The 113,318-nt window shown below is 40.9% G+C and overlaps 6 protein-coding genes across 6 annotated transcripts; 5 read left to right on the top strand and 1 right to left on the bottom strand.

The window, feature by feature from the left end:
* Positions 1-44,186: 44,186 nt before the first annotated feature.
* On the top strand, positions 44,187-50,390 carry chrnb4 (cholinergic receptor, nicotinic, beta 4 (neuronal); the record flags this gene model as incomplete). The annotated part of the gene is made up of 5 exons (XM_084063378.1): positions 44,187-44,333; positions 45,516-45,560; positions 46,000-46,109; positions 46,766-47,822; positions 50,226-50,390. Exons 1-5 carry the CDS (start codon positions 44,220-44,222, stop codon positions 50,388-50,390), a joined length of 1,491 nt encoding a protein of 496 aa, XP_083919504.1. The 5' UTR covers positions 44,187-44,219.
* Positions 50,391-55,881: 5,491 nt separating this feature from the next.
* Positions 55,882-67,603, top strand: chrna3 (cholinergic receptor, nicotinic, alpha 3; the record flags this gene model as incomplete). The annotated part of the gene is made up of 6 exons (XM_084054216.1): positions 55,882-55,945; positions 57,578-57,717; positions 62,860-62,904; positions 64,481-64,590; positions 64,963-66,178; positions 67,475-67,603. The coding sequence occupies 6 exons, from the start codon at positions 55,882-55,884 to the stop codon at positions 67,601-67,603; spliced, it is 1,704 nt and encodes a 567-aa protein (XP_083910342.1).
* A 9,389-nt stretch (positions 67,604-76,992) lies between these two features.
* LOC311042985 (uncharacterized protein) lies at positions 76,993-82,365 on the top strand (the record flags this gene model as incomplete). The annotated part of the gene is made up of 6 exons (XM_084054095.1): positions 76,993-77,003; positions 80,358-80,428; positions 80,793-80,823; positions 81,275-81,321; positions 81,410-81,535; positions 82,301-82,365. The coding sequence occupies 6 exons, from the start codon at positions 76,993-76,995 to the stop codon at positions 82,363-82,365; spliced, it is 351 nt and encodes a 116-aa protein (XP_083910221.1).
* Positions 82,366-85,814: 3,449 nt separating this feature from the next.
* chrna5 (cholinergic receptor, nicotinic, alpha 5) lies at positions 85,815-96,358 on the top strand (the record flags this gene model as incomplete). Its single annotated transcript, XM_084063979.1, has 7 exons — positions 85,815-85,902; positions 89,960-90,111; positions 90,662-90,706; positions 92,305-92,414; positions 93,453-93,630; positions 94,236-94,952; positions 96,203-96,358. The coding sequence occupies 7 exons, from the start codon at positions 85,815-85,817 to the stop codon at positions 96,356-96,358; spliced, it is 1,446 nt and encodes a 481-aa protein (XP_083920105.1).
* A 1,543-nt stretch (positions 96,359-97,901) lies between these two features.
* LOC311042898 (dolichyl-diphosphooligosaccharide--protein glycosyltransferase subunit 2-like) lies at positions 97,902-99,782 on the bottom strand (the record flags this gene model as incomplete). The annotated part of the gene is made up of 1 exon (XM_084053986.1): positions 97,902-99,782. One exon carries the CDS (start codon positions 99,780-99,782, stop codon positions 97,902-97,904), a length of 1,881 nt encoding a protein of 626 aa, XP_083910112.1.
* Positions 99,783-106,311: 6,529 nt separating this feature from the next.
* On the top strand, positions 106,312-110,726 carry LOC311050971 (UDP-glucuronosyltransferase 2A3-like). The gene is given in 4 exon segments (XM_084065264.1): positions 106,312-106,402; positions 107,782-108,018; positions 109,167-109,458; positions 109,461-110,726. Coding segments are annotated over 3 exon segments (1,635 nt in total). The 5' UTR covers positions 106,312-106,402; positions 107,782-107,811; the 3' UTR covers positions 110,597-110,726.
* Positions 110,727-113,318: the final 2,592 nt, after the last annotated feature.

Below are 113,318 nucleotides of genomic sequence, written 5' to 3'. Positions count from 1 at the left end.
TATGATGCGATAAGTAGCTACTGTATGCGATAAGTAGCCCTGTGAACAGTATGTACGTAGTACACTACTGTATGCGATAAGTAGCTACTGTATGCGATAAGTAGCTCTGTGAACAGTATGTACGTAGTACACTACTGTATGTGATAAGTAGCTCTGTGAACAGTATGTACGTAGTACACTACTGTATGCGATAAGTAGAACTGTATGAACAGTACTGTATGTACATAGTACACTACTTACTGTATGTGATAAGTAGCTCTATGAACTGTAATGGAGCAAGGGGAAACTATTTATACCAGAGTTAAATACATGAATAAATACATGAAAACCACATTTCAATAAATTAATGTATTTAGTTGTATTTATTTGTTTTTTTTATTTATGGCCCAAATACTCTTCAACATCTTCACATTAAAGGGGCTACACCATGAATTTCATTTTTTTTTAGGTTTTTAGTATTTTTTGGGCTCCCCAGTGTCTCTTGTACCCAAAAAAATATTTTTTTTAACATTCAGTCATTCATGCTCATTTCATGGATTTCCTGAATGGGCGTGTCTGAACAGGCCATTTCAGAATGGCTGTGCAAGTGATGTCACTTGCACGGATTTTGCATTGACGACGGCCAGACAGAACTGCTCAGTAGCTCCCCCCTGCCCAATAGGACGTTTTGGTATTGCAGCTGAAAAAGCTTGGAATGACAGACAGTCAGATTGTGAGAAAAAATATCTGGATGTTTTTTAGGCTTACAACCTGTTTAAAACGTATTAGGGGGCAATATTTATATATAATATATTTTTTTTTAATTCATGGTGTAGCCCCTTTAAGTCAGGGGTCTTCAACAGGGGTCCTCAGAGCTACTACAGGGGGTCTGCCAAATCTTTGTGTGATATGATTTCTTTTTTTTTACATTAACCACTTGAATCCTAGCATCCCTATTCTGAGGAGAACTTTAGCCAAAAATAGCAGATCTACAAGCTCGCAACAAGGTATTGTAGATATTTTCGACATAAAGGTATAGGTGTAGAGGGAAAAAAGGGCAGACCAAGTAAAAAACAAAAAGTTTAATCCGAAACCCAATTTTATACAATATAGAGGGGGTCTCTGCTTCATCTCTCTCTCCTTGGCCTGAAAAACATGACACCTGCAAAAGTAACAAACTTAGATTATAGTCACCATGAATATGTTAGATATCAGAGACTCGTTTAGCATAATCGATCTCCCTATTGCCTACATTCATACCCTAAAATAATAAGAGTTGATCTCGCTCTTACTGGATATCTGGGGTCCTTGAGGTGGTTCCAGCCAGGGGGTCCATAGTAAACTAGAAAAGGTGCTCCTCGGAGCACAGGTCTCCGCCAGGTCAGGTACGTTATTCTGGCCTCCTGGTGGCGCTATAATAGGCCAATGTGAAAAGGGTGCCAACCATGCCATTTATTCTTGCATTGACACTGCATTCATGATTTGAGGCATTTTGTTCCATAAATGTGTTTTGCTAAATTAGACCAGCTGGTGGCACTATAACAGGCCAATGTGAGAAGGGTGGCATTCCTTCCTCGGCCTAGTGGGAATATGCGTGTGAAATTTCACGGAAATCGCAAGCTGTGTGTATACTTTGAGGCTTTTTGTTCAAAATGGACCAATCCTGCAAACTTTGGAAGCCAACCTTAGGCAATGAGGATGGAATATGGGAAATTGGACAGATCCGTGTTGATCACATGACTATAGTGATACTGTGTACTGATTTGCATGACGTTTGGATAAAGCATAAAGTTTGTAGGAGTAATATAAAAAAATGGGTTTTGCACAAATCGGCCTCCTGGTGGCGCTATAACAGGCCCATGTGAAAGATTTGGGGCAGAAGTTCTGAATTGGCATCCAGGGAGTGTGTGTGCACAGTTTCGGAGTGACCGGGCCAACGGTGCCGGAGATTATCTGGTGACAGACGGACACACACACACACACACACACACACACACACACACACGGACGGACGGACGGACAGGGGGTAAAACATACTCTCTCGCCATGCCTTCGGCCTGGCGGAGACAATTATTGATATTTTGGATGGAACCCAATGGACCCTCTGTAACTCTGAGAGTGTACAAATGACCATTAGGCCTTCACCTTCATGGCGGTCCGTGGCCTAATAATAGGGGCCTAATGTATACCAAACTGGGGGTCTTTGAAAATGTTATGTTTGAACCACTGTTTTAGAGTTTTGATTGATTGAATACTTTATGCAGAAGTTTGCAGAGAAAAAGCACATGGAAGTGTTTACAATACAAGGTCAACTCAAATGGATAGCCCAGGAAAGCCGCAACAATGGCTTGTTTCAAATGGGATCCTCATGGAGTAATTCATAGAGTAGACAACAATATTGTGTACACGGCACACAGACATCACATCATCATAGGACACAGGCTTTCTGATTTCTAGCCATGAAATAAGTGATCATTAATTTGCCATCAATATATGTATTCAATGGTCTTAATCCATTGGAATAGCTGTCATGTTTTGTAGAAAACATTATTTTAGCCTACTTCTAAATTAGTTATGTGAGATCTCATCTGAGAAATAGAATGTATTGCTTATTGAATGAATATGGTGAATATGTGTAAAGAAGTTAGGCTGTTATTGTTCTTGCTCATGGGAGACCAACAAAATAAAGCAAGCATAACACATTGAGATTCTCTTTGACTATCCAAAGCACTGCTGTAGTAGCACCCTGGTTTCCAGTAGGGGGCAATGTTACGTTGGTATTAAGGGAAACGGCAACTAGGCCTATTACAAAACATATGAGTCCATGGGTCAGACCAGCTGTTTTGATTGATTGATTGAATACTTTATTAGACAGAAATGCAAACAGTACGGTACAGTCATACACTTGGGCTAAAAGGATAACACCATTGCGGTCCTATGTATTCAATTCATAGTGAAAGTTGGTAAGGTGGCAAAGGTTGTAGGCCTACTTAGGCCTATAATTTTTTAGAAGATCTATGTCTGTAGATAATATTTTGGTATGATAACTCTTCCCGAGTCACAGCTAAATTAATGTTATCAGCTGCTAAAGTTACCCTCCCCCATTGAAAAATTGCATTTTATAGACAAAGGTGCATCTTGGTATTGGCTCATGTTCAGGACATATTGCAATGTTTCATATTAAAGTGTTTGGTATATTCTTTAAGGAGACACTTTGAGCTTTCATTCAAGCCCTTTAGTGAATAACCCATATATTTTATTTTAGTCCTGTTGCATCAAGAAACATCAGAGACACAAACACAAAAACTGGAATACTGACACGACCCTAAGGATTCAGGAAATGGATAATTAACCCATATTATTATTATTCAGCCTTATATTAAACAAACAGGTCAAAGGCCTATATGAAAATATATCACTTAACCTCCCAAAACATTGATACAAAGGGTTTTTCAATTGATTCTGGTACCTCTATGCATACTTGATAACAAAAAATCCTGGAAAATATATGTTCCAGAAGGGAGACATTTCCTATTATTCAACCTAGAAAGGTGGTTTTGGTATCTAACCCCAGGTTTTAGGGCTTAATGAATGTGACTGAATCTGTGAGATTAATGTCAGTATATTTTTTATTGTCAAATCCAAGATCGCGTCCCTCTAAAGGTGATGTCCCATATGTATAAACAACAAATGGACACTGTCCCATTTAATGTGAAAAATGATTAACAGTTTTGGAAGCATGCATCTATTACTTATACAATTCCTTAAATAACACAAAGTAGTCAAGTTATCCAGTAAGCCAGGTTTACCAGCCCAATAGGCACTTGTTGTCTTATATAGTCAATGTTCATTGCCATCTTCTGGAAGAAATGTTATGGATTGTCAGTTTCACATTCCTTAAGTTGACACGGTCCACAGACAGTAGTAGCCTACATGGTAGTCATAGGTGCCGATCCTGTGGGGGCCTCAGGGCAAAAGCCTGTGAGAAATGACGAGCCCCCACCACAATCTTAGATCTGGGGGCCCCGATTTACAGTACCATTACAGTAGCTCGCCCATAGGCTTGGACAACCTGTCCACACATTGGTGGGGTGCGCTCCCGTAGGTCAATGTATCATACATTGGCTGCCCCACTCGCACCTTTTACCAAGCTTCAATAGCTGCAGACTCGTGCAATGGTCCATGTGTGACCTGTTAGCTCTGTTGGAGGCATAGGCTAAGGCTACTGTCAGATGTCCTGAAGAAGTCCAAAAGAGAATGGATAATGTTCGGATTCATTAATTAAAATACAGAGGTGATGTGACTTGCGACTAGCTGTTGAGTGTGTGTGTGTGTGTGTGTGTGTGTGTGTGTGTGTGTGTGTGTGTGTGTGTGTGTGTGTGTGTGTGTGTGTGTGTGTGTGTGTGTGTGTGTGTGTGTGTGTGTGCGTGCGCGCGCGCACACTTGCTACAAGTGAAGTCACAAGTGGACACGGAACCAGTAGATTATTGACACAGTATTATGGTGCTAGTAAAGGCTGGGAGAGTGTGTCGTTACTGTTGTTTTATGGTTGTTTAATTAACTAATTAATTAATTAAAACAATTAGCATTATCGCATGAAAAAGGCTATTTGAACTGAAGTTTACATTCTTGCAGGCCCCAGCCCCTCCTCCTGCGTATCAGATACGCTTCCTTCGACGGTTTCTGGATGGCTACGCTTGGCTATGAAAATGTTCTGCAGGTCAAGTATATAGCTAACACGGTAGAACACACGACTGGTTCAAATAGCCCTTTTCATGTGATAATGTGGCGTCTGAGGTGAAGGCTTATGTGTGACTAGGGTTAGGGTTAGGGTTAGGGTTACAACTACAAGCAGTGTTGGTGTGATATGTTTCACAAGACTGCACTAACAATACCAATACAACACAACATACACAAGATAATAGAGATGATACTAGATTGTAAGGAAAAAATAAAAGTAGTAGCACCTATTTTACTTCAGTCAAGGAGGCCTTTTGAAATGCTATTTTTATTTATTGTACACAATACAAATTTAATTATGTGTCCACCAGATGGTAGCAGATTCTAAAGTTTTTAGAAGGCAAAATCCAAGGAACTATCCATCCCCTGTCCAGGTTTAGACTAACCTGACTACGCCAGATGGGGGCGGTATTGTGTAAACAGGTTCCCCAAAACAGCAGCATTCACGGAATCAAAATGGGATCATAATCTGTGACAAATGCAGAATTAGATGTTGGAACAAGCACATAATCTGTGATAAACTGCAACCAGCTTTCAGTTTAGAGGACATACAGACTGACTGACCTATAGCGTGGCACAAGCTGCATAGTTGCAGTTGCATACTTGAACCCCAGTGTGCCTATTCAGGGGGGCACATTCGCCAAAAATAGCAGATCTACAAGCTCACTGTGAGCTTGCTGATTGGTAAGAGATCTGGTGTAACTCAGGTCTGCTTAAGAATAGTGGGTTTACGTGCTTAAAACTCCTTGGGACAACATCTCTCTGAAGAAGAGCAGCTTGTTCAGCTGATTGAACTGAGGAGTGCAAATGTGCAAACTAAGGTGTTCATTAAAACAGGCGTGTTGAATATTTTAGCTAATGCCTTGAGCTAGAGCTCTTTGGCCAGAATGCTACCTGAGCCATCAAAGGCTGTCAGTATGGGTCAGTAGTATGCATCCATGAAACTGTCTTTTTTATCTTCTTTTCTTGTTCTCTTTTCTTTTTTTGTGAGAGAGGATGTGATCTGGACAATTACTGTAGTCATTTGGCATGAGGTGAAAACTCTGTGCTTGTCCTTCTCATACAGAGAAGGACAGGAACGTTGATGTTCTTCCTCTGATAGCATAGTATTCACGTATGTCTCATACGCAGATTGCAGGAAGCATATTTTGGAAATGACCTGTTTCCTAAATAATACATGAATGGGTGTATCTGGTATTCAAAGAAATATTGCTCTGAATGTACACCAGCTTTGTAAAACAGCTTCAGGGTTGTGAGTGACTCCTATCTTCTCAAGTGTTGAAATTACTGTACCCAAGTCACTTAAAACTTAGGCATTTAGCAGACATACACTTATCTAGAGCGACTTAAGTGCAATATCTTATCAAATGAAATGGCATGAACCTCAGTCAACTAGGCAGCACTGGCTCAGGAAGGCGTGTGGCTTGGAATCGAAAGGTTTCCGGTTTGATCTTATTTGTCAAAGTGTCCTTGAGCAAGACACTTAACCCCTTAGTGCTTTCAATGAACAGGTTGGTACCTTGCCTCTGCCATCGCTGTGTGAATGTAATGCACATGTAAAGTTCTTTGGATAAAGGTGCTATATAAATGCACCATTTACCATTTATTCAAATGCATAATTTCAACCAACAATAGAGTGAGTGTTCAGGTAGAAGCCAACAGTACAACAAAGTAACTAGGATAAAGGTAAACAAAAAAGCATCTGTTTACCTAAATAACATACTTTAGTTGCTGGTGTTTTAAATTGTGTGATTTGTCCCCTCTTTTCATATAAAACATTTTAATATATAAAAAGTTCCCTTTTTCACCCGATTCCTGAATAACAGCTCATTTATTTAGACCCACGCAGTCATCGTTCATACCCTTCGCTGTCCTTCTACTATGAAACAATCAGTTGCATCCAATCAGTTCCTCAATCACAGGACAGAGTGAATTAGACTTGAGTGTATTGACGAGGGGCCGAGGGAATGTTACCGGAATTGACATTTGTGGTAGAACATGAATTATGCACATACCAGTTGGCAAACTTTGAGCCCATTCTGACAGCTCATTACTTACCGGTCCCCTTGGTGCAGTGCCATTGATTGGAACAGCAATTTTCAAAATGATCATCAGACTTTTGTAATTAACACCGCTGTTAGCCTTTCAACTGGACACCTGGCATACACATAGCTTCAGTAACAGTAACAGGCTTGGTCTCCTGAAGAGTCATATCCTAAAAATAATTTGGGTGGGTGTTAAACACAGTAAAATCCTCAGTGTTCATTTATCCATTTGTAACTCAGAGTGTAAACATGTAACCAAATGGACCTGTACACTTTTATCCAAAGTGACTTACAAAGTATATCAGTAAAACTAGAAATACTGAATTGTGATTGTAGTCCTCAGTGTTCATTTAACACTGTGAGTGTACAAAAGAATGAATTAACACTGAGGATTTGACTGTGTATGGCATTATGAAATACCTGGACTTGTGTGTAACATGGGGAGAGTGTGCTCTAAATCAGTTTTAAAGTACGGTTTTGGACCCCCAGTGGTACCACTTGCCAGCTCACAACACGGCACTACGCATTGCGAACTTGTAGTTATTTTCAAAAACATCTTGGAGAACAAAAAGGGAAACATTCTGAATCTTTCTTTAACATTTTAATAACATAAATCTTTATGGGGGTTCCTGCTTCCTGGCACAAAATATTTTGGCCAAACACACATTATGTTTGAGAACCACGGCTCTAAATGCTCTACAATTCCACCTGAACGGACTGACCTCACCGCCAGGTCACTGTCTTGGTTAATGTATTGGTTCCTCTGGAAAGGCCAAGGTTCCCCTCCAATGCACATTGTAATTAATTATTTGTGGCTGCTGACAGCTTGGGTTGCAGTGGGGTGGGTTCTTTCTTGATTATAGAAATGTACTGGAAAGTGAAGTGGCTACGACAGGCTCTGTTTTAGTTCCTGTGTGTGTGCGTGTGTGTGTGTGTGCGTGTGTGTGTGTGTGTGTGTGTGTGTGTGTGTGTGTGTGTGTGTGTGTGTGTGTGTGTGTGTGTGTGTGTGTGTGTGTGTGTGTGCGTGTGCGTGTGCGTGCGTCTGTCTGTCTTGAGTGTAAAACTCTGTGTCCACACAAGCCAGTTCTGTGTAAGTGTACTCATGTTTGTGTACGTGCGTGCGTGCGTGCGTGCGTGCGTGCGTGCGTGCGTGCGATGATTAATGAAGTGAACAGGTCAGCGTGTTGGTCAGACTTATCATAACAGGATCATAATAATTCATTCTGAGCATGCAGGTCACAGAAGGTCACAAGAGTTCAAAGGGTCACTGAAGGAAAAATAACACATTTTCTTCCACACAAATGGTAATCTCAGGGCATGTCTCCTCGCTGAAGAGGGATGTGGAATCAAGGCATCATGGCTCATTCTAGGGTTGCAAGTTAATCGATTATATACTTAGCGATGATTCTATTCAATACTTTGATGATTTATCGAATGATAATTTGATTTGATAATTTGTCTTATCTTTGATATATCAACGAATCGAAGGGAAAATTCTAGGATGATTACCCACTTGAGCCCTATTTCATACTTGATCGTAACAGTTTCACAGAAAAAAATAAACAAAATAGCTGATCTACAAGCTCTGATGCATTGTGAGCTTTTTTCAATTTTCTAAGGTAATTTTCTGGAAAAAGCTACACTTATACCCCTCCACCAAGAAACGATTATTCTTTAATAAAAATCCATAACATTGTTTTGTAACAGATTAAATCGATTCATTTATTTTCTTGTAGATCTGCTATTTTGACTATTTTTGAAACTTTTTCAAATCTTGACAATCTGAAAACTATTTCTGACTATTTCTGAAAATATAATGGCAAAAGTTATGATTTTGTGCAACATGTATAACATTTTGGACTGCATCCAAAGAGACAACTCTCCCCCCACCTTTGATCTTTGGCACCCCCCAACACTGGTTTGTATTTGTCCTGGATGGAGGGAAGCTTGCATCCACTGATGTGCACACTGCACAGTCCACAATCAGCTCTTTGGTCTTGTGGAGGTTGAGGGCCAAGTTCATTTATTTCCTCAGCTTGCACACTTACTCAACCACTCACTAAGCTGATGACCAGCTCATTTATTTTCATTGGCCTAGATAGCTCAGTTAATCATGTTCTTATTTACTTTAATTGTCAGTTTTACCTTGCCCACATCTCCTTCCCAAGTCAAATTCTGAGCTACTTAGCCTGACTGGCCTATGGTTATCCCACTGACTCTTTGCTTGTAGGTTAAATCAATACATCCAGTTGTTGCTGTGTAATTACTCCTCATCGAACAGAGATTAAAAGGGGACATGCGTTTTAAGATATTTAGGAAGGCACAGTCTTCCTGCTTGAAACAATTAACCACACATGCATGTTCATTTTGCTGCATCTTTACACAATGGTCTTAATAATAACATTATGACATTACAGTAAATGTATATTATGGTGCTCTCAAAGACTTCAGTTCAGCCCTATGTACTCATGTGACCATTGGCACTGGAGAAAATATCAGATCTACAAGCTCACAATGTGCTGTGTTGCAACGCTATATTAGCTATTTTAGATTTTTTTGAAAACGTTTGAAAGTCTTTGAATGCATTTACAATTTGTTGTCACTTTTTTGTTACCTTTTCATAAAAAAACATTATATTTCCTTTTTTTGTTTTTTAAGAATTTTATCTCACGATTTTGTAACCCTATTTTTTCTCCCAGTGCTAATGAAGCTTGTAATCCTGGGCGCTACTCTCCCTCTGCCAGCCTGAGAAGATCCCCGAACTGAGCTCATGCTTCCTTCAACACATCAGGAGTGAGCAGGCCGCTTCTTATCACCTGACGGGGGAGTTTCCCAGGCAGGACGTATAGCGCGTGGAAGGAACACGTTATTCGAACCAGTTCCTTTCCCCTCCATCAGGTGCTCCGGCTGACCAGGGGGAGACAGTATAGAGACCAGGATTACTGTATGTTTTTTGTGAGGGTACCTACCCTAGGGGACACGGGATATTTCCTTTTCATTCCTTTTCCATGTTCAAACATAATTTCCGTGAAATTTTGCACCTACATTCCCACTAGGCCGAGGAAGAAATACCACTTGAACATTTTCAAATCAGCCTCATGATGGCGCTATAACAGGCCGATTCGTGTTTTTACCTATAACTGCACCGATCTGCTTGAAGCTTTGCACACACACTCCCTAGAGGCCAAGGAAAAACCTTTGCCCTGCATTTTTCACATTTGCCTTATAGAGCGACACTAGGAGGCTGACTTATGTAAAACACATTTTTGGATATTACTCCTTCAGATTCTGTCCAAAGATCACGCACATTGGTACACAGTATCTCTATAGTCATGTGATCAAGGCGGATGTGTCCGATATTTCATATTCCATCCCAATAGACCCCTTAACAGACGATGTCACACTGATAAGAACCAGTATGCGCGCAATGAAACCCATTCTGTCAGGTCTCGCTAGGACGCGCCTCACTAACCAACACACAAGAGGGGGTTGGGGTGTGCTGAAACCAGCGCACCCCGAAACAACAGGTTTGGAATTGATTGCGTGAAACAATCACCTGTGCGTCCAGTCTCAACGTTAGTAAACAAATAATTGGTCTATTGGCTAACTTTGGCTTCCAAAGTTTGCAGGATAGGTCAAAATGCCTCAAATCATGAACGCAGCGTACGATTTCCGTGAAATTTTGCACGCACATTCCCACATTGGCCTGTTATAGCGCCACCAGGAGGCCACAATAACCTACCTGACCTCGCGGAGACCTGTGCACTTTTTCTAGTTGTACTTCTCCCCATGATATCATGTTCATAAAGCATAACCATCACCACCTGGAATATTGTCTCGACCCCTTCGTGCCTCATCAATTGTTGATTGATCCAGAATTCCACAACAGTATTCTTTTCAGCCATGTTTTCTTATGACAGAATAGGTGACGTGTTGTCACAGCATGCATGTGTTCCAACGCTAATAAAGAGCCAGACTGCTGTTGTCTTTGATGATTTATTCCATATCCTCTCTCCTCCATCTGGAATAGAGAAGTGAATTAAAATCTAGTCTCTTCATTCCAACCCAGACGGGGTGAGCAAATCATTCCCTGGCATTTACAACCGTTATGATTTCTTTATGACAAAGATCTGAGCTAGTCTTGAAAAAAGACATTTCGAAGGCCCTCAGTCTTGTCTGCAGCTTCAACTTGGCCTTTCTGTGCTCTCCTCGAATGCCTCGGCACGCGACACCATTGTACAATGAAGTATAAATCAGGCGTAACAGGTAAATACACAACTGCTGACTTATGTTATGGTTGCACTTACTCCTTATAGATTAATCAAATTGTTGTTTGTAACTAAACCCAAGCACTTTCCTTGATAAAGGGCCCGACTAATGCAAGAAGGTACAATTAATAATATGAACCTCTCAGGACTAGCCAAAATCCTCTTTTTCAAAAGAAATAGTTGGGACAAGTGTTCCAACTTCATCATTGTTTACAATGAAAAGTGCTTGATCTCGGTGTAGGAAAGTGTTGTAAACCATCGTGCTGTAAAGATTTCTTACCAGCCCACTCTGAGTTTGTAGGAGTGAAGAGGTCTGGCTTTGGAAAGCTAAAGCCATTCCTCAGTGCTCGTCCTCATTTCTACGGCCTCCAATGCTGACTCACCACATACAGTGGGGCAGTTTGTCACAGGAGACAGCGCCATTCCCCCCAACAAGGAGGAGCAATATCCAATTTTCAGTTTGGGGATATATATACACTATACGGGCGGAGATGAAAAGCATGAGTGCTTGTATCCATAAGCCCACATGGCATTGTACAAATGCTGCTGAGCTGAGGGCCATCACTGCATCTTCTCTGCAACAACCAAGTGACAGAAATGGCACTTCTTTTACTGAGAATATTTATCTCTTTCAGTGTTTATTTTTGCTTCTTTTCTTCTCAGCTGTCATTGGAATATTCATAAGTGGAAGCCTAGATTCATGTAAGTTGATTTTGAAAGACCTGAGTGCCTACTCTAAAAAGAGTAATGACACATGCCCCAAAAACATTAACGTGCTGTGCTTTGAAAATGGGAAATCAAACATTGGGTCCATTATCCATTAGTCTGTGGAAGGACCAAAACACATTTGGGTCGCAATTCCTGTCAAACATGACCCAGACCTGTCAAGGCTGCAGACATATATAGCTTCACCTTGAATGTCTTTCACTTTCCTGTGACAAAGGAAAGAGACAGCAATACCAAAGCGCATTTCTACATGTCATCATATTTTCATTTATGTATGCTTTGGTCTATGTCGTTATGCACTGTGCAATTTGTTGATCGTTTGAATATTTTAGTGTGAACATGTAGTTCTCACGGCATGACAGAGGGATGAGCAGAATGCCTGAACATTTATAAAGAACCGGGTGGGGGGCGGGGGGTGGGGGGGTGCCCATAAGTCTGACGTCCCATTACTCCAACTACATGGATTCCGTGTGTGGTTAGAGTTAGGGTTAGGGTTAGGGATAGGGTTAGTAATAGGGCAAGTCGGACCAACTTCTCGCCATTAGCAGAGATTTCCCCTGTCTTCAACACTTGATGTGTACATAAGTTATTCAGTGTATACTTAAGTTACTTAGTTAAACTAAAGTTTAGTAGATTCAGTCTGCATTTTTACAGCATCGCTCTTTAGGAGATGAGCCATCTGAGAGAGTCTCTGTCTGTGAGACTGGTCCGGTACTTTAGTACCCGGACCGGGACTGTCTAGGGGGCTAATCTCCCAAACTGCTGGACAGATCAGCAAAAAGTGGAAAAGACACTATGATACTTAAAAGTTGGTAAATCACCATTTTGAAAATCACTGGGGCGTTTATTTTACTTTAATTCAGCCGTTGAGCTGAATTTTTAAATTCCTTGAAAAAGGTGTTGTTTGTATAACTTGAATTTTAGCTTGAAGATGGCTTTTAATGATACAGTGAGGTACGGCTAACATTGACAAACATTTTCAGGTACATTTTGAAATGTTAATTGAATGGACAAAATGGAAACAAACAGGATATCTAAAAAATAAAGCGATGGACAAATGGTTGGACAAAATGGTTAAGGTTTATGTAAACTATGTGGAGGATGTTGACACATGACAAAGACAACGTGTATGGTCCTTTAATAAGCTTTCTCAGTCAGTGTAAGTTATGACCGCTTAATGGCTAACATGAAATATGTAAAATGATCAGACCTGCAGGCAGGTACAGAGGACGAAAAGACAGGGTGGCTGCAAAGTTCAAACTGGCTGCCATTCAGAATTTCCAAAATGAATCTATAATTGCTCTATATGAAAATATAAAATGAAACATTGACATAAACCTATCACATAACTCAACATAATAGGGGACATGGAGCTGAGCCCAAGCATCTCAACTGTATCTCCTGCAGTCTTTACAGCAGGAGATGTAAGGGCAAAAGAGTTAACATTTTGGGGAACTGCCCTCCTGAGGGCTACAAAAGATTTTATCCAAGGTTTTGTTGAAGAACCTGGCACAGCACCCAGAAAACTTGTAAAAGACACTGAAACCACTTGAAACAGATAAGGCCAAAGTCTCTGGGAGACTTTCAATAAAAGTTAGAAATAAGCTTCTGCTTTTTAGGAGGCAGTGGCTCAGGAGCTTCAGTGGTCATTTGGGAATCGCAAGGTACATGGTTCGATCCCCATTAATAATGGGTAAATACAGAGGATGAATACCAGGTCCGGTATGTGCTTGGCAAATACCACAACAATAAAAGTGTTCACAATTATTTATTTATTTATTATTATTATTATTGTTGTTATTATCATTATTATTATTATTGCAGTTGTTGACAAGCTTTGTGTCAGCTTCATACCACCCAGCCGCTCAGAGGACCGCAGTTACTTTACTTTGGGAAGTGGATGGGTAGCAGAGCACTACTGAAAATAATAATTCACTGTACTGTATACCTCTGCAGACGTTCCCAGGATTTATAAAGGTAAAAATAAACAAAACAAAAAGGTGTGAATAATGTTATGATATCGTTTATGTATAACCATTTATATGATTACAATAGAGAGCTTCTGTGGGGGTCAAACCAGGGAACATATCATCAGGACTATTAGTATGCTATAGGAAAGCACCCATGGGTACCACTTTGACAAGAATGACAGAAAGGAAAATGATAGTGGGCTGAAATTTAATTACGACAGCATCCCTGTGACACTTTCTGAACTCAATCAATTGAGACGGCAAATGGCAGACAATGACAAGAGACAAACAGTAGACGAAGTAGGGCTTGCATTACAACTAAGAGAGCTACTGTAATGTGTCCTGGCTAATGGGGTTTTTCACCTGTTATCATGTAGGTCCAGAGGGCACCATCGCCTCCTGCCTTTATGTTTATTCCACCCTGGCACAACAGACCCCAGTTCAGGGCAGTTGCTGCTTTATGATGTAATAACGATGTGAATTTATCTTTTCCACTGTGACACTGCAAGAGATCCAAATGGGAGCTTCTGCTGACTCCTTCTGTTTCATCTGGCTAACCTCAAGTATTAAGGTGGATTTGATGCCTGCAAAAATGTTACAATGTTAAAAGGAAGAATCGAAGAAAGATTTACATTGAGGCAAGCAAAACCAGTCAAATAATAGAATCCTATTTTTTGTTCTGACTGGCAAGAAGAGCAACGTGTTATAAATATATGATGAATAATATCAAAAGTTATATTATTGAATAAATGTATTGATTAATGCTGGTTACATAAGATAAGCGCTTTATTATCACAGATACAGGATATCATTTCATACAATTACGTGTTTGTATCTCTTTATCATTAACATTTATATGTAACTTTCCTCTTGAATCTTGACCATCAGGTCAAAATTCTTGTCCGATCCTGTGTCTAGTGAGACATGACCTTTGACACAATCTAAATGTCTCAATAGAAGAGCAGGGACACAACATTGTATAAGTTATATTGTATAAACATACTCTATGTTATTACAGATTGGACAAAATGTATTAATTAAAAAAAGTGACATAGTGAGGCTTTAAATTCAAAATAATATACTGTATACTAAACGTTACTGTACTGTAGTTACACCTTTTATACACACATCTTCCAAAGTGAGATTAAAAATACACTTGTCATTCCTGTTCAAGCGCCTCCCCAAACGGCCCCACTGAGACCCATCACTCTCCAAAAGTACTGAGCAAAGAACAAATGTCACCTTGAAAAGCAATGATATCACCACCAGTGTCCAGACAGACATTTAGCAGAAATTACAACATTAAACACTTTTAAACTATTCCGAAAATAGCAAAAATATCGAATCTACAAGGTCAGAATATGTACTGTTTCTGAAATGAAAAGACAACACATGGGATGTAAAAGGATTTTTAGGCCTTGAGCTAACCAACACACATACAGTACATACCTAAACTGTTCTATATTACTGTAATATATTATATTCTGCACAAATTATTATCTTTTTTTTTTTTCATAAAGCTTTAGGTGTAATTGATAAATGTATTGAATTAGCCTGCTAGTCTAATTCAATAAAGGCTATCTGTTGATCATCATTGTTCGCTGGGATCTGCAGCTCCTCATGTGGCCTTAACCAAGTAAACTGCTGCCTAATCACATTCGAGCCCAAGTCCATTTTCTCTCCAGGGCTAGTGCTGCTCTGGCAAGCTCTCTGGGCTGGTAGAAGGGTCTCGTAAATGAGCGCACCAATGCCAATCTATCAGTCGTAATGCAAATACAGTTTACAGGGCCAGAGAGGGGGGCCCTGACAGGCTGACAATGGGGAAAGTCGGCCCAACCTAAATCAATTAGCTAAGAGGACAAATATCACCTAAATCATATGCCAGCGGCCCCAAGGGCAGGGGGCCTGGAAATGGGAAGGTACAAGCAGCGAGCAACGCTTACTCAGGCCTGGGCCACAGAGTTATGAACCGAGGTGCTGACATTTAAACACTCACTTGCGCTGGAGCAGAGGAAACACAGCAAAGAGCAAGGCACAAGGCCAAATCAGAGATCAAACTTCACATAAATCCCTCATTCCATCAATCAGCCCGCTGTTAATGTGTGCTATGTTACAGCTAAATAGATCAGGAATAGTTAAAGTGGAGAGAAAAGTGAAGAGAATAATAAACCTAATAATAAACTTTATTCAGGCTGTAGAGCACTTATCAAAACAAAGTTACATTATGCTTAACATAAAACTGAAGAAATAATATGTCACAACCCGGCCCGTGGGGACATGACAAATTGAGGAGGGCACAGTGGTAGTGCAAAAAGTAACAATAATTTATTAACAAACTAGAAAAAGTGCTCTTCGGAGCACAAGTCTCCGCCAGGTCAGGTACGTTATTACCTCCTGGTGGCGCTATAATAGGCTAATGTCAAAACAGTTCCAGCAGAGAGCTCCAGACTTTCCTCTCCTGAGCAACATTAGCCACTTCCTCCTGGGGGATCCCGAGGCGTTCCCAGGCCAGTGTGGAGATGTAAACCCCCTACCTGGTCCTTGGTCTGCCCCGGGGTCTCCTCCATGGGACGTGCAGCGAGGACCTCCCTAGGGAGACGCTCAGGAGGCATCCGTACTAGATGTCCAAACCACCTAAGCTGGCTCCTTTCCAAGCGAAGGAGCAGTGGCTCTACTCCGAGTCTCTCTCGGGTGACTGAACTTCTAACCCTATCTCTAAGGGAGATACCCGCGACCTTATTCTTTCGGTCATGACCCACACTTCATGACCATAGGTGAGAGTAGGAGCGAAGATTGCTCGGCACTCTGCAGCGTGCAGTAATTCCACACATGCGCAGTTTGATCATCCCATAGCTTGCGGGGCTGTAACCATGGCGACGGTAGATCCCCTAGCCCAAACTCCGAATCTCCGGTATTTATATAAAAACGCAAAATAAACAGCTTACAAGTAAAATATTTATAAAAGTATTACAAATAAATAAATAAAAAGATCACGTGGATGCTACTTCCTTGGCCTACTGGCAGTGTGCACACCTTTGGCGCTGATCTGTGTTACCGTTTGCGAGATTAGCTCTGGGCAGACAGACAGACAGACAGACAGACAGACTGACTGACGCATGCATGCATGCATGCATGCGCACACATTGTAAGACAGATGCTCTTCTATGGCTTGGCCCCTACAGTGCCACGCTGTAAAATAAAAAATTACAATGAGAATCAAACCATTTTAAAATTATGGAAAGGCCTTTCGATAAATGCTAAATGGCGCAGTTATATCGGGCCTTTATCCAAAGCGCTACGCATTCACACACACACCGTCGGCGGAGGAAACCATGGGATCTACCGACCTGCGCCTCAGGAACAGTTAGGGGTTAAGTGTCATGCTCAAAGACACTTCAACACTATCGCAGGGGGATCGAACCGGGAACCTTGCAATTCCCAAGTGGCATCTGTACCTCCTGGCGGCACGGCAGATATAAGTATGTTTTAATAAAAGATTAACTAAGGAAACAAACGACACCCCCTGTCCTTACAAAAGAAAAAAGAAGTCTCTATCCCACATACACACGCACGCACACACACACGCAGACACGCACGCATGCTGACTCATGGCACATCTGTGAGGAGTATCAACTGAGATAAACCTTGACGGAAGTTCAAAACTTTATCTCTTACCAAGTTGCCTTAAAAGACAGGTCAAGTCTGTGTGTGTAAATGTGTGAGGAAGGTGTGGACACAGGGGACAAGATGTCACAGTGAGGAGGGGCCCTATACGGCACCTGTGCTCAGACACTCTACTGTATGTGGCAGACAGCTTTTCCCACCTACGATTCCATTTATTTTGAAAACTTTTGGAAGAGAGGGTCCCAGAAGGGAGTAGCTCACCATCTGGAACCCTGAAAACTTTAGACATATCCAATTTACCTCTACCAGGGGTGACCTAACTCTTCTCATCAGGTCAAGGGCTGGGGAAGAAGTGAAGCCCTTTAAAGTGTAATTCAGACCACTGTGACTTTTCTCTGCAAAGGTCCAATGCTTACATTTATGCTCCATAGAATGACGTTGTCACGCGTCGAAAGTAGCAGATCTACAAGCTCACTACGTGCATCATGAGTGCAGGCTTGGGAACTGGAAGGTCTCCAAGATCCCAGAATTAAGTTTAATCTGATTGTGAATCTTTAATTGGTCTGAACTAGGCTTTAGACTTGATAAGACATGGCTCGTCAGATAGGTCAGAATATCTTCAACAGTAGATTAGGGTAGATGAAAGAAGCAGCCCATTTTCAAAGAAACACCATGTTGCACGCCCCTTACAGGTAACATTTTGTCAAGATATACATACTCACTGTACTGTGAAAGCTACTGCTGTTGCTGACTTGCTGGTATTGTTGATTTTATGTTACTGCATTAAGAAAACTATAGATTAAGTTAGCCGTGTTTTCATCCCAACAACGCAAGTGGTGTGAGATATTACTTTCCTTGGCCAAAAGTCTACAAGGATCTCATTAGTATTAGTCCACCACCAACTCTTTGGATGTCCTCCAGTTCAGTCGCTATGCTGTAGATTTACAGGGAGATAATTCACCCCATAAGATTGGCAGGCCAGAATAGGTTATGTGATATTAGGGCTCTGATCCAGCCAAGGACATTTCCCTAAACTGGCCCACTGGTTGAATGCCAACAGATGGCTGTTTTACGGCATCACCCAGCCTGACATTCAAGCACAACAATGAAATATTATCACATGCATTTATAGCTGACAGCAGCTCTACAGTCTAATAAATCAATTAGTCTTCTTCAAACCTGTCTTTAATATATTGGACCAAAAATGGAAACCGCATGGCAATAATGTCAGGTTAGACAAACAAATGAGTCGTTAATTGCATTAGACATCAAGGGCATATGAAACAATTAAGGTATCAAATTCCATATGGACCTTGGACTACTTACCAACCTCAGCATAAAATTTCAATCTCCGGTTATGTCCTCTGTATGCTAATACACGCGCGCTCACGCACATGCATGCATGCACGCGCACACACACACACACACACACACACACTCTATATTACAGTTAATGACAAACATAGGTATTACATTAGTGTATACCTGTTTGAAATTCCCAAAAGAAATATCACCACTAGCCCAAAATAAATTGTGTGCATACAATTGCGAGGTTATTTACATTCATATTAAAAAAATAAATAAAAATTGGTTGGACTTAACGCGTGGAAGGAACATGTCATTTCAACCAGTTCCTTTCCCCTCCATCAGGCGCCCTGGCTGACCAGGGTGAGGCAGTATAGAGACCAGGATTACTGCATGTTTTTTGTGAGGGTACCTACCCTAGGAGACACGGGGAAAACATGCAAACTCCACACAGAAAGGCCCTTTCGCCAAACCCACCTAGGGTATGGGCACTGATGACGCGGAGGAGAGGACACGCCCCCAGCGCCCACAGCGTCCCCGGCGGGAATTGAACCCAGGACCTTCTAGCTGCTGTGAGGCGACAGCGCCACCGACTGCGCCACTGTGCCCCTGCAGATATTGAAATATTATGTATATAAATCAAATTCACACCCCTAGACAACAAAATCTGTCCACTTAAATAGAGCCACACATAATAATATTTGGTGCACAATCTACATATAATTCATATTTGAACAAAATTAGTATAGAATGAATAAGTACAGTATAGGTCAGAGAGGCTTATTGTCAGTATCGGCTGAGAAAAAGGTTGTCTATCTATACCATTTTCAATACCGTACCGCACCTCTCCACTGCTTGGTGTTAGTTCAGTAGCTCTGACTTAGATCATGAGCAGCCTGTCCAGACAGACACACAACATAATGTCAACAACAATCTGTCACTCCTCTCTTCCCAAACCCCCAGTCTGGTGAGATTCCTCTGATTTGATGACTGCTTCTGTGGTCTCCTGGTTAGTGCAGCAGACAGGGGGTCTCATCATCTCCATGCTCAGTCCCTGGGGAGATGGTTAAATTGGTAAGGCATGCCAGTAAATTGAATCATAGAGACATACTGTAATCCTGGGCGGATGTATGATGCCATTAGGCTATACTAAACAGGGAGTATATTAGGTTGCATCATGTTGGCTCTAGTACAATACAGGTCAGTCATGAATCACATGAAAAACATATTTCATGAAGAGAGTTGACAAACAATGCATAGTAGCCATGCATATGCAAATACCATTTAACCACTTACTGTAAGCCCCCAGCATCCTTATTCTTATAGGTGAACATTCATCAAAAATAGCAGATCTACAAGCTTACAACCCGTGTTGCAACGCATAGTGAGATTGTAGCTCATCTTTTTTTTATCAAAGAGATTTGGTGTAGAAGGGGGAAAAGAGCGGACCAAGTACAGAGCCGACCCTGGTCAAGTGTACTAAGTATAGAGGGTTTATTAAGATAGGTGCTGGTCCGCAGCACTGCACTGTAGCTTCCTTAAAGGGGGATGAACCCCTAGGCTGATTTTGTCGTTTGTTTTTCAGTTCAGGTTTAAAACTACAGCAGGGTAATAACTTGGCAGGCTGCATAAGACTGAACCTACTGTATAGTACTGTGATGTAACAACACAGCAGCTAATCAAATTAATAAAGGATGTGATTTTTGGATTCAGATTCAGTTTTATTTGTCACTTACTGCAGATGTTCCGGTACATCCATGTGAACATCTTAAGCTGAGAAGCTCCACCACAATGAAAACATGAATAACAATAGTGTAAAAAGGACAACCTAAAGTTAAAGCACACCTACAACCAAAAAGCACACAATAAAAAACAGGACAATAATCACTAAACAAAGTGCATGTGTGAACTTGAGTAATTGCACAGTCACTCTTTCTTTTTGTTCCTCAGCCTGCTTAAGGGATCTTAGTACTCCTTCAGTCTCTGGGACTGCAGAGAGGAGAACAGGCTTTGAGGCAGCGCTACTGGTGAAGACGTCCTCCAGACTATGTTGGCAGCTGTCACCCAGTGACAGTGGTGTAAAGTAACTAACTACATTTACTCAAGTACTGTACTTAAGTAAAATATTGAATTATTTTCTTTACTTTACTTGAGTATTAGTACTTTTGCGCCACTATAATTATTTTAACACTTTAGTTACTCCGCAGATATTAATTATAAGACATACTTTAACCACTTCAGGCCTATTTTATACCTAGGCTATTTGAAAATTGCCGATCTACAAGCTGTAGATCTGCTATTTTCAGACATTTTAGTACTTTTGGTACTTTTGTATATTTTGATGCCAATACTTTTGTACTTTTACTCAAGTAACATTTTGAACACAGGCCTTTCACTTGTAACAGAGTATTTTTATATTGTGGTATTGCTACTTTTACCTAAGTAAAATATCTGAGTACTTTTTCCACCACTGCCCAGTGATGTTTTTGGCAGTACGTACCACCACCGTCCTCAGCACGTTGCAGTCTCTGTCAGTGCAGCTGCCTTACCAGGATGTGAAGCTGCTGGTCAGAAGGCTCTGTATTGTGCCTCTGTAGAAGTCCCTGATGGTTTGGGGACTCAGGCCAAATTTCTTCATGCGCCTGAGGCATAGTCGCTGTTGGGCCTTTTTGGAGACTACAGTCAGGGACATGGCAGTCCCAAGTCACCACCTGGGGACAGTCCACCAGGAAGTCCAGGATCCTCTCCCTCAAGGATGTATTCAGGCCCAGGTCCTGAAGCTTGCTGACGAGCCTGGAGAGAACTATGCTGTTGAAAGCAGAGCTGTAGTCCACAAACAATATCCTCACATTGGTGCTCTTATACCCTCAGGGTGGAGACTGTGGTGTGGAGGACGGCTTACTGGATCCATTTCCTAAATACAGAGTTCCCAAAGGGATTGAATTAAGAGCTGTTATTGAATTGTTTTCTGTAAATCGAATTATGTGGTTGTGGTGCTTGTGGAAACTGTAAAAAACTGTAAAATACTAGTACTATTTACAGTATAAGATAGTTATACCAAAAAATAGTTGCCCCACCTGTCACTCACTTTCAGGACCCTCCCATGCAACAGCTACAACCAGTTGCTCTATCGCAAGCACCATGTCGCTTCCTGAGTATTGGGACGGTCCGCCTTTGACCCGCCTTTGACCCAATTGGACAGAGGGGGAAAAGCAGCATAGAGCGCATAAACACAAGGTGTGTGCGACAAGCGGAAAGATACGCAAGACCATGAATCCACGCATTCTCATTGAAAAAGCATTGGCAGATTCCGCCCCATAGGTAAAACAAAATTGCGGTGGGATTTCTTTTTGCATTTTAATGTAAACATTTACAGTATTATGAATTATGAGTGAATTGTATTCACTAATGAGACACAGCTGTACACTATCGCATAGCTTTATATGTCACTTCCTTTTGATGTATTCTAGTTTGAAACACTGAGGAAGGCCGATGTGCTGAAACGTGTCCGTTTCTCTAAATAGACTGCTGCTGCTGTGAACCTAATAAAAAAGAAGATAAGAAATAACTGAAGAGAGTGCGGAAAATCCTTTCATTGCTTACTTGCTAAACTTGCCATGTTTTTTATCTGCTGCACTTTTGAACCTGAACTGGAAAACAAACTACAAAATCAGCCTAGGGTTTCATGCCCTGTTAAGTGCAATTTATTGGCACATCCACAGGTGATGTTTTGAGCTAATGCTCTTCTCCATGAAGAGAGCTGCCAACTGCTACATCACTTTAGGCCACTTTAGTGTCCCAGAAGTCTTAGTGAATTGTATTGTTGTTTATAAATCTGAAAGCACCGTTCATCTAACAAGATTGATGGAACACAATTTTTTCACAGTCACATTGCTTCACATTCTTCCAATGACACACACCGGTGCCAGGGAACAGTCCAGAACAACCACACTCATCCATTGTGAGCCACTGAGCGGCGTATTGGACCAACTGGGGGGTACAAAGCAATGGTGGAAGAAGTAATCAGATGTTTTTTACTTAAGCAAAAGTAGCAATACCACAATGTAGAGTGTAAAAGTCCTGTATAATCCCCCCTCAAGGACATCTGGGGGTTCCCGGGCCCCACCTTGAGAACCACTGAATTAGGCGATCTTGCAGAACTTCATAAAAAGCCAATTTTCTCTCACTCTGGTGCCAGACAAGCTTTGATTTTAGGCAAAGCTCAGAGTGCATGTGATACAAATACAAACTGCAGACCAATTAGGCTAATGACTCCAGTCCTGCCTGCCTTATTTTAATATCTGGAAATCTATAGCTTAATGGGCAGAGAATGGCACAACGATTGCCACAGTTTATGCTTCTATTTGCACGAGGGCCTCACTAAGAATTACAGTTACTTTACACAGTACAATTTCAAAACACAGACAAACGCATCCACAAATGCTGTCATGTTGTGATTCTAAAACATGAACAAAAAAAGGCAGAAACCAAGGCACTCAACCAGCAGTTGAGTGCCATACTGTTAAAATGCCTGGCAAAATAGAGAAGTTCCATTTTGAACATGCAATTCAATTCAAGGCACTTTAGCTGTATACTGGTTGAGTGCCTTGGTTTCTGCTTTTCTTGATATATTCTCCTGTACCAAAGAGCACCTCCAAGCCATTTGCACCAAAGGTTTTTTACTCTGTCTGTATCAAGGCAGTGGCAGTGGTCCTCTCTCCACTTTTGTATGCCATGTTATATTTTCTAAATGCCAGCATTGCTGGAGCAGTATTTGTCCCCTTCCTGCAGTGCTGATCCATTGAGGGATGGGAGTTTGCACCGAGTGGGACACATAGGAAGTGTACTTCAATCATGTGGTCCTCCAGATATATCTTCCCACTGGGAGCCTCCTAGCCATGGATACCTCTCTGCACACTCCTGTCCAGGCTAAGGCGAGTCATTTCCATGTCCTGCATTTATATGCATTGATCCAATCTGGCCAGGTCTCCATTTTGACCCTGTGTATGAGCCCCAGGAGAGGTGTTAGCTTCCAGAGTTCAATAAAAAGCAGGGTTCACACTTTCGCCCACTACTCCATCACCAGTATGTCTGAAGCTTTCCGTATACTCCTATTTATCTCAAACGAGTCCTGAGTGCCTGATTATATGAAAGCTTCAAAGGTGCCTGTGGGCATTTCAACCACCAGCGATAAACGGGATGTTGTGAGAGGAACATCCCAAAATGAAGTATTCAAAGATTTGACACACACACACACACACACACACGCACACGCACACGCACAGCACACACAAAATGACTGCTTGCATGAAAATAACATACTAGAGAATGTGTATAAATATTGAGTAGGTAACAGAGTTGTGCTTTAGTGAGCTACTTATTTGAACTCAACTCAATAACTGCAACGTGTCTTTGGTGCTAACATCTAACAACACATGTAAATAGCTTGTGGTAGAAAGAAAACCTTCTTCATAAAATTAGGTTATTTTGTGAAATATGAAAAAACACTAACAATATCACTTTATAATTGTATATGTCTTTCTGAATCGTTGCATACAAAACTCTGAGACAATCTTTCCTGGTAGGCCTACACCAGAAGTCAATTCATGGAGAAGTTCAGTGGTTTGAGTGCATATTAGCTGTAGTTTACAACCCTAAACTACAGCTAAGTGCATATACTGTATGTAGCTGAGGACTAGCTCTGGTCCATAGCGTTAGAAGGCGTTCTCCTGATGAACGCTATGGTACTATCGATTCTTTCCCCTCGCACCGCGGTTGCGCAGCCTCTAGTCTGCAGTAAAAATAGAAAATACACTTTTGCTACTCACCAAAACAAAGACGGTTTTATGGAGTTGAAAGCCTACTCTACTCAAGTGGGAACACTCTGAGCCCCCACCTCACTGTTAAAATACACTTTTTGACCAGAAAAGACAACATTTCACCGGAAGGAAGAAAAGATTTTGGTTACTCCACAGTGCCCTCTACAGACCAGATTCTTCCTTCCGGTGAAATATTTTCTTTTCTGGCCAAAAAGTGTATTTTAGACGTAAGGTGGTGGGAGTGTTGCCCAAAATTGCTATTCTGCCCACACACCTTTGGTAAAGCGGGTGTTTTTTTTTCTAATACCACCCGCAAGAGCGCACAGGCTGCAATGGATTCGTGGAGACAGCCAGGCACGCACCTCTCTATTATTGTCAACAAATCTCTGTGATTCTAATTTTCCTATAATCAGCAGAAGGAAGGGTGTCAATTCCTTGTGTCAATTGTGTTTATATAAGATGATAGTCTATTTAAAGAAGACAATCTGTGCGTCGCCCAATGCAATGCTCTCCATATTACACACGTCAGTTTTATTTATCGATTACGCAGGAAATAACTGATTACAAAAATATAAAATGCTCTCTAATCATGTGGGTGATACGTATGTCTATCAAATGTGGTTTTATTGAAAGGCAAATCCTTTTTATATTCCTAGTAGACAAGATTGGTATGTACAACTGTGACTTTGAGTGTTTTGCTTAACTCTGATTTAACACACTACTTTCTTCTGTCTTTTCAGCCTGTCTCTATGTAACCATTGAGGTGTAAGAATTGAGATCTCTTGGCTTACAGAGTCACTTGTCACTTCTCTTTAAATCAAAATGTGCTGTTCATGCAGCTGAGGATGACACTCTGTAAACTTCAGCGAACTCATTCTCCTTCCAAACACTTGCTCTGTGTGCACATACTGAAGTGAGAGAATGGGTTATACATGTTGTACATAGACAGGCAATCCTCAGAAGTCTCTTACATAGTTGTCTCTGTCTGCCTGCCTGCCTGCCTGCCTATACCTACCTACCTACCTACCTACCAAACATCTATCTATGATCTCTTTCTTTCATCTTGAGTAGTTTTGTGTTCGTTTTGTTACCTGTCTTTTCCCTTGGACCAAAAAAGCACAAGAGATTTACAGATAGACATAATTTGTCCTTGCATCAATCGACCCCATAGTCTAGAGGCTTTAGACACACCTTTCCAAGCACATTAAGATCTCATCTGGGGCAGAAAGAATTGATTCCAGTCAGCCGTGATTGTGGGGATGCATGTCAGTAAATAGTGCCTATGTAAAAAAAAGAAAACCTGAGCAGTGACAAATGGGATCAATTTCACAGCTGTGTTAACGCGGAGGATCGTTCTGTTTTTCAAATTACACTCATATACATACAGAATTGCACACAACACATGTATACAGTACATGTGCACACGCAGACAGGTGCAACAATATGCAAACACACACACACACACACACACACACACACACACACACACACACACACACACACACACACACACACACACACACGATTCACTTTCCTAGAACATTATTTTAAAACCTTCACTGATCCAGAGAACTTGTAAAATTAAATTTTTTATACCCAGTGAAATATAATTCAAATCTTATCTACATTTGAATTCCCCATTGCAAATATCTTGGCAAAAACAAGCCCAATGTTGATTGATTACTTTCTGTAAACTACTTTCCAAGGTCGGGAGTATCTATAAAAGATGTCTGTGGTGGGCAATATTAATTTACACTGAGACATTTATGATGAGGCTCTGTCAAACAGAATAATCAATATTTTCTTATTCAATGCTAGAATGTAGAGTGCCGGAATCTACAGTATGTAAGCCACTGGAACACTTTCCTTGACGGACTGTTTTTCCATGTTGGATTACCTTCCTTTGTGTGGATTTGTGTGGGGACTATACTTTCCTATGTGGATTATCTACACAGTATATGGATTTCACTGTACTGTGATTTTACCTTATATGCAGACTACCTTCCTAATGTGGACCTACCGATGTCTAGCCTCATGTAATTTACCTACCTGCCACTTTTTATGTATACATAGAGGGAGTGCAAGGAGAAAACATAACCAAAGATATTATCTTTGGTTATGTTTTCTCCTTGCACTTCCTCTCTCTACCACACCCCTTTTCCCTGAAAATGATGAATGATAGAGCTTGCCTATATAAGAATTTCACCCACTTCTTTACACCTGTAAACCTGTGATGTGACAACAAACGTTCTGACTTTACATTCCTTTCTCTTCAGAGTACACTAGCAACATACAGAAGATACGCTGCACCATCATGCGAAAGGGGCATACCCTCTGCAGCAGTTTTGAACGGGAAACAGAAATTACTTTATGTAGATTTCTCGTTCAAATCTGCTGCCGAGCCCTTCAAATGAAGCTATGGGAACGGCATACCACCTTCTGGGAACCCATGACTACAGTTTTGCACGGTGCCTATTAGCACTGCTTGCCGTCTCTTAGTTTTTGATGGTTGAGACAACCACGCTCTTTAACTATCTCAGGGCCCACTCCAGACCAATGGATTTCCTCAGGAATTGTGAGGCAGTGCTTCACAATAGTCTCTCCCTGGGCTGCGGTGTAAAGTAACTAAGTACAGTTACTCAAGTACTGTACATAAAATTTTGAGGTATTTTAATGCTACTTTACTGGAGAATTTCCAATTTTCAGTACTTTTACTGCTACTCCACTACATATCAGAGGCAAATGTCTTACTTTTTCTACACTACAATTATTTGAAAACTTTACTTACGTTACTAGAGTAGTTACTTTGTAGATTTAGATTATTATTACAAAACATACATTAACCACTTCGGCCCTATATACATTTTGGCCATTTGAAAATAGCCGATCTACAAGCTCACAATGCGTCGCGATGCACTGCTGGGCTGTGAAGAATGGCACAGCGTAGCACAGTCAGGGGGTTACATAAAGGTCTGGCCTGTCTGCAGGTGTCCCCCATGCAGGGTTATTCTGACCATTCATCATTTACACTCCCTCAGCATGAAGTATTGCAGATTGTGTCTCTTCCCCATGCACATTCAACAGCTTTTTATTGTAATTCCATTGTCTACCAGTTTGGGGTTGGGGCTGTGTGGTGAGCAATGGAGCATTAGCATATATAGGTTAATGATACATTCACTGGTTTGATGCTATAAGTTTATTACAAGGTTCAGGCACTGAGGCTGGGGCAGATCTCAAAACACACACACACACACACACACACACACACACACACACACACACACACACACACAGGCACTCATGCAAGTATGTATCCATAGATTATGGCAGCACACTGAAACATTACATGTGGAGCAATGAGACTGTCGCCCTCCTGCAACCAGTGGATGGTAGGAAATCGATATCTTCACATGAGGTTTGAGACTGTCTGCTATGGGAGCCAAGCACTCCAGGTAATGAACTGCCTACTTGATATATGCCCCTCACAGGGCAGGACTGCAGCGGTGCAACATGGTACTGCAGCAGCAGCAATTCTTTGATTAGCCATCTTTCTTCTATCAGGCATCCCTGGCATTCAGAAAAATCACCTGTCCTGTGCCTTCCCCGCACACACTCTTTCTCATCACTGTCAGCGCATCCCACCTTCAGTCTGTCATACATGGCCCCTGTGTGACACTTACCCATAAACTCTGTCTTTCATAATGCGGAGACTGGGCCGTTTGTCAAGAGGCTGTGCCAGAGTGCCACCTGGCTGATTGGCCGTGACAGGGTACAGGATTATCTCCCTTTTCCCTTTGATTTTGTTTCCCGTAAAATGTTATGGTAATTTATTTTCATTTCCCTGTTTTTTATTTATTTTAGTTTTTTTTTCTATTTGATTATTTTCCCTCAAGCTCTATAATTTGTACTCACTGTGCTTTACAAATCATATGTGCAAACAAATGCTAAACTAAGTGAACTACTCCAAATACACGATAACAATAACACCAGTCATGCTGTTGAGCTGACTGATTGTCTCTAAGCAATGGTTCTGGGGTCCAGGAATCCCCAGGGGTCCTTGAAGGGTTTCCAAGGGGTCCCCACTCCCCAGCAACATTTGCTAATAGCGTCACTTCAGTTTAACCACTTTAACCCTATTTGATACTTTGGTTATTCAAAAACGATCAGCTATTTTTGAAAGATTTGGAAATATATATATATATATATATATATATATATATATATATATATATATATATATATATATATATATATATATATATATATATATATATATATATATATTACATTTTTTGTTTTACACAAATCTTCTCTTCTGGGGGTCCTGTCACAAAATCTTTTCAGATGAGGGTCTGCAGCTAAATACATATCCACTTGCTCCTTGACATGAAATGTTTTTGAGAACCACTGGTTTACATCCTCCCCTCTAGGAAGAATGAAAGAGCAGCTGCATATAGGTCCAATGCAAAATGATAAAGCTTATGAAGAAGAATATTTCAACAGCATTGCCTTAATCAAGTAAAGAAATAATGGACAGATGACCATCACATGGAGGTTGCCAACAATTTTGTGTGTAGTGTAGTGTAGTGTAGTGTGCACGTTTTTTGACTTTGTCAAATTCACAATGTGTGATAAAGCTGCTATGATCTACCTAAATATAAAGTATAACTGTCTATAAGCTCTGCTCCCCATCTGTTTTCTGAGCTATTTTCCGTTTTTATGGTGTGCACTGTGCAGTGAAAGTTCAGGCTAGCTGGCTCCCCTCCAGAATGTACTTGATTAAAATGGTGTACGAATGTGAGCCAAGGAAGTGAGGGCTGTTAACTCACTGATAACCTAAGAGTGCATCCAAGTCAGACCACAGCATCACTGCACACATCTTATCAGTCCGGTCAGGACATACAGTATAGAAATCTGCCTTTTAACTGACATGGGGCAATATTCTACAGTATGAAATTATTGTTGTTACTCTTTTACAATTTAAAATGTTGCCATTTTGCAACAAACAACAAGATGGTCGTGTACAAATGAATTAATGACGTGCTACGAAGTAACTAGGATACCAGGTAAACATCAGAGCTCTTGTATTGTATGTATTTCACCAATTGACTGTACAGCACAGAGAATGACATTAAAAACCACAGGTAGTTTTGAGGACACTTGAGACACTACATTGCTTACCCATTGTTGTTTGCCAGATGTTAATTTGAGCATATTCAACTGTTTTGCTTATTGTTACTTTGAATAACTGTATCATCTCATGTAAAGCATCGTAATTTGGTCAAATGCGGTGATTCTCAACCTTTTTTAATTTCACGGACCCCAGGTTTGATATGAATTATAGGCCACAGACCCCTCTGGGATCCCAATCTATACAGTAAAATCCTCAGTGTTAAAGGGATATTTCACTTTCAAACATGTTTGGGGTCATTGTAACGTCTACTCAGGCTTTTGTGAGCACCCAGGACAGTTTTTAAGTTGCTTGATTCAGTATTTAGATATATTATCCCTTTAATTTAATCTAAGTGCAAACTTAATGAAAAAAAAGAAGAAAAGAAAATTAACAACATCTAGCCATAAAGATTCATTGTAAAATTAAAACCATACAGGATTTATATCACTTCATTAGAATGAGAAAGAACAACAGCATAGTCCAAGCATACTGCACAGACTGAGGCATTAGTTTATTGCCGGTAGTCCACATGAAGTGCATAAAAGCTGTCAAATGGTACTAAAAGATATATGGAACCAATTGGTGTTCTTCGGTTCTTGTATTGACACCATTTAGCTCTACTTAACCCTTGCAGTGAAATATGTACACAGCGTTTGCCCCGCCTTTTCTCTGTTCAAACTGAGTTTTATGACTAGATGCATCTCACTGATTAGGCCTACCGCAAATAGCAGTGACATCAAACAAGGCTGATACATTTATAAAGCTATACGTGATACTTCCCAAGGTCTTTGAAAAAGATTCTCTTCTCATAGTTTGTCAATAAATGATGTAACTCCAAAGGTGGACAAGAAATAATTTCTCCATTGATAAGAAATTGATAATTCAAAATATGCTCCTCATTGACTTACATTGTACTGTAAAACAGCTCTCAAAGTCACTCTTTTAGGACATAAACAAACGCAAACAAAGTTGATTCAGACAATATAGCACATCAAAAAACCCAGTACTGTTTTTTTTTTTAATACAAATGTGATTGATTTAGCTATTTTTATTAAGAAGAAAACCCGGACTGGACCACGGATCTGGATCTTCAAATAGTAAAATCAGCAGGAAGTTGACATTTTTATTAAAACAGCAAACAGTACTGGGTTTGGTGATGTTCTATATTGTCTGAATCAGCTTCGTTTGTGTTAGTTTACGTGCTAATAGAGTGACTTTGAGAGCTGTTTTACCGTACAATGTAAGTCAATGAGGAGCATCTTTTGAATTATCAATTTCTAATCAATGGAGCAATTATTTTTTATTTCTTGTCCACCTTTGGAGTTACATCATGGCAAGGTAACCACACAACCCAAACCTCTACCTCTAACCTCTTGCCCTTTAAGCATGTAATATGTAATAAATGAATGTCATAAGAGTACATAGCCGCAGGAACTAGGGGTGCTGAGGGTGCGGCCCCCACCCCTATACCGCACCCCCTCACGTCCTCACCTAGGACAATAAATGAATATTGATGCAAAAGGAATCTGACACGTTATTCTTATAAATAATGAGGTGACTGAGGTAGGGTAATAAAAGAAAATAGGCCTATTTTTCTTGCGCTCCTCAACCCACACCCCCCGGTCAAAACAAATTCCCGCGGCTATGTATGAGTAAGCTATGTGTGTGTATCACATTTGGGAATCTAGAATTTCAATGTCTGCTGTATAATGCTACTACCGGCTTTATTTTATGTGTATGTGACTCTAACACCCTTGAATGTAAAAATAACACTCCATTCAGAGAGGACAGAGAGACTTTCAGTCTGGGCTTTGTCTTTGAGGACCATATAAAGCGTAATAAACATCTTAATTCACCTTGATAGTTTTGTGTCTCGAGTCCCTGAAAGTGGTGTGATCATTATGAAAGAACACTGCCAGGCAAATGGCTCTTCCTGTGAAAGACACATTAAAAATGTTTTATCAGGTAGAGCCTCTCTGTCACAATGGCTATTGGCTACACAGAAATGTCAGTGTGACTGACAGGTACCTGACAGGTATAAAATGATTTGTCATCTATAATGCATACAGAAAGCTTTTAGACCCTTTCAGGTCACTATGTAACTTTCTTTTTATGTATAAAATTTAATTTTGTCCAATCTGTATGGTAGAGTATGTTATACAATATAACTTATACAATTGGGGTGGTCGCATTCTGCTCTTCTATTGAGACATTTAGATCCTGTGTCTAGGTGAGACATGACCTTTCTTTGACATACAGTACAATTCTGTTTCTGGTTTGAAACAAGAATTCTGACCTGGTGGTCAAGATTCAATTTATCCCCTGAGCAAGCAGCCAGGCTATTAGCTCAATGGTAAAAATGTCAGCACTTGTGCAGGAGACCCGGGTCCGGGGTAGAAGAGGAATGTTACATACGTAGTGCAGCTTTAAAATTGATTTTCTTTTCTCTCAACACTACACACAATATTCCACAATACTTTTAAATGTATTAAAAATGGAAACACAACAAAGATTTATAAAAAAATAAAAAAAAGACTGAAATATCCCATTTAAATAAGTATTCAGACCCTTCACTTAGTACTTGATTAAACCACATCCGGCAGAAATGACAGCCCCGCATCTTCTTGGGGAATGATCATAAAAGCTTGGCACACCTTTCTTTTGGACGTTTCTCCTGTTCATCTTGGCAGAATCATTCAAGCGCAGCCAGGTTGGACAGGGAGCGTTGGTACACAAAAGAGATAGTGCATGCACATCCAATCTTTAGTCCAGGTGCTGGACAAATGACAAATCAACATAACAAAATAATGGTATTTTTTTATAATTATTTTTTACTATTGAGCGTTGGTACACAGCCATTATTTTCAGCTCTCTCCACAGTTCCCTACTTTTACAGAGTTTTCCCACTATGGTCTTCTTGGCGGTATGCTTTGGGCCATTGGTCTTCTTCAAATGTAAACCTTCAACCCAGCCTGCATGTTTTTTCAGAATTAGAATTGATTGATTGATTGATTGAATACTTTATTAGACAGAAATGTCAACAGCACATGGTACAGTCAGACATTTGAGCTAAAAGGATAAACACAAAAAAGTTCTGGGGACTTGTTTCTATTGTGGTCCTATACTAGAATCAGCAGCAGGTGTGTTCTTAAGGTGCAGTTCACTAGACCAGTTCCTGCATACATCTTTCCCTTTATCATGTCTAGTATTCCAATCCCTGTCACAGAAAAAAACATGTCCACAGCATGATGCTGTTGGGATGGTATAACTAGGCGATGCCCAGTGTCTGGTTTCCTCCATACACACCATTGGGAATTGTGGGCAAATAGAAGTAGTTCAGTCTTTGTTTCATCAGACCAGAGGATTTTGCTTCTCATTGTCTGAGGGTCATTCAGGTGCCTTTTGGCAAACTCCCAGCAGGCCTGTCATGTACCTTTTCAGTGAGGAATGGCCTCCGTCTGGCCACTCTACCATAAGGGCCTGATTAGTAATGGTTGTCCTTCTGTAAGGTTATCTCCAAAAAGGTACTCTGGATCTCATTCAAGTGAACACTGGGTTCTTGGTTATCTTTGTCCCCGATTATTGTGTGGCTGGGCGGCCAGGTTGTGGTTCCAAACTTCTTTCATTTGAGAATGATGGAAACTACTGTTCTTGGGCACTTTTAATGCTGCATAAATGTTCTTACATCCTTCCCCAGATGGCGCTTGGGTGGCGCAGTGGTAAAGTGTCTACCCACCACTGCGGAAGTTGTGGGTTCAAGTCCACCGTGGTGCATCCGGCCTACCGGGACTACCCACAAGACATCATGGGAAACTGAGGGGTCTAACGCCTCGGCTTGCGTTTCAGATGCGTCTTGTGCAAATGTGTGACCTGGGTTTTAGGCATAGGTGGACTGAGGGCTGAGTGATATGACTTCAAATCATTATCAAGATTATTTCAAACTTTTGCCTCAACGACTATTTAAAAAAATACTGAATTTTCTATTTTTACTTTTTTTGGTATGCTACTATTGTACAACGAATGTATATAAATATACCTGCTTCTCAATTATTTGAGTTGGTTTTGGTTCTGTATTTTTGGTTATAACAGTTTTTGCCATCCATCCATCCATCCATCCATCCATCCATCCATCCATCCATCCAATAAACACAAATTTACTGAATACCTAAACCAGCTGGAAAGACACAAAATAAAGTGGAAGTGATGCTGTAGTTCAGACATGTGACAATAACTTGGACTGACAGCTATATGATTAGGGATGGGATCGTTGGCTCTAAACCAAACCCCAAACGAACCCCCTTGCTCTGCAGTAAGAAATGATATTGCTGAGATAGAATATTTCACCAATTGCACTTCGTAATATAACGAAGAAGGGAGCCATTTGCGGAATTAACTGGCTCATGACTCATTTTTTAGACTGCTTCACAACTCATGATTGTAAAAGTTTTATTGCAGCAGATGTGTGATCAGACAAATATAGACTTTTTTTTTACATTGTTGTACTGTAAGAATCAAAGTACTCCTGGGGGAGCATCGTTGTGCCGTCTCCAGTGGCAGAGGTAGTCACAGAGCCGAATTAACATCTGTGTAAAAGGCACAGCACGCAGGTAACTCGGGTGGTGCAGTGGATAAGTCCCTGCTCACCATCACGGAGGCTGTGGGTTCGAATCCACTATGGTGCATCCGGCTTTGTCGAGCGTCTACACAATTGGCCTGTGTACGGGGGAGTGTTGAGCGGGAGGAGTGAGACGAAGGCACTACGTCCTCCTAGTGGGGGGTTTTCACTGGCAGGTGAGTCAGTAGGATATGACAGCAGTGCCGACACAGAAATGTTTGTGTGGAGGAATCAATTGGCATAATGACTACATTGGGGAGAAAAAGGGGTAAAAAATAATTGGCTACTCCAATGAAAAAAATAAGGCACAGAAGGCAGGACAGTGATTGTACTTTTGAATACCTAAGTATTTCTAAAAGCCTGTCCTTTTGAATATTTGAGTATTTTTTAAAGCAAGTGCTCCAGTACTTTAACTTAAGTACAGATTTGACAGTGCAACTTTTAGTTGTGGTTGAGCAACATTTGACCATGAGTATCTATACTCTAGTATGGTGTTGAGTACTTTCTTCACCACTGGTTCTGTGTAAAAAAGCAAAGCTGGCAGTAATGACGGCTCTTTGTTGTGGGATCTTTGTATAAAAGTGGCTAATGAGTACACAGATACAGAGTCTGTATCTCTCTCAAGGACACTTCCATAGGAAATGTGTCAGTGCTGCCAGTGAGGGATTGAAAAGGGGCCCATTCAGTCACGGCACAGTGACTCTAATCACCAGAACCTCCTGACTCTTACTGATAGAGTGAAGACTTGTGGAAAAAACGGAGGCTGATGAGGTTAAAGCTGCAATCCGGAACTTTTGTAATGAATAAAACATATTGCTAACTTACTGCTTGTCATTAAAAACTATTTGGAGATGCATGCCCCTTCGGTTATGCAACACCAGTTGTCCCCGTTGTCAGATTCCTGTTGCAGTAGCCATTATCATAGTACTTGGAGGCCAGTCTATGACATCAGTTTTATGACGTCATATTGATTACATCAGGGATCTCCATATATGGGCATAAAAGGGACACAGACAGACGGACACACAGACAGACATAGGTATAGGGATTTGCACATTTATAGACACAAGTATTGCGACCAGGTCGTCTGGTATGGTGAGTGACTTCCCTCTCACTCTGGTGCCTTGCTGCCTCCGTTACACCAGCTATGCTGCTCCTGCCCCCCTCTTCATCATTTGCCTGGAGATTCTGGGGACTGTGGTTTGTGTCCTGATCCGGCCTCTCCTCCATCAGGTTGCCATGTGCATTGCATATTACTTTAAGGTTGCAAGCATTCCCCATGGTGAATCTTCAGACCCTTCTCATTTTTGCATATCTTCCCTGTGATGGCCACACCAGCTGACACACAAAGTTGGTAAAACATGGTGGACACTTGTATTTTTTGTTTTATTAATTTAGTTTATATTTATTTTCAGCAAACTACATACTACATGCATAAAGGACTACACACAACCGGTTAAAGGACATACTGTTTATTGCAAGTTTGATGATAAAGTTACTGACTGGAGGGTACATCCATTAAGTTCTTTTGTTTGGGTCAAGTTGTTTTATCAGGAGTAATTTAATTGGTATTTAAGTTTATTTTGTTTTGTTGAGTTATCAGTTCTGAGGAGTGTTGAAGTTTAGATTGCTGGCCATGCAAAGGCCTAGCTGCTTCACAGGTGCTTATAAGGAGCTGATTAGTAATTGGACTGCACCATGTCCCCTGTGCATAAGGGGAGGGGCAGGGATTTATTATAAGTTTGAATGTATTACTACACGTATGAAAATGTATTGGCATTTCAGTTGTATGTAATTTCTTTATTTAATATGAGTTAGTGCTGTAGTGGATTATGTTGTAGATATTTGTAGTCTGTTTAAATGTTATTCTTTGTCTTCCCCTTTGTGTCAAGAGTGGTCTGATCACCCACTACCCTCATGTCTCATTTGGTTAGTTCAGTCTTGATGTCAAGTTCAGTCCTGTGTATTGTTTTCATTTGTTTTGGGCCAGAATGAATGTCTTATATTTATTGGAAAAAGAAAAGATAAAAAAAGTCATTTTAAAGAAACTACACACTTGTCCTGGTGTCTCTCTTGCCGACCAACTCTGGTCCCTTACATTCCCACATCTGCAGACCTGGGTTGAATCGCTTAGCTGTTCTGTAGTCGATTGTCCGTCATGGGTGGTCATAACATTGGTCTGTCCTGTTCGATCATCCTCCCCCACTCTCGCCCAAACCCGGGGGTATCTTGTAATGTACCTTTCCCTAGCGAGTAATGGTGGATTCCTCCTCACGGAGGATGCGCTTTGGCCTGCCAAGACTCCACACCCTGCCTCTGGTCTTTCTTAAATTTCAGCAGTCTTTACTTGCTGTCAACGTTCTTCCTTGATCACCAACTTGTCTTTCCAAGTGGTCACTGGATCTACCAGAAAAGATATGAAAAATACGATAAGGGTATCACAACTGGCCCACATTTACAGGTACTCGCCCCAATATTGTTTAAAATATAAAACCCAAGAATGAAACCAAGCCATTCTGATGCAGAAAATACCTTCCAGTGACCAGGTAGGAGCTGCAATCACTTTCTGGCAGGAGGAAAGCTGCTTTTTATGTCATATACAGTATGGCCTTTTACAGGTATAATATTGGTCTGATTGGGCTATACTGTTTGAAATATAACCCCCAAGAATGAAACCAAATCATTCTGATGCAGATACAAATACCTTCCAGTGACCAGGTAGGAGCTGCAATGACTTTCTGGCAGGAGGAGGAGGATTATCTTCCTGATAATAAAAAAGCCTACTTCAGGTAACAGTGTGAACGTGTCCATTGAGTGTGTTCATACAGGTCATACATTGGGCATAATAATGAGGGTGTAAGCAGTGTGGTGACTGTAAATCTACTGTGCTGAGATTGCACTCCCATGAGATGGACTAGTCTTCACCCCACTAAATTCACTGCTGTCTGCATCTGCACAATAATTTACCAACACACCCTTCAGCATCCCCAACAACGTTACCAGGTAATCACAAGTCTCAGTGATCTATTATGTGTTGGAGCAGTGGTTCTCAACCTGTGGGTCGGGATCCCCAGGGGGGTCCCCACATGATTTTGGGGGCGTCCCCAGATGACATTTAAGTGTCATAAATTTAAGGACTTTTAAGACCTTTTTAATACCTAAAAAAAAGGAAGAAAGAAAAGAAAAATACCATTAGCCTATACTGCATCAAAAGTAATCATCAAACTACTGGTCAAACATTGGCTAAATTGTCAAATAATATAAGGAAGAGGTAAAAATGGAAATAGCAGATCTACAAGCTCACAACGCCTCGCAACGCAATTACTATACATTTGCATATATGGTGATCAAATATTTATCTGTGGAACCGAGTCAAACAAAATGTAATGCCTCAACTCGACTAGAAAATGCAGTTAGGCACAGATGTGTTTATCTGTGCCTACATAATAATGTCCAAACTAATTTAACAAAAGAGTCCAAGGATTTTCAGGAATTGTCAATAAATTAAAAATAAATTCATAATAGTGAAAATAGATCAGTCTATAGACACAGGCTATTTTCTCTATTCATCATAGACTATACAGTAAATAGGTTGGAGGCTCCATTCAGGTACCTTTTTCACACCTTTCAGTGAAAACAAAAATGGATTGACTGTCCATTTACATTACTGTGTGTCAGAGCTGTGAGCTGTCCATGGTGCTGAAAGCTTTCATTTTGGCCTCTTTTACTTTACCAATACTATCACCCAAGTGACTGACTTGACTGTATAAATCACACACCCACACGCACGCACGCACGCACGCACGCACGCACGCAGGCAGACAGACACAGACAGACAGGCACGCACGCACGCACGCACACACACACGCGCACGCGCACACGCACACGCACACACACACACACACACACACACACACACACACACACACACACACACACACATGCTGTATACCTACCGTACGCATAGCCTATATTCTCAACCCCAACTATTCTCCCTGCTACACAGACATTCCAGAGGTCGATGTATTTGCTGTGAAAATATGGTAGTGATTATAGGTCATTATGTTCAACTTCTGATGTCACTTTGTGGGAGGAAATGGAGACGACAGCTAGAGTCTAGAGTAGAAGTAGACTAAGACGTAAGACCCATTGTCAAGTTGTAAAACTTTTATTCGGCAATTCATCCCACCGTTGAGAGAGGAAACAAACAGCGTCCTCTGGAGTCACCGTATGCGATAGGTCACCAATTGCATTGCAACAATGTATAATGTTCATTGAATCGGGAGAGACGCTCTTCAGTAGAATGTGTTTCAGAGTCTCTCAGCCCGGGTAAACTGCGCGCTTATGTGGATCACAGCCGGACCCGATGGTCTCCTCCTCTGCTCCAGAAGAGCACTCATTTCTATTCTCCTGAGTGTTTTATACCAGTGAAAAAACTCATTTGGACCAAATGATGCCGAAAAAATGCGTCGGAGTCTTCCCATCCTCGCTTACTTTATCACTTTCATGCATTGTAAGTATATTAATAATAATATTTCTGAATGTTTTAGAGCTTGTAATAAAGCATCTTTTTAAATGTTTTGCAAGATCACATGTTATTTCGATGCATCTTGTGTTGACTGATAATTTAAAGTCACACTTTGTTTTTTAATCTTTCAAGGCAGTCTAATGTTTGTCGGTGGATGTGCTGTAAACTTAATTTAAAATTCTTATATAATATATATAATTAATGTAATATATTTTTTATATTTATGATTTATCATGTATGTATAATTGTAAAGTTAATATAGCCTATACATGTGTTAGGGTTCAAAGAGGCTTTGTAAGGTAATTACTGCTGTTTTAGATAGCATCAGGCTTTGTTTAAGTCAGTGAAACTATAGTAGCTGCAGTTAGATTCACATCATGGTTAAAGTTCAAATGAGGTAATCTGATTACTCAGATGATCTCCTCTACTGAGGAAATGTGTCAAGTCTTGTCATAACAAACATGGCTTTTATTGTACCCAAAGTAAATTAGAATAACCCCAGGGAATGATTCTAACTATATACTGCATGAGCAAGAGTTGGATATGTTACCCACCATATCGGGTATCATGAACAGTTCCATCTACACTGAGTCTGCAAAAACGATAGGAATACCAGTGGTGGAAAAAGTACTCACATTTCTTACTTAAGTAAAAGTATCAATACTGCAATGTAAAAAATACTCTGTTACAAGTGAAACTCCGGAATTAAAAATGTACTTAAAATTAAAGAAAAGTACAAAAGTATTAGCATCAAAATGTACTTGAAGTACCAAAAGTAGAAAGTACTCATTATGCAGAATGTCCCATTTCACAAGTTTTCAAATGTATACAAATCTTTTGAAAATAGCTAATGCGAGGCATTGTGAACTTGTAGATCAGCTATTTAAAAATGGCCAAGGTATATCTTATAGGTCTGAAGTGGTTTTGTAATAATAATCAAAATCTACAAATTAACTGGTAACTAAAATTGTCAAATAATTGTAGTGGAGGAAAAGTACAATATTTGCCTCTGAGATGTAGTGGAGTAGAAGTAAAATTATTGAAAATTGGAAGTAGGCCTACTCAAGTAAAGTAAAAATACGCCAACATTTTACTTAAGTACAGTACTTGACTAAATGTACTTTCCCCCACTGAGGAATACCCACCTTCTACAAGTCACACCCCATTTTGAACAATGAATGCAGAAAAATACTCATTACCCCACATTTTTATTTTTACATCAAGCTGCACTTCCCCTTCATGACAAAAGTTTTCCAAGGGAAATCACATCATCAGTGAGGAATCAAACATTGTACCTGCTTTATGTGGATATGAATGTCACCTAATATTTTGCAAACACATATTTTATAAGCACTATTAAAAAGTATAAATCAAAGTAAGTATTGCATTAAAATACACTATTCAAAGCTAGACATGGTACTTTTTGTGACCCGGGATCCAGCTAAAGTGCAGTATGTCTGTCACAAACACTTAGATGACTGCTAGAAAATGAAAAGAGGAATAAAAATAAGCTCTGTCTTCACACTAACATCATTTGGGTTTCCTGTAAGGGTCCATGCATGCCATTTGGACACGCACGCACGCAGGCACACACGCAAGCAGGCAGACAGGCAGGCACGCACACACTCCTTCCCTCCTTGGTAGTCCATCGTAGTCGAAGATGACGTAGCTTCCTTGTGATGTGATGGGTTTGTCAGTGGTTATCTTTGCTGGCAGAGATGCCACTGTAGATAACTATGAGGCCTGATTCTGGAACCACATATCCTGCCACAGTTAGGACATGCGAGGCCTGGATCAGGAGGCTGAGATGGTACTGGATCAGCATGCTGGATGCGTTTCTCCTCAAGGTGTGTGACCCCTTCGTGGCATAAAGAACGCCAGTGTGGCCGATTAGCTGCAGCTGACTCCAGGTCGTTGGGCTTGATGTTGCATCTCTTTAGAGTCTGTTTCAGCTGGTCTTTATACCGTAGCTTTGGACCACCGGGCTTCCTGCTGGCTGACAATATCTGTCCATAAAGCACCTGACGGGGGAAACGGCAGCCAGGCATCCAGATGCCATGGCCAACCCACCTGAGTTGCCTCTTTGCTAAGGTTGCCTCAGTGAGTCAAGGATGTGTTGGAGGCTTCTGATGGTAAATGCATCAAGGCGTCTGATGTGACGCCGATAGACAGTCCAGGCTTCTGACCCATATAGCAGTGTAGACACGTTGGTGTTCTTAGGTGGTTGTTTTCACACGGGAGTGCAGTCTGCCAAAGGCATAGAGACTTGGTTGATACGGGCCTAGATGTCATCATCAATTTGGCAGGAGGGTGTCAGTATGCTGCCGAGATAGCTGAACTGAGGATTCTTGAGGATCTCAGCTTGAAGTCCATCAGGGCCAGGGCTTTTGTTATTTTTAAGACTGCTGACTGCGGAGAGGACCTTAGACACGCACGCACGCACGCACGCACGCACGCACGCACGCACGCACGCACGCACGCACGCACGCACGCACGCACGCACGCACGCACGCACGCACACACGCACACACACGCACGCACACACACACACACACACACACACACACACACACACACACACACACACAGAAAGACTTACAAATGCATAGGCCTACATACAGCGAAACAGAATAAACTTTATTGTAACATCACAGGTTTACAGGTGTAAAGAAGGGCACATCCCTGGTTACATGTAGTACATGTTTGCATGTGTGTGTGCACAAAAGTAAACAGACTCAGTAAAATTCTAGACACGCATGCGCAGACATAGCAGTGGACTGTCAGTCATCAAACAGACAGTGGTTTGGGGGTAGGGCTGAGTGATATGACTTCAAATCAATATCACGATTATTTGAAACTTTTGCCTCGTTCACGATTAATGAACGATAAAAAAAGTGAATCCCGGCGCATTTTGAGCTTGTGGATCAGCCATTTCCGCTATTTTTCCATGACACCATTGTACAACAAAGTATAATACAGGGCTTAAGTGGTTACACTTAAGCCCTGTACTATAAACTAATTGAGTTTAAAAAAATCTATTAGCATTTTTTATATAAGCAATACATAAAATAGAACCCCCGGTTATTAGTTGTCGGTTTCAATCTATTTTCGGTTAATTGCCCAGCTCTAGTTTGGGGTCAGGCAAAGCATGTTGGACAGCGGTCTCCCAGGGCTTTGACAACATGCCATCTGTTGAAGACAGCCCTGGAGGTCCCATTGCGTCACATGGAGCATCAGCCAAATGACTGATGATGAGGCCAGGGCCGTGGAAGCATGCTATGACCAATGGAGGGAGAGATCTGTCATGCACCTTGTATCCCACAACCCCCACAGCAGTGGTTATCAAAGTGGGGTCCAGGGGTCTTTCCTTGAAGGGGTTCCAGGTGTTCCCCGGCAACATTTGTTTAACCACTTTAACCCTATATACATCAGCTATTTCAAAATACAGATCTACTATTTTCAAAACATCTTGAAAAAAAAACATCTTGTCCCTGGCACAAAACATTTTCAGATGTGGGTCCGTGGCCAAATGATATAAATTTGGGGGCCCTTGACATGAAAAGGTTTGATAACTATTGCCCTACAAGAGCCAGCAACCTAATCATGATCCACAGTTTGAGTTTGATACTGGGCCAGAGAGTGGTTTGTGGAGATTGGCAGGTCATACAGTAGGTTAAATGAGGCGAGTGTGACGAATAGCTCAGGTTTTGTAACCATCCACATATTAAGTGAACGTTGAGCTCAATAGTGATCTCTCTTGTATTCTCCCGTCAATAAGTGTCCCACCGCTTTTTAGACTGATTTTCTCGACTAGAGCGAGGTGACTGTGATACTGTGACAGTCTTGCGGTGTCAGGGCATTAGTTATTCCCCATGGGAAGAAAGTGGAGAAGGAAAGAGGTAGTGCAACCTCCATCCATCCTGCTTTGAATGGGAAGTGTTCGCCATCGCTTTTAATCAGGCTTCTCTTCACTTTGGCCGCGGGCGCCATTTATCAACAAGGGGCGTAGGCGGACTTCATGTGCTGGGACTCATGGCCTGTTTTCATCTTAGAGAAACAACTGGTAATGTGGCTGCAGCAGGCAGCGGTGGCAACAGCAGATTCATTAACATGCTGTGGAATTATTACCCTCAACCCCATCTGAAGTTAATTATTCATTGAAATGTAGCTCAGAGGTCCTCGTAACATTTGCGCCTACCTCAACGCAGCAGCCCGGGCCCCTGGTGGTTCCTTGGAGGACTGGGTACTAGATGATGCTGATTGTATGTGAGACCTAAAGGTGCTGCAGAGAGAGGACTCGGAGGTGTTTTTTTTTTGCTCAGCTCATATGCTACGGTGTTTGTTGACACACTAGCAAGCACATAGGGCCAGATGGAGGTTTACTGCATCAACAACAGGTCCCTGTGCAGGGCCATAAAACATGCTCCATGAAACAACATCAAAATAGACGAGGGGGAAATCGCAGGAGCACAGGAAATGAAAACAAGTGGCATAAGCTACAAATCCTGTTTTATCACTTTGATGCAAATCGCTTAATCGGACGTTGCCATCTGTTTCATGTATCTTGTCCATAGATACTGTACATGGTTAATCCCCTGACCAAATATGTCTGACCTCACAGGGTTAACATGATAGGTCACATTGCTTGCCTATCATTATCCTCTACATAAAAATAAAAATAACTTAAAATAGAAAAAACAACTGACAAGCAATGGTTTGACCTCCTAAGTGTTGAACTCAAAATGTTTATACAACCACACATGATTATCATGTGTGTATGTGTGTATGTGTATAATAATAATAATGAAGTATTCCTTTAATGGTTTATTTGATATTATATGATTATATTGACCTACATGCAGCCTCGAGGGAAATTTGGTTTCAGCTCAACCCAGCTGACACAGAGTTAGTTAGAGCTTAGGTGTCTTGCTCAAGGACACTTCGACCAGTCATATTTGACACATTGCTGGCCAGGCCTGGAATCGAACCTGGGACAACATCAATTACTGGCCCTGTGATGGCTTGAATACATGGAGGGAAGGTAGCATTAATAAAATTGTGTGTGAAGATAGTGTGTGTGTGGCTACTCTATTTTAAACAGTAACTGTACCTCTCCTACGCATTTGTCCAGATAAAGTAGCTATGCAAAATTATCTACATTCACAACCTTTTTTTTTACAACCATTAATAGCTAAGCACTATTTTATACTACGAAAACAGATGATCTACAACCTCACAACGCGTTGCTGTGCGACACATCATGAGCTTGTAGATCGTTTATTGCTATTTTCATCAAGTTTGAAAGTTTATTTTTTTATTTTCAACCAAAATTACATGCCTAAAATAGGGAGTCGGGACACCAGGTTATAATCCTTCCAAAATTGCCTTTCACCAGGTGCCAGCTGTGCTGATTCGGAGGAACGTCTCATGAACTGGCTGCTGGGAAAGGATCGCTACAACAAGCTGATTCGCCCAGCCATCAACAGGACAGAGAGGGTCACCGTCAAACTCCAAGTATCTCTGGCACAGCTCATTAGTGTGGTGAGCTACCCAATGCCCTAATACTAAGCCAGACATGATACTGGAGTGAGTGAGTGAGTGAGTGAGTGAGTGAGTGAGTGAGTGAGTGAGTGAGTGAGTGAGTGAGCGAGTGTGCGTGCGTGCGTGCGTGCGTGCGTGCGTGTGTGTCCTCCCAAAGAGCACACACAGACCCACGATAAGAGAGAGAGACAAAAATTGTTCAAAGAGGAGAAAGATAGAGAAAGAGACAAAAAGAGAAAGAGAGAGGATTCCCTCTGAGATTTGAGAAACCAGTTAATTACTTCAGCTTCTGCTGCTATGTCAGGGCCCTGGATGGATGGGTAGAGTAAAGGACAGGTCTGTCCGGCTGTGATCTCTGTCTCTGATTGAAACTTCAGCACATTGGATTAAAAGGGGCCGTAAACCTGCTGTTGCCGCCAGGGCCGACTGTGCATTGGGAGGCAGTCTTTAGATTTACTGTTGGGAGTCATCCCCAGCTGCAGTACAATCCAACTAGGCGCATTCACAACCTCAGTTTATGAGCTATACTGTCTTCCTCGCGGTAATTGGCATTTGGTATCATTTTATTGAACCTCTGTGTCATGTAGCCGTATAATGAGAACGCCATCAACTATTGTTTCTTTAAATGCAATTATTTTGTTTAATTTATGAGCTGGACGCATTCAGAGAAAGAAAAGTGAGGCGTTTAAATGAATTAAAAACTGTCAAGACTAGACTCAAAAACAATATCACAATGTCACAATGAATACTGTATTCTGTAATTAATGTTTTTCTTTCTAGCAATTGCAGAATGAGCAATTAAAAAAAAAATCATGTCAGAACAAAGTTGTCCTTGATGTTGAGGTTTGGCTTGTTTTCCATACTTCCTTCTCAAACTATAACAATCTTCAAAACCCTAGCAAATCTAAATGAGAAATTGCAGACTTGTGTGATGTCTGCAAACAATCTACAATCACTGGAACGAGCTGACAGGAATACATGATCAGCACAGGGCTTTTGATGCCAAAATTATAGACTCCACCTTCTCCCTTTTAAAAAAAATGATCAGTCATAATCAGTGGTGGACAGTAACGTACATTCATTTGAATTCTGTTCTCAAGTATCTGTACTTTTCTTGAGTACACAAATGGAGATTGCGACATGTGAATTCCATGTCAATTTATTGCTGTTTTCTGTTCCCAGAATGAAAGGGAGCAGATTATGACCACCAATGTCTGGCTCACTCAGGTAAGAAAGACTAGATAAATCTCAAGGTCCGTCAAGATTAATCACCAATTACATTTCCCACACCTTCCCCATCAACCCCGTTAAATGTCCCCCTGAACTTGAATTACACCATGTCCATGCTTTCTCTCTCTCTGGAACAAACCACTTCCATAATTGTGCGCTGAACATCCTTCATTGGAGTGAAGCAAATGTGATCATGAAGCATGTAATTGTTAGTGAGCTGGTCCTGGGTGAGACCGCTCAGGGAAACGCTATACTTTGTCGTACAACAGTTTCGCTTGCCAAAAATAGCCGATCTACAAGCTCACAACGAGTCGCAATGCGACTCGTTGTGAGCTTGAAGATCTGCTATTTTTGGCAAGCGACACTGTTGTACGGCGGAGTATAAATTATGCATGATGGTCATAAGTGAGAACTCAGACAATCTCTGTCTCTATAGCATTGGGTGGATTACAGACTTTCATGGGACCCATCAAAATATGAAGGCATCGACAAACTACGGATTCCTTCCAGACATATCTGGCTGCCTGATATTGTTCTGTACAACAAGTAAGGAAGCATACTACTAACTATCGCTCTCCCCGTTTCATGTTTAAATAGTTTTAGTCAATGTTAACTTTAACTGCCAGAGTATATCCAATAATATACTCACCCACTGCCAGAGATTTTGGTGTTTTATAACCTTTTCAACCGATCACAGAAATGTTATATCCATTATAATCCATGGTCGGATCGTGTGTGTAAACAAACACGATCCATGCACCAACCCCCAGAGGGTTAAGTTTTCAGAGGCGAGCTGTCGTGAGGTGATGCACGTACATGCAGATTTTCTGCAGCATGTTTAAAATGTTGGACTACTTCCAAACAGACAAGGCCCCCCAACCCGTGATATTTGGCGCCCAAGGGGGGCCCGGACCCCAGGTTGGGAAACACTGCTCTAGGCAACTTCTCCAGACCATTGTCCTTGATGACATCATGTTGTGTCTTAGTTGTGATGTTTTAGTGCTTTGTTAGAGCATTGTTCATCTTAACAACTATCGATTGGACAGCTCAAATGATGCAAATAACCTATGGGAGTCCATAAATTCAGGGCTCTTTCCATTTTAAGTGTGACTGTGATGTCAGCTTCTTGACTTTGGTACATGTAGGTTTTGTTTGTGAGCGAATTCAGGACCTCCTTTCCCCACTTGTCCCTCTGCCCACAGTGCTGACGGCACCTATGAGGTCACAGTCTTCACCAACGCCATTGTTCAGTTCAACGGCAGCGTCTTCTGGCTCCCACCGGCCATCTACAAAAGCGCGTGTAAGATTGAAGTCAAACACTTCCCCTTTGACCAGCAGAACTGCACCCTCAAGTTCCGCTCGTGGACCTACGACCACACGGAGATCGACCTGGTGCTCAAGTCCGAGGTGGCCAGCATGGACGACTTCACGCCCAGCGGAGAGTGGGACATTTTGGCCCTGCCAGGCAGGCGGACGGTCAGCCCCCTGGACCCCACGTACGTGGACCTCACCTACGACTTCATCATCAAGAGGAAGCCCTTGTTCTACACCATTAACCTCATCATCCCCTGCGTGCTGATCACCTCCCTGGCCATCCTGGTCTTCTACCTTCCCTCCGACTGCGGAGAGAAGATGACCCTGTGCATCTCCGTGCTCCTGGCCCTCACCGTGTTCCTGCTCCTGATCTCAAAGATCGTTCCTCCCACTTCTCTCGACGTGCCGCTGATCGGCAAATACCTGATGTTCACCATGGTGCTGGTGACCTTTTCCATCATCACGAGTGTGTGCGTGCTCAACGTGCACCACCGCTCCCCAAGCACACACACCATGCCCGCCTGGGTGAAGCTGGTGTTCCTGGTCAAAATGCCCGCCTTGCTCTTCATGCGGCGCCCTCAGAACAGCTCCGCCCGCCAGAGGCTGCGTCGGCAGCGGTGCCTGCGCGCCAGGAGGGCCATCCTGGGTCTGGGCTACCCGGGCCCCATGAAATCGTCTTCCTCCTCCTCCGCCCTCCTCTTTTCGGACTCATCATTCTCCACCCAGGGACACTTTTACAACAAGAGCGCCACACCTCCTCCGTGTTATGGCTACGGGAGCAGGAAGGGGGACGTGCGCTCCACAGAGTACCTACCCAATGGCTTTCCTTCTAGCCAGGACCTGCGGCAGAGAAGCAACTCGGACTGGCCTCCTGATGTCCTGGAGGCGGTGGATGGAGTGCGATATGTGGCAGATCACATGATGGGAGACGATGACGATCAGAGTGTATGTATATTATGTCTACTAGAAATCTGTCTACAGCAGCGATGCTGTAGACAACCTGAAATGATGTGTTGAAAAGCATTTTATTATGATACACTTTTGCACACCTACTTTAATGGACAGGTGCGTCGGAGCAGGCAGTCAACATGAGAAGGTCAAAAAAGGAATCCTGCACGTCTTCACTTAATTAAATAATTATGATATGATTTTATACACTTAAAACACTGTTTGTATGACAGCACAGATAGGGCTAGGTCTCAGTTTTATCGAAAGATTGACGATCACTCTATAGCAATTCCTCGTCTTAATGACTGTTGTGGCTCACATTCATATGGTAATTAAACATGAAAGAAGATCCACACACTGTAGCTCCATTAAAGGACCCCCTTCACCCATCTTCAACCTATCATCATATAATTGGTCCTCACTAAAGGCGGTATTTTCTGTTTAGCTTGAAATCCCCATCGATGTTGTCATTGGTAGGCTCTGAACTCTCCGTAGCCCACCAATGAGACGCAGAGTGAGTAGACGGAGATTGTGCCATCTTATAATGAGCATTAGTGAGGACCAATTATACAGTATGAAGATACGGTTGAAATTGGGTGAAGTGTTCCTTTAAGTGCAATTTATTGGCACATCCACAAGTGATGCTTATTTTCAGACTTCAAGTCTGCACTCAATTGCACTTAATCACTTCATAACTATCTTATGTTGGTCCAGTATTTGCTTTAATCACGTAATCCCTATATACAGTACTTCGTTATAACCCTGGGTGTCCCCCAGGGGTCTATACTTGGGCCCCTACTTTTTTCCCCTCTACACCAGATCTCTTTGCCGATAACAGCAGATCTACAAGCTCACGGCGGGTCGCGTTGCAACACACTGTGAGCTTGTACATTGTTTTGCTGAGTGTCCACCTATTACTGTATGTCAATGCCCAGAATAGGGTTTGAGTAGTCAAACAGTATTTGGATGTGCGTGACGTTTATGCAGTGTCTCCCATTTATACGGTTACAGCCATTCACACATGGCAGCTGACACAGGGTTAATCTCCTTGCTGAAGAGTGGAGGTTGTTGAACTCACTCACCTTACATGACCATTTTATTTACAGGGATTACATTTCACACCAGTGTCATTCCAGTCTACACATCTACGTGTTTGTCCTTTAGGCTATCACCCCTAACACTGTAGCTGCAGCCACAGTGAATTTATGTGTACCTGAAGTCAGTTGATGTAGGGCCATGCTGACTTGCTTCTGATTGCTAAACAGGAGCAGGGAGTGTTAGTGTTGGGGTGGACTAACACTCAACGCAGGCCTTGACCCCTCTGAAGCAGGACGGAAAACACTTAACCTGCTAGATAGTGGTTGTGACCCAGCAAATTAACGCAAGGATTTTGGTAATCAATCACCTTCTTGGCCAGATCAATACAATTTGGACGTGACCAGGCTTGAGAAATTACCCCTCCTTTAAAAACTGCCAAGGACAGCAATGGAGGAGGATGTGAAAGGGTCAATAGCGTTTTCGGTGAGGGTTTGAGTAATGCGTAGTCTGGTCCTCCCTGGAATTTAACTTATTTAACTGTGCAACCAGTTTTCCAGTTACCATATTCTGTTGCAGCCCAAGAATTAACTTACAGAGAATGTAGTCCCTACTGCTTGAGCAATTTTGTTTTAATGCAATAACGGGCAGGATATGAAGAATGTATGAGTTGTAAACCAATGCAGACAAAAGTCAATTGTATTGCCAGCACAGCACTGCATGGGGCGTAAATATAGATGGGGCAGGCAGTCCGGGTGCCCTTGGGTGAGGGCCCATGGGAGGTCCAAAATCTGTCAAGATTGACAAGCTGAGCACATCTGCAAGCCAAGCAAGCAGTTATCATGCCTTTCAGACATAAAAGCGGCAGTAAAGACGAGATAGAAAAGAACAAGAGGATAAGGTAGCAAAGCTCTCCTAAATTAAATTACTTTTGTTTTAAACGGTCACCTAGCAGCAATGCAGCAGTAGGGCTGGCATCAGCATCTCTGCCCCAGTCGTAGCCAATCAGGATAGAATATGAAAAATCGGACAGATCCGTCTTGATCACATGACTATACAGTAATGTGTACAGATTTGCGTGATGTTTGGTCAAAATCTGTAGGAGAAATATGAAAATAAAACAATTAGCAAAGTTCTGCCTCCTAGTGGCACTCTGGTTAACCACATAAGACCTATTTCATCTTTGTCATGCAAGGGTGTTGTGCAAAAATAGTGACATTAGGTAATCCATAACCTCATCTATTTTCGCTATTTGGTTAAATCTAATATTTTATTAAAATGTATAGTGTTTCATATGTGATTAAATCAAATAGTTTGAGTAACTGTTGCACCCTTAAACCTGAGTGTATATGTGTGCATTTGCAGGTGATTGAGGACTGGAAGTACGTGGCCATGGTGGTGGACAGGATGTTCCTGTGGATCTTTGTGATAGTGTGTGTGACGGGGACACTGGGCCTCTTCCTGCAGCCGCTGTTCCAGAGTCACATTATCCCCATCCAACAGCCCAGCTCAGAAACACCTCGTATCTGATCTGTTTCACAGTCACATTATCCCCATCCAACACCTCGTATCTGATCTGTTCCACCTTCACATTATCCCCATCCAACACCTCGTATCTGATCTGTTTCACAGTCACATTATCCCCATCCAACACCTCGTATCTGATCTGTTCCACCTTCACATTATCCCCATCCAACACCTCGTATCTGATCTGTTCAACATTCACATTATCCCCATCCAACACCTTGTATCTGATCTGTTCCACCTTCACATTATCCCCATCCAACACCTTGTATCTGATCTGTTCCACCTTCACATTATCCCCATCCAACACCTTGTATCTGATCTGTTTCACAGTCACATTATCCCCATCCAACAGCCCAGCTCAGAAACACCTCGTATCTGATCTGTTCAACATTCACATTATCCCCATCCAACACCTTGTATCTGATATGTTTCACAGTCACATTATCCCCATCCAACACCTTGTATCTGATCTGTTCAACATTCACATTATCCCCATCCAGCACCTTGTATCTGATCTGTTCAACATTCACATTATTCCCATCCAACAGCGCAGCTCAGAAATCTACAACCAGCCGGACTGGACAGGTCTAGTTCTCCCAAAAGCAGATTAGAAATTCTAATTTTTGGTAGCATTTGTCATACTGAAAGCGGACCTGCATAAAACATTAGCTGTAGATATATTATAGGATTTTATTACCATGGTTGGAGTGGATTATCATAACGGGGCATTATAGATGGTGCCAGGTAAATGGACTGCATTTATTAAAAGTCTTTACAATGTGCGTTACATTCACCCATTCACATAACAACGGCAGAAGAAACCATGCAAGGCACCACCCTGCTTGTTGGGGGCATAAAAATAGCAGATCTACAAGCTCACGAGGCATCGCAACACAATGCATTGTGAGCTTGCAGATCAGCAATATTTGGCAAGAGAGATTTGAAAGGGCAAAATGCAGCAGACTAGACCCCTGGGGGACACCGGTCAACGAAGTATATAGGGTTTAAGTGGTTAAGTAGTTTGAAAGAAACAGAGAAAGGATTTACATCTGTTTGGCTGTTCAGGTCTACTATCTAGATGTGGCAAAAAAATAAAAATAAACAATGTAACTAAAAATATCCCAGTGATTAGGTGCTTTTGGAAAACTGAGCACAAATTCTTGGAACCCAGTGACCAATCCTGTGCAATATAGCCATATTAGCCTACATGCCTCCAGTGTTGATTTTGTCGACTAAAACTGTGATGAAAAAATATTCGGCGACTACCTTTTTTCACTGACGAAAACTAAATAAAAACTAAGTTATGATGACTAAAACTAAGACTAAATATATTGCCAATTTCGTCAACAAATAAACTAGACTAAAATGTCACTGAGATCCAGTAAAACTAAAAGACAAGTAATTTTATGCTTGGTTGCGCTCGGGTATTGCGCTTTGAAAATAGTAGATCTACAAGCTCACAAGCTTGTAGATCGGCTATTTTCAGCGTGCAACCAAGTGTAAAATCAGCCATTACGACGCCATCAAGGCCTGCCGAATTATATTTTAGTCGACTAAATCAACTGTAGATTTAGTTGACTATAATCTTATGATATTTAGCCGACTAAAACTAGACTAACAGTAAAACATTTCAGGTGACTAAAATATGACTACAACTAAAATTTAATTTGATTCAAAAGACTATTACTAAAATTGAATCAAGATTTGCTGTCAAAATCAACACTTATACAGTATGCCTCTCCACCTGATGATGTGAGGAAGTGAAAGTGTAATATCTGCATGGGACCTCATTTGGCATCAGTGTGCTGAATACATTTCCTTCCACTGAGTTGAAGAGAGGCATAGATCTGGACCTCATCTGTCTGTCTCTAAACTAAGGTCCTGTAGCCATTTACAGTAACGTGAAGCCCTATTATACTCCGTCATATGAGAAAGTATGAATCACCTATAACACAGCAAGTTAACATTGCACCGCTGTGAAGGTCATTTGTATGTTGATAATTGTCACTGTCGGGCGGAAACCTTGTACTGTATGTCCAAAACCATTACTTTTCAGGAAATGGAAAAAAGAGTCTGTGTTCCAGTGGATCCAATGTAATTATTATTTTAGTCACAAGCTCTTGTTAATACTTTTCATTGGTTCAATGTTTATAAAAACCCACACACACATTTTCAAAAAATGCTTTTGTGTGCCACTGTAGCATGACGAAGTAGGGCATTAGTTCACGAAAAGAACACAAGTTGAAATAATGGAGATACAAGGTTTCTGCCCGACAGTAACGTGATGTTATGACTCCGCCTTTGTAGTCCCAGGCAGTAGTATCACCATGTGGTTGAAATGTGATGTGGTATTATTACCAAATGTGTAGATGTATGAAATGGCCAATCTGTGTCATCTTCTGCTTGAGTAAAATGTATTAACGCTCCAATAAAGTCTTAAAAGCTGTGGGGACTTGCCAAAAGTACTTTGTAAATCTATAATGTTCACGTTGATAATAATGTGTCTCCAAAGTCAATACATTTGTTGAGGATGTGCTAATTAGAATGTTTAATCATGTAGCTAGGACAGCTATTCAGCTGAAAGTGTGATTGAGTGACCAAGCAGAAAATATCGTGTGAATTTTACAGGGCAAGCAGTAAACTGATCCTACTTGAAAAGATTGCTTTGCATATTATTAGTTATACAGTAAATGTTTAGTGTTATAGCCAACCACAAAATAGCCCCCACTGCAAAAATATCCACTCCTCAAATTACATTGAGGTTTAAATATTTAAAAACAACATGCCAGTATGGTGATACTGTACTGTAGACTGTGGTGGTCTAATCTTTGAATGTCAAGGACCCCAAATTAATATGTATTTGGCTACGGACCCCCATTGAAAATATTTTGTGCCAGGGACACCAAAGCTCACAACACGTTGCGATGTGGTGTGTTGTGAGCTTGGAGATCTGCTGTTTTCAAAGCCGATGTAGGGTTAAAGTGATTTAACTGATTCTGATGCTACATACATTAACTCATTTTGCAAGGGACCGCCCGGAACACCCTCAAGGATGCCTGGGGATCCCCGGACCCCACGTTGAGAACCACTGCTTATAGGCTACAGCTGGAGCAGTTGTGGTTCATTGTCTTTGTTCAGTACCTCTTCTAAGAGTTCTCTTCAAATGAGTGACAATATTCTGAGGGTGAAAAAAGGAACTTGATTCAAGAGCAATTTCTGGTAAATGTATTTGCACTGAAAACAACTGTAGGCTGTATTTTAAAGACACTCCAATACAGTTAGGTTAAATGACTTGTTAGGATGTTTCTTGTTGCTCTGCTATAGCTGAACTTGTGAAGAATCTATACACGTATTCCCTTCCTGGGGCACTATACAATATTACAGTGGTGGAAAGTAAGTAGCCTACATTTACTTTAGTACTGTACTTAAGTATAGATTTGAGGTACGTTTACTTTACTGGAGTATATTCAATTTTTCATACTTTTATTTTTACTCCTACATCTCAGAGTCAAATATTGTACTTTTTACTCCACTATAATTATTTGAAAACGTTAGTGACTAGTTTCTTTGTAGATTTGGATTACTATTACAAAACATTACCCACTTCAGCCCTATATACATTTTGGCCATTTGAAAATAGCCAAAATATCTACAAGGTCACAATGCTTTGCATCGCGACGCATTGTGAGCTTGTAGATCTGCAATTTTGAAAAGATCTTAATACATTTTATTATTTTGAAAACTTATGAAACTTGACATTCTGCATAATGAGTCATTTCTACTTGTGGTAGCCTACTTGAAGTACATTTTGATACCATTTCTTTTGTACTTTTACTCAAGTACATTTTTAATTCCGGACTTAACAGAGTATTTCTACATTGCAGAATTGATACTTTTACTTAAGTAAAAATGTGAGTAGCCTACTTTTTCCACCATTGCAATAGTAATGCTCAAGAACGATAATATTTGGCTATGATAGTTTCATATATAGTGCCATCTACTGGCGAAACATGTATCTGTACATGCACGTATTGTTCATAGGCGAATGGACCCTTCAGTCAATTCAGGCAGTTGGAGGCACACACAATGTGCACGCACACACACAGAGACTGGACCTTTACTGCTCAATAAACAGTGCTGAGTGGGCTCGTTACACATTCTGCAGACTGTTGGTTATTTTGTGAGAGCTTGATTTAAATCAAGAGATAGCCTATTATCAGCATCCATAGCAATGCCAGGATGTGTTTTATCTTATAGTCTCCAGACGTACAAGAGCTCTATAATGGTTTAAACATCGATTTCTCAGCCAATGTGTCTTGCAGCCTTATAGTTGAGAAAGTTACCCCCCACACCCATAAGCCAATGTTATAGCAATTCAGCAAAGCTCTATAGGGGTATTAACCTCCAGACCTAGGACTGTGTTTTAGGCAGTAGAAATAGATGAGAGGTGAACATGACCCCTGCCCTTTCAAGCATATTGACAAAAAACATAAATCAAATTTAAGAAATCGATTGAACTTGAGTGTTTTTTTTTCATTCCCCCACAATCTGAGTAGGCAAAAAAACATAAATGCAAATCTATTCTTCAGATGTATGAACGGATACATAAAGGAAAGCACACAATAGGATGTTCAGCTGAATAGAATTGTGTTGCATTAAGTAATTAAGTTAGCAATCAAGCAAATGTATCAAAGACAATTGGGCTGGAGCTGTCCTGGTGCTGACTTTGAAACATGTGGTGGTATCTCTGCTTTCCCAGTGTTTCTTCTATCTTCTTTCTTAGATTTCTGCAGTGTAGCCTCGAACCTCTGTCAATTATCCACACTGTATTACTATTTGCAAGGTTCAAACACTGTCCCACACACAGTGTAAAGTACATTTACTCAAGTACTGTACTTAAGTAATTTTTTAAGGCATTTTTACTTTACTGGAGTATTTCCAGTTTTCAGTACTTTTACTTCTACTCCACTACATCTCATGGCAAATATTGTACTTTTACTCCGCTACAATGATTTGAAAACTTGTGGAATGGGACATTCTGCATAATGAGTAGCCTACTTTCTACTTTTGGTACTTTAAGTAGCCTACATTTTGAAACCGACACATTTGTAGCCTACTTTTACTCAAGTCAATTTTGAATTCCGGTCTTTTACTTTATATCAGTACAGATTTACTTACAAAAAACATCTGAGTACTTTTTCCACCACTGACAGAACCCTCCCTCTCCCTCTCCCTCCCTCCCTCTCTCCCTCTCCCTCCCTCCCTCTCTCCCTCTCTCTCTCCCTCTCTCTCTCTCTCTCTCTCTCTCTCTCTCTCTCTCTCTCTCTCTCTCTCTCTCTCTCTCCTCCCCCGCACACAATAATGTGCGTCTCTCTCCCCCAGCAGATGTGAACAACTGTCCCCATCACTTTCTCCTCGTCTGTTTGTGCTGTAACTGTAACTGCAGCCCAGCGGATTCATTTTGAATTTGTCATTTGGATTTTTTTTAGCCATGATGAAAGATCCATTTGTCTTCGTTATCCCCACCTGTTCCTTCCTTCTCTTATTTCTTCTGTCGGGTGAGTAACAGCCATTTATCGGGAGATCATTGATACTTGTTGCGTGTCTGCTGCTATCGCTGCCCATGGTATCCCAGTGAGCCATAGACGTCTGGTTTACCTAAATTATTCCAGAAACATGAATTAAAAAAACAACTGCAAGATGCACAACTGAACTCCAAATGTTGGACTAAATACATTTCAATTGCCATTGATGAATACAGTGTAGTTGATATTTAGCCCAGATCTGAACGTCTTTTCGATGGCTAAATGTGTACCCGTTTTAAACCATTCAATTAGTTTTTAGTCATGTTTGAAAACATTTAATTTAGGGGATACTAACAGTATGTTTAGAAATTATTTAGATCTCACTAGCGAAATAATGCAGTTTGCATTAATGGTGATATGCAAATATGAATTTACTAAAAACATATCTATAATTCTAACAGCTGAGGAGGATATCAATAGTTTAAAGAAGCGGTAGAATTTGTTTTATTATCATTTAAGACAGCCTTGTTGCATTATGATGACAATCAGAAAAAACAGCCAATATTTCCCTTGTTATATGAGACAGTTGACTATTAAAATGAGTATGTTTCCATTGTATCGCATCTTGTCACGGTTTTTAAATGATGACATTTAGCAGGCAGCTGTCTTCGTATGTGTGTGCGTTAAGATGAAAGCCCTGCACGTCACTGTGTGGCCTCTGATTTAAAGCAATTCATTTCCCCTTTACATCTTCTGTTCATGCAATATGCTTCTTTGATTGCTTCCTTAGTCATGAGTGAATCTGACCTTCTGAAGGAAATTCAAACCATATAACCATATGCCATGTGGTTCTCAACCTGTGGTCTGGGGACCACCAGTGGTCCTTGAGGGGGTTCCAGGTGGTCCCCAGCTAAATGATGGAGAGTTGGTAACCAAATGGACCCTTATAGATCTTTAACTCTTGAGAATGTAAAATGAAACCAAATGGACCCTTATAGATCTTTAACTCTTGAGAATGTAAAATGAAACCAAATGGACCCTTATAGATCCTTAACTCTTGAGAGTGTAAAATGATTTACACTGTCCCTCATTATATGCTCTCAAGAGTTAAATTATTGTTAATTATTGTTGAATTAAATTACTTAATTAAAGAATTGTTATTTTGATCAAAGTTTTCCTGTTATCTCTCCTATGGTACCAACATCAATACAACATGGAATTGTGGACAAAACCTCATCCAACGACAACAAAATATTCGAAGCCTTGGGTCTGAGAGGCTATATTTAATCAAATGGTGGTTCCGCGGCTCAAATGACGAATACATAATGGGCCTTGATATGAAAAGGGTTGAAAACCACTGCATTATACCATAACCAACTTGTGGAAAAAACTGTCATGTTAAAAAACGAGTGAATTGAAACGTTGAGTTATTGAAATAGAAAGGGACATCTACTTAATGCATTACAGTCTCTGCCTGACAAAAGAGTAGAAATGAGTCATTGTGAGTCATTGTATCACTGTTTCTGCTGAAACATCTATCTATCTATATATCTATCTGTCTGTCTGTCTGTCTGTCTATCTGTCTGTCTATTGTCTGTCTATTGGTTGCAAACATTGCAGCGGTGTACACAGTATTTCATAATCTGACCCTGTGCTCTGATCCAGGTGCTACCTGCTCGGAGGCAGAACACAAGCTGTTCTCTGTGATATTCTCCAGGTACAACCAGTACATACGGCCTGTGGAGAACGTGTCAGATCCGGTGGTTGTACAGTTTGAGGTGTCCATGTCACAACTGGTGAAAGTGGTAAGTAGTAGTGAGTGCCCGTATTTCCCCTCCCTCTCTCTCTCTCTCTCTCTCTCTCTCTCTCTCTCTCTCTCTTTCTCTCTCTCTCCTCTCTCTCTCTCTCTCTCTCTCTCTCTCTCTCTCTCTCTCTCTCTCTCTTTCTCTCTCTCTCTCTCTCTCTCTCTCTCTCTTTCTCTCTCTCTCCGCTACGATTGGTGTCTTCTGTGACGTGCAGCACTTCCACTGTTCCACTGTGGTGGAGTTAAACTGTATAGCACGTCATGTCGTTGATGTCGGGTGGAAACCTCACTATGTCCAAAACTGTTACATTTCAGGATTCAGATAAAAACATTGCAGAATATACAACGCAACATGTTTTGAGCTTGTAGATCTGCTATTTTTGCTACTTTTGTGTGACATTGCATTCATTTCAAGAAAGAACATACAAAGCTAAAGTATGGAGATAAGAGGCTTCTGGCCGACAGCAACAATGTCCTATACAGTTCAACTCCACCACAGTGGAACATTATTTCACCAAGCTCAATGAGTTTCCATGTCCTCGGCTGGTAAGACAAGGCATTGCATGAATAAAGCATTGAATGGGGAGGCCCTATGCATTGCTGCATGTGAACATGCCATTGATTCATTGTGATTAATGTCCACAAGGAATACACATGGATGTACAGTACAGTATATGAAGCACAAAAAACACCAAACTAACACAGTTGGTTTTGGAGATTTCCCCCACTTTTCATAAGGCTTAACAATGGGGATCTTGATAAAGAGACAGGCTGTTGGCATAATATACTTTTATAATCATCAATCAGACAAAAGAGTGAAAAGAAAACACTGCTCATCTGAAAGTGGACTTGGGTGAGGTGCTGGAGCAAAAAATGAAACCAAAATGAACAATAAAGGCAGCCTCTGCACATTCAAAACGGTGCAAAATCTGATTATTTTATTGCAAGGTTTCGGACATTGACCTTCTTCAGGCATCCTTGCCTGAAGCTTGTAGATTTGTTATCTTCGAATAGCAGTAACAAATCTATATATCTATGTAGGAATTAAATGTTTAAACTGTTCCTCGTTTTCCCGGGGACCCCCTGGAATCCCCCCCAAGGACCCCTAGGGGTTAACGAACCCCACTTTGAGAACCAGCGGTGTGTTAATTCTCAAGCCTAAAATGAAGTAAGGAGATGGATGAGTGGTTGTCAGGGCCAATTGAGATGCCTTCGATTCTCCCTGCCCCTGAAACACAGGCCCGCATCTACAATGTCAGCCACAGGGAAACTGATGAGTGATGGCCTGTCACTGTGTGTTTTTTTGAGGAATTGTTGGCTCTATAAGCTTGAGATCCTATAAGCGTGTCTCCCTGCCAATGCAGAGTGGCCCCAGTTTTCTAAACCTGAGCCGCAATTTAAGGAAACACGAGGACATAAAGGGCAGCGTGACATGCAATTGGTCATAAAAACAGATGGGAAATGTCAGCTCCGTACTCAGTACTCTTCCGTACTACTATTCCGTACTGTTGCTCACCTGTTTGGAAACACATGTTGTTTTATAGCAGCGGTGCCCAATCTTTTTCAGTCTGAGATCCAAAATAGAAAACTTGTACGCCCTATTTCAAAAATAGTGACCGGATCTTGTTTATTGCAGATTTATACATCGTAGATCTGCTATTCGCACTATGTCCAGGCAGAGAAGAGGATCATACCAATATCTGAAAACGTAAAAAAAAAACATCTTTACACTTTCCAAGTTAAATTAACAATCTGGATGTTACTGTTACAACGGCTTTATTCAGAAGAGCTGGGCAGGTATCCAGGATGTGGCAGGATCTGAAGATGACACATACTGTAGATGTACTATAGCAAGCGCCAAAATGCTACTATAGTGTTGATGGATGGCCATTATTTCCTCCCTACGTGTAACACTTCAAACCCAGCCTCTGTCGGTAGGGACTGGCCGACGTAGATTACTCCAGCGATACATGAGCTAATTTAAAACATCAATAGCTCATTGGCTGTGTTGGCTCCGCCATCATCTTCCAATAAGGGATATTGCAGTGTGCTGCTGGCTCCTCAACGTGTTTGTAAGTGGCCATAGAGTCCCAGGTGTTTAGACAGACCATCCCTTAAACACATGTTCAATGCAGCAGCAGTCAATATGTTCATGCTTTTCCAAAGCCCCTGCCTGTTCAAGCGCCACCATTCCTAGCTGCCCCCTGAATTCTGACCCTTTTGGTAAAACGTGTACATGAATGTTTCCCAGAGCTGCAGTGTGTACAATGGCAATTGAACCTTAATGAAATACAGCAAAGGAAGTGATAGGAAATGCTGCACTGTGGCCTGCTGTCTGATTGTGCTGACTGCTGGTGAGTCACCAGCAGCCTAGTAGCACCAGGAGTTTCTGCCAGGAGCTCATCAGGGGCTCAGGGGGTCAGGGGCCATATGTATGTATATTTCCATAGACAACACCCTGGTGACTTCGGTTCCAACAGCCAATAACCTTGGTGCTGTCCTGGACAGTCAGCTCTCTTTCAAGAGCCACGTCACAGCGGTCACTCGATCCTGTAGGTTTACACTCTATAACATTTGAAGGATCAGACCCTTCCTCACCCAGGAGTCAGCCCAGCTCCTTATCCAGACATCAGTCATATCAAAACTTGTCTATTGTAACTCTCTCCTTACTGGCCTCTCGGCATGTGCCCTTAAGCCTCTCCAAATGATCCAGAATGCCGCAGCACGCTTGGTCTTCAACCAGCCAACATTTTCACATGTCTCCCCCCTTCTCCAATCCCTCCATTGGCTCCCAGTTACTGCCCACAGAGAGATCTAAACACTGACGTTGGCCTACAAAGCAACCAAAGGTACAGCACCCCCGTATCTTCAAAGCCTGATCCAAACCTACAACCCCTCCCGCTCTCTCAAATCAGCTAACACAGGGAAGCTATCAGAACCATCGTTAAAACGTCTGGGGACAACGCTCCACACGTCCCAGACTCTTCTCCCTTCTGGCTCCCAAACTATGGAATGAACTCCCCATTGCAATTAGAACTGCAGATTCACTCCCAATCTTTTGCCGTAATCTAAAGACACACCACTTCAGACTCCACCTCAGCCCTTAGCACTTGACCTAGCCTTGACGACCTTGCAGGCTTATGCAAAAGCTAAAATGTAACTTACAGTAGATAGCATGTTATGTAGACAGATGCCAGGTCATTGTTGAACTGGTATCCTATAGTGTGCATAGTTTCAATGTACAGGCTGATGATAGGTTCTTGGTTTACGTATGTATTAGTTATTATTAGATTATTGGTTTACCTATGTATTACTTTATTATTAGATTACTATTTCTATGCATTTGATGTATTATCTTGTGTTGTCCTTGCTTACTGTAAATCCCTCTGGATTAAGAGCATCTGCTAAATGCCTAAATTGTAAATTGTATGATCACAAATGTATGCAAAGATCAGTGTTTGTGAAAATAAACCTGACATGAGAAGGTAATTACCTCTTCACTCTATAGGTGGTGCATGCAGATTTTCAGAGAATATGTTTTGCGACAAGAGTCACAAGGAGAGATTATGCAGGAAAAATTATAAATATTATGTTTTTGCTGCTCTTCCACTCAGTATAATAGTCCAATAAAATGTCATAACAACATTAAAGTGGTGTAACTGCATTCTGCTCAAGAGCAGATAAGAATTTGCTACTTTATTGTCCATTAATTACATGAAATCTTATTTTCTTTTCATTTCGGTGCACATTTTCACCGCTGGTACAAAACATTAAGGATGCGATACATTTCTCAAAAAAGAAAAAGAAAAGGGAGGGAAAAAAAACGTCTGGGCATCGCTGTCTCCCTGGACGTTGGTGAAGATGCTATACTGACAGATGTTTGGCCCAGGATGCCAGCCAGGCACTGGCCCAATGGAGAGATCACTGCTCCTCCAGTGATTGTGTCACTTGCCTTGTGGGCACTGTTCCGCTTTTTGGCCTCTCTTTGGAAATGCCACAACTTTATTGTTTCTTTTTCTAGCGTACATAGCGTACACAGCGTGCCTTTGCAATTAGAACCCTGACACTGTGGGATGCCTTGCCAGAGGAGATAAGGCTTGTTCAATCTCTGCCCCGTTTTAAATCCCTTCCAAAAGCTCACCTTTATAAAGCTGCTTTCAACCCCCAGCACTCTAACTAATTTTAATGTATGTAATTGTTTCTTGTTATTGTGATGTATTGTTGCTATCTTTGTTTTGTGGATTCTTCTATCAAGCACTTTGTGACTCTGTTCTTAAAAAGTGCTATACAAATGTGTTTGATATGCTACATACCAGACCACCAAAAACTATAGATTTTCATTGGCTACCTCGTCAACTACCTACGTACCTTTGATTTCATAATCTGTGGAGTTACATTTGACCTGCATTAATATAATCTTAGTCTTGGAAATGTAGGGTATTGATACATGGGTTAATTCTGAGAGTTTTTCTAACCAATTAGGGGTAAAAAAGGAAGTGGATACATGCACATTCTGTAATTCCAACATTTCTCCACCACGCCATGCATGATTTAAACTTAAAACACGTGGACATACATGTCTTGTCATACAGTACATGTGATTAAAAAAAAACACCCATACAGAGAAGCACAGAACAATGTTTACGTATCCATTTAGTATGGATCATGTTGTGTAAACTTTCATACATATACCCCCACATATCCCCAGGTCCACATGAATGGTTAATGCTATGCACTGGGTCATGAGATTGGTTCAATCACGGTCCGAGTAACCCAGGCCTATCCTCCTCACAACACCCCCTCCCCCACCCAACTCTATTACGGGGTTGTAAGTGTCAAAGTTGAGACTGACTGACGGCTGTAATCTATATTGTGAGAGACCCCATGGCCCACTGTTGGTTCCAGCTCTTGGCAATGTGCTATAGGGGCAGGGAGGCTCAGGTGTTCACTGAATACTATTCTCCAGGAACAGTATACAGTTTCAATACAACTACAGCTCACATAAATAATATTGTATGGAGGAGATGATCACCTGTGACAGCGCTCCCCTGCTCTCAAAATGTATTAATTTATTACTTGAGCTCATGCTCCATTTCTTTAAAATTCCACTTTACTCATAGGATCAATTCTTATCTATTTTCAGGATGAAGTCAACCAGATCATGGAGACAAATCTGTGGCTGAGACATGTGAGTTCTCTCTTCCCGTCCATCGCTGTAGCCTGTCTGTTTAAAATGGACCTTGAGCAAGGTCACCAACTACTGGCCTCTCTGTCATATATGACAGTAGGTAGGCCAGCAATATATTTACTGGTTAGATTGAATTACTGATAAGAAGGAGCTTTCAAAAGGATTGATCACCCTTGCCCCAGTCAGCGGAAAGTAAACTTTGACATATATTGTTAACTTCTTATTGTAAACTACTATAAGAAGATAATTATGTATACTTCAATATCTAAATGCGTCTGACTGTATATGTCTACATATGTGCATGTACTGCACATATGTAGACACATATACATATGTGCATTTGAGCAGTACTTGCTAGTTACTTTGCAGCACATATTGAACTTGTTCTCTTTGCCTTCTCATTACTTGACCACATTACAACCTTGCAATGTGGTCAAGTAATGGCTGACTGTAAATGTACACAGGAAACGTACAGCAAACGTTTTAAAACACTGAGCTCATCATGGAAATCACAAAACAAAACATTTGTTTAAACATCCATGAGAACTTCAGATCTGTGATCCAAACGTCCCCCCAGTGATCCAGGGTTGGCCTTGAATGATCTCCATTTGTATTTTAGAACCATATTACATGGCTTAGTGGTTTTGTTACACGGCTGATCCCACATTCTGTAGTGGCAATATATATATATATGCCATGGTGCATGGCACAATTAACTAATTCCGAGGGAAATGATACAGTACAGGTCCTCCCTCTGGTACACCCACTGAGCAAATATACCCATATCTGCGCTGGATTAACATTTGTCTATGGTGCTCACCAGTTGTTTATTAAATGATAATTTTGTGTACAATTCAGTGCTGTCTGCTGAAACACCATTGCCCTTTGACCGTTTTCTATGCTGATTTATTGAACTGACGAACTGTCTACGACCCCCCCCCCCCCAAACAAAAACAAAAACTATACTAATTTTGATTGCCATGCTATTTGTGGTGCACCTTCATTCTCCCTGGAGGATGAACCCTACACTAAATGTGTAGGCTTTACCTATACAAGGTAGGGTTCACCAAAAGGCCTTTCCTCTAATAGTGCCACCCTTTGGCCAAAATGTTCTGTTGAATCCAAAATATCAGAAAATCTAATGGAGCTAAGGAGCAGCATGTAGGGGCTGGTAGTAAGCATTTAGACTTGTTCATACATAAATGTATAGTGTGAGCTTTTGATATGAGAAATGACAGCATGTGTCAGCTAAACATGAGCCTATTTTTAACCTATAGGCTATAACATTTATGTTATGTAAAAAAAGAAGAAGAAAAAACGGTTGCATGAGTCATGACAGTTTAAGATAAATAATTTGTGTGGCCAAATAAATTATGTATCATTAGCACACTGTCACCATAGCTAAATTGTCTCCAGCTAATAAAATAAATGTTGTATTATACTAAATATACTGCCAACTAATATACTGCCAAAATGGAATGCTACTCTTATTGCAGCGTTTGCATAATGTTGATGGTAAAACTTTCTTTCTTTCTTTCTGTCTTTCTTTCTTTCTTTCTTTCTGTCTTTACTACAGATTTGGAATGACTACAAACTCAGATGGGATCCCAAAAACTTTGGTGGTGTAGAATTTATCCGTGTGCCGTCGAACAGGATTTGGAAGCCAGATATTGTTCTGTACAACAAGTGAGTTCAAGAGGGAAATCGTTACCTGTCATGATTAGTTTATTACTGCTGTTTCATTAATAATATGCACACAGTGTGCACAGAGAACTGTAATATCATACCACATTGCATACATGTTCTCATTTTGCACATCCATAGATTGTGTGCTGTTCTTAATGGAGTGTAAAGAGCAGACTGCAATGAAATGACGATGCTGCAGGCCATATTTCCGGTTAATGGCCCTGTGACACACTAGTCAATTGCCTAAAGCCTTCCAATGTAATTTTCAGTGACTCATCTGTCCGCCACCAACTTCTACTGTGTCTCTGTCTGCCACTCTATCTATTTTTTCTCTGGCTGTGTCTCTATCTGTTTCTCTTTCTCATTCCACAGTGCAGTTGGAGACTTCCAGGTGGACGACAAAACGAAGGCTCTGCTGCGTTACAACGGTGACGTAACCTGGATCCCTCCGGCCATATTCAAAAGCTCCTGCAAGATCGACGTCACCTACTTCCCCTTCGACTACCAAAACTGCACCATGAAGTTCGGCTCCTGGACCTACGACAAAGCCAAGATCGACCTCGTGCTGATCGGTTCGAGCATTAACCTCCGGGACTTTTGGGAGAGCGGTGAGTGGGTGATCATCAACGCCCCGGGATACAAACACGACATCAAGTACAACTGCTGCGAGGAGATCTACACGGACATCACCTATTCCCTGTACATCCGCCGCCTGCCCCTCTTCTACACCATCAACATGATCATCCCCTGCCTCCTCATCTCCTTCCTCACCGTGCTGGTATTCTACTTGCCCTCTGACTGCGGTGAGAAGATCACCCTGTGTATCTCCGTCTTGCTCTCCTTGACTGTCTTCCTGCTTGTTATCACGGAGACCATCCCCTCCACCTCGCTGGTCATCCCTCTGATCGGAGAGTACCTCCTCTTCACCATGATCTTCGTCACCCTCTCCATCGTTATCACCGTCTTTGTGCTGAACGTGCACTATCGCACGCCAAAGACTCACACTATGCCGTGCTGGGTGCGGAGCGTCTTTCTCGGGCTGCTGCCCAAGGTGATGTTCATGACCAGGCCAGAGAAGGAACCAGAGAGGGATTCGTCAGTGTCTGGGTCTGGTCAGCTGCTGCCCTCCAGGCCCTGTGCCGTCCACTCCTCGGGTACTTTACCGCAGAAGCACAAGCCTCAGGCCCTCGCCACCAGCGCGTTGTCCAGCCTGGCCCAGCGCCAGCGGCTCTTGCTCAGCACGGAGCTCTCGAACCTCAACAATCTGAGCGGGGACCCCCAAAAGGTTCTGGCCCCTGGGTCCCTGTGCAGGGAGGGCCGCTGCACCTGCTGCTGGCACCAGAAGTGTACGAAGCTACCGTCGGACTCTGGGGGAGGGAGCGGGGGTCTGGGCAGCCTTGGGGTCCTTAGCCGAGGTGGGGCTGCTGGGGTCGCGGGACACGGAGGAGCGGGAAGCCCATGCTCCAGCTCGGAGTCTCTGGATGTAGGACTCATGTCCCTATCGCATCTTTCGCCAGAGATCAGGGAAGCCATTGAGAGCGTCAGGTACATAGCTGAGAACATGAAGCTACAGAATGAAGCCAAGGAGGTGAGTCTATAACCATTTATTCCATCATGGTGGCCTTGGCCATTTGAGGGAGGTTGAACAGGGAAGGAATCCCTTAATCCCTTATCACTTAAATAGATCCACTGTGTTAACTCTAACTATTAAAGGATGCAATAGCAGGGTGCCTTGCGTTTTTATGCCCTATGCCAGTGTTTCTCAAATGGGGGGACGTGTGTACCCCTGGGTACGCGGCGGAGGTACAACAGGGGGTATGTCAGAAAAAGTGTAAAAGAGAACAAAATATTTGACTCTTATGTTTAGACTTTGTGTGAACCTGCTGGTCCGTATCAAAACTTGACTGGCACAACTGTTACTGAAGAGAAACCAATACTTATTTAATACTTAATTTTAAACACAATTGACTTCAAAGCTGGGCTTTTGATGTCTTTGATATTTTCTAAGCTAGATGTTGTTGTCCGGTAAAGGGGGTACTGGGATTCAGAAGACTGGTAAAGGGGGTATTTAAGCCAAGAAAAGTTTGAGAACCATGCAATGTGCCTCAAGTTTTTTGGAGGAGTGCTCTTGATCGACAAAAGGTGGAAAAAAGTCGACTCAAAACAGTAGTAGCCTACAGACAGAAGTGTTGTAGACATGCATGCACGTCTCACTTGGCTCAGTGTCAAGGAAAGACTTTCTGCTAACTTACTTATATATAATTTAATTTTATAGAGTAATTACTCCCAAATGTCTTTATAATAACATAATTTATTGCTCAAATACTCATACATATTTCACACAAGGGGTGATAACTATACCCCTACCTAAGTCCAATTCTATTTGAAGAGGGCTGTACTTTATAGGTCAATTGCATTATGTCATTTTCTTCCAGGTGATGTTCGCAAAATCAAAGTAAAGTCTTAAGGAAACTTAGATTTTATACTCAACAGATAACAATAGCATCTTAGCTTATTTGTTAGTGGTTTGTGGACTGTGTTTTTATTTGTGTTTTTTTTTATCTATTTTATATTATGTGATACATGACTTTTGTGTGTGTGTGTGGGGGGGGTGATACATTGATTATGTAATGTTTCTATTTTTTTTTTGTTTTTCAGCTAATGGGGATCCATATTAATGAACAAATAAACAAACAAACAAACAAGCGCTGCCATGCTGCTCTGCTTTATAGAGCGCAGAAAGAAGGCATGTGTGGTACAGCCTGCCTTTTGCAGCCTACAAAACACTCAGGGCCTCAGCAGGCACCATTCTTCATCAAAAAATGTCAATGTCACGGGCAAATGAAAATGTATTTTCTATCTATTTTCTTTGATTCTATCCCAGGTTCAAGATGACTGGAAGTACGTTGCTATGGTGATCGATAGGATCTTCCTGTGGGTTTTTGTCCTGGTGTGTATCCTCGGAACAGCAGGACTCTTCCTGCAGCCTCTGTTACTCTTCGACGAAATTTGACTCACATGGAGACGGAACTAAGAGACTCCAGTCCAGACCCTTTCAAGTACATGATTACACATTACAAAATCGTATCTCCATTTTTTTTTTCTTTTTATGTTTTTTCCTACATTAATGCCCTACTTCGTCATACTACAGTGTCACTCAAAAGTAGAAAAAATAGCAGATCTACAAGCTCACAACGCATCGCAATGTGATGCGTTTAGAGCGTTTAGATCTGCTATTTTTGGCTGTTTAAAAAAATAATTACATGAAAGCTAATTGGTTAAATCTGTGGGTTTTATAAATGTTTAACCAATGAAAAGTATTAACAACAACTTGTGACTAAATAATAACTACATTGGATCCATTACACCACTCCTTTTTTCCATTTTCTGAAAAGTAACTGTTATGGACATACATGGTTTCCACCTGACAGCGACAAAATGGAATTTCAGACAGAGGAAGCACTGACACGGCCCCTACACAAAGAAGAAAAGATGATTCCATCTGTGAGCTGATCTGTTGTGCAGTGTCTTGCCTCTGTAGCTACACGTTCTGGTGGATTATACAGTGGTTCTCACACGTTTTCATGTCAAGGACCCCCAAATCCATGCGTATTTGGCCGTGGACCTAAATCAGATTTTGTGGCAGTGGACCTAAAAATCTAGTCTAGTTTTGTCTAAAAAAATCTAGTCGCGTTGTGGGCTTGTAGATCGGCTATTTTCCAATAGCCGATCTACATGTATACAGGGTTAAAGTGGTTCAACTGATTTTGCTGGGGACCCCCTGACCCCCAGAACCAATGGACCATATAGTTATCTGAAGGCAATCAAGTTAACAATGGCAATCAAGTCTTTGTTGCTGTTATTTTGTTTGACAATTAATATGGACATACAGTACAGCCAAACTTACCCTATACACCAAATCTCAAAAATAGCCTATCTACAAGCTCCCAGCGTGTTACGTTGCATTTCGACACACTGTGAGCTTGTAGATCTGCAATTTTGACCGAATGTTCACCCCATAATAGGGGATGCTTGGGTACGTGGTTAAGCTGCTCAATAATCTTTTGTAGGCTACTGGATTAGTTATATTTGCCTTGATAAAAGTCTGATATATTGGAGTAAGAAAATGTGTACATAATGTAATTCCAATCCAGGTACAGCCCTATGCACATTAACAAAAATGACTCTGACGCAATGGAGCCAGTTTGTACTGTATAGTGTCCAGTGTGCATTGTAAAGCCAGTCATTTCATTATGATGTATTACTTTAGAACTATACATATTGTAGATATGTTAAATCATGATGACTCAATAAGTAAAAAAAATAAGCAGTTAATGTATTTATAGAAAACACATGTAACAATAGAGCGTCGCAGTTCCCGCCCACTTCCAGTTGCCGGAAGTAAATACTCAATGCATTTTTCCCATTGACTTTTCCGAAAATATTTATATAAATTAATTTAAGCCTAGAATGAAGCTATCCAGGATGCTGGTGAATCAAGACCATAAAACGTTTGATTCTGTGAAAAAACTTTTTTGAAAACGGCACAACAAAGGGTATTTATTAAACATAGTATATCATATCATTAAATATAAATTTTTTAAAAATCACAGAAAAAAAGGTTTTATGGTCATGATTCACCAGAATCCTGGATGGCTTTATTCTAGGCTTAAATTCATTGATATAAATATTTTTGGAAAAGTCAATGGGAAAAATGCATTGAGTATTTACTTCCGGCACCCGGATTCTGCGCAACTGCGATGCTCTATAAAAGTTGTAATATAGTTACATCTGTGGCGGACTGGCAGTGTTCTGCATCTGCAAACAGGCTTACATTATGAACAAAACACTGAGCCAAGCGATGATCCAAATAGACTGTGTTTAAAGGGTGACACCACGTGGCCATTTTGTGATACTACACGTGAAAAATAAATGATGGCCAAAATTGTAGGGTTCTATTATGTACTACACGTGACTCTGTCTGCAATGCTACACTGTAGCATCATCAAATCATATACCAGAGGGCCGTGAATAGATCCCCATCACTGACAAAAGGTGCAATTTGGTGATCAAAGGTCAAGGTAGGACGCGTCAGGCAATGAGTTATATCTACAGCAGTGTTCTCCCAAACAGTGGGTCAGGTGTGTGTCTGGACATACTGTATGCCCATATACAGTATATGCCCCTGAGTAAGGCTATTTCACCCCTTTACTTCACTTCAAAGGTTATGTCGCTCCTCTTCATCTGACATCATTTTGTCTCTATAAGATCCTTGTCATTTTTCACAGAGACTGCTGTTCTAGTCTGTGTGTCCTGGCTTTGGTTCCCTGAGGAGTAGAGGGTGTTTCTTACACTTCATGACCAGCTTCTTGGTGACTTCTCTGCACATGCTCCTCAGACAGTGAACTCTGAGGTCTGTAACTCTGAGAGCGTGCATATGGAACCAAATGGAGCCGTAAGGGTCCATTTGGACCCCCGGTGGTCCCCGGACCAGAGAAACAGTGCTCTATGAATTCCTGCTGTCTCTTTTATTGAGGAGATGGCTGTTACAGGGGCAAAGCAGCAGGAGGATGTACTGCAGACATGATTAAAGCAAGCCGCTGTGGGCCTGTGTATTACATGTTAATACTTCCTCTCTGGCCCTCTGAGCTTGCCTCAGCTTATTGGATAACAATCAATACAGAAGGGGCGGTGATGAAGGACCTCATTAGACTGGTCTCTGGTCTTCATCTCCCCAGTGTAGGCAGGCTGCCTCCAGGCCAATAAAAAAAGAACAATATCCTGCCGATTTCACTATGTACCACTAGCCACACAGTGTCCTTTTCTGAGCAGTGCAGTATGAGCTTCACTATCATTTCAGTGTTGCTGATAACGAGGAAAAATCTTGGTTGAGCTTTCCGAATATTGTCCTCATCAAGGACAATGTATGCATGGGAAGTAGAATTGGCTCGATGCGAGAATACAAGATTTGAAATGCAACCAGTCCCGTCCTACACTGAATAGTCAACATTGACCTTTGAGCACCAAATTGGATCATATGTCAGATATCAGAATTACAATAATCTTTATTCTCACCTAACAGGTTTACTGTGAAGTGGGTGAATATTTATTCATTTATTCTGTTTGTGCAGCCTCCATCATTTTGTAGTTTTCTGTGAGAAGAGAGAGGATATAGCGATAGAGTGAGAGCAGAAGAGAAAAGAAATGCGGGATAGAAATGGGTCGAATAAACAAATAAAGATATATTTACACAGATAGCATAGCGTAGGTGACAGCAAGTACAGTATGTATATGATGTTTATAACATTAGCATCCTATGCAGGTGTTCTTGTAGAAACACTAGCATCATAGCATAAAAAACACATACCTTACATGGTTAAAACCACCTCAGGTGAAACAACGGCAGGTAGAAATCTGCCAGGGAGACTAGACCAACATATAAAGGAAGTATTCCAGCCTGGAGGCAGGTGGTGTTAATGCCTTGATCAACAGATAGGCCTATGGATTTATAGATGACGTTTCATGGCTTTGTGTTGTGATTTGATGACTATACCATAACAGCTATCATGGGAGAAGAAAATGACCAGAGGAGCATCATACATCATAAGCTAGCCTGTTCCCCTCTTTTCTTACCACTCCGTCTAGAGCACCGGTTCTCAACTTCAGGTCCAGGGACAACCTGGGGTCAAAATGGACCTTTACAGGTCTGTAACTCTGAGAGTGTACAGATTTGTACACAGAGTTGAATTAACAGTTTAACACTGAGGATTTGACAGTGTAGATCGATTGGTGTGTAGAGAGTAAAACAAAGGGTGTGAAATGGGGATCCATGACCCGGTGCATAGCAAAGTGGGGGTCCTTGAAATTAAAAAGGTTGATTATCACTGAACCAACTAATCACTGAATTAATCACTGAACCAGGGTCCAGGCCCAATTTTGAGGACCGGTGATCTAGATCAGTGGTTCTCAACCTTTTCAGGCCGCGACCCCTCAAAATAATCATATTTGAACTGGGGGCCCCCAAAATAAACGTATTTGAACTGGGGACCCCCCAACATAATCATATTTTAACTGGGGACCCCCAACATAATCATATTTTAACTGGGGACCCCCCCCACCCTGACAAGCACTTTGAATGTAGGCTAGGAGTTGAGGCAATACATTTTGATCTGCTATTTTCCACAATTGTTGCCTCCTTCTTATATTGACAATTTGGCCAATGTTTGATTGTTTCTAGTTTGTTGATTACTTTTGATGCAGTAATGGTCTTTTTCTTCCCCTTTTTTTAAAGTATTAAAATGGTCTGAAAAGTCCTTAAATTGTCACTTCACTGTCATCTGGGGACCACCCCAAAATCATGTAGGGTCCCGACCCATAGATTGAGAACCACTGGTGTAAAAATGTTCAATAGTGGAAGGTGTAGGTTGGTAGGTGTGATCACCGTTACGACACACTTCTTTCCTTTTGTTTGTTTTATTTCTCACACTGTGCAGGCCTGCAGGGGGTTACAGGATAAGCAGTTTTAGTTGTGTGGTTTTCTGTATATCAAACAAAATACAGAACAAGGAGAAACGTTACCCACATGTATTCAAAGTAACAAACATAATTTGATTATACTGCACATCAAACATATCCAAACTCAAAACAAACTTACTTAGAATGAACGCACACACAGCAGCCTTTGCTGCTGCTCTCTGCACCAGACCTGACACACCGAGCAAACATTTGATTTTATAGGTGCATGGGATTACAAATCAAATCAGCAGCAGGTGCAACTAATTGGCCAATCAACTGCTGTGCATTCAGAACACATCAAAGTGAAATCAAAGGGTCCATTTTGGAGGAAAAACAGAAACAATACTACTAAACTTAGGGTTTGGGGAATCTTCTTAACAACTGGTCTAGAGTGCTTGTGGCAGAGGCACACGTTCTATCTCACCTTGATGGCTGCTCATCAGTCATTTATGGCAGAGTGCAGCCCAAAAAAAGATCTGCCTGAGCTTCAAATAGCTCAGAATAAAGCTGCAAGGCTCACACTGCAGTGTCTGTCAGTGAGACAGAGTACAAACTACAAAGAGAATGTATGCCTGTCTGTCATGGCTCAGAGTTGCTGAGAGGTTGCCTTGCAATTTAACGGGTCCCTTTGGGAAAAAGTAAACAACCAAGCTGTCTGTATACTCACAAATAAATTATGTGAAAGACCAGCCTAGTCACACTATTTTGCATTACAGTAAAACATTTTTCTGGGGACCCCCTGGAACTAGCATTAGCTTTTTTTTTTTGCACTGGCAGATTTGTCTGGTTTCCAGGGTACCCTGGAACCCCTTCAAGGACCCCTGGGGGTCCCCAGAACCCACTTTGAGAACCACTGTGTTAATGTAAACAGCCACATTGTCTGTACTCACAAATAAAATACCTGAAAGATCAACATAGTCACACTATCAGGCAGACTACTAGGGGCTATAGTCAAAACCAAAACCCAGAACAGACAGTGTGCTGATCTGTACTGTACAGTAGGGCCATCACAAGGTGGAACACGTTACCAGTTGAATCACTGAATCATTCGGCAAAGCACGTTTTAAACAAGACAAAGGTGTCTAATTATGGCATGGCTCCCTTGTGGTTCTCAGGCTTCATGTGGCCAGTCTGTGACGCTATGACTTATCTACGATTTATCACACCATATTTGGGCAAAGTTTCAGCCTGATCCAACCCCCATTCACTTCCGTTATAAGATTAAAGACTCACAGACTCACTCACAGACCCTCTCCTGGACAGCTCGGCCCCTAGCCTACAGGAGCCATGTGGTAAAAATGTATTAGCAACAACCCTGGCGTTAATTAACTGACCTGAACGAGCGTGATGGATTGCAACTTGATGTGTTGTTTAGTTTAGTTGTTTACTTGACCTTTACACGTCATTAACAGGTTTTTATTGAGACAAGGTTACATGTGTTACTAATATGTTATGTTTTTGTTGTGTGTGTGGACCCCAGGAAGAGTAGCTGTTTCCTTAGTGACAGCTAATGAGCATTACAGACAGAGTGACAAAAATTAAACTAGAAAAAGTGCTCCTCGGAGCACAGGTCTCCGCCAGGTCAGGTATGTTATTATGGCCTCCTGGTGGCGCTATAATAGGCCAATGTGAAAAGGGTGGAATTTCTTCTTAGGCCTTTCAATCGGACACTGCATTCATGATTTGAGGCATTTTGTTCCAAAAATTAGTTTTGCTAAATTAGACCTGCTGGTGGCGCTATAACAGGCCAATGTGAATGTGAAAAGGGGGGCATTTCTTCCTCGGCCTAGTGGGAATCTGCATGCAAAAGTTCACAGAAATTGCACACTGCGTTCATGTTTTGAGGTATTTTGTTCAAAACTGACCAATCCTGCAAACTTTGGAAGCCACTGTAAGCCAAATAGGATGGAATATGAAATATCGGACAGATTCATCAGAATCACATGACTATGGAGATGCAGTGTACCAATTTGCGTGTTTTTTGGACAGAATCTGAAGGAATAATCTCCAAAAATGTATTTTACATAAGTCGGCCTCCTGGTGGCGCTGTAAAAAGCAGATGTGAAAAATGCAGTGCAGATGTTTTTCCTTGGCCTCTAGGGAGTGTGCGTGCAAAGTTTCACGCAGATCGGTGCAGTTATAGTTAAAAATGCAAATCGGCCAGTTATAGCGCCACCATGAGGCTGATTTGAAAAATGTCAAGTGGCATTTCTTCCTCGGCCTAGTGGGAATGTGCGTGTGCAATTTTATGGAAATGGCAAGCTGCGTGAATTGATTGGATTGGAGGCAGTTTGTTCAAAACGGACCAATCCTGCAAACTATGGAAGCCAACCTTAGCCAATGAGGATGGAATATGGGAAATTGGACAGATCCGGGTTGATCATACTGTGTACCGATTTGCATGACGTTTGGTTAAAAGCTGTAGGTGTAATGGGAAAAAATGGATTTTGCACAAATCGGCCTCCTGGTGGCGCTATGACAGGCCCATGTGAAAAATGTGGGGCAGAGGTTCTGAATTGGCATCCAGGGAGTGGGTGTGCACAGTTTCGCAGCGACCGGGCCAACGGTGCCGGAGATTAGCTGGTAACACACGGACAGGACACACACACGGACGGACGGAAGGACGGACGGACGGACGGAGGGTAAAACATACTCTCTGGCCATGCCTTTCGGCCTGGCGGAGACAATTACATACATACGTACATGTACGTATTTATGTAATTAAATGTATATATGTACATACTACATACAGACATGTATGTACATACTACATACACACATCTATAAACAGACAGCCTAATATGAATAGTTTTGCAATCAATTTGAGGCAAAAGTTTTTGTTCAGAAATTGCAGATGTACAAGCTCACAATGTGTCGTCAGCTTGTAGATCGGTTATTTGTAAGACATTTGGCGTACCATGTACAGTGAAAAAAGAGTGTGGTTACAACTCAGGTCCGTTTTGCTAAGTATAGAGGGTTTAAGTGTTTAATTGAATGCAGGCAGGGACACGTACAGACAGATAGCACTGCAGCTTCCCGTCAAATCAGATGAGATAAGATAGCCGCAAGGCTAATGAATTGAATTAAAGCCCACTCAGAACTAATACCAGGGATGACCAGACCAGATCATAACAGTCAAATCCTCAGTGTTAATTCAACTCAGAGAGGGTCCAAATGTAACCAAATGGACCTTACTGTATACAAGCGGATAAAGTAACGGTGAGGATTGTAGAAATGTCAAACGGTCATTTCAGTGTCCATCCATATTCCACCTAAAATCCACATGGCAAGACATGCCAGGCCTCCATCCAGTTCCTTGTACAGAACACAGGCTTGATCCTCCTCAGATTCACTTCACCGAGCCAGTGTATTCCGAAGGCCAAATCTGTTCTCTCCAAGTAGTCAACAATATCTTTTTAAACGTCTCGTAATAGAGTAGATCATCTTTTCCGAAGATAAGAGATTGCTATTTTACTGTAAACACAGTACAATATATATATATATTATCATGGCCTCCGAGGATATACAATAGGTTTTACAATAGTTTTCACATTCTCACATTTTATTCCATTGACATCAGTGGAGAAACATGCTCACACGATTGTAGTGGTGTTTCATAGTAGGGGTTGGACGATTATGGATTTTTGATGGTAGGATTATGGTGAGATAATAAGACAATAAGCCTCTCCGACTTACTAACTTACTATAGTGAGATAAGTAATCATGTTACACAATTAATATGATTATTACAGTAAATTGATTCCACAAAACTATGGATGTATAAAATTACAGGAGCCTTTCAAAACACTAATAATACTGTAGCCAAATAATGCAGTAGCCAAATAATACAGACAAAATAATGAATAAAAGTTAACAAAAATGATATTTCTTTGGGGGGAATATACTTCCCCGCAGACACACAATTATGTTGAGCCTCTACGGTTCATCAACTGTGATGTTTTAAACCATGGTTAATAGTAAAACCGGTTAATATAAGTAGTCACATTCCTATTTCACAGTCACACAGAAGAGAGCTTATAGTTTTATAGTTGTATGGCTGCTAATGGAGTTCTAAAACAAATAATATCGAGACGATTTTACAAATTTTGATGGTTTTCCTATAAGTTTAGGCCATGGAACAATAATTCAGTCAGCTCTTCAAGTTGCATTGCATGCGATGACTAACACAGCAGCACATCGTACAGGAAGTTGTCACTTATTTAGCTCTATCTACATTTTTAGCAGTGCAGCAGTCTCACTCTCCTTCTTGGTGAGACAGTACATTTGTCAGAAGCAATTTAGTACCATTTCATACACAGTACTGTGTTGGACATTGCATTACAATCATGGAAATAATTGTTCTTGTTCTCTTGTGTAAGTACTGTATATATGGATAACTTAAATATGACAGAATAATTTTTTTTTTTTTTTTTTTTAACAATCTAAATCAAAGACTTTGTAAAAAAACTAAATATGACAGAATTGACTGCATTTATTTTCTCCCCTTAAAGGTACCTTATCAAAATTGTCCATAGTCCAAAACACAGGTAAGTTATACTTCATTAGTCATTGGAGTTAATATGGAAAGTTGGAAACATGTCCACAGTATATTCAGTGTTTCTGTACATAATATAGGCTTACAAGTTGGTAACGTTAAGAGCTGTTTTAACTGAGTGACAGTATTGTGCAACAAAGTAAGCTTAAAACAAGGCATAAATATTTAATGACCAATGTTGTCTTTCTTGATCTAATCTATAGACATTGTCCCTGCGAGGATAATGACAGATCAGACAACCATAATTGAAGAGGATGACATTAAAGTAACCTGTAGCACGTACGGCAAAAAACAACATGTGAACCAAATGGTTCACATTTATCTGTGTAAGGATGGCCATGGCGTGAGTAAACAGATACAGAAAAAGGATATATTTGACACTGAAATGACCATGAGAAGTGTTAGTACCCAAGAGAGTGGAGCTTACAGTTGTGTCTTCTCTGAAAAAGAATATCCACCCACTAGCGTGTCTGGGAGAGGAGACAACGCAATCTCAATTGAAGTAATAGGTAAGAATATTTTTGAATATTCAGTGTAATCTATCATTACCTAAAAGTGTATTGTATAGATGATAAAAGTATTTTGTATTTGCGTGCGTGCGTGCGTGCGTGCGTGCGTGCGTGCGTGCGTGCGTTCGTGCATACGCGTGCGTTTGCACACTAATCTTACATCTTGCATACTACTAGGCCGAATTTGTGTACATGTAAAATATTCACTACTGTAAGATGTACATGAAAAACTTTTTAGGGAGCATGCACTAAAATCTTTCAAAATATATTTTCATTCCTCTTCTCCCCTTTGTCATGCAGCCAATTTCCTCCCCGCAAACATCGCATTACCAGGCCCGTCCACTGTCAGTGAGGGAGACAGTGTTGAATTCACATGTACCATTTCAGACCCCCTGCCCACAGATGGGAGCACACATCTGATTCACTCTTATCTCAGCAAAAATGGGACAATTGTCCACGTTCAGGCATTTGACGTCAAGCGGATGGAATCAACCTTCACTCTGAAGGGTGTAGGCGTAGAGGATACGGGTCCATACAGCTGTGTAGTGCTGCCATTAAGATCCACTCACAACAGAAAGAGGAAACTTTTTGGAAACAACATAGTGTTTCTTGAAATTCGTGAAGCAGCAATTCCTGTCACAGCAGATGTCACTGTCAGGGTCCCAGGTAAGAAAAACAACAACATGCTTTTGGAGGTGCAATAGAATGAATGAATGAATGAATGAATGAATGAATGAATGAATGAATGAATGAATGAATGAGTGAGTGAGTGAGTGAATGAGTGAGTAAATAAATTCATACATACATACATACATACATACATACATACATACATACATGCATGCATGCATGCATGCATGCATACATACATACATACATACATACATACATACATATACATACATACATTTTTAAAAAATACTAGGTTTACTCATCTACAGTGAGGTTTACTTTGACAACACATTATCACAATGTATTATTAAAAACACTAACTTCCAATGTAGTTTTCATTCACAAACAGCAAACAGTAGGCCTAGATTACCGACAGGTTTGTGTTAATGGGCATACATTGATGCTCTTTGGCTATAAGGATTATAATTGAATTTAAAAAAAAAAAAGATATTGAAGCACCTCTACTTGCAGATAAAACAGCCATGGAAGTAAATTGCTTAATGACCTACGCATAGATTAAGGGCCACTATTCAAATTGTAGGTCATTTGCAATAGTTTACTAAATTTTGAAGACAAATATTTTACTTTTGACGTCACTATATTTCTAGGAAGGGGAAGAAAAGAATACTTTATGATTAATAATGTAGTGGAGTAATGTTTGACAATGAGTATACTTTGACTCAAGTACTGGGGTTGAGCACTTTTTCCACCACTGGTTATGACCCTTAATTCCTAACCATGCTTTTCTGATGTGCTTTCCAGTGCCTGGTGCTAATCTAATGCAAGTCATGGTGTCTTGTACTGTACTTTTAACCCTGCTACTGTTTGCTATCCTCTTCATGTGGGCTCACAAACGAGGTAAGAAGAACTTAAAGATTAATATCACTCAATCTGAGAATTTCCCTCTGCTATTGGTCATGGCTGCAACAGTCAGTAGTAGGCTACATGGACTAATCCCTCTAGGATCAGAAACAACAGACTTGAATTAAGATGTTATGTAGGGCAGGGTGGTTCTCAAAGGATCCCCACATTATTGTGTATATGACTGTGGACCCCCATCTGAAAAGAATATGTGCCAGGGATCCCTGTGCAAGATTTGTATTCTCAAAGTTCTCACATTAAATGTAATTTTGTTCAAGATGTATTTTTAGATAGCAGATCTACAAGCTCACAACATGTTGTGCTTCTTTTCTTTCTTTTTTTTATGAGAGCTTGTAGACCTGTTATTATCAAATAACCCCACTTCACTTTGAACATTACTGATAGATAGGGCAGATGGAAAAGGTGACCGGGTGAAAAACTATAAAGATCTTATGCTGATGAGAATATTTCTCTGGGGATATATCATGAGAATATAGAATCTGTCAACATATTCAAAACATACAAGATTGGTAACAGCACAGATTAGTCTTATCTCCCTTGTTGATGGTGCTGTCCAAGGCTAATGCATTACACTAAATTATGTCTAAATTATTAAATTGAAGGGCTTTCTAATCATATCTAATCAATCTACATTTAGCTCATTCACTTCCAAAAGCAGACCCAAAAAAGTCATAACATAAATGTGTTTAACATCATCACAGAGATTTTGTTCACTCTCTTTTAACAGGGTGTCCAAATTCATGCAATGACTGGTAAGTTATTTTTTCTTCTTTTTTAATCTGACTAATGTCTGTTCACAGGTTGAGAAAAATGAAATGTGTTATTTCAGAGGTTTGCATAGGTGTCATTTCAGAAAAAAATAGGGGGTGGCAAAAGAGTTGCCACCTAAACCCTGTTTGAAAAAAATGAAAAAACAAATAGATGCAATGTGAGTGTGTACTGTAGGCCCAAACCTTTCACCATTTTTGAATAAAGAAAAGACATTTTCCGTTTGCCAATGGCCTACATAATGACATGCCCAAAATAAGGACGCCAGGGTGAAAGTGGCTATAGAATAAAGGGTTGCAAATAAAAAAAACATTTCTACAACATGTGTGATACATGTAACATGAAGATAGATTAGCGTGGATTGTGATGCACTCAGCAGCATCAATCTAAACCGTATCATCTTGAAAAAGTGCACCTCGGAACAAAGGTCGCCAGGTCAGGTAGGTTATTGTGGTTTATCACATGACTATGTAGATAATGGGTACAGATTTGTGTGATGTTTGGACAAAATCTGTAGGAGTAATATAATAAAAAATGTTTGCAAAAATATGCCCCCTGGTGGCGCTATAATAGGGCAATGTCAAAAGGGTGGCATTTGTTCATCAACATAGTGCGAATGTGCGTGTAAAGTTTCACCACAATCGGACGCTGCGTTCATGATTTGAGGCATTATATTGGATACATTTCAAATGTAATATCAAAAGATTTGTTTTACATAAGTCGGCCTCCTGGTGGCACTATAAAACGCAGATGTGAAAAATGCTGGGCAAAGGTTTTTCCTTGGCCCCTAGTCTAGGGAGTGTGCATACAAAGTTTTGCGCACTCGCAAGATGCATATTTCTAACATTACATCGTTTATGTTTCAGTCAACAGGTCAATGATGAGATGCAGATAGGACATGCAGACAGAGCAGACAGCAGACCAGAGGTACACAATGGTACGTAACGTTACACACTCAGTAACTGTAAGTGTGTGTGTGTGTGTGTGTGTGTGTGTGTGTGTGTGTGTGTGTGTGTGTGTGTGTGTGTGTGTGTGTGTGTGTGTGTGTGTGTGTGTGTGTGTGTGTGTGTGTGTGTGTGTGTGTGTGTGTGTTTGCCCCCCCTCTTTGAGAACCAATGCCCGACACTGAAAATGTGTTCAGTGTTGGAGTTATACATATTAATATTAACATATTAACTCTTTTACAGTGTAAGTACCTCTCCCACTCCCCACTAGGCACATGGGTGAAATTGTGCACCCATCCATTTCCTGATGATATCTTGTTTGTAATCTATCCATCAACGTATTTTTTCCATTGCTAGGGGATAATTTCAACTGGCAGGAGCAAGCCCGGTAAGGAGAAATAAAGTACACATTACTAATGATTGATTTAGCCATTGCTGTACTACATGCATATACAACTACAGTGGGGGATACTTGACTACTGTATGATATAATAGAGGTATTATAATTTGGAATTGGCAGGTTGCAAACACAATAACATGCAAAATAAATGTGTTACCCATCTATTTCAAATCCATATTCAGTTCATAATTTTTCACCCATTTCCCCAAATAATTGTACATTCTTATTGTTAATATCAAGTTTCAAAATGTCTGAATTATTTACACAAGAGGCTGTCTTTTCTACAGTTTGACGCTATTTCTATAGATACTTATGACCTTCAAAGACAAATATTGTACTTTTGACAGACCAGGAGTATCTATACTTTGACTCAAGCCCTGGGATTGAGTACTTTCATTGTCCACCACTGATTATGTTATTTATCTTTCTATCTGTTCAGGGATCAGAATGTAATGGTCCATGGTGGCTCTTCCTTAAGCGTCGCAGGTACAGTAGGTACAGCAGTATCTTCAATACAAGGTGACATGTTTGTTATTCCTGAGTAAACAGATAACTTCAGTTCTCTGACATGCAGATCATGATGATTACGATGACTTTGACGACGTCAATGATGATGATACATACGCTTACGTTGATGACTTTGTCCAGGAAATTGTGAACACCTCAGGTCCCATACTACCGTATAACACAATAGTGCCAGGTATGGATACACAATCAGTATAACAAGAATAATGATTGTATTCATATTATTAGGGGTAAAGTGGTATTTTTGTATAGCACTATAACATGTAACAGTAGAATAGAGAAATACAATATAGGACAACATAAAATGCATAAGAAGTAAACAAATACAGTACACTAAGTGTTAGCAGCTGCTTTATCTCCATAGGATGTTTATTGTAACAATAGTTTTGCGTACTAGCCTAGGCAACATTATAGGCATAAACCACTGTACCTTCTCACCACTAGTTTAACAGTTGTGTGTTTTTAGTTTTTTGGGGGGTAGCGGTTTGGGTTGTGTAGTTACCTTGCCATGATGTAACACAAAATCTTGGCAAGATATCTTCAATATTTGCTTCATTAGATAAAAAATGTATCCAATATAATGCTCCCCATTAATTTACAGTACATTGCACGGTAAAACAGGTGTCAAATCATACTTTTAGCATACAAATGAATGTAAGCTGCCAATTAAATTAAAAATATAAAACAGACTCAGTGTTTATACGTGTGGCTCTGGCAAGGTAAACAACCCAAACCTTTAACAAAGTTTAATTGTGCAAACAAACATTTCAGTTTCCACACAGAAAACCACATGTTTATTTTTAGAAGCAGCACCTATCTTGTATTCAGACAATAGTCATTACACAAATAGCCTGCTGTGTGAACTATTGCAAAACCAATACCTAAACTTGAACACACAGGCTAAGAGCAAACATTAACTTTCCGTCTTTGTCATCCACAGAGGCAGCAACTGCAAGTCCAGATGTGTTGTCTATATATGCACAGGTCGAATCAAAAAATACTTAGAACACTCTATTAAGGTTAAGTTGTATGCTGATTGCTGAAACAGCTATCCATATTAAAGCTGCACTACGTAACTTTCCTCTTCTACCCCGGATTTGAACCCGGTTTCCTGCGCAAGTGCTGACAAAAAAATAAACATATTAACAATAAACGTGATAATATTTATTGCATTTATGAAAAAATTTAAAGCTTACCAGAGCTTTTGCAGCTTTCCCCACCTTTTTTTAAAGAGGGAAGTGAGACAGGGGACCCTAGAATATAGCTAAAACCTGTTTATGCCTGATTAAATTATGTTTTTTGTATAAATCTGATGGAGTTGACAACGATCTGGACTTGGACACAACTTTGAAGGGCAAAAACTTTAACAAAAACATTTTTTTTAAAAGGTTGATATTAATAGTACATTCTTACACCTATGTTATCAATACACATTCAATGTTATCAATACACACGTTTTTTTATGCTTTTAACAAAAAAAAAGAAAAGATGTTTGAAGTTGTGAATCCTTGTCTTAGACAAGGGTGTTTTGTGGCAGAGTGCAAGTTTAGATGTAAAAAAAACGAAGCATTGTATAAATCTTAAGAATATATTCTTAAAAGATTTTTAAACTTTTTTCTTAATTAGTGTGTTAATAAATGATAATTTGAAATGTTTTGGTAGGACATGATTTGTCCCAATTCTCAAGAATGGGTGCACAATATAAATAAAACAACGTCAAATTTATATCAAAATGTTTAATTTTCTTCTATCATTGATTAAAGAAATCACAATACTCTGTCTGTATTTTACTGTAGCTCAATTGTTTGGTGGATTCACATAATTTCTCAAATTCAAATAATTTGTGAATTGTCAAAACCCATCATGTCTATTACACCCAATTGTACGAATACATTTTGTCAGCTATTCTGCCAGGATAGCTGTATGTAGTGGCTATTCACTTTTAGGGGAACAGAGACAATTAGATTCTTAGCATCCTTGTAGAATTGGAATTTGAGCATTATTAAGATATTAAGCTGACAGTGTGTCAAATAAATTGTATTTATATTCATTATGATTTAAAATGAAAATGACACCACAAAGTTTTCCCATATAGTTCTTTCAGTTTTTTCATGAATGAGCCCTCTTATCTTGGATGATTCATTATGATGAGGAATAGAAAAGGTCACATTATGCAATTGCCGAAGGCTCCGTTTCCCATCTTAGCTGTAGTGTCTATGTGTACTGTGTACTACTGTAAGTGGCAGGTATAGTGACTGCGTTTTTAAGTTAGATTTTAGGATGACTTATAATGTGGACCTTAGCAGAAACAATGATTTTGTTATTGTTCTCCTTATGATCCACTTCAGTCACAAAAGTAGAGATGTTGGATAAATACTGTGGCTTGTAGTGTGGAAACAGATTACTACATTACATAAGAAGGCAACTCAATGGATTGTGTGAAATTCACTGATTGAGGCATGGATTAACGCAGTGGTGGACAGTAACTAAGTACATTTACTTGAGTAGGCTACTGTACTCCACACGTACTGTACTGTACTCCACTTCACGTTTCTCGACCACCGACTCCCACTTGGTAGGCTACTGCACACTCCCGGATCATCACCGGCACACACACCAAGTTTGAGGTCAATCGGGCGCATGCTGCCCGAGTTATGCCTGGGGCAGACATAAACAGACAGTAATTAATGTTCAGTATACTGTAGATACACATTTAGTGAGCAAATAAAATCCAAACAATTAAATATTAATCAATTAGTAAAAAAAAAACGAAATGTTTGTTATTTGCACTATTCTCAACAAACATTCATATTTAACAAATAAAATAAATAAAAATGACCTACAGAACAAAATCAATAAAATTAAATATTAATAACAAGAGCAAGTGCAGTAAAGCAGCAAGAGGCTAATTGGGAGGTCCGAGGATGCTGTCACCATGGAGACATGCAGTATGTAGATATGCGCTCACACACACACAGGCAGACAGACATGTGCAACACACACACACACACACACACACACACACACACACACACACACACACACACACACACACACACACACACACACACACACACACACACACGCGCACACACACACGCACATACAGTGTTGCCTTGCCCTCAGGTTTGAACAACGGAGAATATTTAAACGGCTGGTAGCATTGCTCCATTCACAGGAGGCAGCAGAGCAGCAGGGATGTTTCAAGGCTGAGAGGCTGCGAATCGATGCTCGCAGCATCCTCCCTGGGGGGAACGCCCCCTGTCACTGATTACTGATCACACTCCTCTGGGAGAACGGTGGGGTGTGTTGGGGGGGGTGGGTGGGGGGGTCTTTCAGAAGTAGAAGGAGGGGACATGCAGCCTGCTGCCCATTCTGAAGGCAGCGGGGACAGAGATCGACATCTGTGTGAGGCGTGGAGGGAGAGGAGACCTGCGTAGAATGGAGGACTATTAGATGGAGGACTATAGCTGTCAGCAACAGGGCTATACCAACGGAACCAAGCCACCCAGAATCGTGTGTGAATGGCAGCCACACAGAGCAGGTATTTATGTCCATAATGGTACAGTATGTGCATGTTTGTATGTATAGTATGTGGCACAGCATGCACTCTTTGATTAAATAATAATGTTGCATAGCAAAGGTCTATGATGAATATAATGTGCTACAGGTAGTGTATTTTGTCTTTACATGACTTGGTCACTCAATATTCCTGGTATGGAGATTAATTAGACCGCACAGCATGTCTCCAAAGACAGTCCATTGCATAAATATATGTAATTTAGGTGGATGCATTTATCTATTACATAAGGCATTACTGTACATTATGGCATGGCTGAGTGTGATCAAAATCAACTGCCTAACTCTGCATATATTTGTGCTGTTTTGAGGATTGCTCAAAACCCCTTTCTGATATATATCTTTCCATTATCGAGATATATTGGCCTATTCATGATTGTTATTGAATTCTGATGTTTCTCAAAACATGCTGTATCTTAATGACACGAAACTCCTTCAAAAATGCTATTCTCATGTTGGTGTTAAGGCTAGATTGAATAATTAAGGCACTGTGCCATTATATTCCTATCCCCTCCCTGTAGTCCCAAGCATATGGGACTTACTTAAGAATTATGGCCAATAATAATGGACCCACATGTCCAAAAGCCTGGACTGCTCCTTTAAAAATGTAAACCGAGTTCACAACCTTTTGAAAAAATGCAATGATTTTTTAAATATTGTTTTTTACAACAAACATTTATTCTATATTAATGTTATTATCATTAAAATCGGGGTGTTGTGCAAATTATTTGGGGGCTCACTTGCAACATCCTCACGGCCACCGGGTTAGGAATCGCTGCCCTGTAATGACAAAAAGCATGGCCATTGTTCTGCAGGCTCCAGGCCTGTGATGCCTGAGCGACCAGCTGTGTACATCTGCTGCCATCTCTGATATCATGCTGGGAGCGGGAGGGACTGCCTGCTCTCTGGTCCCATTGTTGCTGCTGCTGCTGCTGCTATGCTGCCACCTGTTCCACTCACTACGTAAGTTATATATCTCAGTGGTCCTCAACCTGTGGGTCCCCATGGGACGATTATTTGCTTAATGTGCAACATTGTTTTCTCACTTGACAGTAAACAAACCAACATACAGTACAACTGCACATTTCTAAAGTGACAATTCAAAAGTAATCAACAAACTAGGCTATAAAAACTGGTCAAACATTAGCCAAATTGTCAAATAATAGGCAACAAATTTGAAAATAGCTGATCTACATGCTCACACGTTGTGATACAATACTTATCTGTGGAACCAAGTCAAACTAAATGTAATGCCTCAACTCCTACAATTCCAAGTTCTTGTCGGGGTGGGGGGTCCCCAGTTAAAATAGGATTATTACACACAGGAACAAACATGTTACATTTGAACACTATTTAACAGACAGGATTTTACACAGCACTCTCAGTGAATGTGTTGACATACTCTCCAGAGGATTGATGTGAGGGAAAGAGAAGGGATAGGAAGGGTGGCCGTTGGGCAGGGAGGAGGGAGGAGGGCTCGCCAGTGGACTATCAAAATTATCAATTTAATCGGACGGACCACTTTAATGTCTTTCCAGGCCAAGGGCCCTTTAGCTGAGACTGAGGTGAAGCAGGGACCCCCACTTATGGTTTTCTTTCTTTTGAGAAAGCTTCCATGCATGTTTTATAAGAGGCTTGGACTGATCGGCTTAGCATAGGAACTAATAATAGATATAAATATGAACGTTAATTGGTTAATATGTATCATATACAATCTATCAGCAGTAATATGGAAATGCATCTATCGTCCATGAATGGATATACAGTACAGACCATTGACAGTGAATATGATCCAGGGCTGGTGATATTGGTATGTTCAGTGTCAGCCAGCAACACTGTGGGAATATGGATAATAATGTATGCACAGTCAATTGAATATAATGAGGAATATACAGTATATCAAGGCTAAAACATTTATAGCGGTCAGCCTGTAATTATGGCATCAGTGTACGTCCCAGTAGTACATGAGCAAAGGAGCCAGAGAGAGTGAGCAGGAGTCATTAATCCAAGGACACAACAGAGCGCATGGGGGCTTGGTTATGTAACTGGACTGACCCAGTGCATATCAGCGCTCATTACTCATTAGACAAATAGGTTTATTAATGACGGAACTTCCATTCCTCCCAATAAATCTCTGCTAACTAGATTAATTGGCCGTTACAGTAGATAAATGTTTCAGCTGTTACAATGGAGTAATATAGCTATGGAATTTGTGCAGAGCTGCAGTCTCTTTAACCAGTTATTGTAAATAATAATAAATCTACGAGGTCTGAGCTTGCAAAAAATAAAAAAGTGTGCTTATAATGACCTAAATACCTGACCTAAATACCTATATATCCTTTATAATGTCAAAGATCTGCCGAAAACTTCTGGGAACTCAGATTACTTTGACCCCAGCATCCCTATTCTGGGGAACATTCGTCAAAACAGCCCGATCTACAAGCTCACAACGCGACACGTTTGTGAGCTTGTTTAGATTGGACATTTTTGACAAAGAGATTTAGTGTAGATCAAAAAAGAGTGCATCAAGTACAGTGCAACTCAGGTTCGTTTTACTAGGTATAGACGGTGTCAGTGGTCTACACTTAGTAAAATGGGCAAATACAACAAAACCTGCAGTATTCTGCTTTCTAGGAAGGCGGAATGTTGCTGAGAGCAGAGGAGAAGCTGTGGAGATGATGAATCTTCTAATCATACCGCTATTGACCGCAGAGGCTAGAGCATGGTCCATATTGATCGGCCTGGGGTGACACCATGGTATCAGCGGTCGTTGCCGCTTTCATCCCTTTTAGGTGGATTTACAACCACATTCCGCAAATCATAAAATAAGCTCATAACCATGTTGGAGAGTGATTTAAAGAGGGGGGATCTAAGAAATGGTGTCACATTTAACAATGCAATCAATATTTCTCATTTCCCAACTCTGCATACGAAGTGTGCCTCAGCAAAAGAAACATACTGGTTTAGTTGCTGTGCTGAGTAGGTTACAGTAAGTCCTTCATTTGCATTCATCTGCATTTAAGATCACATAACAGATATCCTGTTATGTGGAAGGTGGCTGGATTGTGAATGAAGAAGGTTTTATTCACAAGTCAAGAACCACTTTGAGAAAGGTTAAGGATGTTTATTGAAATGAATAAGAATGGACGAGGGGAAGGGACGTAGGTTCTGACCCAGGAATCTTTAGCGAGGAGTCGTTCGCATCGTCAGCACGGCTTTGTGGAGTGTCCCCTCAGGCAGGAACCTGAGAAATGGGAGAGAGATTGAGAGAGAGAGAGAGAGAGAGAGAGAGAGAGGAGCGGGGGAAAGAGCAAAGTTATGGAGGTATGGAGGAGGGATGTAAAAAGAATAGAGGCTTCTGAGTGATTTGGGCAGGGTGTTATATATAGTGTTCTCCGCCTTTTGAACATCTGTTGTCCCAACTCCATGAACTGTTTTCATTCATACATTCAATCAATCAATCATTCAATCATTCAATCTTTCAATCTTTCAATCTTTCAATCATTCAATCATTCAATCATTCAATCATGCAATCATTCAATCATTCAATCATTCAATCAACCTTCATTTATTTTCTCTGGAATACATTGATGTACATTGATGAGTGGACCCTAATTTTCCATTTTGCTGAGATTACATTAGGCAAATGAAATGAAAATAAAGTAAAAAAAAAATCAGACAATGAGAAAACGAGCATCAACATTGGTTAAAACAATTCCCAGTTGAAACTATTTAATAGAAAGCATTAAGCCCCCTCATTTTCCTCCCTGGCTAGGGTCACAGCTAGTCAACCTTTCATGCATGCATCTTAAGTGGATGCACCAGTGAGCCACTAATGAATGTCTTCACAGCAGACTTAAAAGATGAGACCCATGTGTTCTTCGTAAATTTGCTATTTAAAAATGCATTATGCTAAAATGCCCTTTACCAAAGTAAGATGGTTATATGTGATAATATTCTTGAATATCTACATGATCCACATGGGAATGTTGTGGCTGCAATGTGGATCTCTGTTTTCATGTGGCTGGGCTGTGATGTCAGTCAACTATGACCTGTTTTTGATGTATAATTCCACATTTGGGCAAGGTTTTAGCCTGATCCGAGCACCAATGCATTGACTTCCATTATGAAATTAAAGACAAATATTTCTAAAAATATAAACCAAATAAATGGTTTGCATACAAGCAGTGCACCAAAGAAATTGGGTGTTGATCAGTCCAGCGGAGTTGGCCTCATAGACCTTAACATTGGTTGGGTACTGAAAAAAGCCACTTTACTGCATTATCAATTCATGCCAGTAACAGTGATTACATCCCACACACAAGTCATATTTAATCTTCTTTCTGAGAAGACAGATCAATTACTGAGTAAATTAGACCAGAGTTGAAAAGCTGCCAGTGCCATCACATTGTACTGTAGCTGTGCAAAACTAGAAAATACTGCAGACAGTTAGAAGGGCTGGACCGCAGCCAGGTAACTAACAGCACGATTATTCTGAAATTGGTCTCCATTGAATAACTTATTAAGGGGAGAGCAGTGAACATATACTGCATTATAACATTAAGTGTGTGTTTAGGCCAAAGGTTCAATCTTTTCTTCTCCAGCCAGGAATACCCCCACTTCCTCTTGGGCCCTGCTCAGTTGGTGAAGCTAAAGGCCAGAGACCTGAGTGCTTGAGACAGTGCTAGACGTAGAGCTAGAGATTGACAGATCTGTGTCTGCTCCAGCTGCCAATGACTTTGAGTCATGGGACTCATCATCTCTGTGCGAATACTCCACATTTTATTCCAAGTTTAGTTTTTCCAAATGTTTTAATTTAATTTTATCTACCGCTTTTTGTCATTTTCCAATTCCCCCCATGTGTATTGTGGTGTGTGTGACCCTGCCAACCTCCACTGTTGGCCTGGGGAGGGATTAGACTAATAACACGTGGAGTCTCCTCCAGCCACTTATTTTCACTTAGTTTTGACAGAATCATAATTTCTCTATATTTAACGCCAGTCTTTTCACACCTCTACAGGGATTCCCAAACTGTCATCCTATGCAAAGTCAGAAGACAAGCTGTTTAAGTACCTATTCAAAAACTACCAGAAATGGGTCCGGCCAGTAGAATACCTCAACGGGACAATTCAGGTGAAATTTGGTCTAGCCATCTCCCAGCTAGTTGATGTGGTAAGTTTGAAAAGAGTATTTGTGTGACATACTATAAGTTAATCATGTGAATTTGTGAACTTAAAGTAATCCATGTATCATTCAGAGGACAAATGCATGACAGATCACATGATGATGAATGGTTGTTTGGTGATTCCTACTTCAAAAACATGTTGTTTGTCGTGTCTTGTGTTTGATTACTATGTTTAATTTACCACTTATTTTAAGTGAGAACCTTGTATAAGCCCTATATGCGTTTCCTTTCTCACCGGCACTTATTTCTGTGTCTTTTTATTAATGCTACCTTTGTACTGTTTTTATTGTGCTATAAAATAAAACAAAACAAAACACTTAACCCCCTACTTAAGTAGAGGCGTGTAATGGTACAAAATTATCTACACTGGACATATTTTTCTGTGCAGACTAGTGCACACAATAAAATTCTCAGTGTTGACTCCCATTTGTAGCTCTGAATTACAAGAGTTACATTATTTTACAGTGTAAGCCTGTAAGGTCAATAATGTGAAGTAAGACAGCATCTAAAATATAAACTTCTTTTTTTATATACCAGGATGAGAAAAAGCAGCTCATGACAACCAACGTGTGGATGAAACAGGCAAGTACAACTGTTACAACAAATACCAAAAAAAAGAATTACAACTATGCAACAAATCATGCAACATCCATCCATTTCCAAGCATGTACGCACGTTCTGCTGACACTGACAGTCAAAGACTGTTTAGGAAAAGCTTGTCAGTGATGTTTCAAGGGTGGGAACTGTGAAGATGCTGCAAAATGAATGTACAAACTGCGTTTACATGGTATTTTTAAAAGGACCACCGATTGTAGATTGGCTATTTCCACTATTACATTTTTTTATAGAGTATAAAGTTATGAAATATCGCAGTCATTTCTTTATTTAAGGGATTTGTCATATCGGCCCTGCGTGCACCTTTTGTTTACGAAGACTGTGAGCCAAATTATACGTTCCATTGATCAGTGCCAAAAACACAATTAAATCGTATATCACAATTATCTCTAAGACAATTAATCGCCAAGACGTCAACTAAAGTGTCATGATCGTGACTGACAGCCCTACTCGCAACCCTGCCCACTGCCCACGCATTTACATCCAGCTGTTGGCTACTCTCCCTGTCAGCCTTATTAATGGTCTTGGATGCCCGCTGTTCTGTGCAGGCTGTGCAGCCAAAGGAATTACCACTCTACACCGTGTTCTGCCGTTCAGGTCAGGCACTCCCTTCAACAGTGATAAATTACATAATGCAAATAAGGAGATGGAAGGGCAGTGGATGCCATGGTTACAGTTGTCAGGGATTGGCTTGCTAGGGTGTTGGGACAGGGTTGGTAGAGCAGTGGTTCTCACCCAGGGGTCCTTGAGGGGTTTCCAGGGGGTCCCCAGCTAAATTAGTTAATATATTGTCATACTCAGTTTACCCACTTCATACAGTTACATCGGCTATTCGAAAATAGCTGATGTACAAGCTCACAACACGTAGCAATGTGACACGTTGTATATCCTTCCTCCTTGAGATAAGGGGAACCTAAGGAATTTACGACCTACCAAAACTCTGTGAAAGGACCCACAATATGAGACCCTACAGAGCATGCCTCAGTTACTGACTCCAAACAGGCAGTATTAACCTTCATATATGTATGTATTTTCCCATGCCTTTATATGTCGGCCTATCCCACTGGTATAATCCTAAATAAGCAGTAAATACACATGTAATCATAATTATAATAATATCACAGGCGTCGAAGGCATGGAATAACCTAACATTGTAGATCAGCTATTTTGAAATAGCTTAAACATTTTTGTGTTTGTAAATCAACTATTTTCAAACAGTCTTGAAATGTTTTGAAAGATTTGGAATATTTTTGAAACATTATTAATAGAATCAATTCTTCCCTTTCCTGCACTGGGTTTTGTGCTCATATCCTCGCTGAACAAGGTATTTGCTGGACTCTTGCCCAGTAATTGCTGTCGATAAGACTCTCAGGGGCAGGCATATTGGCATGAGCCACACTGTACACATTGAATTGGTGGTGAATTGACCATTGTTGGTGCTTACGGTACCAGAATTTACGTTACAGGGACCAGAGACGTACAGAGTCCAGTCTTTTTTTTTTAAATATTATCCAGCATTATACTTTTTTTTTTTAATTCTCCCCTGTCTGTTATCCACTGTCTAGGAATGGGTTGACAAGAAGCTGAGGTGGAACCCAGATGACTACCTGGGCCTCACTTCTATACGAGTCCCCTCGGACACTATCTGGATTCCTGATATCGTGCTGTACGATAAGTATGTTACACGTGTCATGGGAATGAGCTGATAATGATGAGAAAACCAACACATAATATTCATGATGCAATAAACGTGATTAGAGGATACCAGCACCAGTGGGTCAATTCACAGCTTCGCCTATATAATAACATGCAACAGATGTTAAAGGGTTTCTTTTCAAATAACCAAACAATCAGTTAATGTTGGCTGAACATAATTGCAGTTAAGATCTTTTCTCTAGGGACTATATTCGGCTTCCCTTTTAAAATCAATCCACGCAAACCACAGTATGCTTGGGCAAATAGCCGGCAGTAATGTCAAGTACACCGTGATTCAAAGACAGTGTGGGTGGGTTAAACATGCCAGACCACTGGTATGGTCCTTAAGAGGAAAACAGTTGTGCACAAGACCCCCCCCCCACACACACACACACACACACACACACACACGCGCGCACGCACGCACGCCACGCACACATGCAAAAAAATTGCTTGAGTTCTAAACACGATTATGGCAAAATGATGGGTTCAAGACGATGCCACATACAATTGCAACAAAGCATAACACATACGCGAAATACGTGAAATACGTCAAATAAAACACATACATACTGGTTCTTCTTTGGTCTACTGCCAGTGTGCATAACAAATGTGGCCCTGATTGGCCCAGCGGTTTGAGAGATCATCCCTGCCAAATATAAATAAATATTTTTGTTTTTTTTATTTTTCAATTCTAAACTGTTTATATGATGTTCTGCGTACATAAGGGCCCCATTTGAAACAAGCAACTTCTGCATAAAGTATTCAATCAATCAATCAATCAATCAATCAATCAATTAATCACATTTGGGGGTCCTTGATGTGAAAATGTTTGAGAACCACTGTCTTAAAGTAACTCCTTCAGTTAAAGTTAATTGCCTGGTTAGAATCTAAATAATCTAATGCAGCTAACTTGTTAAATTGTTTGATCTTATACAGTATGTGATCTTGCAGCTAAAACCATATACCCAATGCTTTAGTATTGTATATTAAAAAACATATATTTCTTCCCATATAGTTCCGATGGCCGTTTTGAGGGTACTGTCACCAAGGCCGTGGTGAGATATGATGGTACCATAACATGGACACCACCGGCCAATTACAAGTCAGCCTGCACCATCGATGTCACCTTCTTCCCCTTTGACCTCCAGAACTGCTCAATGAAGTTTGGCTCCTGGACCTACGATGGCTCACAGGTTGTTACCCATTGTATAATGTACTCCAAGTCATTACTGACACCTGTTTCTATGAAATACTGTACAAAGGAGATGCATGCACATCCGATCTTCGGTCCATGGACAACCGACAGATGGACTTATTATTTGCTGGCTATCTGAAATACACCACATGGATTAATTTAATTTATATGGATTAATAAAAAAGGAGCATACCTGCCTCTTTGACGTGTGGGACAAGTGAGAACACCAACATCAAAATAGCATGGTGAAGTGTTGTAGGTTTTGTGTCATTTTGAGGTGTTCAGTCTCCATTAACAACTATAGACTGATTATGTCAATAACTGAAGCATATTTCTTTTTTTTTACGGTTTTGAGGAGCCTAATCCTATCAAAGTAAAAGCGACAAAGGACTCATAATGTAAAAAAAAAGGCTGGTATGGTCCTTTCATTATTTTTTAAGCCTAATGACTTTATACATTTTTTAGATTAGACCCATTGAGACTATTCGAGAGAGTTGAGACATTGGGTACATAATTTATTCTATGAGTGGACAACTCAATATAAGAATAACCACAATGCATAATGATCCTCTGGTTGATGATGTTCTGTTCTCTGTGCAACAGGTGGACATCCTCTTGGAAGACTTCCACGTGGACAAGCGGGACTATTTTGACAGCGGTGAATGGGAGATCATGAAGGCCACAGGCAGTCGTGGTGTGAGGACAGATGAAAGCTCCTTCTATCCCACCATCACCTATTCCTTTATCATCCGCAGGCTGCCCCTCTTTTACACCCTATTCCTCATCATCCCCTGCATTGGCCTGTCCTTCCTCACCATCTTGGTCTTCTATTTGCCCTCTAACGGCGGCGAGAAGATCTCGTTGTGTACCTCGGTGCTGGTGTCACTCACCGTCTTCCTCTTGGTCATCGAGGAGATCATACCCTCCTCGTCCAAGGTCATCCCGCTCATCGGGGAGTACCTGGTCTTCACCATGATCTTCGTCACCCTCTCCATCGTCATCACTGTCTTTGCGATCAACATTCACCACCGTTCCTCTTCCACGCACCATGACATGGCCCCGTGGGTCAGGAAGATCTTCCTGCATCGACTGCCCAAGCTTCTATGCATGCGTAGCCATGTGGACCGCTACAGGTATGCCACCCACGAAGCTGTTGAGGTGGGCAAAGGGGGAATAGGGGTCTTTGCGAGATCAGGTGGTGCTAAAGGCTTACCACCGGAATCCACCCCTCCTCCCGCCACTCGGCACAACCTACAGGCAGCACTGGACTCTATTCGCTACATCACTATGCATGTGGTCAAGGAGAATGAGGTCCGAGAGGTAAGGGTACTGGACTTGTAATGTAATGTATTGGCCTGTATCCATAAGTAAACAGTACTTAATGTCAGTATGCAATATTTTTTGTCCTGCTGTTATCAATGCCCAGGGATATTGTTTAATCTGTGTGTGTGTGTGTGTGTGTGTGTGTGTGCGTGTGTGCGTGCGTGCGTGTGTGTGCGTGCGTGCGTGCGTGCGTGCGTGCGTGCGTGCGTGCGTGCGTGCGTGCGTGCGTGCGTGCGTGCGTGCGTGTGTGTCTGTGTGTGTGTGTGTGTGCGCGCGCGTGGGTGCGTGCGTGTGTGCGTGCGTGGGTAATCTTGTAAACCACTGGAACGATCGGTATTGAATGCCTGCAGGTCAAAGAATTCAATCCCCAGTTTATTAGTTGTCTGTGCGTGTCTGTCAGATGCTATGGGATGAACATCCCGCTGGGCTTTCTATGGAGTCTTGCTGATATTTTTTTTTCCTGTATATTAATCCTGGGCAAAAGCTCAAAGCTGCAAATTTCCCTTGCTGTAAATCTGGCCTGATTTCCCCTCTTGCTTGTTGAAATCTGCAGCGTGGACTGCTGAGTGAATGCATTCATTGGGAAATCTGTCTTAACCTTTTGAGACCTGAGGCCGATTCTACAAATGCCTTCAGTAGTTCTCGAACTTTTTCGTGCCAAGGACCCCAAAACATTTTCTAAATTCTAACACTTTCAAGAATTTTCAAAAATGTTCAAAAATAGCAGATGTACAAGCTTGTACCGCGGCACGAAGTGACGCACTGTGAGCTTGTACATCTGCACCCAGCTTTACATCAACTTCATTCAGTCACCTCTACACATATCTACAGTATGGGCTTTATATGGCTTCAAAGTAGTACTGTGTAACTTTTTCAATTAAACAAGTATTTGTTTCCACAATTACCATTCCACATAAATGTTTTTTTCTTTCTTTTTTTTTATGACTTCTCTAAACCTTATTTTTAGTCACGAGTGTCCACCAGAAATGTATTTATGGTTAAGTTAATATATACAGTTTCTGAAAATGTTGTTGCTTTCCAAAATATCTGTGGTGCTAGGAACCTGCAGCATTAGTTTCGAAATGACCTTTCCGTGTTGTTGTTTTCTGAACTGATGTCTGGAAATCGCAGTTCTAACAGAGGTTTCACCAAAAAGTCTGCTAAAATGGATGTTACACAGAATTACTTTAAAACCATGTCTTTCTCAGCAAAAGAGAATTTATGTGTTATTCTTCTTGTTTTCACAGGTGGTGCAAGACTGGAAGTTTGTGGCACAGGTTCTGGATCGAGTGTTCCTGTGGGCCTTCCTTATCGTTTCAATCCTGGGCTCTGCACTGCTCTTCATTCCTGTCATCTACAAGTGGGCCAACATCATTGTCCCTGTTCATTTTCGGGGGACTTAGACTGTGTCACATTGTAATTCCAGGTGTTACGAAAAGGAATATGAAGATGAGAGGAAAGGAAAGATGAACTCATTATGTTGACAACATATTTTCAAGCCCTGGACAGAAATAATCTATAATTTCCTATGCATTTTTATTCACATTATTCACAAATTAATAAATGTCATGACATTCATATCGCTCAGATTCCCTTGTTATTACTGTTATTAGCCTGGTAAAGATTATGAGGCCAAAAAGGAACTTTACCGGCCCATTCAAGATAAATGACAATGGCTCCTGCCTGTTAAAGGGTGATGCTGTGTGGAAAGATACTAGCATGGTAAACCCTCCCTCCGGAAACTAGGCCAGAAAGATACCAGGTGGGATGCCAATTTCAGCCAATCAGGAGAGAGTACCCGCATTCATCAGGTTCAGTTTTATAGTGTTCCAGTTCTGTCTGCTCACTTCTTTGTGTCATCACCTCCAATTTCACATGTTTATCCTATATCCTGCATGAGTTCTCTCTCATTATTGGAAAGTATTGGTTTCCTGACCTGAAAATGCATGTTCTGTTTACTAAAGAGCTGGAGAGACGGGGATAGCCCTGTGTACACTCTATATCAATGATTACTATCACATTATAGAGCTATTTAACACTTATTTTAACAAAAAGGAAAAACTTAAAGCAAGTCTTTAGCACAACTACAAAGGTGACTGGTGTGTAGAAGACCAAGCGGGGGCCCAAGCGCAGTAACAGAGACTTTTCTGTTAAAAAAAAAGAAAAAAGAAAAACAATCACTCATTCTACCTTTAAATTGTGCCGCCTGTGTTTATCAAGTGGATCACAGTGCGTGTGTTTAGAGTTTTGCAAAATGAATCGATGAGATTTGCGAATTGTCTACCTGAACAGTGTTTAAAGACCCACTCTCCCCAAATTAGGTTTTTGTTATAGGTTCTTTTCTTTTTAAAGCTTGCCTGTGAAAATCCTGGTAGCTTCTTAGCACAATACATCAATGAGGATCATCAAAGCATTTTTACCACTAAATTCTGGTCTTCAGACTAGCATTCACTGAAAATAGGTTTGATGCAGATGAGGTGTGGCGTCGTCACGTTACACACTGAGGACAATCACTAATTGAACGAGGAAGTATGCAGGGATGTTGAACTAAAATAAACTAGCTCTGCCTCTTAACATGACATGCCTGTGCATCGCGTCTACAAGTCAGTGATTGAGTTTGGTGTGCAAACTCTTGGATTACCAAAATTCTGTGGATCAATCAAACGTTTGCAAAATTCATAGGATATTAAGGAATATTAAATGTGGTCAAAGATCAAAGAAGAGCAAAGAAAAAGGTGCTGTACAGCTTCCTATGAGTTTTTGGGTAGAAAAATATCTGACATTGGATTTATTGAAGAGATGAGTTTTTAAACCACACCATGGGACATATGGACAGGGACTTTAGGGTTTTTCAAGAGGGATTGATTCAACTTAATGGGTTCGTTCAGTTCAGGGAGTAGGGTTTAGTGTTTAGCAAAACTGTAGTTGTGTAGTTTTGCTGTAGCCCTAATTCTTGACTGCTTTCTGGGAAAGCATGCAGTTCCCGGCAAGGAACGTTAGACTGCCTATGACAGCTAGACCCAGAAGGGTCTGGAACATGTTAAGGTACATCCAATAAACGTACATTAGGCCCAGCATGGCTGAATGTAATATATGGAACAGAATAGAGCTGGGAGAGAAGCTGAAGTTGGAAACATTGGCCCCAAGTTTAAACCACAGAACGAGCAGCAGTAGAAATGGAGAGAGGATGAGAGCAGTGAAGGTATTGGACACTATCCTAGGAGCCTTCTTCTCCGGCTCCCTGAACAGATGTTGGATTTCTGGTTTGGGCGTGTAAAGGGTCTTTGGCTGCATGATGGTGAGGGCCTCCTCTCTGGGAAACTTCAGATCAACATCTGCCACATTCCATAAAATGGGATTCTCCAGGGTCGCATCCCCAACGATGAGATGGAGAGAGTAGGTGCCAGACTTCAAATCAAACTCGACGTTCCGCTCAGCTATGTCCAGCTCAAGTTTGTAAAGTTTCTTACTGTCTGGCTCAGCCACAAACACAACCTCTTGGCCCGTTTTCTGATTACGCAACATCACAAAGGTCTGGTGAGGCGTGAGGTTGACTCCTGTGTTAACGTCAGTCAGCTGGAAGAACATGACAAAGTTCTGGTAGCTGTCTGCTGTGAAGTAGATCTTGGCTTTATTAGGATAGTCCACCCCGGTGGTCAATGTGCCAATGCTCTGGTCCTTATTCACGACAGAAAGGTCAACATTGTTAATGGCCACCTTGGTGGACACCTTTACTTTCAGCTCAACGTGATTGGCAACCAATCGGTTGTCTCCAGTCACAGCGACAGTGAACTGGTAGTATCCGCCGGCTGGTTGGCTTGACATGAAGTTCAGTTCAAAAACACCATCTCTAAGGGTGAAAGGTGCTTGGCTGAGTATGACACTCTTGGAGGCCACAGCAGAAGCAGATTCCACCTGCACATTGGCTGAGGCCAAGGGCTGCGAAAGGACATTGGTGACAAGGAGCTGCAATGTTGGTTGGCTGTGTGAGACTGTAGCTGGGCCCTGGACAGTGACAATAACTGGTACATGGAAGCGGTTGTTAGAGAGGACAGCAGCAGCACTTGCCACACTGAAAGCCTCAGCCAGAGAGTCCCAGGACTTCTTGCTAAAGATGGAGTTCACCAGCTGGACGACGTGGTCCTCCTTTAGAGGGGGCGCTTTATCCACATGGTCTGACAGCGAATAAGCAGCAGTCACAAACAGGGCAGTTGCCTCCAGTCCCTCTTCAAACTGGAGGTAGACGCCACCCAGATCATCCAAACGAGCCGTCAGATCCTCAATCTCCTCCAGTATTCCTCCAAGCTCTGCCTGCTGTGAGAGGCGGGCCGCTGTTTGCAGGGCTATTGTTTTGGCCATTACATTGTCCTCTTTGGTGATGCGGCCTGCCAGGGCACCAACTGCTTTCTGAGACGCCAGAGGAAGCCCCAGGGAGCTGAGCGCACTCACAGCGCGGTGGATCTGAATCACTGTCGAGTCATCACTAACTGCGGCCAAGAGGATGTTGTGGGTTTCATCGAACACAGGGATCTCACATCCCGATAGGGCTTGACTGGCCTCAGCAGCGAAGAAGAGAGAATCAAGACTCAAAGGGTCGAGCTGGGACTTAAGGAACTGGCATGCCTCACTTTGATCAGGAACAGAGACTCCAAGTTTGGTTAGACCAACAATAGAGTAGTACGCTGATTCTAGGTCTGTGAAAGGTTGACTCAGTCTGTTTTGCAGTCTCCCCACATCCGACAGTGACAGGTAATGAGATGGTGAGAGAGCCTGGGCTCCAACTGCCAGGATGAGAAGAAATAAGCCTAAAAATCTATAATGTGCCATTGCATTACAATCAAAAACAACAGCAGACACGTTGATACTGCAACAGATGTTTGGTGTGAAGGCCGGTTTTAAGCTGAGTGGCACTGACGCTCGCATCATCACTATGATGTCACTATGATGACAGCTATGCCCAAATATGAAGTTCCGTGTAGGGCAGGGCAATTAACCAAACATAATATATCGAAACCAATAACCAATCAAATAATCAAGAAGCAAGGTTTATTTCTTCTTATATCAACAAACTGACACAAAGATTAGATTTTTTTATAATAGACTAAATCAATTAGTCTGATTTACCACTTAACCTTATATTATACTTCGTACTATTATATAATGGTAGCATGCAAAAATAGTGAAAATAGCAGATCTACAAGCTCACAATAATCGCTCATCCTTAAAGGTAGGGTAAGTGATTTTCTTTGGTTAAAATAAGTGTTAAATAGCTCTATATTCTGATAGTACTCATTGCTATAGAGTGTTTGTTCAGTAAAAGGAGTCTCCTTGTCTCTCCAGCTCTTTATAAAACAGAAAATGCATTTTCGTTTCAGTTTCATTTCCAATTTTATCCAATCAGGATAGAGAACTCAATCAGGATATAGATTAAACAAGTGAAATTGGAAGTGATGACACTAAGAAATGAGCAGGCAAAATTGGAACTGGAACACCATAAAAACGAAGCTTAAAAATGGGTACTTTCTCCTGATTGGCTGAGATTTTGACACCTACCGGAAAATGTATTTTCTGTTTATTAAAGAGCTGGAGAGACATGGAGACTCCTGTTATTGAACAAACCCTCTATAGCAATGATTACTATCAGAATATAGTGCTTTAACCTTTTAACAAAATACTTTTTGTTTTAACCAAAAAATATCACTTACCCTACCTTTAAGTAAATCATAATCTAGGCAAAAGTTTGAAACAATTGTGATATTGATTTGAAGTCATATTTCCCAGCCCTAGTTCTGTGTCAGGCCTTTTCAACAGCTATAGCGTTTATTCATGTTTTGTCTATCTTTGTTTTTATGGCATGGCTTTGTAGGAGGCTAGCCGTCTATGAAGGTTTTGTCTGAGTGTGTCGGTCTGTTTGTCTGGAGCTAACCTTGCAAACCACTGGAGCAGTCAGCGCCACATTTCTTGTGAAGTACAGGCACTTCCATTCAACTTTTGGCTGAGGAAGCACCTGGTCCCTGTTTCAAAAGGAAATACATCAAGATATTATGGCCGTGGAAAGCCATTTCAGGTGGTGTACAATATATAATAAATGAAAAAACAAGAAATGACTAAAGTCATAATTTAGCCGCGAGCGGCAGGCTTTTTTTGCCCCAATCTGCCGTTGAGAAATTGAAATAAAAAAAATAAAAAAAAATAAAAACCTTTTTGAAAAAACATAAAAAAAAAAAAAAAAACTTTAAAAAAAAAAGATATGTCCTTTTGAATATGATTTGACATTCATATTATTAGCAGCTGTATTGTGTGTGTGTGTCCCCCCAACTACTCAAGTTAAAGTATCAATACTGCAATGTAGAAGAACTCTGCCAAAAAATGGCATACCTCAATATGACATTTTGCGGCTATATTATGACTTTGTCATGTCTTGTTTTTGTATAGTGCTGTAACATGTTATGGCCTAATCACTGTCATTCAAGCATAAATGTCTTAACATTAAAATTAAAATAAGTAACCGGTATAGGACTAGGCTACCTATTGTGGTACAAAACAAGTCCTTCTGCAGTGAATTACAACATTAGGATTGTGCAGAATTCAAGAAGCTTTATTTGTTACTGACTCATAAAGATACAAGCAGCGAAATGTTGTTGGAACTTGTACCACAGATGGTTCTACATATAATTGATATAATGAAGAAAAGAAAATATTAAGCAAGAAAATAAAATGGACAATAATAACTAAATAAAAATAGCCTACAGATATATACAGTTTTAGGAATACTCTGGGACTTGTCTTAGACAGGCATGTCATCAGTGGTGTAAAGTAACTACATGTACTCAAGTACTGTATTTAAGTACAATTTTGAGGTATTTTTCACTTTACTGTGGTATTTCCAGTTTTCAGTACTTGTACTTCTACTCCACTACATCTCAGAGGCAAATATTGTACTTTTGCTCCACTACAATTATTTGAAAACTTGAGTTACTAGTTACTTTGCAGATATAAATTATTACATTATAAAACATACATTAACCACTTTAGCCCTATTTTATACCAAGGCTATTTGAAAATAGCTGATCTACAAGCTCACAAAGTGTCGCATCGCGACACGTTGTGAGCTTGTAGATCTGCTATTTTCAAACATTTGTGTACTTTTACTTTTGGTACTTTAAATACATTTGGATACCAACACTTTTGTACTTTTACTCATGTAAATTTTGAATTGCGGACTTTTACTTGTAACAGAGTACTTCTACATTGCAGTATTAATACTTTTACTCAAGTAAAACATTTGAGTACTTCCACTGCTCCTCAGAGTTAAATCAACACTGAAGCCCTGCGGCTGTTGTAAGTCACAGATGATTAGAAGATTCTCCGCTGGCCGACTTTTTATGACTTAATGACTTTATGACTCTCAGCCTCTCACTCTGTCCTCTCACTATTACGGTTAGCATAGCATGTTGCTAACACATCAACAAAGCAACCACAAACTTTTCGCTGGAGCTGGTGTGTGTGTGTGTGAGAGAGAGAGAGAGAGAGAGAGAGAGAGAGAGAGAGAGAGAGAGAGAGAGAGAGAGAGAGAAAGAGAGCGTGCGCGCGCGTGTGTGTGTGTGTGTGTGTGTGTGTGTGTGTGTGTGTGAGAGAGAGAGAGAGAGAGAGAGAGAGAGGGACTTGGGAGAGGGACAGATGGAGACGGAGGGGGGGGGGGTGCTGCGAGGGGAGGCGGGTGCTGTGAATGACGGCCGTCCATTGGCCGTCCATGGGCCGTCCATGGGCTTTAAAGTAGTGTCTCCCCATTGGATGTAAAGTAGTGAAGGACAGCCAGGACAGCCAATAGACAAATAGGTGTCCCGAAAACATGTCGAAAACATGTCGTGTCGCGAGTGACGATGTCTGAGGCTGTCTTTAGAGCCGCAGCGCTTTCAGCTCGCGGCTAAAAATCCAAGAGCAGAGGCATTCTATCTTATATCTTCAGCAGCAGTGTCAAATGTGCAAAGGAAGTAGAAGGCATACATATAATACAAAATCTGTTTTCTATTCCACATTTTGAGCAGCTGCTCAGCTGCCATAACTTAGGACATCTTCCTTCCATCTTTACCTCAGTGGTTCTCAAAGTGGGGTCAAAATCAGTTTAACCACTTAACCTCTATTTTCTTTACTTCACTTATTTTCGAAAGAAAACCAAAAATCTTAAAATTGTGAACAATTTGAAATACTTTTGAACATTTTGAACAACAAAAATATCTTTTGATTTTACGTGAAAAGGTTTGAGAAACACTTTGTTGAACACGTGTGTTCATTCCATCTGCAGTATGGAATGGACAAGACAGTTTCCCATCAACAAGAGCACTGCTGTTGACCATGTTCCTGTTGCCGTTGCCATTGCCATGGATACAGCATGCCAGAGTGAAGGCACACAAGCCCACAGGATGTGGCAATGCTGCCACCAAGTGGACAAAAAAAAACTAACCTCACACCACCATGACCTGGAGAGTCCTGTGACAGAAACAGTTTTGAGGAGTGGCACAAATGTTGCACAATACAGTGAGGAGTGGCACACATTTTGCACAAAAGACAAAAAGTCCTAAGGGCTTGTTTCCATTGTGGTCCTGTACTCATGGGACGGGCCATAACGTTTTGCACACAGTTCTTATTTTGCCTGCCCTCCCTGTCATTCTCTGTTTACTCTTCTGTTTCCCTTGATTGGCTCTTTAGTACTGCTACTCCTTACTGATTGATTGATTGATTGATTGATTGATTGATTGATTGATTGATTGATTGATTGATTGATTGATTGATTGATGTTACTTTATTTAGTAAGACATGAGAGCAGTACATAACAGTACATGGAAGTACAAATTCGCAATGCAAGGTCTACTAAACTGGATAGCTCATTAAGCACTTAGCTTGTTTAAGATGAGATCCCCATGCACACAAATCATGATGACATATAAGAGACAGACAGATATACACACTACTATACAGAATGTCATACAATCAGTTTACAGGTTACTGGTATGCAGAGTGAAAAATATGTACAAAAGAAGAAAGAGAGAGGGGGGGGGTAGGGGGTAGGTTAGGTTAGGACATGGGGTATAGTGCAGGAACCAAAAGCCCAAAAGTTGACTATACCCCTCCCCGGAGTAGAACAAAACGGGACATTGTTTTTTCATATCTTTAGGATGTCCCCTTCGTGAAATGGATTGTCCCGAGTTTTACTTTTACTGCAAAAGTCATGAAATTGATCCATGAAGTGACTCACCACATAGGCAAAAAAACGCCTATGCTGAAAGTGGGAGATCCAAGTAAATCCTCTGTCATTTTCTACCTGCTGGTTGTTTTTAGATCATACTTGCACAGATGGTCTACAGGTGCTCAGGTAGGCCTAATATCTCCACACCTCAAAGCCTCAGGAATGACAAAATATATTTCTATAAGCCCATACAACCTAAATGCAGTATGGCTTAAGTACATGCTGTAGAATACACTTGTTGTGTGCCATTCTTAATGAATAATCATCAATCAGCAGCTTATGGAAAACGGTTTGGCCCCAGTCAGTCAGTTCCCCCCACACTGCTCAGAAAAGTAAATAAATATATGAAATTGAGAATAAGCTGCTGATTGATGTATTCTACTTAGCCCATACTGCATTTGAAGTCTGGCTACCATAGAAGGCTTATAGAACTATATGTTGTCATTCGATCTGTTTTGAGGCATCAGGATATTAGGCCTACCTGAGAAACATCCTTAGATTCCACATGAATAGGAAGTGGGTAAAAAAATGGTATCAGAATACATGTCCTGTTATTAAGCAGTCATTTTGTTTGCAGGCATTTTACAGTAATTCATCAGGATTAGAAGTAACTCTGAAAAAAATAACATAATAGAATATTTAACAAGGCCTAACAGTAGGAGCCTAAAATCCTGCTGATTCACAATACAGCATATTTTTACATATCTTTCTGGTTGTTTTGGGTGTTGGGGTCCTACCTGTAGACAATCTGTGCAAATATGATGTAAATCCAACCATTAGGTGGTCAATGAAGCAGGATTAACTAGGTAGGTAGGGACTTTTCTGCATTATTTTTTTCTTTTTGCAAATGTTCATGAATACATTTCATGAATTTTGACATCTAAGAAAAACTTCTGACCATCCATTTCATGAAGAGGACAAGTCAAAGTTATGGAAAAACAAGGTGAAGTTTTTTTCTACCCCTGATAGAAGGGTAGGACCAGTATTCCATGTGAATATTTCTAAGAAAAGTCCACTTTTAGCTATTTCCGCCTATAATAAGGCCTTGTATAAAAGGCTGCTGATTCACAATATAACCTCATTTTGGCATTCTGATTGCTTTAGGAGGTAGGGACACTACCTGTAGACCATCTGTTTAAGTATGATGAAAAACAAAAAACATCAGGTAGAAAATGAGAAAGGATTGACTTCGAACTCCCCTTTTCAGGGTAGGCGTGTTTTGGCAGTGGTGAGTCACTTTGTGGATGAATTTCATGACTTTTGCAGTAAAAGTAAAACTTCTGACCATCCATTTCAGGAAGTGGACATCTTAAAGACATGAAAAAACAATGTCACATCTATTCTACCCCTGATAAAGAGCTGGATCAAAGTTACAAGTACATATTGCTCAGAAAAGTCAACTTGTTGCTATTTCCGCCAATTTAAGGCCTTATATAAAAGGCTGCTGATTCACAATAGAACCACATATTGGCATTCTGATTGTTTTGGGATGTAGGGACACTACCTGTAGACCATCTGTGCAAGTATGATCTAAAAACAACCAGCAGGTAGAAAATGAAAGAGGATTTACTTGGAGCTCCCACTTTCAGCATAGGCGTTTTTTTGCCTATGTGGTGAGTCACTTCATGTCACTTCATGGATCAATTTCATGACTTTTGCAGTAAAAGTAAAACTCGGGACAATCCATTTCATGAAGGGGACATCCTAAAGATATGAAAAAACTATGTCCCGTTTTGTTCTACTCCGGGGAGGGGTATCTCAAAAACTAAGGCTCTTTTTGAGGGTTTGTTCCTGCACTAGTAGGTTAGGACTTGGACAGGGGACATTTTTGAAGCCTCCTGAAGGTGTATCTTTAGGGCATTTTTGAAAGTGAGTAGGGTTTTACACTCCTTTACTCCTTTTGGTAGGGCATTCCACATTTTTGATGAATAGCATGAGAACGAGTTCATTCCCTTTGTTGTGCCAAATCTGGGTTGAACATGATTTGTGGAGCTGCCTCTGCTGTTATGATCATGGACTTGATTAACATTTTGGAAGTATTTTGACAAATACAAATACTGTGATTGGTCTTTGCATCCATAGTCTTTAGACGCTCAGCTCCTCCTCACTCTGCTCTCCTGGTGCACTCTTTGCTGTCTATATTTTAGGCTGAAACTTTGTTCTGTTCCTCCACAACCGAGCACATCTTGTTACAGACTAGGTAAGTGGGACTGTGGGGCGCACAAAACACAGCAGCACGCATAGTTTTATGTGTGTATAGGATGTGTAACTTGAACTGCTTGTACTGGATGAGTAATAAGTGAAAATTTCTCTGACAAATAAGTTACATTTTTAACAGTTAAGTCCTGCAGTTGTCTGCGACTGATTGCTACTCACTGTATGTGTGCATAGTTATAGCCTTTTGTTTGTTTAATTGTCTGTTTTTTTTAGAGAGTTTAGCCTACTCAGCTTGGGTTTTGTTGTTTTTTGGCATCATGGTCCTTCTACCACTCCCCAGTGTTGTAAAGTAACATTTACATTTACTCAAGTACTGTACTTAAGTATAATTTTGAGGTAGTTTTACTTTACTGGAGTACTTTTACTTCTACTCCACTACATCTCTGCAAATATTATACTTTTACTCCACTACAATTATTATATAGGCTCTTGCTGTCACAGAGCCCTGCAAATGAAACCTGCTGAGCATATTAGCATTTTGCAGTGTGTGTATGCAAAACAACATGGCATATAAAATACATTTGGTTCTGTAAAACTATAGTGTTATCTTAAATTGCAGAACACAACAGGGAAGTGTTGCAACATGCTGCAGTTGTCAAGTTAGGACATACTTCTCTCCGCCCTTGCTGAAGGCAGGGCCAGAGTTCATGTTTTGGCCCTTTCTGTCTGTCAGTCCATCTGTTTGTCTGTGTGAGTGTGGGTCCGTGGCTAATCTTGAAAACTACTACCCTGAATGGTCAGCATTCTTTGGCATCACTGTGGCACTATTCTGTAACTGCCAACCTCATGTTTTGGCAGTCTGGAACACAAACTGTTTCCCTGGATTCAATTGGTTCATAATGCAACTCCCCATATAGGCCATGCCCATCATTGCAACCAACATGTTCTGCCAATTTTCTTCAAAACACTTTTTGCTACTCCTCCTATTGTACATTTTGTCAAACGCACACAAATTACCACACATGACATTAACCCGTTCAATGTGGGAACGCATCGCTGTCATTTTAGAAATATTTTTGAAAAATCTTGAAAATGTGTGCAAATCTTTGAAAATGTATTTTTTATACATTTAATATTTTGTTCCAGGGACCCCCCAGAAGAAAATATTTGAGTTACAAGTGTTCGCTTAAAAAAAAAATATATATATATATATATATATACTCAAAGATTTACACACATTTTCACGATTGTTTTTCAAAAATAGCCAAAGAAATCTAAAATGACAAAGAGTTAAAAAGTGTGGGTTCAATTATATATTTTTTGTTGTTTTTAAGTGTATTGATCTCATGATTTGTGGAAACGATCTTGTTGAACAAAACATAACAGAGATAATTCTCTTGATTTATCTGAACCCCAATACAGAAATTCCATTGAAATCTGCAGTGGGAGCTCATGGCAGGACTAACTTCCGGATTGACCAACATGCTACTACATGCTTGTAAGAAGAAATTCTTTTTTTTTTTTGCTCCTATCATATTGTTTTTTACCTTCACCCACCCAGTTGCCTATGGTGGGAAAGTCCTGGTTTTCCCACATGACGGCAGCCACTGGGTGAACATGAAGGTGCTCGTTAAGGAGTTACATTCAAGGGGCCACAGTGTGACAGTAGTGCGAGCGTCAGACAGCTGGTACATAAGCGAGACCTCTCCCTTCTACAGTACAATTACCGTGGATGCTAGTGGGGGTGCTGACGAGAATTTATTTCGTTCTTTCATCTCTGAAGTTATCCGGATAAAGAGAGGGGCTGGGTCAGCTTGGACGCGTCTCGCTTTGGACATGGAGTTAAAGGAAAGGTTTCAGGAAGTCTGCGAGATGGTGGTGAAAATGTTAGAGAATAAAGAGTTCATGCAGTCCCTTAGAGACGTTAAATATGACATGGTTTTGACAGACCCTGCTAATGGGGGAGGAGTGATCCTGGCACACTTCTTAAAACTGCCACTAGTGTTCAATGTCAGATGGACTGTTCATGGTGAAGCCCATTTTGCGATTGCCCCCTCCCCACTTTGGGGAGGGGCCATTGATTTATAAACCTTAAAATGAATATACCACTTGAAGAACATCATACTAGGTTCATAGAATGCTGTAGTTTTAAAATATGTTTCTTGCAATCATTTCAGTACTATACTTTCTATGACCAGGTTCCCTAGTTTTGTTTAATTGCAACTTGAACAGTGCAATGTGTTTTATTAAGGATAGCTTAATTTATCCCAGTCTACTTAACTATTCCACAATCTCCGAAGTATTTGAAAATTGTGGGAGGCATTGCGAGACTAGTGTTGCTCTGCCCTGTGTTTACATAACTTAACAGTTGTCAGCCACTGCAGTAGTGTGGTGGTGTTTACTTGCAGAAATACATTGCCCTCTCACTGTATTTGGTGTTTTCACTGTTGTTTTGGTAGACAAACAGTGAAAACACCAAAATAAGGGAAAATGTGTTTCTGCATGTAAACACCCCCACACTACTCCAGTGGCTGATGACTGTTGGTAGCCTATAGGGAAATTATGGGTAATAAATTACAATTGTTTTGTTAAGTTACATGCTATGCTTTTAATTAGTGTTTATTCTAAAAAATAAATACAATTTCCTCTTAATTTATTGTTAGAGTGAAGAAATGCATTTCCCTCTTGCCTGGATCACTGTCCTCTTCCTTTGTTCAGCTTTTGCTCACGGCGGTAAAGTTCTTGTTTTTCCTGTTGATGGCAGTCACTGGGTGAACATGAAGGTCATAGTTGAGGAGCTGCACTAGGTTTCAGTTGTGCGAGCAAATGACAGCTGGTACATTAAGGAAACCTCACCGTTTTACACTTCAATCACGATTGACATTGAAGGTGTATTTGATGAGGACTTTGTCAAGACAACGATATCTAGACTTCTGGAAATCCAGAGGCAAGGAAAGTCTGCCTTGGCTCGTTTGCAGATAGAAAAGGAATCGGGAGAAAAGAATTATGAACTTCACGAGAACAATTGTAAAATGCTTGAATACATGTTTGAAAATAAAGATCTGATGCAGTCTCTACAGGAAGCCAAATATGACCTGGTTCGACTGACCCTGCGATACCAGGTGGCACTATACTTTCCCACTACCTTAGTTTACCACTAGTCTTCAATGTGAGATGGACCTCAGATGGTGAAGGCCATTTCATGATTGCACCTACTCCCCTTTCTTATGTTCCATTGCCAGTGGCAGAGCTCCCAGATAAAATGAACTTTTTTGAAAGAACAATTAACATATTGTTTTTTACTATTTGGAAATTCCAGATTGCAAATTATGTTATACCACATTATGTAGGTCTGTTAGATAAATACTTTGGTTCCGAGGTAGATTTCTACTCCATGTTTCAAGCAGCAGACCTGTGGCTGATGAGAATTGACTTTGTGTTTGAGTTTCCTCGCCCCACCATGCCTAATGTTATCTATATGGCAGGGTTCCAGTGTAAACCTGCTAAATCACTTCCTCAACACCTGGAGGACTTTGTCCAGAGTTCTGGGGAACATGGAGTCATCATCATGTCTTTGGGGTCTCTAGTTGGAGAACTTCCCCATGACTTAGCAGATGAGATAGCTGCAGCTTTTGCCCAATTACCTCAGAAAGTCATCTGGAGGCATAAAGGTGACAGGCCAGCTACTCTGGGCAACAACACTTTACTGGTTGACTGGATTCCACAGAATGACCTGTTAGGACATGCAAAGACCAAAGCGTTTGTAGCGCATGGAGGAACAAATGGTATTCAGGAAGCCATCTACCATGGAGTTCCTATTGTAGGACTCCCATTGGTTTTTGATCAACCCGATAACCTCTTTAAAATGAAAGTACATGGTGCAGCAAAGATAATTGACATTTTTACTATGACCAAAGACATATTTCTCAAAGGCATTGAGGAGGTTCTCCATGAGCCTTCCTACAGGATGAACATGCAGAGACTCTCCAGGCTTCACAGAGACACGCCAATGAAGCCGCTGGACAGCGCCCTATTCTGGATAGAGTTTGTTATGAGACACAAAGGTGCTGCTCACCTCCGTACAGACTCCTACAAAATGCCCTGGTACTCTTACCACTCTGTAGATGTAATGTTGTTTTTACTAACAGTGGCATTTCTTATTGTGATTACATTTGCTGCTTTTATCAAGTGTGTATGTTTCAGGGTATGTTTTAGAAGAAGGATTAAATCTGACTAAATGTGGAAGATTTAAACAATCAAGGCTGCAAGTGGCCATAGATTGTTGTGTACAGCCCTGGTATTTGTACCTCTCAGAATGTGTGACACTGGCTTTTCATTGAGAACATAATGACTTGTTTACCACCTCTTTCTCAGAAAGTACTGCTCATCTGTGCCCGGCCCAGACATTGCTACCATTGTGTTGAGGTTATTATTGTATTTTTTTGTAAAAGCATAATTGTGATAATTATTGTTCACTTTCGCTGCTTTAGTCAAATCATGTTTTATGTTGCATTTACAAATAAATATATATTTACATGATGTATTTTTTATGATAACAGATAGTTTGATCTCTAGTCCTGGTTAACCTATACTTTGGATGTGTATTTGCTAACAGCTACTGTACTTGCTGTTTTAACTTATTTTCCCTGGCAACCTCCTCACTGTTTATGTTGTCGTTACAGTTAATTAATCTGTCACCCTGACCATTTAATGAGAGGCGTTGTGTTCAGTCTACTGCTCAGACAATCAAGACTCTAGCTGGAGCCCTCATTCAATGCCATTTTGATGATGCTTGCACCGATTGGTTCTCCAACATCTCAATGTCACTAAAAACTGGGTGAACTATTTTTTGGGGGAACTATGCTTTTAAGCAAATATCACTGGTATTTAATATAGTCAAAGATACATTGCCCTCAGCGCCCTCAATACCCTCATACATGTCAAACTACTTGTGACACCCACAGCCACAACACTAGAGGGAGCGACAATGATCTGGTACAACCCACATTTAGAACAAACATGGGAAAGTTGTTATTCTACTGCTCTGCCACCAAAATGTGGAATGCCCTGACACCATCCATTAAAGGATGACGTAACACTGGTTTCATTCAAAATTGGCCTGAAAAAACATCTGTCAGGACAGGAGACCAAAAGGGGAGATAAATATAATCTCTTAATTGTACATAGTGTTTGTTGATTTTGTATGCTATGTTGATGAATTGAATACATAGGACCGCAATGGAAATAAGTCCCCAGGATGTTTTTGTGTGATCCTTTTAGCTTTAATGTCTTATTGTGCCACGTGCGGTTTACATTTCTGACTAATAAAGTATTCAATAAAAAATAAACTTCATTAAGCAGACTGACAAATTGTTGACAAATTTCTTAAATCCTGAAACATTACTAAAGAGGTAAAAACCAAAGCAGGAAATTGGATTGGAGAGACTGAACCCAAGGCCTGTTAGGACCCTGGGTCCTTGGAACTTTAACAAGGAGGTCCTTCATTACCTATACTTTGCAGCCACATATATACTATGTCACTAAGGTGACATAGTATATGGTAATATAGTATATAAGGTCATATATATTGTAACCCTTATTGATTTATATTGGCACAGCATATTTGCACTTACGTCATTTGCACTTAATTAATTGGCACAGTCATGATTTTTGTTGTTTATTGAATGCACTTCACTGAACATTTATGTTTCCTGTTTAACTGAGATTGCCACTCAGCCAACGAGTGTTCCACCTGTGTAAAGAAATGTTTGGTGATTGAATCGTGATGGACAAGTGCAATAAAGGTGTAATATGTTGGCAACGTCGTCGCAGCGGCAGGAGTTGCCGGAACGTTGCTTAAGATAGCAGGGACTCCAGCTCATGATTTGTCCTTGGGGTTGACTCCCGAAGCCCATCCCGTATGTAGGGTATTGCCACAAGGCAGTGGAGGTTTAATTTTGGAGTTTCCCTTCTCCTAGGCGGGTTGCCCTCCCAGGCTTCTGAGCCCCACCTGCCCAGAACTTCACCGTAACCCTGGTTTGGGGGCTGTCAGGTACTGAGCCTTTGCCAAAGGCCACCCGGAGGTAACAGTGGTTAGGGGTACCCTCATTCTGTCCCCTAGGTCCAGGCCCCCACCGTCGGGTGCAGTTTAACGTCATGCCCAAGACAATATAGATAGATAGATATCTCCTATACAGCTGAATATTTAATTTTCACAACTATCTTATGCTTCTGTGGTGCAGGAGATGAATTGCTGTTTCATAACTACAAGGTTGTTGGTTCAAATTTGGCTTTTGGAACGTTTTCACTCTAAACTATCAGGCTATTGTATTAAAATATCCATAACATCTCCCATGCTTCTATAGCATGAGATATGTTAGTGTTTTATAATCACAAGGTCCCTGGATTGAATCCACTATTTTGAACATTTTCACATGATCTAATTCCTAACCAGGCTAGGTAAAGTAGGTGTCACAAACATTTCCATATCTCGTGGAAATTTCCACAAGGCTTCATTCACTAGTTGAGGCAAGGCGTTTGTCTCAAGACCCGCCCTACTCTGCCTCTTATTTGTGTTTGAATTTGTTCTGAGGGTGGGTAAGCCAATCAGAGGCGGAGTAGAAGTGACATCTCACATTGTGTTTTTATTTATTCATTGATTCTACAGTATAAACCTGTGTAAATGTTTAAAATTAGTCAATTTGAGAATAAAATTACATATGCGTTTTAGGTATTTCTTCTTCTTTGTCTTTCGGCTGCTCCCGTCAGGGGTTGCCACAGCGGATCATTCGCTTCCATTTGGCTCGGTCCTCTGCATCCTCCTCCGTCACGTCCACTGCCTTCATGTCCTCCTTCACCGCGTCCATGTACCTTCTCTTCGGCCTTCCCTTCCTCCTCTTCCCTGGCAGCTCCATCTCCAGCATCCTCCTCCCAATGTACTCCCCTTCCCTTCTCCGCAC

This window comes from Gymnoscopelus microlampas, assembly GCF_963454915.1.
Source record: "Gymnoscopelus microlampas genome assembly, chromosome: 1".
NCBI lineage: Eukaryota > Metazoa > Chordata > Actinopteri > Myctophiformes > Myctophidae > Gymnoscopelus > Gymnoscopelus microlampas.
The sequence above is the reverse complement of the archived record's forward strand: the minus strand, read 5'-3'. Positions and strand labels throughout refer to the sequence as shown.